The sequence below is a fragment of the Amblyomma maculatum genome, chromosome 1 (genome assembly GCF_055883805.1).
Source record: "Amblyomma maculatum isolate TAMU_Amacu chromosome 1, ASM5588380v1, whole genome shotgun sequence".
NCBI lineage: Eukaryota > Metazoa > Arthropoda > Arachnida > Ixodida > Ixodidae > Amblyomma > Amblyomma maculatum.
In genome coordinates this window covers 218,078,926-218,223,104 of record NC_139344.1, presented here as the reverse complement: position 1 = coordinate 218,223,104, position 144,179 = coordinate 218,078,926, and the positions used below count along the sequence as shown (strand labels likewise).

Here is a 144,179-nt window from a genome sequence, read left to right as displayed (position 1 = left end):
CACACACATTCTTTCGTTTTCCCGCCAAATTCCGTCCCACGGAGCTATTTCTTTCGTCTTTCGTACAGCACTTGTCATTACAAAAACAAGATAACAGCAAAAAAAAAAAAAAAAAAAAGCAGTAGCATAGTCGAACGATTGTGAAATGACCGGCGAACCCAGCCTATTGCTTGCCCGGAGAGCTGTCTCCGCCATTTGAAGGTCCCGAAAAAGCTAGGTTATTTATTGCTTCCGCAGTCCCAAGAATCGACGTAGGCATATTGTGCATGCTCACTGCTCAGTAATGCTCAAGCCACGGTGGCTCACGCCATGGACCCTTCCGCCTATCTCCCCCAACCCCAATCCGCCCTCGCTCCGTGGTGACGAGTGTAACCAAGCACCACTGTGCCCGACGCAACAGGGAGTGCCACTGCGCCGAGCTCCCAAGTGGTTTTCAACTACGGCCTTCGATCTTGCACCATCTGTCCCTTCGGCATTCTCTTGGCGCCTTGTATACTGCTGCTTGGAGAATGGTTGTCATGCCCTGCTACACACGAGGTCTTCAGACGCACTGTTCTGCTCAATTCTGTCTCCTTTTGCCGTTCCGTTACACAGGCTTAGGCTTGCCGGACGTCGTTCTTGTTTTCGCGGCACTCTACTTTGTTGTCTATTGAAGTAGTAGTGACGTACTTTAGTAAAAGTAATTTCAAAAAGAATTAATTACTTTTGCTGAAAATTACTACCAAAACGCAATTCATTACATTACTAAATTACCGAACTGAAAAAGTAATTCATTACATTACAAATTACCGAAAAAAGTAATTAAGTTAGAGTAATTTCATTACTGTAATTCAATTACTGCCATGTCTGCTGTGTTAGTGCGCTGGGCCTTGAAAAGCAAGATGTGGTTCAGCGCGATAGCCTTATAAAGGTCCCATTCAGAGGGGATCCCGGCATCGTTGTCGCGTCGAGAAAATCCAGGATTGGTCAAGAGGGTCGTGCCGCCACACGGATGGGAATGCGGTTAAACCATCAAGTAAATTATGATTATAAGGTAGCAATATAACACAGTTGTCGCTGTAACATTTAAGAACGTAAGTTAATTTCACTCAAAGGAAACGCGGCAATGAAATGGAAAAGTAAATTGTGATCCTTGGCCACTAGACATAAAAATAAAAAATCAGTCTGTGCCTGGCCAGCATACGAATTAGTACGCAAAGAGGACGCCGGGCCGCTGAAAGAACCCATTAACGCTTTTTCGTCATACTATAGAGGCGGAACTTATAAGTGGCCTTCAAATTTCCCCAGCCTTCTGGCTGCCGCTCGACCCTCATGCAGCCAATACCCATTTGGACAGCTCGGCAACCCTACTTTTCCTACGCTGTAGACGACCCTAGCTGTGGACGATCTTATGAAACGGATCGCGATCTTATCCGCTTGCGGTATCATCATAATTCGCTTGCGCCTTACTTAAAGCTTTCGTTCTCCAAAATGAAAGTTGACCAGTAATTCTGCGTGCCTTTCTGTACGTCAACGAGTTGGAAAAGCGGAGCGAGGAACCCTTTTATCGCTTTCCCACTGTCAGCAGCAGCCCAAGGTGAAGGCAGCTGAGGCGGGGGTGGGGGCAGAAACTGTGCACTAGCAAGCCAGTCACGGCGCCGGTGGATTTTCAGGAAGACGGCCTCTTTCCTCCAAGTAAGGGCTCTATGCCGTTACGGCATTGATTCCTTTCACCTGAGCGACTGGGGTGAAGATCATGGCTAATTGTTCTAATGGCGAGCGCGATTTTGCCTCTTCAATTATCCAAGCAGCTATAATAATGTCAGAATTTACTTTTTTGCTTGTTTCGATATATTTTGCACTGCCACTGGTTCATTCTAAACACTAGTACGCTCCACGTTCCGAAAAAGAAAACATCAAATCTGAAGAAACCGGAGCGGCAAGAAACGAGTGCGTTTGGGAAAACATGAGTCGGCGAGAAAGAAGAGAGTTAAGTGGCAAGGCAGGTATAGTTAACTCGCCGGCAAGGTGTGCATATACATTAACACGCTAGGCTAGATTGGTCAAGCTCGCTTAATCAGTTTCACGCTTAGGGATTGGAGATGACATCATGCCTCCATACGATACGCCTCAACTCGGTGTCGTGGAATGCAAGCCACAATGTGTGCACGTGAGGAGGCTTTTCACGAAGCGCTCAGGTGGTCCACTGAATTGTAAATAAATCAAAATTTTACAGCAGCTAGTTGGTTACATGGTCAGTGCTCGCGTTGAAGTGAGACAGCATACAAATGAAACTGAAATGATCACTGCACCCTTATCATAGTAGTTACGCGGTATGATTTTTTCAACAGCACATCGATTCAGCGACATATGTAAACAAGAGCGCTTAAGAACATGAGTACATACAAAGACGTTGCTTGCTAGACTAGCCACACGTAAATGATATGGGGTCCAGCTTGCTCAGTTTAAATCCAAGCAATCGATGGCCGAAATTGAAACCATATCGACAACCATTTTAACTTAAAAGCGTCATGCAGCGTCTTGCAACAATGCAGCATCAAGGCCTATCATGCTAGCTTTTTTTTATGAGTTTCGCTACGCGCAGGAACACTCAGAGCTGCTAGGGTGAACTAGATTACTTGCAGACATTTGGGCTAGAACGGGGACAGTACGGGCTAGCGCTCCGCTAACCTCAAAACTTCGTCTCTTTCTGCCCTATTATCGCAGCGCTGACAGAAACCTGCAGATTGCAAAGGCGCTTCAGCTGTCGGATTTGTGCTCACAAAACACATGCGCTCGGAATATTGGCTGCGCAACCAAAACGAAATATTTTGTTGTTTCATGTACGAGGCACGCGGTGCAATGCAAGTTACAATTCTCATCGCAGGTGAACATAGAAACGCACACAGCAAAGCGTTCAAGAATGGGCGACAGCAGTGCCACCGTTTCGGTCATTATTCGGTGGGACAGATGCATCAGGGGAAGTCACTCCTGCCTGCTACACTGTCTCTTCTAGTTCACTGTATCAGGCGATATTCACATCGCTAAAATACCTGGCAGGCGGTGATGATGTGCTTGCACGGCGGACGTACGTTTGCAGACACATGTCGACAGTGGCCATTATATGGCCTTGGCTATTTGGTCTAACACCGACTGACACAGAGAGTTTAGCTACACCAGGCGCACACCTTCAGTCAAATAGAGCAAATCGATTGGGCAATCATGTAAACTTGTTGTTTCACCAATGCTGATCACAGGAGGAGTCCTTTCTGTGGTCTCCATGTTGCCTCGATTGTGGTACCGACTATAGTTCATGAAAATGGCCAATACGGCTTTGAACTTGCCTTGCTTAGGTGCCCCATCACAGAATATTCCCTTATTTATGAAGTTAATTACCTGTATAAGGTACCGATCTGCTTTATAGGCCGTTGAAATAAATAAAGGTGCTTCAGAAAGTTCAAAAACGTAACTTTCCTTGAGTCCGTTGTCCCTTTTTGAAATTGAGCGAGTAAAGTTTCTGAAAAAAAAAAAAAAAAACAGAAAAGGAAGACTATAAGCCCCACTTACTGTTTCGTACGTGTTACCAACACTCACAAACACCGCATGAGGTTTTGTAATTTTATTCGCAATTTTCCCCCCAGTCCAAGGTATACCTCGGCAATTGCAGCCAAACGACTAAATGAAGTTGAGCAGGCGAACTAAAAGGCCACTTTGAATAACAATAAAAAAATAACGTGCATAAGTCGAAGCAATACAGAGCGCACTGAAAACTTGCTCCCTAATTGTCTACGCTTAAGATTTTCACGGTTCGACGGGCTCCTGTCCTGTGCAGTGAAATTTTCTGCTCTCCAATCAACTACTAGTCTTCATACACAAAGGCTTTTTAATGATGATGGTTCTTTTTGGTCAGAATTCGGCTCTAATATGCCTCATTTCGCAGCCTCTTGAGTGTTTTTCCCTTTGTATACCCATATAATTGATTTTTGTAGTCGCAGCCGTATTGTGACTAGTTGGCTTCTTTTTAGCACTGTAGTTACTTTATTAGGTACCGTGAAATTCGAGGCTGCTATTCATTTGCAGTACTTATTCTGTTTTTACGTATCGTTGTAATAATGCTGTGTAGTAAAATGTGGTTATGCTTGTCTTTTCAACTTTATTGCTGTTAATATGTCTAAACTGACAAGCAGTCGCTTATATATATATATATATATATATATATATATATATATATATATATATATATATATAGAGAGAGAGAGAGAGAGAGAGAGAGAGAGAGACGTAGAGCAGTAACACGTTCCTTTTTTTTTAGCGCAACGAGTAACGTATTGGTTTTATTTATTTTTTTTTTGTAACGCCTACATCACTATAAACATAGGCCAGTGACCGTAGGAGCAAAAGGCTCTGAAAAAAAAAAAAAAATGCGCCAGGGATGAAACTGCCGAGCGTAACGAGCGCAGGGTCAGCCGGGAAGAAGACAAGAACGATTAGGTCTGTGGCCAGTTTTCACTCTCGCGCTTCACGCGATGCGCGTGCTTTGGAATACGTTCGGCGCTAGCCTCTAAGCGAACCCTACCATCCGTTCCAACTACAAGGCTAACCCCACCGATCGCCGACAACGATGGAACTCATGCTATTCTGTCCTCCGGCCCGGGGCATTGCGATGACATCTCATCCGGCTCCTAACTTATGCAACTCTGTGCTCGCCCGTGGACGCCTACCAGCACAGTTGCTGAGCCTTTCTGAGACGAGCCTAGAAGAGGAGTCGGGATCGTCTTTTCGCTGCAGCATTCCTAGCCAACCGAAACCGGCTGTTTCCTTTCCTGTGGCGACGACGCAGTCCCAAACTACCGGGTTGCAGTTTAATCATCAGTGGTCGCCCTGGAGTGCCTGGCTCCCCTCCTGCAGTGCGCCGCTACAAGCCGGTAAGTGACCAGTGCGTGCGCTATCCAATCCACTACAGAAAGAATTTCTTTTCTTGCAGGAGGCCTAGCAACCTTACTCAAGCTCAAGAAGCCCCAGCAGTACCGCCGGCATTTGCTGCTGAGCGGACGCTGCCTGGTCATTCTCAATTCGCGCACAGTACCCATCACCGCTGGTAGCAAGCGTGGTCATCGGCATGGACACCTCTTTGGGGTGGGAACCTGCGCTGCCAAAAATATCGTCCTGCGTGTGCTACTCCTACGCCACCCACACTGCCAAGACGGCGGGTGTGCTGTGATCCTGGCTACTAAGTACCCGGCCGCTCCCATCTCTGATATCCATGAATCTTCAGGGCTTGCACCTCCTGCCTTCTTCAGGGGGAAAAAAGCTCGAAACCTCGTCATCCTGGAACAATTTCTCCAGAATGCATCGGTTTCCCTACTTTTGGCATACCCTCGTGCGAAGGTACCTGGTAAGCGGTTGACACTTGTCCCCCTCGTAGTCCACGACGAATTAGCGGCCCGATCCTCCAAGACGCCCTCCATGCTGCTGCTAGGTATCTTCCGCTTTCGACAGACCGCCCTGATTGTAGGTCAAAAGCGCCTGCACCAACTTACCTCCCTGGCGTCAGAGAAGAGCGGGAAATATTTGCGCACCGTCTTCAGTTTGCCGGACAGGCCGTTGGTCCAGTGCAGCGCTCTGTAGCCGACCCTACTGGTGGCTCGCCTTCTGGGCTTGGTGGATAAGTCTCAGGGTGACCAGAGAAGCAGAAAATTTGCGTACCTTGGAGAAAGATGAGCCTACCATGATCGCGCATTTGGCAGCCACCGGAACAACCGGTGAAGTGCCTGCAGGATGAATCCGCCCCCCCCCCCCCCCCCCAGCGACTGGACTACGAACGCAGGCGCTCGCCTCATCTTCGTTTATGTTACGACTGTCAACAATTGACTGGAATATGAACGTGTGGAGAGGCCGAAAGTACACCACCCACATCGAGGTGTCACCGCTATCCACGATGAAACTGATTTTAGCTAGTGGTATCGCTGGCCAGCAGCTCTGGTAGAGATCAAACCATTTGTTCGGATATCCTGGTAGAGGAGCGACCAGGAGTTGACATCATTCCGAGGCTGTGAAACGTGGGAAATATGTCGTTTAATATAATAGTTGTAGGACAGACATTCGGCTCATGTGTCCCTCCGTCGTCGTTGCTGGACGGTTCCAGGAGAGAGCTGGGAGGGGCCCCCGCCGAAGAGGGCTTGAAATGGTAGAAGTGACTGCATGGGTTCACTGCTGGCTGTTTCGACATGGACCGAGGTCGTGGAGTGAAGGCGACAGTTGCACCGGTATCTGCCAGGCAACCTGGTGTAGAAGCCAGCGATGGATGGAAGAGTGCTGCACCCGCAGAGTCTTCTGCTTGGCCGCAGGCACAGATTGTGCGCCTACAGAATCGGGCTGGGGCACCAGAAACGGGAGTGCCACATATTCTGGCTGGAACAAACATGGTTCGCGCGCCAACAATGGAGCAAGCGCTGCCGCAGCACCCGCTACTTCGGACGGGTGGCAGGAAACTCTGGCTGGAACGAGGAACCCTCCACTCCCAGCTACGATGCAGGCACCTCCAGCTGTGGCGGAGGGGGCTCTAGCTATTGGGGTGGTGGTGGAGGCAGCTCTGGTGGAAGTGGAGGCAGTCGTGCCTGCTTTAAGTGCAACCAGCATGGACACAGGAGGCGAACGCTTGTGCTAAATAGTTGATATTTATTTCAAGCACTTTCTCGTCGACAAAGCGTATGCAAATAAAACTATAATCATCCCGTTCGTTTTAATGACAGTCAGACTTTGCCTTCTGCGCCACGCAACAGGGCTAGTACGATTGTTATAGTACGAGTCTGGAGCTCTGAGCGAGGATAGCGTTTTTTTTTTTTTTTTTGGCACTCCCAGGGCTTCACGCGTACCTGGACCAATCCGCATGCCCTCTCTTACTGCAGGATTCCCTGGATGCCGAAGAGGTGGTTCAGTTAAACATATCTGAGTCACTGACATTGCCTCGGTATGGCTTGCTGCCCCAAAATGTACCGTTTGCTACGGGCAGAGTAATTAAATATCAATTATAGGCATATAATCTTTTTTTTATTCAGTGACATTAGCCATGTCTATTCCACTTGCAATAACACAAAACATCAATATCGCCCTCAGGGTTGATCACTACTGGGACGCATCTTTAATGTGACAAAGCTACTTAAAAGAGCCCAGAAATGCTTTTTAAGCAGATTGTTTTGCCTTTTGATTGCGTAGATTAAGTTACACTGACGGTACTGGCGGTTAAGACAACTCTACAAGGTGATTCACTTTCCTCTCGCGTAGCATTTCAAAGAAGAAAAAAAGAAAGCATTTTGAGTGACTCTACTCATTTAAACAAAATAACTCCCACAATATGCCAAGATTACGGTTTAGGGTGTCGTGTAAGCGTTTTGTCCAAGCATACTCCTTGGTAATATAAAGAAAGCCCCAAAAAACGTTAGCAGTGCCGGAGCCGACACACGAGCAGTGAAATTGCGGCCCTGACCAGCAATAACGAGAACCAGTGAGCATCCGCCTAGTCTGCAAGTCACTGCCACCTGCGGCGCTCTGGACTATGGGAGCGAGCACCCGGCACCCACAAGTTTTTATTTTGGCTGAATAAAAGGCTCTGTCTCCCGAGGTGCTCCCGAGGAGAAAAGAAAATGCATATCTACCAGTGTTGGCGGTAAGGCGCGTTACTTTATTCGGTAAATGAGTAACGTACGCGTTACCATTTTGAAACGGTAACCGATAACGTACTTATGTTAACATTTTTTGATAACGTGAAGTTTCATGTTACCAGTTACTTTTTATTTATATTGTCTCCCCCCTCCTCTTTTTTTTATAAAAAAAAAGAAGAGCACCTAAGTGTTGTTGCAAATAAACAAAATGTACAAGTGCTCTCGACGACCCTGTTGCGGCTCCCATGCATGCCAGAAAACACCTGCCCTTGACGACGTACCAAAAAAAAAAAGAAAAAAGAAAAAAAGAATAACCATAAAGCACTTCATAATACACCTGCACAAACACACATTCACAACCCTGCCAATCGCCTAAATTCAGAGCAAGTGGTAGTTATTGGTCGCTGCATATCAACTTTGTTTACAAAATAAATTTTGTTTCTATAGGCCGCCGCGGCTACCCTGATTAATGAATTGCTGAAAGAGAGGGTGACCATGAACACCTTCACATATACACTCGTACTTTTGGGGTAATTATACAGGTCAAGTAAGAAAGAAATGTTTATGACCACAAATATATTTCTCCGGTATGTCTTTTAAGCATTTCTTTATTGCCGCAAATTCGCGCATCTATTCTGTTAGTAGAACCACGCCGAGCATTTTGGGACATCGAATTTTTATAACTACTGTAGATGTGTTGAGAATTCAGCAATGTTTTTCTTTTTGAAGTTAGATTTGATGAAGAAAAGTCATTTTATGTCTAATTTCACATTCAGAAAATGGCTTCAATATGTGCTGCAGAGTTAGCCAGAAGCCGACACATGTACAGCCGTGAGCAAAAGTGGTATACTCCACGCGAACCGCAACGATTGCATTTTTTTCTGTATGAAAAGATGTGCCAGACCAAATTGCTTGGACAAGATGGCAAGTATATCAAGTAGGGTACCTTATGCATATCTCTGAAATAACTGCTTCGCTGTCGGAGAATTCTGGCGGGCAGGTTTCCTGGCAGCGCGTGGAGTACACTTTTGCTCCCGACTGTACGTGATAACGCTAAATAAAACAAGAGGGCCTCACTTTCTCCTGCCTTGAAAATTCCAGCAACATTTTGTGCCCCCACACCCCCTCCCCCGTCTTATGAGCGTAATGTTGTCAGTCATAATGTCACGAAGCCCAGCTCTTGTTACAGTCTAGAAGGGTCATCCTTAATAAAGGCCTGAAAGTAAAGAGTCAGCCTCCTCGCGTAGTTTTCAAGTATATACCATAGCGAAATAAAAGCTAGAAAATAAAAATACGCAGGCTATGTAAAGCCTATGCAACCATGACTGCAATGCTAATTGAAGAGCGCGGTTAGGGCAAGCTCCAAATTACTGATTTCGTTTCAGAGTTCGTGCCCTTATTACTAGTTAAATTAGGGATTATAAAAAGTGTCAGTCGTTTCTTTTACAGTTCAGGTTTGTGAAACACTATGTCTAGGGATCGCAAAATGTTAGGTTAACGGCTACTTTCCCGCTTTGATTTGCAGCTTGAGGCACTTGTTTCCTAGCGAGCAATTAGTGTCCCTTTTATTACGTTTTTTTGCGAGTGCCCGCTTCTTGCGTGTCAGCGCTACCGCAGTCTGTAACGTGTCTCTTTGAAAGGTTGGAATTACAGGCGCCATTCCGCTGCCGGGCCCTCTCCGGGCGGTGGTCAATCACGCTTTAGCCAAGTGGAACACAACCCTTGCGAGCTCGAAATGCAATTACGGCCTGCGGCGCGCGGTCTTTCTCTTTGGGCGTTAATTAGCGCCCGGCAAATGGCCTTTAGCAATTCGATTTCCTTTCCCCCCCTTTTTTTTTTCTCTCTTTTCTCCTCTTCGGCAAGACCGAGTGCCGAGTGCTCCGGGGCTGGTGTCACCTGCACTTGAGAAGTAGGGGGGAAGAGAAGGAAGAAAGTCGGTTGCCGCGACGCGTGTGCACAGCGTTATCCCAGTCGCGGTGCTTGCTACGCGCGTGCGAAGAGTAACCGCTATTTGTCGCAATTTGGAGTCCAGCGAACAAACAAAACAAAAAGAAGTCGCTCGTGCTCCGACCGTTTCTCACCGCGCTCCGAGGATCTGCGGAGTGTCCGAGCTTTTATTCGTCGTACGCGGCTGTTCCCACGGGCAATGCTGCGGTTCTCGCTTCCCGTTAAGGAGTCAACCAAGGGGCCGCCGCACGATTATTACGGCATGCTGCGGACCTTCGGCGGTGGCGGCGTTCCGGAGTGTCCGGCTGGGCCCGGTGCGCTCCCCGGGACCCGAGACAATTATCATATTTCTCGGCGAAAGGCTGGGGAAGAAGAAACGTGGCCGCGACGGCGCCGCGGCGGCAGACCCGCATGGCGCTCTCCCTTTGAAGTGCTGCATCCCGGCGGCGGCCGGCGAATCGGCGAACGCTGACAGGCGCACGTCAACGGGGCAACATCCATAATTGCGCCCCTGGCGCCACGGCGCGCCGGCTGCGCGCGCACTCTGGGCTGCGGAGCGCACCGCGCGACGACGATCCAAGGCTGCCACGCGGTGCGGGCCGAGTGGCTCCTCGCAAGAGGACCTCCGCTGTCTTGCGGACGCCGCAGGTCGTTTGTGGTGTCCCGGAGCCACGGCGGCCTGCTTGTTCGTGTAATCGGCGATCGCGTTTTGAGGGGCGGCGCCGCTGCCACGTTTCGCATTGAGTGTAGCTGGCTTCTTCCCTGCTTGAAAAACAATGCGCGAGGCGGATGTGTCGCTGCGCGCTCTTCCGGGCCTTCGATGGCATTGTTGGACCAGCGAATGACGTTGGAAGTGGGGGAGGGAACGGGGACTGAGTGCGAAGGCAATGGGTCGTAGCCGGAGGAAACGCACGAGGTGGGAAATAGGCAAAACGCGCAGCTTAATCACGGTCACAGTTCAGCTGAGAAAAATGTGCTACACTTTGCCAGTGATGACCTTCGTATTTGGCCTGTTGGCGGGCCTTTCTGCATTAACAGCGCATTGCGAGCTTTTGCTTAGTCGACACCGAGTATTGATCATTTATTCATCATTGCGTAATATTTAGTCCGCTGAGCTGGATTCGAATTTGAGTCCTGTAATCACTTATCGGCTAAACAACGCTGACGATGAAAAAAATCTAGACGCAGCATTTTCATTTGCTTGTTTTCACTCAGTAGGAGATGCTTCAAGGCAATAATGTCGACTGCGTTAACAACGACGCTGCAAAGATGATTAAAGTTCTACCTTTTGATAAGAAATCTGAAAGCTTGGCCGGGATTTCAAGTAGATACGTCCCTTTCCCTTCGATCAGGGATCGGTTTCTGCATGCCTCGTAGTCACACATTTTTTTAATGATTTCTTGAAGGTTCCTTAAGAACATTATCCAAAAATGTTACTGTATATAGTCTTCCAAAAAACTGGCGAATAAATGCTCTCTCAGCGCGCCTATCGCCTCTGTTCATCATTCGGAAAATCTGAGCCGGAGCCTCCCACCTCTAGGGCTGGGAAAGCGGTGACCATGGTATCCATGGAGAATAGCTTACACGCGAATCACGCGAAACGCCGTCGGCCGACAAAGATCCATGCTAATCAAGCCGATGGGCTTCGGTTCTAAAAGGGCTACAGCATGTGCCTGTACTAGAGTGACGTTATACATGCTCCCTCGGCCAGTGGAAGTGGTCAGTCGCCCATGTGTTTCCAGCAATCCTCCGTGCCTCTTTAGGCGAAATTCAATAACCAGGCCCCAAAGCACTGACGCGCTATTCAGCGCTCCTCTATCCGAAAAGAAGCTCGTTGAATCAGCAACTGTTCTCGCCTTTTACAGGCTTTTTTCTTGTCTAAACACGCATTTGAGTCAAAAGTTCGTTTTATCTTGGATGCGCAGTTTTGAAGGTTTTGAGGAAATGAATTCACTAACCGAAATTCGGTAGTTTTAATCGGCAAGCACTCAAACCGCGCAGCGCCCTGCATGGCTCTTGAATGAATGAGTAGCGTCTTCCTCTCTTAACTGGGATGCTTCGGAGAGCAAGATGACGGGCTGCGGGCAAAACTGCTGTGGCGTAGAGGTGGGCGTTTAAACTCAAATACCTGGACCTCACCTCAACCTTAAATAAAAATTTGGTAACCTCACTCAACCTCAACAGCAGGTCCCCTCATCCATCCTCACTTCACTTTTTAAGGACGACTAGTGAGCTGACTCAACCTGATATCAACTTTATATTGTAAGGTAGAGGTCGAGTGCTAGAACATAAAAATAATAATAAAAAAAAAATTGGTGTCGGTGGTTATAACCATCCGCCGAGGATCCTGTGAGCGAAACAAGCCAAAATGAGGACGGTACCATTACAAAGATTTTTCATGGATTTAATGAGCATAATTAGTATATACGATTATATACGGCTATATATGATCTTATAATGAGTATATACGTAGTATGCATATGCTATTTAATATGAATGAAATAAATAAAAACTCTCATTGTCTCATAAAAGCTCGGAGGGTATATTATAATTCATGTATATACTTCACGAAAAGGCACTACAGCATAAATAAAAGAAAAAAAAAACTAACCCTGACGGATGGAAAGAGACCATCAAGCATACGTGGCAAAATTACTTTTGAAATGGAGTTAAATTGCAGTACTAATTAATTTGATAAACATTGCGAAAATGTAATTAAATTACTTTACTAATTACTGTTCTTAAAACGCAATGACATTATAACACAATTCCTTCTGCAGAGTAATGCAAGTGCTTTCAAATTACTTTCTAGTGTTCATTTATACAATGTCTAAGTAAACCTATAGTAAACAAAACAACCCATCTCCAGACGCAGCGCAAACATTCTTTCGTCTTCCCACCAAATTCTCTCTCGGGCAACTATTCCTGCCTTCGTCTAACATACAACACTTGCCACTACAAATATAAGACAATGGTAACTAAGTAGTAGTAATACTAAACCACTTTATTTCAGAGCAGAAATCAAACTGCTCGAAATAAGATTTGCCTGCCACACCAGGACGAGCTGATCCTTTTCGCGAGAAAAAGCCAGCCAGGTATGTCAGGAAAGGAATAGGGATGAGGGAGGGGTGATTGGATGGCGAGAGGGCGCTAGAAGTGGCAGTGTGCAAGATTCGCATAAATCTGAGGGCAGTTGGGGCACGAAGGACCAGAGCGGAAACAATGCAACTACAGTCGTCTTGTTTGTTGGATTTTGTTAAGTGCGAGGGCTTGAACAAGACGACAGGCCTGAGCGTTGTGGAGGCCGCCATGCCATGACTACACGGTGGACATGATGGGTGACATTGTGACAGCTAGAAAGAGCTTGGTTGAGAGCCTGCACGTTTTAAGGCGAAAGCCTTCATAGACTCATGAGTGTCCGTCCTTCCGTGAGTGCGTGCATCCGCGAGAAGTATGACATTTCTTCGCGAGATTCTGCAGGGTTCTCTTTGCCTTTAAAGCCGTCAGTGAAGAACTTTAGTCAGTGGTAGATAGTGACCGGTAATGATAGGGGTAGTTAGTGATAATGACAGTTAATGATGATTACAGTGAAAGTTGATGATGCTGACAGTGGCGCCAGTATTCATGACCGACTTTGGCGTAATCTGATGGCGACGGCATTGGCCATGACCCGACGTGACGTCATGATCGGATGTGACATCTAATAACCGGAACTGAAGTCATCATGACGTTCGTCCGGTCGTGACCGGTGACTTCACTAGGCGATTCACGCATATATGAAGCTGACCCCACCGGGCGTCCGATCCAGAAGACAGTGCTACGCCTTTCGTTTGGTGTTTCCAAACCACATAGAATACAGAAGCAGACGCAGTAAAGAGGGAATCATTGGCGTTTCAAATTGGTTTACAGAAAAGGAAAGGCGCAGTGTCTGTCCCACTTCGCGGACGCTCAACCCGCGCCATCCTCTTCCCTGGATATTCAGAAATGAGTACACATGAACAGACGTTATAAACCTGTAACGCCAGACTTTGTCAAATTATTCAACAAATCAGTGAGCAGTCAGCCACATTTCAGCAAATATCGCGCTAAAGACTTCGCAACCCCCTTCAGTAAACATCGCGCCTAAGACCCAACAACCATGCTTTCGCCTTATCGCACTTGAGCGGTCACAGCCTTGTTTCTCTTTCTCTGAACTTACAACCCATCCCCGAAGTCTACAGTTGTCGCATTTTAGGTATGTCACTCCATTCGCACAAAATATTCTAGGGGGTGCACTTTGAACCACTAAAGTGCCCCATAGAATGGAGCACTTTAGTGGAATGGGGATGCGTTCTGAGTTCAGAGAAAGAGAAAGGCTGTTGTGTGTGCGCTGATATTTAGAGTGGGCGAGGAGGAGTAGTTCAGGCTTCACTGGTGGGGAATTCAAGTCGACCTTGGAAAGAAAGGTGGAAATAAAGCCGAGAAACTTTTAAAGTGGTTTTGATAACTCCAGGCGAGCCTTGGTGCACCATGGCGTGATGTCGTATGCATAGAATATATAGAGCAGGTTGGGTACACTTGCGGGTTACTATGCGAGGGCGCACATGCCAAGATTTATGAATAGGGTCAGAGAGAGGACAGCTCCTTGGAGTGCGACGTGTCAGATCGAAAGGTGTGGAAGGGATGGCAGTAGAGCTATAGACGAAATGAGCCTTTGCGTTGGTGGAAGAAGTTACGCAGATACGGGTAGAGATTGGAGCTGCAGCCAGTGTGGACCACGGCCTCGAGAATATGGTCATGAGAGATGCAATCAAAGACCTTGCGGACGTATACACGGTGACCAAAGCATGTATACGGGAGGAACATCCTCGTCTTTTTCGCGCTGTTAAAAAAAAATCAAATTAGGTGTGTTGCAATATGAAGGCAAGGTCCTGAGCAGTGATAAGGGAGCGGAAACCAATTAGAAAAGGACGGGAAAATGTGTGATCAAGAAAATCTAGGAACCGTGTGAGAGCCATATGTTCGAAAGTTTCGCTCACAAATGAGATGAGCGACATGGTGCGTATAGGTTAGAAAGAGAAGGTGTTAGTCTGGTTTTGGTATGAGAGTGATCAAAGATTTCCACTCCGAAGGAAGGGTTTCTTCGGTCCAGTGTTTGTTCCATGTATCAAGTAAGAATTATTAGCAGAGTCAGGAAGGTTTCTGAGAAATCTTTATGTTATTGTGTCCTCTGATGTGTATATTTTGCTCTGGTCAAGAGCGGCGTCTAGTTCTGGAAGGGTGAAATGGGCGTCTATTTCGGAGTTCGAAGTTCCATAGTACGTAGGGTATGCACCGTGTAGGGGTATGAACGGCAAGTGAACCACGAAAACAGAAGCATGGTCGAACGCTCGTCACTTTCATTGCGTTGAGGACACAATGAGCGACGAACCCAGCGCCTTGTGAACCCAACGCCTCATTTGAAGCCCCCCGAAAGAGGATATTTATTGCTTCCGTAGTTCCAGAAATCGACCTCGGCACCTTTCGCTCAGTAAAGTTCATGCTATGGACATTTCTACCTATCTCCTTCTTCTCTCAACCTCCTTCGCCACGGGACAACGAGTGTAACCAGGCAACGCTGTGCTCTATAGCCGACGCAACGAGGAGCGTCACTGCGCGCTCCCAAAGTACCCAAAGTTTGAACTCCAGCCGTCTTGCGCCATCTGTCATTTCGGTGGCCCCTTGGCCTTGCATTTTGTTGCTTGGGGAATTGTTGCGACAACCCATAGGATAGCCGCGCTAAGTAGGTCTCACGAACACAGTTCTACTCAATTCATGTCTTCTTGCTGATCTGCATGTTGCGATTGCCGCGCGTCGTTGTTGCTTTCGTGGTACTCTACCCTGTTGTCTATCCAAAGAACAGGGAATGCACTTTAATAAAAGTAATTTTGAAAAGCATTGATGCTTTTGGTGCTGAAGTACTGCCCAAAATTAATTATATTACCTGACAAGAAAAGTAATTAATTACATCAAAAATTGCAAAAAAAGTGACTAAATTGCAGCAATTTGATTACTATAACTCAATCCCTGCCATGTCTGCCACCAAGTGCTGATATCAACTATTTTATTGCCACGTATCGCACCTATAAATATACAAATCAGCGCAGTGTAAGCGGATGTAGGAAAAAACCAGTAAGGTCGAAATAATATGCCGTCTACTTCCCTGTCACGTGTGTACTGCGGCCAGTCGTGCAGCTGTGCCCACTCACCTAACGGCTTGCGAACCAGGGTTTGGTGTGCCACGGCCTCTACCAGTACGTCTCCACTTAGTTTTGTAATTACGTTTTTCTCCATGCAAGTTTCTATAAGTACACTATAGTTTCAGTATATTCGACGACCTACTTCGCATAAATCCTGCTTATTTTGGACCCCGATCTCGTACACATGCATGCGAACCAACATTAGACTCATTCTGGCGTTCTTTCACATTGCCTATAAATTGAAAATCAAGGGGGGGGGGGGGGGGAAATAGGACTTTGACTATTGGGATGGTGAGGACTGTGACTTGGCTGCCTCCGTTCGGCACAGTTGGAAAAGGCAGCGTAGATGAAATTTTTGCCTTCAGCCATGCTTTTCAACCAATCCGATTGGTTGAAAAGCATGGCTGAAGGCAAAAATTTCATCTACGCTGCCTTTTCACAGTTAGCATTCTGAGCGCTACTTAAAAAATTAGAATGCTAACTGTGGGATGTCCTCGGTTAGGGCTCTTTTCGGGGTGGAGAGCAGGAGTCACACACAAAATAGGGTTAGCAATAAATTTGATCAGAACTGGATGTCCCCGCTCACCCGACGGTCTTGAGGCGGTGTGTGGAAGCCACTGTGGTGATCCGGTACTTGAGGTGGGAGATGATGACAATAGCTGCAGGCAGCGCAGACTATGCCGTTTTACATGACCAGCTGGATATACGGCGACGGCCTGACAAGCGAGCTATCTTCATGTTCGCGGGCAGTCGTCCCGCTGGAGTTGAGGCTGGGTCGATCTCCTTAGATATCCTCGAGGCGTCTATACTTATTAAAAACAAACCTTATAGACTTGCGCTGCACTCATTTCAATTCAGATATCAAATATTTTGTGCGAAGAAATCAGCATAATAAGTTGTATTCAAGGACTGATCGTGCATGGGAGGTGTGTGCGCAAGTAATTTGGTTTCAGGTGAGGCTAATCCAAACTAAAGACGTTTAACACTGACCTGGAATCGCGCCAACAGTATACTGGCTATAGCCAGACGTCGAAAAAGAACGCACGCTATCGCCCGATTTAGATAGTGCCTAAGCGCCTACCAAGGTTTTTATCCTATTTCGGTAACCGTGAGAGCGCTGTAACGCGGTGCATTTGGCCGCATTAAAAAAAAAATGGTAGGGCTCCAACGCACTTAAATCGAGTAGGACGTGCGAAATCTTTTGCGCACAGATGGAAGAGTTTGCGAGAGTGGTTTGCAGTTTAAAAGCGAGGTGGCCGACTGTGGCGACAGCTACGAAATTCCGCATTCGCTTCCCGCTGAGTTCTAATTCGCTTCACTCCAAGCGGAGAGCGGAAGCTCTATTATTCGCACTGCAATTCCCAAGGTCAATCTTGGAGCGTGTTTGACCTTGAGTCGACGGAGCGCAAGTGCAGCAGGTGTGACGTTACGCAACGTGATCCGCTGCGGAGAGGTTTCGCGGCTGCGCTCGCTCGTAGCCTGGCCGTAGTGGTGCCACTTGACTAGATGAGGGTTTAACATCTGCTTCGCCGGCGCTTGGTCTCCCAGACTAACGCCCTCTGGACAGGTTTACAAGCCTTCGAGTGACGTGACGTGACGTCGGCAACGTCCCAGCGCGACGGCCGGCCGTGTTTAGCGATACACTCGCAGGCGCTGCGGTCCCTTCAGCATCGAACGGGAAGCCTCGGCACTATACTAACATGTGTTCTGCTTTCTACGCAGAAAAAAATAGGAAATTTGCTACTGATGCGTTGGCATGACATCCAGTCGGTGTTTATTTATTGAGTGGTCGATGCCCCTCGAGAAACAGAATGCTATAACAGAAAAGCCTTAGCCTCGAGATATCTATGCGTTCTTAAATAACAAGTAGAATTCACCAAGCAGGAGTATCCTTGCTTATTTTGAGCGTCAGTCACGTGTGACGCAGTACTAGTCAGCAAACTAGTTTTGATGCCAATATGAGCAATGCAAATATAAGCATTGGCAAAGTCTGCATGACAATAAACATTTAGAATATTTGAGAATATAAAGGACGAGCATGCACAAATTCTCCTCAGTGAGCCAAAACCATATGCAAATAAACACACCAAGTATTTACACATATGATTTGGCGCACAAGTAAACAAGAGTGAGACAGGTAAAAATCTATTTGTCAACAAACATGCATTCCCTTCTTTTCTCCAACTTATCCCCTCGGGAAACACGCTCAAGATCCTTTTTCTAATTACACAAATCATTGAGTAAAATATTTTTTGCAGTTTGTTACTAAAGTTACCAGCAAACCTGGTGTGCGATCTTTTTCAGATGTAGACACTTCTTCAAAGCTTGGGAAAGTGCGCGGAAGTAATTTATGCTACAAGCTTCCTGACAACGGCTTATGCATGCACCATGGTGACCACAAATGCTGATGAGAATTTCAAGCTACCGCGATATAATTGGGCTATTAATGAATGGGTATCATCATCTGGTGAACTTTCAACTCTACCAAAAGCTAGGCTGTCTCGGCAGCTTTCACATTTCACGACATTTAATGCAGCATGTGCACAATAGATGCCAACATAAGCAATGACTGGTATATGCGACTTCAGAGCATCAATGTCAGAGTCATTAACTGTTATGTGGAAACGGTTATCCCTCTTGTTGCTGGAGTCATCAATGTCTTTCAGGTCCTCGGTGCGCATTGCGGGAAGGGAATTTTGGAGACGGATCCTTCTTTCAGTTTCGTACAGCTAACGAACCGAAATGTGATAGTGAACCTGTGGTATCTGCCTGTATTGCCCAAAGCGGCTTTCTAGAGGTCAAGTTTGAACTTTTCCTAGAATTAAATACTTGTGCCCAAGTTCACTAATACAATACTTCTAAAACTCCACCAGAGAATATGAGGGAAGCCTTAATTGAAGCGCTTAATGCTTCCTTCGGCAGCACGCCTGTGTCATGAGTCCTGACAGTAAAATTACCAGGCATGAAGCCATGTGACCAAAAAAGACAAGAATTACGGGTATCTTTGGGTCACCTTCAGTAGACGAAATGGGTTCCTCGAACACGTTTCAAGGATGGAACTATTTGTTAGTTTTTTTTTTTTTTTTTTTTTACATTTAGCGTTAACAATGTTCCACCAGCGATTGATTACACTGATAAAGTTCGAAGTCGCTTCCGCATAGTATAATAGAACCAAAAGGCTGACATCTGGGATTTGAATGGTTCCGCTACCTGTAGTAAATAGATTAAATACTTAAAGTGCCAGTTTTATGTCTTGTCTTTCTAAATTGGTCGGGTTCAGAGCCTTTGATGTTAGCCCGTAATCGGTCTTTAAAAGTTCTAAAGCTTCCTGCTTGGGCAGCTCTCGCAAGTCATTAAAACGAAGCTGTTTTAATACTCTCGGGATGGACACTTGCCCGAGAGGTCGGAGTTCTGGTAGACAAACATGTGCCATCTTTTTTTTATTTAGCCAGTTGTTGCGAATGAATTTTAGGAAATGGACAGCATCTACAACGTAAAAGTGATCGCGGGGAATCTACTGAATGCTGATAAACTATGCTCAGCTTGTGTGGTGCTGAAAACCTCATTATATCGGCTTCCTTTTGAGTTTTTGTAACACATGACGGCTGCCACCCTGTACCCGATTTTTTTTCAAGCCCAAAATATCTGCTTTCAGAACATTACGAAGCTCCTCACCATTTATTGTCTTAACGGGCAGAATGTGGGCTACTTCTCCAAAAAACTTAGCTAGCTTTGGATCATGAATGCATGCGTTGCTGTTTCACTGGAATATGGAATATAGATAGCGGCGCCGCATAGATTGCCAACTTTATAAACAATCTAAGCAACCCTTTATATATTTCATCGAACATCAGAATAACTTTTTGATCCTGAGGCCTAGAATCCTAGCCAAAAATAACCTGCCAGATTCTATTGCCAGAATAACCTGGCACATAGCACTCATGGGCATCACGCTTTCAACTTCATAGGAAGTGAACTCAAGCAGCAAGCGTTGAAACGCTGACCACATGCAGTAGCACAGAGAAAACCCCACGGTCAAGACAAGGTCGTCGACGCTCACTATGACCGCTGTCGCGGCTTCCGTGACGGCTCAATTTTAACTACGTTCCTGGCAGGAAGAAGGGAGGCCGGGAACGAAGACTTCCGTGACGTGACGTAAAACTATAGGCGCAGGACTGAAAAACCTGTACAGGCGGTTTTGCCTAGATTCGTCGTGGATGAAGCACGCGCCAGTCAGATCGCATCAACCCTTCTGCTCGTATCGCTTGGCTTAATCATGATAAGCCTCCGAAGTTCTTCCCCTGGCCTCAACAGAGGCTTCACACAGGATTTTTGGCTGGGTTTTACCATGTTCATAGTGCTGCCGCATTAAAACGTTAAGTTACGTTAAGATCACTCCATCCTGGGCCAGACCTTTTTTTTGTGGCGCTTGACAACTTTCATATTATCACCTGCGCACTCAAACCAATATTTAAAAATATAATTGTTTTTTTTTACTAATTGTTCAAGTGCGGAGAACGAAAAAATGCCAGTGAGTAAATTACATGACTCCTGACAGCATTCACTTGTTTCAATTGGGAAGAACGCTTAGGTTTTTAAAACCTTGGTTCACGTTATAACTCAGAAACCCTGTATATGTGCAGAAAAAGCATAATTTTATTTTTTTTTTCACACATCACCATCTTTCAAATGGCAATCCTATTATAGTTCTTGATGGTTGTAACGGATGCGTCGCCAGTTTTCCTTGTCGACCCCTCTTCCTAACCGCTACGTCGGCGACATGCGCGGGTTTCTCTTGTGTGCGATTATATTTGACCATGTCATGCTACGTATGAGCTTGCGCAAACTGTGCAGGCAAATGGAGGGAGTAACAATTCTTACCCTCTAGTTTAGTAGGGAAACCCAAAGCAATTTTCCTCTTCCCCTATCGCCCTCCTCTCTCTAAAGCACAATCCCCACTCCTGCGCCTTCCATACTTGCCCTCCTGATGTGCATTACTCTTGTCTCCCCATAACCTTCTGCTCTCCTTATATTCACCCTTTGGCATCTTGTAGCACCACCACAAGGATGGCTATCGTCATAGCTTTCTCCTTTTTGTCGTCACCGTTCGCGTTCTTTCCATGGCAGCCTTCTTACGGTCGCGCATTCCTACGCTGTTGCTATACCTTCCGAGCCAGTGCGCCTACCTTTCCTCTCTCTCTCTCTTCCTTCTTCTTTAAGTATGGATAGTGAATATCCACCTCTGCCACCTGGTGGCGCTGCCTAAAGCCCCTTACTTTCATCATCATCATCAGCCTGACTATACCCACTGCAGGGCGAAGGCCTCTCTCATATTCCTCCACTGAGGTGCTAGCTGCATCCACTTGATCCCTGCAAAACTTGTAAACCTCATCCGCCTACCTAACTTTCTGCCGCCCCCTGCTATGCTTTCCTTCCCTTGGAATCCAGTTTGTTACCCTGAGCTTTATATCTACCTTGCTTTACATCTACCTAAAGTTCCCTGCTTTACACCTACTTGCCACGGCTAGCAGCAGCCGGCTGATTTCGTCTACTACGCCGACACTCCCACAATCGAAGACGGTGCCAATGACACAGAATCGAGGAATAGTCATACAAGAGCTGCTCTCTAATACGAAAAATGACGGAGTTTCATCCCGCAGCTCATAATTGCCCTTTAAGCAGTCCAATACTCTTAAAAATGCGCACTGGTACATGCACCCACAGAATATATTCTTGAAAATGATTTGATGTTGGTAATAATTAAGAACTGGCTGGTAATGAACGCAGTGGAAAGCGCCCATTGAGGGGCAAACATGAAAAACGGAAATGAGCCAATTAGTCTCAAGTCAGTCGCGGCAGGGAAAACGGGCATTACTTCGCCGAAATATACTCAGGAATATCAAATTCTAGGTTTTATTTTAGAAAACCTTGATTTTTTATTATTTATTTATTGGAACCAGAAATACAGCCAAGAGGTGCACTACATGAGGGAAGATTTGAAAACGTTATACATTTTTGTTCAATGCTCTACGTTTTTCAAGAGCAGAATTTGCCAACGCGAAACCTCTCCGATTATCACGCTTCTGTCGTTGAGAATGAAAGAAACTGTGATGTGTGAGTATATGAAACCACAGCAAATGATGGAGCTGTTTTTCGGGAGCACTGTGTATTTCAAAAAAAGATTCAGCAAATTTCGCTGCTCAAACGATGTTTAAAGGAGCGGTCCGTGCACAATACTGAGCAGGGAGTCGGAACGGCCATTAGAGGTGATTGTAAAGCAACGATGAGAATCAAAAAAAAAAAAAAAAAAAGGTTTGATGTTTGAAATGGAACCAATAGATCTAAGACACAGCTCAATATATGTTCAACTCAGGGCTAGCCTGCGCTTGTTTAACGTAATTCCAGGCTAGTACATTTATACGCAAGGGAACATCTTTTGTGTAGTTGTCACATCTCAGAAGTAATCAGGAGAAGCGATAAATATGTGAAAACATGCAGCCGCGAAATTTGGCCACCCTCGCTGCGACTGGTCAACACTGACTGAGCTTCAGTTCCGCGTGTACTTTCAAAAATGGCCGCCAGGTGGGATGCACGGGATGTGCGTAGAAATTTCACGCCACGTATTCTTTTCAGCTTCTTTTATTTCAGCTTTTTTTATATGCTGTGACGGTATGAAAAGAACTGTTCGTAACTTTCGGACCCACTCAAAATTACGAAAAATATTCAAAATTTCTTTTATTTAGAAGGTTTCAGCATTCGCTCGACGCCCAGCTTCTTTTTTCTTTCGTTATTAGCAGAAATCTTTTTAACAAAGAATGCAAGACTGTCTGAAATTTACCTGGTTGCCAAATGATGTCGGAACACTTTACCATGCACGTCACCAATATGTGCTGTCGCATTATAGCAACTGCTACGCGCACTCAGTTTCCCGAGGCAGTCAAGTCCAACCAGCTGTGCAATGCGCCGGCTTTGGTGCAGATTCTTTGAACAGTGGCAAGAACGTGCCAGACCCAAAAGGAAAATGTTTTCTCATTTCTAGCAATTTTGAGCACCCACTGTCTGCTGCCATGTGGTGTTCTTTAGTGGTCGTCCCGACGTGTAGCGATTGATTAAGTGCAGTGATTCTACGGCTTTCTTTGTGTTCCCAGTCGGCTTGATGCAAACGTCTGGAACGCATTTTGAAGCCGTAGTGAGTTTCAGAATCAGTTTTATATGGCTGCATTAATGAGCAGCGTGCTTCAGTTATACCACCGTAAGCGTTTTACTCGACTGGATTAAAAGCTTCATGCGTAAGTTTGCAATTAACTCTCTTTTGTGGGTAAGAAATTTGAACCTTATGGTAACGTGCGATGACGTATTGGGCATAAAACTTTGAAGATTTTCAGGGGCAGTAAAGGCCATAGGGGAAGGCTTCGTATTCAGATCAGCTATGGCATCGCAGAGTATGCACCGTCTTTGCCAAAAGTAACCAGGCTGCATGTTTTGCTTCTCGCTTGTATTCTGAAGTCGACATTGCATTCCAGAAGATCACAACTGATAAATAAGTAAGAACAGGAGCTCGCCTTTACTTTGCACATATTTACAGCTTCAGAAATGGTACGAATTCTCTACTACTCGACTTAGAAGCGGAACCCGCAGCGTGGTTACTTTTGCCAAAGACGGTACATCCACTGAACCCTCATGCCGGTATATTTAGTAAAACGCTAAGAGGACAATGCGGGATGGAAAAAGCCGGCGAGCGGTTGTCGTGTCTATATTTCTGGCCGATGCGCTCGGCGCTTTTCTCACAGTCTTCACGCAAGGCACTGGAGGTGTCAGTTGGCAGTGGCCCCACGTGAATGTTCTCAGGTGCCGCCATGTATGCTTGACGTCGTTTGGAGGGAAACAGAGAAACGACACCTTGAGGGGCGTGTTCAGAAGGAGGCGGGGGTAGGGCTAAAGTGGCAAAAGTCACAGCAGCGGTTAGAGCTGATCCCTGCTTTAGGAAATTTGGTCTAGAATGGGTAAATTTTTACTAAACATGCCTTTACTATTGCTTGCAAAAAATAACCCAGTACGTCTCAGATTTGCCTGAAAAGGGGTGACCAGGGAACGTCGATTTCTGGGGAAGCTTCAGCTATAGATGCATCCAAGCCGTTAATATGGCACACATTGGTCAAAAGGGGAGGGAATTGCAATCGCGAAGTTCATCGCAAGTGCGATTCCTTCAACGCGCGCTTCCATGCAAGTGAGGACGTATTGCTTGCATCCATGGTTTGCTGTGACTATACTTCTTGTAGTGTACTATGGTTCATTCAAAGGCAAAGCAAACATCGTCGGCAACGCGGGGCCGATGATGTAGGCACAGGATACCATTTCTGTGATAGTACGGCCATGTAAACAAGAAAACCTAACAGTTAAAATAAGCAGATGTGACGATGAAAAGGAAGTTATTTGTCCCTATGCTTTAGTAACTATATTAGAAACATTAGGTTATCTTTGCCTCATCGGTAAAGCTAGAAGCAGCGGCAAGCAGCTCGAGAATTCGCTAAACAAAGCTCTACATTTTCTTTCACAGATAATGCACTCGCCATTATCCAGAGACAGGAAACTTCATGGCGCGGAAGAAGATCATGGTCTCAGCGTATATCGCCGCTGTGCTATACCGAAGACCTGGCAGTAGCCGATGTTTCTAGGGAGACACTGATTTAATTTAGACACGTGACCAATTAAAACCTCGATTGATAGGCTTCCACGTCAGAGTGAAATATGGCTCAACAAATTCATGACCGTGTACAAGTTCGTGTATACTCCCTTCACCCAAAATAATTACAGCCATTTGAATCCAAATGGACAGGAACGCAGGTTACTCGAGAAGGCTACATGGTTCTAAGTCATGGTGAGAAAACAACGCCCCAGTTTCAGGCGACCAAGCTTTTTCGCCGTGCGTAAAGTCGTCGGAAGAAGTCACTCTTGATTGTCAGAAGCGATAAACGATCATGCAAAATGAGAAGTTCGTGAGCTACATATGCTGATTCCGTGTGGTGTGACAAATATTTCAACTTTTTGATCGGGCGGCTTGGAGCAATAAAAAGCATTTTCATACATAAATTCTAGAAAAAAATATATACATTTTCTCATTTATTTTAGGCGCCTGATGAAACAATGATTGCTTAATGACTCGTTCAGATTGGCCCAAGATTTCTTTCAATTCCAGGTATACTTGTGTCCTCCCATTGTGCCAAAGAAAACGATTAAATAAATACTTTCGTCTGCGCGAGTTGGTTCAATTAGCAAAAAAAAAAAAAAAGCAATACACCTGAGCAAAAATGCAGAGAAACAAAGAGACGTGACGAGGGGACAGAGCGCAAACTTCCAACTGGTTTTATTTTTGAGACAGCAGATGCATATATATCGATGTGAAATCACTTATCCGAGATGACCACGTGCACACCCAACCAGCAAACACCCATACCAAGCAGAACTAATAAGCGCCCCATGCCACAGCTTATCAAAAAATATAAAAACAAAACTTTCATTACGCCATTAGAATGGCCGAAGGTGAAAATAATACAGGGCTAAACCCGGAAGCGTACACACACATACACATGCAAAGCTGCGCGCGCGCAGACAATAAATCACAAAACCCTCACCCACTCACATGTAGATACTATACATGTAACTGCATGGCAAGACCAAGTCATATCTAAAGCCGCTACCAAAAAAAAAAAAACAAAAAAAAAACACAAAACTATGAATCCCAATTAAAGCCGAAAAAACAACCAAAAGGCTAAAAAGGATCTCAGTGAAAGAAATGGTTTTCCTAGCAAAAGCCGCGTCAGTCTTTAAAACAACAACATCTACATCTAAGTGATAAAAACAGGTAATGCGGCAGGTTACACATGTGCTTCTAAAGAGGCTAGTATCTAGATACGCTGCTACGTGCACTGTCTAGATGTGAGTGGGTGTGTGTTTTGTGATTGGTTTTCTGCTCGCGCGCAGTCTTGCATGAATGTGTTTGCGTTCGCGCTTGGGGGTTTATATTGCGTTATCTTCCTCTTCAGCCATCCTAGGGCCGCAGATAGCCTTTGGTTTGGTTTTTTCAATGAGCCGTGGCATGGGCGGTTATTTTTCCTGCTTAAAAGCGGTTTTCGCTGGTTGAGTGCGCGCGTACATGCTTATCGCAGACAACTGATTTCATATCGCTATATATGCTGCTGCTGTCTCAAAAATAAAACGAATTGAATATTTGCGCTCTCTCCAGTCGTCATGTCTCTTTCTCCAATATTTTCGCGCTAGCTAATTCCATTTTTGTTAAAGAAAACATGCACGCCCATGCACATGTCACACCCATCCACGCGTTGCCGTACTCCAGTTTCGAGAAAAATGTACCAGAAAATACGCGCGCGATTTCGCACCAAAACTGATGCAGCTATTCCTTGTGAAGAGTTCAGGGCGGTGTCATACCACTTTGCTTCCTGTTTAGCGTACGCGTCTGCTAGTCAAGTTCGAAGCTAACTTGAGATAGGGAATCGAACCGATAAAATATGTATCTGCAACTGTATACCGTGAATTCTAAGTACAGGTGTCCATCGAGAAAGTGGGGCGGATACTGCGTTTTCCTTTCACCAAAAACCAATCTAACTAAAAACGCTTAACACTTTGCGAAACTCTGTGCTCAGTGCCAAAAATCGCGGAGTGAAAAGGTCTTGATAAAGGGCATCTACTCTTAAAGCGAAGCTTAAGAGTCCTCCAAATTTTTTCCTGAAGTACACACACACACTACTTTTCAGTGATTATTACGCAATAGCGTATACAACTCGTTCGGTCGTAATTATGTCGTCATAACGCAGAATTAGGAAATAATTATCGGGAAAAATTGGCGCCGGCATGCGGCGGCCACCTGAACAAATCGAGACCTGATACGTCGTTGCCAAGACAGGTGGCGCCCCAGCGTTCTAAGTTTGAAAGCGGAGTTTTGAGTGTATACTGCGTGCCTATGTTCATTTATCAATGTGGAAGTATCCCAGAGGGCCACAAGCCGCTATCGTGTCCTGCGTATATCCTGAAGGCGGAGGGTAATTGCCCAATCAATATTTTAGGATGCGCGTTGTTTGAGTTTATTTTTTTTTTGTTTTATATTTTACTAACATCTTTCCTATTAAAGCAGCTTCCGGTAAATGATGTTTCTGTGCATGTGTATATAGATCAGCTGCATCATATGCTCTCGTTTGTGCACGTTCAGAGGCAGTGCTTTACATGTTTTTTAAAAAGGCTTCTATGATCTCTTTCTGCGTATTTTATCCACTTTTAACTCACGTTACAAAGACTGTTTAACGATGTCCACAGTACGCCATCTTTTTCAAGGATGCTGAATAGTTTAAGATTTGTCAGGCTTTATCAAAGGGCCTATCTGTTGCCTAGACGTATAGTATGTTTCTCATTGTAAAATTTTAAAATAATTCAGCGCATCACTATTCTCGCAGCGCTAATTTCTGTACCCTAATGTAACATACTGCGCCTATGTTGAACGTAACGCTAACGGTACATCACGATATTTCTGGTTTGCAAAACATCTTCAAGGTAATTGCTATTCTCTTGAAGTTAGGATATATCATATAGAATGTTGAAGGACAACGCTTTCCTACTTAACGCTGCCATCTGAATAGTCCAAGATTTACTCAACCGTACGTGCCGAAACCTGTGCTGTACAGCTTATGTACACGCAGGAGCGACGGCAAATACTCGAAACGCCATTCCAACTAACACAGGGAATTCCAAAGCAATGAGATGGTTTTATAACCCGCATATAATTTGCTTGAGCAGTGCTTCTACGAAACACAAACCGTATCACGTTTGAAACAAGCAGGGCTTCTACGAAACACAAACCCTGCCGCGTTTGAAATTGCCGCATAAAATCTAGTTCATAACAGCGCGAATAGATGGCGGCACAAATCTTAGCGCGTGACATTGCCACCGCGTATGTCATCCAGTCATCCTTTTAAATTTCTCTTCGTTTTTCCGCGAAGTTTCAACTGACGTCGCTTTAAATTTGCCACTAAATTATTAGGGACTCTGGTACAGAGCCCATAAAGGGCAGGTAAATGTCAAATAAGTTAAGGGTGATTAATTACACTGATGTTCAAACGAATGATAAGCGCTGCTGCCTACGTTTTGTGCCTTTGCACATGCTTTCACTTTCCTCTATGGCTTGTTTAGCGAATGCGTAATGTGCTGTGCCCATCATCCTTGGACCCTCAACTTGACATTTCTTCCGCGTCCTTACATCGACGCGTGTCACAAGCGCAAGCTCTCACATGCTGTTCCGCCTTATCCTTCTGCAACTCCTGTTAACGCGAATCCCTTATAACGACGACACTTCAGAATTTTTCCCCGTAGGCGCGTAGGCTTTTTGCAGCGGATCCCAGACACATCGAACCCGGATATTAGTAATTATTCACATAAACATGCACACAGTGTTCCCTTGAGGATCACGTGTAAAGTCACGCAGTATGACGAGCTCCAATTTCGCCGACCGTTTGGAATATCGAATGGCTCGCTGCGTCCCTGCAAGCAGCGCTTCTCCGAACGCCCAGTGCGGCCACTTCGCAGGTCGATCACGGATACGGGGCAGCTGCGCTGCCTTGGGCACCTGCTGGCGGCGCAACCACTCGGGAAACGAGTGTGCTTGAGGGCAGCCTTCAGTACGTCTGCTGTTGTCATATTTGCGCCACTCCGCTGTCATGCGGTGAAGCCAACGTAACCTATAAACGCCTATATATATATATATATATATATATATATATATATATATATATATATATATATATATATATATGTATGTATGTATATGGTCAAGGTGTATTTACAGAGTGCGATTTCACCTTAGCTTGGGGCGCTCACGGAAAGATGGCCAGCTTCTTCCTCTCTACTCTTCACCGCTTTCTTACATTTCCCACTACAGTTCACGCAAAACGGTGTCCATAAATATTTCAAATGTAGCCGGAGCATTGCATAGGCCGAAAGGCATCATATTAAATTGATATAACCCATCTAGAGTGATGAAGGCAGTCTTATTTGTCTTTTGGATGCATCGGGATCTGCCAGTATCCGGACCGTAAATCAGCAGAGGAAACGTAGGAAGCTGAATAGAGGCAGTCAATGACATCATCAACGCGCGGGTGCAGGCAAACATCCTTCTTTGTGACAGTGTTGAGGACAAAATCGCTATGTGCCATCTTTCTTCTCTACGAGAATCACAGGGCCAGCCCAAGGGCACGATGATTCCTGAATAATTCCTTGTTGCAGCATATCGCAGACCTGTTCGTCAATTATCTTACGTTATCAAGGTGAGACACGGTATGGCGTATGTCTAATCGGATGTGCAGACCCGGTGTCGATCATGTAATGGGGGCGAGAAGATGGCATCGGTGGTGGCTGATCTCGAGCGAAGTCGAACACGTCCACATCTTTCATAGGAACTTCCATTGATATCCGGCGGTCGTTGGTGGGTAGCGATTTGTTTATCATGGACAGGAATTGGGAATCGGTCAGATCGGAACGTCAGTAACACGAGCAACGCCGTCAGTGAACGCGGCAATTGGCACAGAAAGGCGTTCTTCAAAGTCGGCGAGTTTCAAACCACGCGGCAATATGGCAGGTTTGTTAGAATGATTGACAGTTCAAAGCGTGGCGTGGATATCTTCGCTCCACGACGTCCTCACCGCATCATCTACGTCCTCGTTCCCGCGAGCCCTTCGTCACCAAGCTTCCAATCTTACGATCTGGGGCTGCCTGCTGCATCGAAAACGTTATCGCCCGGATGGTCGCAAATGGCTCTTGGTCATTCCTCACCATCTTCGCTCAGATATTTGTGCCATCACCATGCCGACCCGCAAAGCGCACATGCTGGCTTGCTGAAGACATACGAGCGTCTCCGCCGGCGGTACTACTGGCGGGGGCTGCACAATTTTGTCCGCCGCTTATTCGCTCCCGGACTGCTTGTCAGCAGCGGAAGTCGTCTCCGCGCCGCTACCCCGGCCCATTACAGCTATTGCCTTTTCGAGCTCGAACCTTCGATCGTGTCGGTATCGACCTGTATGGCCCCCTTCTATCTTCGACATCAGGCAACCGCTGGATAATAGTCGCCGTGGACCACCTCACTCGCTACGCGAAGACTGCAGCCATACCTACGGCTAGTGCTCGTGGCGTCATCTCCTTCATCCTACATCACTTCGTTGTGCGTCACGGGTTCCTCGTGAACTTCTCAGTGACCGTGGCCGCGTCTTCTTATCACAAGTGGTCTACAAGCTGTTGAATGTTGTCACACAATAAATCGAACCACCACAGTTTACGACCCTCAAACCAACAGCCTCAGAGAAAGGTTTAACTGGACTCCTGGTGACATGCTCGCCATGTACGTTTCTTCTGATGCCTCTAATTGGGATCAGGTGCTTCCGTATACACGTCACCTATGCCTACAACACTGCGTATAAGGCAAGGACTGGATTTTCCCCATTCTTTCTGCTATATGGTCGCGAGCCTTCCTGTCTGCTAGACACCATACTTCCCTACCACCCAGACTGGTTATACGCAGGGCGAAGGCCTCTCCATACTCCTCCAATTAACCCAGTCTTGTGCTAGCTACATCCACTTGACCCCTGCGAACTTCTTAACCTCAACCGCCCACCTACGTTTTGTCGCCCCCTGATATGCTTTCCTTCCCTTGGAATCCAATTTGTTACCCTAAGCGATCATCGGATGTCCTGTCTACGCACTACGTGCCCTTCCCATGCCCATTTCTTGATTTCCACTAGAATGTCATTAACTGTATAGTTATATCTCTCACCCATTCTTCGCGCTTCCTATCTCTTAACGTTACACCTACCATTTTTTCCTTCCATAGCCTTCTGCGTTGTCCCCAACTTAAGCAGAACTTTTTTCGTTAGCCTCCAAGTTTCAACCCCATAGGTGAGTACAGGTAAAATACAACTGTTGTATACTTACCTCTTGAGCGATACCGGTAAGCTACTAGTCATAACCTGCGAGGGCTTTCCAAATGAGCTCCATTCCAACCTTATTCTCCTTGTTATCTCCCTTTCATGGTCCGGATCTGCGGTTACTACCTATCCTAAGTAGACGTATTCGCCTACTACTTTCAGTGTTTCGCTACTTAACGTAAACTGCGGTTCCTTCCCGAGGCTGTTGAATATTACCTTAGTCTTCTGCATACTGATTATCAAGCCTGCCTTTCCACTTTTTCTGTTTATATCATCACTCGTTCTTTGCAGTTCATCCCCAGAGTTACTTAGCAAGGCAATGTCAGCAAATCGCAGATTACTGAGGTATTCTCCATCTACCCTTATCCCCATCTGCTACCATTCAAAGTCTCTGAATACTTCCTCTAAGCAAGCTGTGAATAGTAATGGGCAGATCGTGTCTCCTTGACTAACACCTTTCTTTATGGGAATTTTGTTACGTCCTTTATGCAGAACTGTGGTTGCTGTGCAGCCTGATATCTTCCAGTACTTTCACGTACGGCTTGTCTAGACCCTGATTTCGCAATGCCTGTATGACTGCCGAGGTTTCTACTGAGTCAAACGCTTTTGCATAATCAATGAGTGCTATGTATAAGGGCTGGTTATATTTCGTGCATTTCTTGGCGAAAACCTTTAATGGCTTATACTGTCTCCGACAAAAGCTGGCCGCGCGAGTGGCGCACCTGATTGGTCGACAGAGAAGGGACGCCATCAGCCGCGAAATTGAAAGCGACCAACCAGAAGTCTCATCTTGTCTAGCGTTCCTGCCATGTGCAATCCCACACTTGAACGCGCGCCAAGCAATACCACTCGACAGGAGCGATGGTGTACCGTCCAAACGCACACTTGTCGGAGAAGGTTTGACAGATACTGCGCCTTTCCTTTCCTGTAAACCAATTATAATTATATGTAGCACTGTAACGAACGTCGATAAAAGGCAAACAGTGAGAGGCAAATGATAGGAGAGAAAGCGTAGGCTTTCTTCATTCTCCTCTTAAGACATCTAAGAGACCCTCTAATTTCTTGTTTCTATTGCCTGGTCGATGGTATGGATATGCGTACCCTTTCCGAAAACCAGTTTGATCTCATGCTTGATTGAAGCTAAGATTGTCCTGAATCTGTTAGAGATTACGTTATAGTAATTACCTTGTATGTACCTGATAGTAAGGTGATTTGTCTGTAATTTTGCAAGTCCTTAGTGTCCCCTTTCTTATGAATTAAGATAATGTTAGAGTTCTTTCATGATCCCGGTGCCGTCGATGACGCCAAACATTCCGTATACAGGGTAGTCAGTTTTCTAGCACCTCTAACTATCCTACCGGCTAGTTCTACCGCTCACTCAGTAATGATATCTCTGCTTCTACGCTAAGGTTATCATCCTCGGTTAAAGCTGAATATCTATTCGGTAGCGAGATCCTGAACACTTCTGCCCTCCCCCTCACTGCTAATTCGTTGATGGACTTCTTTCTTACTAATCTCTTCCGTTCCCTCTTCAGATCTAGACTAATTCGAGACCTCACCATCCTGTGGTGACTGCATCGCATATTGCCGATTACCTCTACATCCTGCATAATGCTGAGGATAGAACACAGTATGAAGTCAATTTTATTTTAGTCTCCTCGTTAGGGCTTTTCCATGTCCACTTCCGGTTCTTCCGTTTGCTGAAGAGGGTATTCATGTTCGTAAGTTACTGCGCTCTGCAAACTCAACTGGTAACTCCCCCCTGCTATAGAACCAATGCCATAGTCACCCACTAGCTGGTGTCCAGCCTGCTTTTTCCCTACCTTGGCATTGAAGTCACCCATTAGTAAAGAATACGGCTCCTTTGCTTTTCCCTGTTGCCAATTCTACATCTTCGTAGAAGCTTTCGACTGCCGGATCATCATGACTACATGTAGGCGCGTAGGCCTGTACAACCTTCAGTTTATACCGCTTATTAAGCTTAATTACGATCCCTGCCACCCTGTCATCAATGCTATAGAGTTCTGCTATATTACCATGTATATCCTTATTGACAAGGAACACCCCTAGGTCTCGTCTCTCTGGTAAACCTCGATGACACAGTATATGTCCGCCCTTCTGTATGATATATGGCTCATTTCGCCTCCTAACCTCGCTAGGCCCTATCACGTCCCATTTCATACCCTCTAATTCCTCTACATGCTCTGCTAAACTACCCTCACTAGCTAAGGTTCCAGTGTTGAACAATTGCCAGGGTCAGTTTCCAATGAAGGCCTGTCCGGAGCAAGATTTTCTTAGCACCCTTTCCTGCGTTGCAGGTCTGACCGCCGCCGTGGTCAGTTGCCTCTCAGCCGCTGGGGACTGAGGGCCGGGGTTTGTTAGTGTATTCATAGGAGGTTGTGGCCAATTACTATACTAGGGTGGCCAAATCCTGTTCTGGTGAGGGAGTGCGCTTCCGGAGGTGTTCGCCGAATAGGTCGCACCCCAAACCTGTTCATGGGTATTCCACCGCCACGTGGATATTTTTTTTTTATTATCCGGTAGGGAATTGCGCGGCACCGGGATTCGAACCACGGTCCTCTTGCTCGGGAGGCGGATACGCACCGCGTGATCCTCAAAGTTTCTTTCTATTGTAGAATCACGATAAGTAAAAATGTTTTTCATAGGGGCCTGTTACGTTTGGGGTCGCGAGTGCCTGAGTAGCGTACCGCTGCCAGCAGTTATTACGTGCGGAGCGCGGCCCCTCGGTAGCGTTGGCCTGGCGGCTCCGTGGACGGCGGACGCCATCAAAAGTGCCAGCAAAGACGAGGCGTCTTCTAACGAAACAACCTTTACTGCAACATCATGAAGAAACGGGCAGTGAAGCTATGACCCGGAGAGATTACAGACACTCTCACACAGCTGGTGTCTAGCGTCGTGCCAACGGCGCGTCAAAGTAGTCTCTGTCTCAGCGGAGCCGGCCGCTGCTTTTTATAGGTTTTCCAGTTCACAGGGAAAGGGAGAAAGCCCTGCACGATCAGACACGGCGATGACTCAATCGCAGGTGGTCCGGACGCATCTCCTCCACCTCCTGCAGACGGGCGAGGGCGGCGCACTCTCTCACGAGCTCCAGGCTTGGCCGGCGTTTGCACACACACGCACGCACACACATTTGGCGCGTGGCAGGATCATGTTGAGACTTGTCCGCGGGAGGAAGCGTTGCGCGGCCGATGAACGGCGCCGAAATGGCCGATCCGCTCGCGGTTCTGCCTGTTGCTATGCGGTGGCCGCGTCAGCTGTCACACTTGTCGGTGGAGAAACGTAACAGACTGCCCCGCCGGGGAAGGGAGATCCCGAAGGGCAGGAGACTGTATCCGCTGTCCGGAGGGATCGGGATGTTGCTGCTAGCCGGGGTCGTCCGACTCTGTTTCTCTTGAGCCGGTCAGCCTGAAGAATTCCTTGGCAAGTCCGGGTTTCCAAGGCACTCTGCAACTTGTCTTCAGGAGAGATTTCTGACAACCCACAACGTCACAACCACGCTAAAAACTCAACCGGTCAGCCAGAAAGCACGGCACAAACTTCACTAAGTTTTGCCAGACTATTTCCCTTTTATGCCCCCATCTATATTAAAGGGCAGCTCAGCAGCACTTGGAACGCGTCCACAAATTTGAAAATTGCTCTTTCAAAAACATCACTTCAAACAAAGGTAATCAATACAAATGTTCAAAATCCTATGCCAGGAAGAAAAACACCAACTAGTGAATGAAGGCTTCTTCTCACGTTATGGGCTTCGACTTTAAGCCATCGGCGTTACCTTTGAGATCACCCTTTTCACTGAAGGTTCGGCTGTCCGATTCACGAAACAACCGTACCTTCCTGTTTCTGTGCAAAGAACCACATGAGGATGAATCACTCACTTTCCTGAACAACCTATCCCTCTCCTTACGGGTTGCGCACCAGTCACGCATTTTCTCGGCACGGGCGCATTTGTGCCGTTGGGATAGTCGCTTTCTTTTTCGCGATAGCTTCCACTTGCTCCATTCTTTCTCGCGCCTACCTTTCCGTTTTTTTCTACCGCAGCACTGAAACACAGGCTTTCTGCTTTCTTTTTGCAACCGTTTGAGCTTGCTCTCCTTACGACGGCAGCAATCTTTCTCGTGCCTGCCCTTCCGCGTTTTTTGGTGGCAGCACTTGAATACTCTAGTCCTACTTTCTTTCGGCGCGAGTTCTAGCAAGCTAGCGGTAACCGGAGCTAGTAGGACATGGTTGTCGTCGAAGTGGTCAAAGTGCGGCGCCGCGTCTGATTCGCGGCCAGCAGCGCATGACTCACTTTCAGTCAAGTCCGAACAGCAACGGCTGACGTCAGTCGCATCAGTCCCCCTTCGAGGCATTTGCTCTGGCGGCTCGCCACTCAGTGCGTCGCCTCGCTCAGAGCTAACCAGAGCAGGATCAAGCTCCGGCGACAGCTGGGGCGCTTCGGATTGTGTGAGGGCCATAGGTGCTACGTCCGTGTTCGCACTGGGGTTGCTTTCTTGAACACAACCTAGCGTGGTATCGGGGCACGAACGATTCTGGCTTTGCTCTGGTCGCTCGCTGTCGCCTTCGCAAGTCTCGCTCTCTACAGCGTACGCGCACTCCTCGTCGGTCTGCCCTGGCTGATCACAACTCGCGGGTTGCGCAGTTTCTCTGATCGGCACTTCGTTTTTCTGCGTGCCCTGCTCTACGACACAGCTGATTTCGGAAACTGAAAGTTTCTCCTCTCATAGCTCGTTTCCAGCTCCGTCACGCTCTACACAAGCTTCTGCTTTCGTCTCGAGAGGCGGTTCAGTTATTGCCAGTTCCCCACTCTCATTTGATGGAACTGTATCTCCTACAGCTACTTGGGTCGGCATGCAGTTCACCTCGCTTAACAGCGTCACTTCGTACTTCTCGCCGATTAAGCCTGTGCTAACCGTCTCAGCTAGTGGCTCGATCAAGGTAACACAATACTCCCCTGTTCGAGGCTCGGTCGGCTCGCTACTGCGGTCCCGTTGCTCTGCAGCTTCCCCAAGCTGTTTCTCACACTCCGGTGCAAGTTCGATTTGCTCCGAAACTTTCGCCCTGTCTAGCCATTCGCTTACAGCGGCTTTCAACTGATACGCCAAATCAAAGTACGTCGTGTTACAATGTTTCTCGCTCTCATATCTTTTCCGAAGATCCTGAAGCGTTATCCGATATCGTATCAGCAATGACTCTTTTAGTGCATCGTAATTTTTCAAGCGGTCGCCAAACAATCGCTTGATTTCTTCTGACGCTTCAGCGGAGAGAAGAGCTACCAACATCGGCGCCCAACTATCTCGCTCGAAACGTTTACTTTTGCAGACATTCTCGAAGTCTGCCAAATACTCGGCCACATCCTCGGCAATGAGGAACGGTGGCGGACCATCTCGCGGTATTGAACCGTTACACTTAATGGCATTGCAAGCTTTAATCCTTTCCACGCTCATTCTATGAGCTGAAATCTCCAGCTGTATCAGTTTCCTTACGCGGGCGTCCTCTTTCTCGTAACGTTCCCTACGTTCACGTTCACGCTCCTCTTTCTCTAGCCTTTCCTTACGTTCTTCAATGATCTCAAGGCATTCCGAAAGCTCGTCATCTTCAGCTTCCAACGCAAGAATAGCCTTCAACACTTCTGGTTTTCTGAGTTATTCTGACAAATCCAGACCCAACTCCTCCGCAAGCTCCAGCAATTTCGGTTTGCGCAACGACTTCAAATCCAAACCCATGGCTGTTCCGAGTGCTGCCTTCTCTACTGCCCACTATTGCCTTGCTGCAATTAACCCAGCAACAACGACAGCACAATTACCAGCTCTGTTCTCTACTTAACAAAAGCCTGGCAAAACTCAGTAGAAGAAAGTCCCGCACTCACCAAACCTCGCAGCCAAGAATCCAATGCAGTCGTTCCGCTGCAGGCAACCAGTCATCACACAGGGCTCGTTGCACTGCTCCCGACTTTCCACTGAGCTGCTTTGATTCACGGGTCACGCCTGGGACATCTCCGCTCTTCCCACCAGATGTTGCACCTCGGTCAGGCCCGGCTCGTTTCACCGACCACGGTCACTGCTTGGTCGTCCTCGTCCCTCCGCTGTTCACCGGTTGTTGGACGACGGTATCGCCTGGCTCGTCCCTCCGACCACGGTTACGGCTTGGTCGTCCCACCGCTGCCTACCAGTTGTTGGACGACGGTATCGCCTACCTCGTCTGACTCGTTCCTCCGCCCACGGTTACGGCTTGGTCGTCGTCATCCCACCGATGTTCACCAATTGTTAGGTTCGGGGTCGCGAGTGCCTGAGTAGCGTACCGCTGCCAGCAGTTATTACGTGCGGCGCGCGGCCCCTCGGTAGCGTTGGCCTGGCGGCTCCGTGGACGGCGGACGGCATCAAAGGTGCCAGCAAAGACGAGGCGTCTTCTAACGAAACAACCTTTACTGCAACATCATGAAGAAACGGGCAGTGAAGCTGACCCGGAGAGATTACAGACACTCTCACACAGCTGGTGTCTAGCGTCGTGCCAACGGCGCGTCAAAGTAGTCTCTGTCTCAGCGGAGTCGGCCGCTGCTTTTTATAGGTTTTCCAGTTCACAGGGAAAGGGAGAAAGCCCTGCACGATCAGACACGGCGATGACTCAATCGCAGGTGGTCCGAACGCATCTCCTCCACCTCCTGCAGACGGGCGAGGGCGGCGCACTCTCTCACGAGCTCCAGGCTTGGCCGGCGTTTGCACACACACGCACGCACACACATTTGGCGCGTGGCAGGATCACGTTGAGACTTGTCCGCGGGAGGAAGCGTTGCGCGGCCGATGATCGGCGCCGAAATGGCCGATCCGCTCGCGGTTCTGCCTGTTGCTATGCGGCGGCCGCGCCAGCTGTCCCACTTGTCGGTGGAGAAACGTAACAGGCCTCGGTACGCCTCGGAGTTTGCAAACAAAACAGCGCTTTATGGTTAGGACAACGCTCTTAAGACAGTTCTTTGTTCAAGGGCAGTGGCACAGTTGTGTGCTTGCTTAAGCACACCCCGTTGAATGGCATCATGAAATTTGGGTCCTTTAATACAGACTACTGAGCTCAATATGCACGCATAATCATAACAAAACGTAGCACGTTTAAATTCCAGTACTGAGCAAAAGCCCGATGCACAGCGGAGGAAAACGAAACGGTTTTACTCTTTCACACAAATGATGCCTTTTAACCGCTTGCTGAGCACGGCGTAAGCGTCAGCAGCAGTTTTAGATGCACTTGTAGCTTAGAGGCTAAAACTTCGATCATGCCAGATGCCCGCTTGCTAAGAGAAGCATGAATATGTTTAGGATCTGAGCACTATTCGGACTTGTTCAGAAGTCTACGTTTCATTATACAGTGCCGCTAGTAAACTGCGCCAGATACCTGCTCCGCTGCCTCTCTGCTCCGGCGTTGGACCCCGGCAGGTTGAGTTCAGTTGAGAGAATGTTTATTTGCAACAAAATAAAAAGAAAAGGGTGCAAAAGAAAGAAAAGAAAAGAAATAAAAGAAAAAAAAAGGGGGGGGGGGGAGGGGTGCATGGCTGGCTTCTGGCTTTTCTGCTTCATACAGCCGCGGCCTTAGGGCCATCAAGAGCACGCTGTCTCCTTGAGACCAGCCGTGCATGGCCTAATCTCCTAACCTCCTCCTATGCCCTCCTAACTTTTTTCCTAACCTTTCATTTTTTTTTCACTCCCTGCCACCTGAACGAAAATAAATTGCTTCCTATTGTGGCGCACGCACTCTGCTTCAACACTCGGGCCGCTACAAGACGTACGCGGTCGACTGAGTGGGATTCAGTTTGTTTCTCGATCCAAATGTGATAAAACTTGTGAAATGTGATATGTGATATTGCAAATGAACTGCCAGTAGTCGTGACGTCAGCAAGTATACTACGAGGTATTTCTGGAGTGTATTATCTCCAGTCATACCTCGCACTAAACATAGCCAGGAATCTCAAAAGCTTTGCTTTATTCGGGAAGAGGATGTCGATGAGTGGTTAGGAGCGCTAGCCTCGGTACGGCGTTCCTGGGCCACGTCTTTGGTGCGATACAGTTGGTGCGATATATCTTCCTTGTCCTGCTAACAGGGCGTCCTCACTGCTACGTTGCGAAGAGCCGGAGCTTTAAGACCTAAGACACGCCCTTCTTCTGAACTGGGGCTTTACTGATGTTCTTTGTGGTGTTGCAAAAGCCCTGCGGCGTTGCTGCTTTTCTATTTCTCTGAAGTTTAAGAAGTCCAGCTGGCAGACGCGTCTGCATGCGATGGGTATACGGTGATATATGCTCCCGGCGGGGATTCGATCCTGTACATTGTGGCTCGCAGATTGACCTTGTTATATGGGGACTGAGGGCAAGGGGCAGGGATGTCAGACGTGATGAAACTAAGTCTGCAGCTATATGGTCAATTAACAAGCTTGCGTAATTACGTCATTACTAAAACAACTTTTTTTTTAACATACCTTTTGTGTATATAGGACCTTCTGAGGGGCGAAAAATTGGAAGAACATGAGCAGAGACTGCCGTCTCATTTTTACCCCGCTTTTCTTTCATCATCATCATCATCATCATCATCATCATCATCATCATCATCATCATCATCATCATCATCATCATCATCATCATCATCATCATCATCATCAGCCTGATTATACCCACTGCAGGGCGAAGGCCTCTCCCATATTTCTCCACCTAACCCGGTTCTGTGCTAGCTGCATCCACTTGACCCCTGCGAACTTCTTAATCTCATCCGCCCACCTAACTTTCTGCCGCCCTCTGCTACGCTTTCCTTCCCTTGGAATCCAGTTTGTTACCCTCAGCGACCATCGGTTATCCTCTCTTCGCACTACATGTCCTGCCCATGCCCATTTCTTCTTCTTAATTTTTACTAGAATGTCGGTAACTTGAGTTATTTCTCTGACCCACTCTGCACGCTTTCTATCTCTTAATGTTACCCCTACCATTTTTCGTTCCATAGCCCTCTGGGTTGTCCTCAACTTAAGTAGAACTCTCTTGGTTAGCCTCCACGTTTCAGCCCCATAGGTGAGTACAGGCAAGATGCAACTGTTGTATACTTTCCTCTTGAGCGATACCGGTAAGCTGCTAGTCATAATCTGCGAGTGCTTGCCAAATGCGCTCCATCCCAATCGTATTCTTCTTGCTATTTCCTTTTCGTGGTCCGGGTCTGCGGTTACTACCTGTCCTAAGTAGACATATTCGCCTACTACTTCCAGTATTTCGCTACCTAATGTAAACTGCTGTTCCTTCCCGAGGCTGTTGAACATTACCTTAGTCTTCTGCATATTGATTTTCAAGCCTACCTTTCTACTTTTCCTGTCTAGGTCATCAATCATTGCTTGCAGTTCATCCCCCGAGTTGCTTAGCAAGGCAATGTCATCAGCAAATCGCAGATTACTGAGGTATTCTCCATCTACCCTTATCCCTAACTGCTCCCATTCCAAGTCTCTGAATACTTCCTCTAAACAAGCTGTGAATAGTAGTGGGGAGATTGTGTCTCCTTGCCTAACACCTCTCTTTATGGGAATTTTGTTACTTTCTTTATGCAGAACTATGGTTGCTGTGCAGCCGCTATATATATCTTCCAGCACTTTCACGTATGGCTCGTCTACCCCCTGATTTCGCAATGTCTGCATCACCGCCGAGGTTTCAACTGAGTCAAATGCTTTTTCGTAATCAATGAATGCTATGTATAAGGGCTGGTTATATTCCGAGCATTTTTCTATCACCTGATTGATGGTATGGATATGATCGCTTTTCTTTACCTTCCTTTGAAAAGACAAATGAGTTTGCATAATGCGGATTACGAAAAAACATTTGACTCAGTAGAAACCTCAGCAGTCTACAGGCATTGCGAAATCAGGGTGTAGTATACGTGAAATCAGTATACGTGAAAGTATACTGGCAGATATCTATAGTGGCTGTACAGCAACCACACTTCTGCATAAAGAAAATAGTAAAATGCCCATAAAGAAAGAGGCAACGAGACACGATCTCCACAATACTATAAACAGCTTGCTTAGAGGAAGTATGCAGAGACTTGGAATGGTAACATGTTGGGGATAAGATCCAAAGGAGAATTACTCAGTAATCTGTGATTGGCTGATGACATTGCCTTGCTAAGTAACTTAGCAGGTCAACTGCAAAGAATTATTAATAACCTAGACTGGAATAACAGAAAGGTAGGCTTGAAAATTAATATGCAGAAGACTAAGGTAATGTTCAGCAGCATTGGGAAGGAACAGCAGTTCACAATCGGTAGCGAAGCACTGCAAATGGTAGCCGAATATGTCTACTTAGGAAGGTACTAACCGCAGGTACAGACCATGAAAAGGAAATAAGTGATAGAATAAGATTGGAATCAAGCGCATTTGTCAAATACTCGCAGAATATGACTAGCACCTTACCGGTATTTGTCAAGAGGCAAGTATATAACAGGTACATACCTGTACTCACCTATGGGGCTGAAACGTGGAGGCTAACGAAAAGAGTTTTACTTAAGTTGAGGACAACACAGAGGGCTATGGAACGCAAAATGGCAGGTGTAACGTTAAGAGATAGGAAATAACTCTTCAGTTAATGACATTCTAGTGGAAATTAAGAAGAAATGGGCATGGTCAGGGCATATAGGGCGTAGAGAGGATAACCGATGGTTGCTTAGGGTAACAAATTGGATTCCAAGGGAAGGAAATCGTAGCAGGAGGCAACAGAATGTTAGGTTGGTGGATGAGGTTAAGAAGTTCGCAGGGGTGAAATGGATGCAGCTAGCACAGGACCGGGTAAATTGGAGGAGTATGGGAGAGGATGATGATGATGAAAACACAATTGAAGGTTTGGTTTGGTTTGGTTTGTGGCGTTTAACGTCCCAAAGCGACTTAGGCTATGAGAGACACCGTAGTGAAGGACTCCGGAAATTTCGACTGCCTGGAGTTCTTTAACGTGCGTTGACGGGCGCCTTGCTTTTGGCCACCATCGAAAAGCGGCCGCCGAGGCCGGGATTCAATCCCCCATCTTTGGGAACAGTACGGTCGAGCCTTAAAGCAGCTGTCCAATATGACCTACGCACCTTCTCCTTATTCCCTTTTTCCTTAACCACCAGGCTCGGTATATTTATCTATCTGCTATTAGAAATCATGAAAACGTAACATGCGCTGACTTGAAATGAACGCTTTTTAAACAAGTTACACAGATGGTTACACTGTACCCGCTTCTAAACTTGAACTTACTATCTCTTACTGATGCTGGCCTCGAATGCATTCGCGCACCTTTGTTATATATCTGAGTGCTCGGTTTAAGGGACATTGTGCCAGCCTCGAAATCTCGTGGACAGTGACACATTTTAGCTGAGTATGCTCAATTGTTCCTGCGGATCAACAGCAGCGTATGCATAAGTCATCATTTCGTGCACGTTTATGTTTACAGCTGCGCCTTGTTAGACACCCCAATTTCGCTCTTAATAACAGCGCGCTGAATTAATTTAAACAAATTATTTTGCTGTCCATTTTCTCATTTCCATATAGTGCACAGTCTGTTCTCCTTTTCTATTGAAAGGATCCAGTATACACGGTCTGCCTTAGTGATCCTTCGTTTATTACGCCCTGGTAATAATAATTGGTTCACAGGAACAGAAAGGCGCAGTATCTGTCACACTTGTTCTGTGGACACCTGTACCGCTCCGTAAGAGAAGGGAGGAAGGTGGGAGTGAAAGTGGAAAGAGAGAAATGGGTGCCGTAGTGAAGGGCACCGCAGTAATTTCGACAACCTGGGGATCTTTAACCTGCACTGACATCGCACAGCACACGGACGCCTCTTTGTTTCGCCCATATTGGTTGTCTACATCTGTTACTCTGCGCTTCCCGCGCTTCAGATAATTTATAGCACAAGTCTTGCTTTCTTAAATTCGGTCACCCTGTAATCACGCGTCTCTTGTTTTCTCTGAACGAATATATATGCTTTTATATTTATTTTTGTTGATATGTTTATTTTTGTTTGCCTCTTTCAGGTTGAGAAAGGTGCCTCTTCTTGGACCGCGTTTCCGCTTCGTAAGCGTTACGTCGTTGTTTGATGCCCCAAGTAATTTCCTTATTCCTTCAGTTACATGCCTTCCTTTTTCTTTTTCAGTCCCTTGTCTCTTCTTTTTCTCGTTTTTGTGGTCAAATGTCTAGAAATTCACCGAAAGTAGACTATAAAATCTTTCAGCCTTGGTGCTAATCTCCCAAGGTGGAGTAGAATCTACACTACCTTGGTGGATTACTCTAAACGCTCGACTAATGCCGCTCCCTCTTTAAGTTGCTGCATGAATTGGCTCTTGTCCAACCAACTGCAAGCAGGCTCGGTTGGCTCAGTTTTTACAGTGACTGTCATGGTTAGGCGGAATTTTCCGACTGAAACCCGCACCCCAGCTAATGTTTAGAGCGATAGCTCAATTTAAACCAAAGCTGAGCTTCGTGTCGCTGCGGCACGTTTACCTTCAGCCAAACTCAAATTCAGGCCTTCAAAGTTAGACAGCAGTAACACCGATGTTGACCTTATGACCTTGGTCTTTGACCTTGACTTGTCCACTAAATTGTGACTTCATTTAGCGTAAAACAATCGTGTGGTTCATGACGTCATGAGATCGCATGATTCCGTTACATACAGAGGCTGCCGAGCCTCTAATACTAGTCATGGATCAGGAGCCGAGCACGTCGGACTGCAATGCTAATAAACGTCAGTGTCGCAAACGAAGGACAAATCTGATAATCCAAGCTGATATAGCTCTTCGCGCAGACGAATTGGTGAAGAAGCGGCGGTGAATGCAGCCCAAAAGGGGCGGGGAAACTCCAGAACAAGCACGAGCCACAGCTAACCGTGAACGAATGCGCTCTAAGCGCGCTGCAGAAGCTGGCGCTCAAGTCAGCACCCAAGCATCTGACGAACGGCTTACGTATACGGACAACACCATTCGCCCAGCGGAATCAGCATCGGACACCGCACGGTTCAAACATGACTTTATGGGCAACCTGTTAGGCATAACCACGAAGAGCTATCGCTCGAATTTTGGTTAAACCAGGTTAAACCACTGCTAATTATTTCAACTGCGAGTTTTCTTTAACAGCTGTATAACTTTCGTTTATAGCCATTTAGCTGCACTTTGATGCAAGCTTACAAGCCGCATACTTAATTTAAAGGAAAGCTTTACTGCCTCGTGAGTGGCGTGAGCAGGAGGAATTGTTGACAGAAAATTTGCACAGGAAGTGGCAACAAAATTGCAAAGTGATGTATCAAAATTAGACTCAACCATTCTTTATGCAGCGCTCATGATGATGTAATACAATTTAGCTTCTCATTTAGCATCTATCTGCTAAACAAGCTGGAGGATAGCTTACGATAGGGATTCGAATTGACGGCATATGCACCTCCAATTCTATGCCGTTAATTTTCATTGTAGATGTTCATCGAGAAGTAAGACAGATACTGTGCCTTTCGTTTGCCTAAAAGCCAAACCAGCTAAAGGCGTTTAATACTTCGCCAACTCTGTGGCAGTCTCCCAGTGCAAAACCGCCAAAAAAAGTCAAGCCAAAAAAAAAAAAAAAAAGGCTTTCGCACATCTTAATCGGTTTAACCGGAGTTAAACACCATCATTTGTTTAGCACAATCGCAATCGCATTCCTTGGGAGCGCTTCTGTATACCTTCGTCAATGCTTTCGCGCGTGCTAATTCTTCGCAGTTTAAGTTTTACTTTTCATTTTATGCATTGCAAAGTGCCGCATCTAATGCCCACCAGTAAGTTTATGATGACTTCCTAATGAGTGTCTTCCTTCATCGTCTATTTCCATGCTTGCAAGCTTAGTTCTAATTCCTCCAGCCACTAAACAGTGGCGAATGGTCAATTGCCTGTTTCGGTATTCCCACGTGATTTAGCCCTCCATTTTGTTCACTTACTTCCAACAACCAGGTTCTGCTGCTTGCAGATGTAAGTCACTTAAGCTCTCTGCGTAGTCATTGCAGTGCCCCAATCATATTGCCAATAAAATCACTTCGACACACATCCAACTGTCTATATCAGCATTAAGGCATTTTCTAGATCTCCGTTTCCTCCCTGTGGCTGTTGCTCGTCCATAATCACCTACTATTGAACATCTCAAACGCGTTCTTTACCTATTGAGTTTATTCTTTAAGAAATAGTACGTGATGAGCAAGCATACCCACCTTATATGGCGATAAGTCCCCACAGATACTTAAGGCACATATTTCTTCTTCGGGTAGTTAATCTATTTCTACCAATCTGGGCTTTCTTTTTTGCAACCTTAGGTGTTTATGCAAAAGAACAATTTGTCCTTTTTGTCCTTTCATACTGACTTCTCATTGACTATTTAATTGGTCTTGACAATCCTAATTACACATATCCTCTCCTGCCGCCTAATACATATGCGCGGAAATCCCGCTGGTCTCCCACTTAAAGCCCCTTGATAATTTGAAAGTAGCGACACTCTCCTCCACTCCGGCACTTTCCTCCTCGAATATCCTCGCCCGCCGCCTGCGCGCGCTGCACACGGCACGCTTTTTTGGGCAGCGCTCCTTCGCCGTCCGGGAAATTGGCTGGCACGCGCGCGCGCCCTTAAGTTTGCGCTTTTCCACGCTCTGTTATCGAATAAAGACACGAGTAAGACATGCGACTCGCTTAAGTGTACCGCGAGCCACATAAATTAGCGTCTCGTACGCGCAATGAAAGTGCAAATTACGAGCGCTTGCCGCATGAACAAAAACCTCTTGCTGCATACACCTCACATTCCTTTTGACTTTTCATTACCGTGTGTCTCAACACGGCCTAATATATTAAGCATAATATTTACTATATATTTTAACATTCCTGAATATTCTCAGCATACCGATGCTGAGTTAAATGTAGATTCACCTCAAACTAATTTTAGCGGAAGTAAAGTTTATGCAGCTGTTAACGAGCGGAGTTTCATTAATGCGATGGTTGCTAGCAAGAGGCTGGAACAAATGCTTTGATGGTCATCCTAAAATTTTTCAATAAGGTTTAGACTGAGTTTGGTACCGCGCAGTGCATATACAGCTGCTTAGTTGTTTTCGTAGTTAAAAATTTTCGCGGATGCTTGAAAACGATCGAATATCAACTTATTTCTTTTAAGCATGAAACGGATCTAGCTCCTGCTGTCGGCAGCCTTGAAGTGACGTCGAGCCGAAACCGAGAGCCAAGATCAGAGCACCGATTTCCCGTCGTCCGTACCCCAAAATTCGGCCCTGTCGACCACCAATACTTCACCTTGTCGGAAGTTCATCCACATTGGTGTCAACTCTAATTTTAGTATGACCAATATTTTTTTTTATTTGACTAGACTAAAGAAACGTGACCCAAAACGCTTTCAACTCTTTTAGCGGCAAAATGTGGAAGAAGTACAGGCCTTATGTCGATAACTGCGACAGGGTGCGCACGTACAAAATACTCCTATGTCAACTCAAGACCAAACAGCATTGTTTTCTTTGTACACACTAGACCTCTCGGGTCCAAGGCCGACGGCTACTCTAAGCTATGAAAATGGACATGACGCCCGTTAACTAGGCAAATAATTAAGGAGGTCCACCTAAATTTGGAAGTCAAGACTGAGTTGGCCATACGCAAATTAGGTTATAGACACCAATTTCCAATCAGACTCGAACCAGGTCAAATTTTGGGGATTCAGAAGTTCACATTTTGGGGGTGCCCCTCCTAAATTTGTAGATTACCACTGAATTTCCCATACTCAAATAGGTCGGACACCAATTTTGGTCAAATCCGGACGAGGACAAATTTCGGGGGTCCAGAGAGCTAAATTTGGGGAATAGGCCACCTAGGTTTGGAGGCCACCACTGAATTCGCCATACACAAATTAGGTTGGACACCAATTTTGGTCAAATTCGGACGAGGTCAAACTTCGGGGGTCCAGAGAGCTAAATTTTGGCAATGGCCCATCTAGGTTTGAAGGTAACCCCTGAATTCGCACTACGCAAATGAGGTTGGTCATTAATTTTGCCATCTTTGGAAGTGGTCAAATTTAAGGGGTTTCTGGGGCTACATTCTGAGGGACTCCCACCGAAATTTGGACGTAACCAGTAAATTCGCCATATTCAGATTAGGTTGGACATCAATTTTCGCCAGATTAGGACGAGGTCTAATTTCGAGGGTCTAAAGAGACAAAATTTTGATGTGCGGATATATATACACTCTGTGGACAAGTTCTGCGAAAGAGTCCTCTATACGCTCCTGCGACATAAGCCTATTAATGAATTAACAATCTCCCTCATCGCACGCGTTAGCGCTGAAAGGCGAGACCTTTAGTTCAGAAATTAAAGCGGCTATTGTATGCGCATTGTATGCATCAGCAGTCGCTATTATATAGCACATTGAGCGGAACTATGAAGTCAAAACTATAACGCGCATAACGGCGCAAAATGATGAGTGACTTAAATGAGATTATCAGCTTCCTGATGCGCTTGCAACCAGTTTCATGTCGCTTGGAACAAATGCACAGTATGTCGCAGAGGTGACTAGTCTTCGTTGGGGTGAAGTTCTTGCGGCCGGTGTTGTTGAACCACTTTTTTATTCGAATGGTGGCCTTCTTCCCGCTCGGAATTGCGAAAAGAATGAAGTCTTTTTCACGACAGCTTGTGCAAATAAATATGCAGCAGCTCGGCATAGCGCTGCATTAAAACAGCGCGAATAGCGCGAAGTGCAAGCGCGGAATGCTAGGGAGCTCGCTCCTACAAACAGCGGCTGCCTAAAAAATGGCGCCGGCTCAAAATGAAAACACAAAAAGAGCGAACTTTTCGCGCGCTTTTCCCGGCGACGGCCCGCGGAGCCAATCGCCGTTGAGAAGAGCGATGATGGGAGAGTTGAGAGAGGAGGAACTGTGAGGAGGCGCGGAGCGGCGGCAAAGTTCACAGAAAGTCGCTACTTTCGTATTATCAAGGGACTTTACTCCCACTGGCTGTCTGGCGCCGCCTATTGGTGTTGCGCGAAAGCTTGCACCAAAGGCGCGCATTACAACTGTGCGTTAAGGCACCTCAATGCCCTCGCGGGGCGCTACCCCTACGCTCACATTAATGATTACAGCCCAAAGATATGCTATACGCTATACGCTTTCGTAAAACCATGAAAATTTGTTCAGAAAAATGTATCATTTGTACTGAAATAAACTACTCACGGCAATATATTCACGACCTGAGCACTTGTCGCAACATTTTTAGCTCCTCTGAGCTCACAGTCTCTAAAGGCGGACTGTGGATACTCCATCCAACGTTTATTCTTACTAAAAATTAATTACGCTGCTACTTCTGGTTTTGCTTGCCCGCAAGCAATGAGCAGTATTATTGTCGAAAAAAATTGTGTTTAACATTTTCTGCCCTTCGATTCATACTCGACAGGCCGAGACCAAAAATAAAAAAAAAAAAAAGAAGAAAGGCGATGCTATGAAAGGGGAAATAAACAGCACTGCAGCAAGGATCCACGCGTCAAAGCAACTCTCTTGACTTGCCGCTACAGTTTTTTAGCGAAAAAGACATGGCGACCCCCACCCTTCATTTTATTACCCTGTCTACTTAATGAAATCTATTTTTATTTTTTCAAGGAACCTATGCTCGTGACTTCGTTAGTGATATGGACGAGTTGCCATCCTTTTGAAGGAAATGGCATTGTGGCATAGCCTTTGGTATCCACGCCCAGAGGATTGCTGTAGATGCAAGTACTTCACGCGCGGATTGGTCGCCGATGGCGGCGGATTTATGCCGTTTTCTTCTTGTTTGTTTTCTTTTCATACCTTATAAAAACTTTGCTTTTGTATGAGACTTGTCTCTATGTGATAAGAACACTGTCTTGTATTTATGCAGGCCAGCTTCTATTTGTCCCCTCAGTGTCTCTTAAATAAGCGGTCGCCAAACCGGGATTGCCACGACGGCAAAAAGAGAAGCGGTAGGAGACGTGATGGTAAAGCGCGATCAATACGTAGTCAGTGTATTGTTTCCGTGTGTGTATGTGTATGTGTAGTCGGTGTGTTGTGTGTATGTAGTATGTGTAGAAAGGAAGAAGTGGAGGTTTCCGAATGTTTCTTGCTAGCGTTCTTCTACTTTCCTGTTGTTGTTGTCTTTTTTTGTATCTCTGTAATCTCATTTTGAGCTCGTCATCCTTCGGGATGGCAGGAGCATGACCCCTGCGCCCCTCCGCCGACGTCGAGCAGGCTGCGGCATACGCAGCTGGTTACCTCAACTCCGCGGACGCGGAGCTTCGAGACACGGCGGATTACTCCACAGTTACTGAGATGGCCTCCAACAGGGGCTACACGTAAGTTCAGTCGCGCCGCCTGAAAATGAATCTGCGCAGAACATCAACAACGAATGAGTAATCAAAAATGAATGCTGACAAGCAAGGGATGATATTTTCCGTGGCCTTCGTACCAACAACGGCGACGGCTAATCTGAATGCCATAAATAAACAGACGCCTGACCCAGTTTTTCAATCAGCTGGTTCTCAGCCAAGTCGGGGAGGTCAGTGTTAATCCCTGGAAGAACGCCCTCTATACTGATCGCTACACTAGCCAAAGTAGTCAGGACAATAATGAGATCGGCGGTAGGGAAAAACAGTAAGACGTTCCGCCAAGCATGAAGCATGACGTTAAGAAAGCATTAGAAACTATGAAAAGGGGGAAAGCAGCAGGACAGGATCAGGTAAATATAGATTTGTTGAAGGAGGGGGGGGGGGGGGATATCGTGCTAGAAAAACTGGCCACCCTGTATACGCAGTGCCTGGTGTCATCGACGGCACCGGAACCATGAAAAAACGTGAACATTACCCTAATTCATAAGAAAGGAGATGCTAAATACTTTAAAATTGCCACCCAATCAGCTTACAGTACTCAGGTAATCGCTAATAGAATCAGGACAACCTTAGACTGCAACCAGTCAAAAGATCAAGCATGTTTTCGGAAAGGGTACTATAATATTGATCATCATCATCATCATCATCATCATCATCATCATCATCATCATCATCAGCAGCAGCAGCAGCAGCAGCAGCAGCAGCAGCAGCAGCAGCAGCAGCAGCAGCAGCAGCAGCAGCAGCAGCAGCAGCAGCAGCAGCCTGACTATACCCACTGCAGGGCGAAGGCCTCTCCCATATTTCTACACTTAACCCGGTTCTGTGCTAGCTGCATCCACTTGACCCCTGCGAACTTCTTAACCTTATCCGCCCACCTAACTTTCTGCCGCCCCCTGCTACGCTTTCCTTCCCTTGGAATCCAGTTTGTTACCCTAAGCGACCATCGGTTATCGTCTCTTCGCACTACATGTCCTGCCCATGCCATTTCTTCTTCTTAATTTCCACTAGAATGCCAGTCACTTGAGTTATTTCTCCGACCCATTCTGCACGCTTCCTATCTCATAATGTTACCCCTACCATTTTTCGTTCCATAGGCCTCTGGGTTGTCCTCAACTTAAGTAGAACTCTCTTGGTTAGCCTCCAGGTTTCAGCCCCATAGCTGAGTACAGGTAAGATGCAACTGTTGTATACTTTCCTCTTGAGCGATACCGGTAAGCTGCTAGTCATAATCTGTGAGTGCTTGACAAATGCGCTCCATTCCAATCTTATTCTTCTTGTTATTTCCTTTTCATGGTCCGGATCTGCGGTTACTACCTGTCCTAAGTAGACATATTCTCCTGCTACTTCCAGTACTTCGCTACCTAATGTAAACTGCTGTTCCTTCCCAGGACTGTTGAACATTACCTTAGTCTTCTGCATATTTTCAAGCCTACCTTTCTACTTTTCCTGTCTAGGTTATTATAGGTTGTCATAGATTATAGGTTATCATTATTTGCAGTTCATCCCCCGAGTTGCTTAGCAAGACAATGTCATCAGCAAATCGTAAATTACTGAGGTATTCTCCATATACCCTTATCCCTAACTGCTCCCATTCCAAGTCTCTGAATACTTCCTCTAAGCAAGCTGTGAATACTACTGGGGAGATTGTGTCTCCTTGCCTGAAACTTTTCTTTATGAGAATTTTGTTACTTTCTTTATGCTTTCCGACTGCAAGGCCCCAGGATAATGTTTCAATGGATCCCTGCGCCTGCGGACTCGATGAAAATGAACAGGCCGATGCTGAAGCAAAGAGTACCCTCTTCAGTGGACTCTAAACAGCTGTGCCTTTTTCATGAGCGAATACGACATGCCTTCTTACGAACTTTGAAGATTGCTACGGTGGCTCACTGGGCCCAGCCAGACGCCCGAAACATCCATCTACGAAGACTCGATCGAACACTATCATTTTACGCCGCACGTGAAATTCAGCGCCATCATGCATGCTTGCTACACAAACTTCGTTTAAACGTGGATTTCAAGCGCAACTACTTTCATTTAATTCGGCAGGTGGACTCTCCCGGAATGTTCAACTTATGGCATCACAGATACTGTGGACCATATATTATTGGCGTGCCCAGTGTATGCACGTGAACGAAAAGTGCTAGCCACTTCTTTGAAGCGTTTGGAGAAGAGACATCTGTCGGAGGAGTTGCTGCTGGGCGCTTGGCAGGAGAAGGGGAAGGGTGTACAGACATTGCGGGCTCTTTGCCGTTTTTTGTGCGACACCGGACTTGACTCACGCTGTAACGCAAGTTGCCGTGCCTGTATATATTGATGCGTGGCAAGATTAGACCGAGAAGTACAGCAGCTGATGACACAACACACAAAATATAGGAACACAGCAGCGCCAACCTTCTCCTAGCATCAACCGTTGCTGTCACTTCGTCTTCTATCTCTGTTGGTGATCTTACGCTTTTTCCTTCTGCGACGGCATATATGCAACACTACCCCCGCCGCGAAAAGCACAGTCCCGGTGCACAATATGTCGGAGAACTGCAGGTGGAGTAGTAAGACTTCATGCGGGCGACATGAACGATATCGGTACGTGGCAAAGCGGACTGTTGTGACGGATGCACAGGGACGATCTCGTATGTCACGGAAGTGACTGGCCGTAAAACACGGTAGGGGCCTGTGTAGCGCGGCAATTGAGCTTCTCACACAGCCCAACGCGATGAGCGGGAGTCCAGAGCAAGACGAGAGAGCCCGGGGAGTAGTGGACATCCCGATGACGGTATCATGCCGTCGTTTTTGTGCGTTGTGGGAGCAAGCCAGTCGGCGGCGAGCAATAACACGGGCGGCGTCATCTCGGGAGATGGCGTCACGAACGTAGGAACTGGCCATGGCGGCCGAAGGCAGTACGCTGTCAAACGGAAGTGAAGGGCCGCGGCCGAATAGAAGATGGAAGGGTGAGTAGGCCATTGTATCGTGGCAGGACGAATTATACGCGAACGTTACAAATGGCAAAGTAATATCCCAATCACGGTGGTCGTCCGATACATACATTGACAGCATGTCCGTGAGCGTGCGATTGAGGCGTTGGCTGAGGCCGTTCGTTTGTGGATGGTAAGCAGTGGTGAAATAGTGCTTAATAGAGCAGTGCCGGAGGACTTCATCGACTACTCGAGCAAGAAAGCAACGGCCACGGTCAGTGAGCAGCTGGCGTGGAGCACCATGGAGCAGGATGACGTCATGGAGAAGAAACCCAGCCACGTCAGTTGCACAGCTGGTGCGTATTGCTCGTGTGACAGCGCAGCGCGTAGTATAGTCTGTGGCCACTGCAATCCATCTATTCCCTGAACCAGACATAGGGAAGGGCCCGAGGAGATCAAGGCCAACTCGAGAAAACTGGTCTATTGGGATGTCGATCGGCTGCATGGATCCAGCAGGCACAACCGAGGGCTTTTTCCTTCACTGACACCGGTCACAAGAAGCCACGTAACGACGAACAGAGCGGTACAGCCCTGGCCAAAAAAAGAGCCGGCGGACGCTGTCGTACGTACGAGGTAAACCAAGATGGCTCTCAGCGGGCGCGTCGTACAGCTGCTGAAGAACGGTGGCATGCAAGTGTTCGGGGACTACGAGCAGAAGCTCAGCGCCATCTGGTCGCATATTCTGCCGATATAAGGTGACGTTGTGGAGCACAAACAAAGCAGAGGAAGCTTCAGGGTGATCAGTGCTAAGGCGGTTGATAATGGTGCAAAGCTTGGGATCCAAGTGCTGCTCATGGCGAATGTTTAAAGGGCCGGAGATGGACAACACACAGGTGTCCTCGTCACAATCGCTTTCAGGCGGCGGATCTACTGGGTTGCCAGACGGGCAGTCGGCATCAGCGTACAACCGGCCGGACTTGTGGGCGACAGAAAAAGTGTGTTCCTGAAGACGCAAGGCCCAACGCCCCAGGCGACCAGTAGGGTCATTCAGCGTAGAAAGCCAACATAAGGCGTGGTGGTCGGTGATGACAGAGAACGGGCAGCAAAACAAACAAGGGCGAAACTTGGTAATGGCCCACATGATGGATAAACACTCACGCTCTGTGATCGAATAATTCCGCTCAGCCGTAGAAAGGAGGCGACAGGCATAAGCAATGACGCGAGTGCGACCCGTATGCTGTTGAGCGAGAATGGCACCAATACCGTGACCACTGGCGTCAGTGCGTACCTCCATTGGGGCTGAGGGGTTGAAGTGTGCTAGGACGGGTGGGTTGGTGAGGGCTGCAATGAGCGCAGAAAAGGCTTGAGCTTGGTCTTGGCCCCAGCAAAATGGAACGCAGTTCTTCAGAAGAATAGTAAGTCTCTGAAAAGTTGGAGACAAACCGCCGAAAATAGGAACAGAGGCCAAGAAAACTACGTACGTCCTTGGTACAGCGGGGTGTAGGAAACGCACTCACAGCACGAATTTTGTCGGGATCGGGTTGAATGCCACGGGCATCGACCAAGTGTCCGAGCACCTTGCGTTGACATCGGCCGAAGCTACACCTCTTCGAGTTCAGCTGAAGGCCAGCTTTTAGGAAGGCTCCAAGAATGGCATCAAGGCGATGAGGATGGCTCTCAAAGGCGGAAGAAAATACAATGACGTCATCGAGGTAATATAAGCATGTCGTCCATTTGAAGCCACGTAAAAGAGAGTCCATCATGCGCTCAAATGTCGCGGGCGCATTACACAGGCCAAAAGACATAACCTTGAATTGGTAGAGGTCATCAAGAGTTACGAAGGCGGTCTTCTCTCGGTCCCCTTCGTCGACTGCGATCTGCCAATAACCGGAACGAAGATCAATCGAAGAGAAATAGCTGGCACCGTGCAAGCAGTCGAGGGTATCATCTATCCTCGGCAGTGGGTAAACGTCTTTCTTTGTAACCTCATTAAGGTGACGGCAATCAGCGCAGAACCTCCAGGTATTGTCCTTCTTTTTAACAAGCACGCCAGGTGAAGCTCAGGGGCTGCTCGAAGGCTCCATAATGTCTCTTGCCAACATCCTGTCTACTTCATTTTGTATGACGCGGCGTTCAGAAATGGCGACTCGGTAAGGTTTCTTGTGAATTGGGCTGGCATCTCCAGTATCAATGCAATGAGTAACTAGGGATGTTTGACCCAAGGGGCGGTCACCAAAATAAAAAATATCACTGTACGAAGTAAGAAGGCTAGTAAGTCCTTTAGCACGATCATGACGCAAGTCAGGAGCAACCATTCCTGATATGCAGGCCTCTTGAGTTGAGGACGGTGCAGGTGATGGCGGTTCTTCAGCATTGGGGTCAAGTAAAAGAGCAGATACATTAAAGTGAGACAAGGGGGTAAAATTAGCGAGAGAAATGCCCTCAGGAAGCACTTGCACAAAAAAGCTAAAGTTCGAGACCGGAATATAAGTGTGGTTGTTCGCTACGTGGACGATTTTGTAAGGGAGAGCGAGTTTACGCTGCAGAGTCCCGTCGGTGATGGGGCAAACAACGTAGTCGCCATCAGGAACGGAGGGAAAAGACGACATGGCTACGTACACAGCGGCGTCTGGCGGCAGGCGAGTAAATGTAGCGGGGCGGAGACGGAGCATTGAAGTTTTGTTTTTTCGAAAAGTTTGCCACAAGGCATAAGTTGAGAAAGGGGGAATGGGATGCAGGAGATAGAAAGTTAAAAGAAGGAGTGAAGTCCTGTTGCACTTAGGTATTCGCAGAGGTTGGCGGTGAAGTGATTGTGCATTGTACACTTCTCGTAATCACAATCGCGGTTCCACCGTAGGCCCACCTTCATGAGTAGTCGTTGTCTAACTGGAGCCGTTGCTGAACACGTCCACAAATGACGCACATCACAGATCTCAGGTGCAGTGTCACAGTGAGGGCACCTGTCAGTCACTGGAAAATCTTTTTTTCACGCCAACGATGTCGTACAGATGGGGTCAGAGCCGCCCCTGCCAGAATCTGGCGTACTGATACCTCCTCCTGTCGAGTAAGATTACGGAGGAGAGGGTGCGAACACGGAGGAGTGAGAGCGTTGAAGTTGAAGGAGCTTGTTCGTCAGGACAAAGCGGCAGGTCTAGATGAAGCAGTCCAGAAGAACAGTCAATTAGAGCAGAGTGGGCAGTTAAAAAGTCGAGGCCTAATATAACGTCGTGAGAGCAAATGGTGAGGACTGTAAATAATACAGGGATGTGGGGGTTGGCATTGCTGATTCTCGCAGTACACATACATACAGAGTTGTGGCATGGAGTCGACAGTAGAGCAATTCATGCAGAAGAGGATGTTGAACGACGATGCCCTTGAGGATGTGCCCTACCTTTTCACTTTCCAGCATGGAGCTGTTCGCCTTGCGACACAGTGCGAGCATGTCTTGAATGTAGGATAGGTATGACTCCGTGGGGTATTGTGCGCGAGACGAAAGTTCGTTTTTTTTTTTTTTTTTTGCAAATTTCCCAGGTGACAAGCTCTTGTTCGTGGTTTTGGAACCACGTGCGAGCGGCTCCCGCCAAATAGAAAATGAGATTAGCCAGCATGATGGTCGCATCCCAGGGATCGTTCCTGCTGCAGCGCTCGTATTCATCCAACCAATCGTCAACATCTGTCTTGCCTTCGCCATTAAAGATGGGAGGGTGGCTGGTTTGCGTGAGGACGAGTGGCTGCGCCGATGTTGCTGCGGAGGTAGGGGCTGCCTCAGAGGTCATTGTGGCCGTTGTTGACGTTGTGATCCCAGGTGTAGGTGGCGGCCACTGCGCAAATCCAGCTTTTGGCTGCTTAAATGGACTTGCCTGCGCACACGGGGATCTTTAGTCACCTCCACCAAGGTGATACGTGACAAGGTTAGTCCGAGAAGTACAGCAGCTGATGACACAACACACAACACACAGAAAGACAGCAGCGTCAACCTTCTCCTCTCTTCTGTCTCTGTGGGTGATCTTCCTCTTCTTCCTTCTGCGATGGCATATAGATATCTTCTCCCACATCGTCACCCATCATGATCCTCTTTCTTCTCTTCCCTTCCCCAATGCAGAGTAGCAGGCCAGACTTTAATCATTCTGGCTAACCTCTCTGCCTTTCGTATAAATAAACACGTCTATCTACACGTATGTATAGAGTGAAGACACTCTTCGGGAGCTTTCGGTGGACATAGCTCAAAAACAAACTTAAGTAGTCGGCAAGATATTAATTATGAAACAAATACATTTGTTTCATCGCCTTTTTATCAACCCCGCTGCTGTGTCTCAGGATAAGCGCGCTAGAATTCTGAGCCGGGGTACCCGGGTTCGATATCTGTCGCTGTGACAGCGTTTCGATGAAGACGAAACACATGGCATCTGTGTACTCTGCAATGTTAGTGCACTTAAAGAACCCCACGGTGGTCAAAATGATCCCGAATCCTCCATTGCAGCGTCCCCCACAGTCTTAGTCGCTTTGAGACGTTTCCTCATGAACTAGCCGTCTTTTCGTTATTACCAAAGATTTTCGATGCCCTAAATGGGCCACTTTGTTTTTGGAAGCGTCTTGGAACTAAGAACATTGCTTATGTTGTTTGTTGAATATTTCGCGATCCACAATATATTAACCCAGGACGGATATTTTACAGTATCCTTCAGTTCAGTTCAGGCGTTCAGTCGTGTCCGGCTCTTCGTGACCCTATGGACCATGTCACGCCACGCTTTCCGGTCTCTCACTATCTTCTTAACATCACATAGCTTCATCTGCAATGCCTCGAGAATGCCATCTAACCATCGCGTTCGCTGCCTACCCCTTCTCCGGCGACCCTCAACCTTTCCCAACATCAAATCTTTCTCCAGCGACTCCTCTCTTCTCATCAGATGACCAAAGTAGCTGAGCTTTACCTTAGAATTTGACCCTCCAATGAGCAGTCAGGGTTTATGGTTGGCAATATCGACTGATTTGATCTTCTGGCAGTCCAAGGAACTCTTAAAAGTCTTCGCCAGCCCCACGGATCTTGGTTGGCAGACTAATGTCTCTGCTCTTTACTAGGCGGTCAAGGCTAACCATTGCTCTCTTTCCCAGAAGCAGGCGTCTCCTAATTCCATGGCTGCAGTCTCCTTCCGAGGTAATCTTGGCGCCCAAGAACAGAAAATCTGTCACAGCTTCCACTTCTTGTCCATTGATGCTCCAGGACTTGATAGGGCAAGACGCCATGATCTTCGTCTTTTTAATGTTCAGTTTAAGCCCAAACTTCTCACTCTCTTCTTGTACGCGCATCAGAAGTCTCTTGAGTTCCACTTCACTTTCTGCCATTAAAGTGGTATCATCCGCATATCTAAGGTTGTTGATACGTTTTCCAGCAATCTTCACTCCAGCTGAAGACTCGTCCAGACCGGCCTTCCTCATGATGCACTCTGCATATAGGTTAAATAGGCAGGGCGACAGTATGCAGCCTTGCCTCACCCCTTTCTCAATCGGAAACCAATCAGTAAGACCATGCCCAGTTCTGACTGTGGCCTCTTGCCCTTCATAAAGGTTCCTGAGGAGACAGATGAGGTGAATTGGAACTCCCATCTCTTGGAGAGCTTGCCACAATCTGCTGTGATCTACGCAGTCAAACGCTTTCGCATAATCAATAAAGCAGAAGTAAATGGGTTTCTGGAACTCTCTTGCTTTTTCCATGATCCAGCGAAGGTTGGCAATTTGGTCTCTAGTTCCTCTGCCCTTGCGAAACCCAGCTTGCACGTCCGGAAGCTCCCGATCCACATACTGCTGCAGCCTATCTTGCAGGATTTTTAACATCACCTTGCTAGCATGCGAAATAAGCGCGATCGTGCGGTAGTTGGAACAATCTTTGGCACTGCCTTTCTTTGGAATGGGGATGTAGAGTGGCCTCCTCCAATCCTGTGGCCACTGCAGGGTTGTCCAAATCTTTTGACATAATGTATGCAGTGTGTTAACAGCGTCGTGGTTGAGGTTTTGAAGCAACTCAGCTGGAATACCATCAATTCCGCTAGCTTTGTTCTTAGCAAGGCTGGCTAAGGCCCATTCAACTTCACTCTTCAGGACGCCCGGCTCGAGATCAGTAATCACAACCGTCCTATGTTGGGTTTGCACATCCGGGTCCTTCTTGTACAGTTCTTCTGTGTATTCCTGCCACCTCTTCTTTATCTCTGAGGCTTCAGTGAGGTCCTTGCCTCGTTTGTCCTTTATCACGCCCAGCTTAGCACAGAAGCTTCATTTGATATATTTGATTGTCTTATACAGAGCTCTTGTGTTCCTTAATTGGCTGTTGTCCTCAACTGCTTGACACTGTATGTTCAAGAAGGCATTCTTATCTCTCCTTGCTATTTTCTGAAAATCCGCATTGAGAACCTTGTATCTTTCTCTTTCCCCCATACCTTTTGCCATCCTCCTTTCCTCAGCTATTTGCAAAGCCTCTTCAGATAACCAGTTTGCTTTTTTGCATTTCTTTTGCTTTGGAACTACCTTAGTAGCAACTTCTTGTATTATATCACGAACATCAGTCCACATCTCTTCGGGCTCTTTGTCTTCTAGATCTAATTCTTGAAATCGATTCCTCACTTCCACAGCATATTCTAATGGAATCTGATCCAGATCATACTTAAAGGCCTTCTAGTTTTCTGCGTTTTCCTCAATAGAAGCTTAATTTTGGCAACAAGAAGCTGATGATCGGTGCCACAATCGGCCCCAGGCCTTGTTTTTACTGCTTGTATAGCGCTTCTCCATCTCTGCCGGCAAATAATATAATCGATCTGATTCCTGTACAGACCGTCCGGTGAAATCCATGTGTACAGGAGCCTCTTGTGCTGTTGAAAATGAGTATTCGCTATGGTCAGGTTGTTTTCTTGACAAAACTCTACTAGCCTCTGCCCAGCTTCATTTGGCTCACCAAGACCGAACTTGCCTGTAATTCCGGATATTTCTTCACTCCCGACCTTAGCATTCCAGTCTCCTATGAGAAAAACGACGTCTGAAGATGGGGTGCGGTCTAAAAGGCATTGTAGGTCCGCATAAAATCTCTCAACGTCAGCTTCTTCAGCAGCAGTGGTCGGTGCATAGACTTGGATAACTGTTATGTTGAAAGGGTGACCTTGGATCCGAAGTGAAATCATTCGGTCGTTTTTGGGGTTGTACCCTAGCACTGCTTTGCCCATTCTTCTGTTTACTATGAGAGCGACCCCATTCCTTCTCGTGGATTCGTGCCCACAATAAAAGACATAATGGTCGCCGGAGTTAAATTCTCCCATTCCGGTCCACTTGAGCTCGCTGATACCCAAGATATCAATGTTCAATCTGTCCATTTCTCGCTTGACGATATCCAGTTTACCTTGCGTCATAGATCTTACATTCCATGTTGCTATGTGATATATCTCCTTGTAACATCGGACTTTCCGGTCGCTTCCCGACACATCCACAACTGAGCGTCCTTTTGGCTTTAGCCCAGCCGCTTCATTCGTCCTGGAGCTACTAGTAATCGCCCTTTGTTCATCCCCAGTAACATGTGGGACGCCTTCCAACCTGGGGGGCTCATCTTCTGGCGCCATATCGATAATGGTATTGTGACTGGCCATAGGGTTTTCTTGGCAGGAAATACTGGAGTGGGTTGCCATTACCTTCTCCAGTGAATCACATTTTGTCAGAACTCTCTGCCGTGACCTGTCTATCTTGGGTGGCCCTACACAGCAGAACTCACGACTTCATCGAGTTTCGCAAGCCCCTCCGCCACGACAAGGCAGTCCTTTATATTTACTGAGTCTCCGGATTGTCAGCGCCTATGGCAGCACATGGAATTGACATTTCAAATCTTTAATAGAGCGGTTGGCAGCCATTTACTAGCGAGTGGTGTGAGCCATTTATTAGGAATTGGAGAAACAAGCGCACCAGCTTTGTTGGAACTTAGCAAGCAACTGAAGGAACAGACATGGTGAAAGAACGTTGCAGCACTTCCCTGCCTCTTGCCATGTATGGTAGGAATATCACAGTATCTGCACTAGCTATGTAAACAATTAAAATGGTGTATTATCAGTGAATCGCTGGACAGGAAAGCCGCATTCTGTATGGGTACTTTTTAGGACACCGTAATTACTTCAAAAACAAATTCGCCCTTCACTCCACTTTGCATTCATTTGGATTCACCTGTAACACATGCTGAATATCATAATAATACAATACCTACCTGGTAAAGTATATGTCTCAATCATCCGCCGCTTACATATTCGTGCAGTTCTAACAATTACATTTTCCCCATTCGCAGCATCCAACGCGCCTTATATCAAATTTTAATATTCTTCCTCCACTGTGTACACTTCAGATAAAGCTATCTTCGGTGCTTGTAACGAAGACATTGCAGAAGTATAGTAATGAGGAATAGATTTTCTGAGAAGGATAAATTGACGTTGCCTATGTTAAGCCCCTATTTACAGTAACAAACAGTTATTTTGTCGGAAATATTATTATGAAATTAACTGCCGTCATATGGCCCCGCTCTGGGTATCAGTAGTTAGGGCACTCGACTACTAAACCGGGAGACCCGGCTACGTAAAGGCCACGGCAGCTGCGTTTCAATCAAGGCGAAACACGTAGTGCCTGTGTACTGTGCGATGTCAGTCCACTTTAAAGAAATTTATAGGGTCGAAATTTTCAGAGTTCTCTACTACTTCGTTTCGCGCAACCTGAGCCTCTTACAGGATGTTAAACACCATAAATAACCAAGCTACCACCATGGTGCAGCTTGGTAGCTCAGTGATCTGGATTTTTCAACGAAAACATCAAAGTATTTTGTCGGGTCCGAGTGACACCACAAACAAAATTCTTCGTAACCTGGACGAGGATACGCTAACAGCGCTAACCAATTACATACAAAAGTGCTGGGACCTTAGCGTAATTTCCTCAAAAATGGAAGACGGCCGACATAGTAATGATCCCTAACCGGGTAACGAGAATCTCCGCCCTATCTCCTTGACCGCTCGCGTATATAGGTAAGATGATGGAACATGTAATCCAAATGCGCCTGAATAATTTTATCGAGGAGAATGAGCTATTCCGCAGGAAATGCTATAGGCTTCTGGCCCAAGTTTTACACGCAGGACGTCATGCTACAGATTAAACACCAATTACTTGATACGATCACACAGGGCACGCGAGTGTTCGTATATAATCGGACTTGGAGAAGACGTTCGACAACGTCCATCACAAGGCTATTTTAGCGAATCTTCAGCATATTGTGGTCGGTATACAAACATACAACTACATTGGGGACTTTCTTACTAGTAGGATAGCTAAGCTTTGCATTGGAGAGCACGAATCCGGAGAAATCCTACTGGGAAGGAGAGGCACGCCGCAAGGCTCCGGTTCTCTCTCCATTTCGCTTTAACGTGGCCTTGTTTCAGCTACCCCGGTACCTTAAGTGCATTCGAAGCGTAAAATTTAGTTATTGTGTAGACGGCATCACTCTGGAACAACAGCAGGAAGTAATGCGCAGATAGAGGAGATACAGCAAGAAGCCATAGACGTGGTCGAAGCATATGTCGCCCCTCAAGTACTAAGATGCTCACGAAAAAGTCAGAATTTCTTATCCAGCAAACGCGGTCAAGCAAGCAGGCTGTGCACAACATAACGCTGCCTTTTGGATTAGTGCCCGCATCTCAGGTCCCCAAAATCTGTAGTTTAGGTCTTATACTCCAAGAAAATGGTTTTAATGAAGACACAGATAACGCCCTTCAAGGTACTGCACAGCACCGTTATGCGACTCATTCGAAGAATTATAGTAACATACAGTCCGGCATGAAGTAAGCAAATGTCCTCACATTAGTACCGGCCTTAGCGATAAGCCGCATAGCCTACATTTGTCCATATCTCCGACTCTACCGAGCGGCTGAGAAGGACAAGGTCGACATGATCATCAAAAAGTGCATTAAGCAATAGTGCTCCCAATCCGAGCATCACGAGCGACTTCTAGGTCTAGGCGTATCCAACACGTTAGGAGAGATCATAGAGGCAGTTACGACCTCGCATTATGAACGCCTCTCTGTCACACCAACAGGCCGATTCGTCTTTGCCAAGCTGAACATCAACTATGAGGGACGAGGTGGAACCACAGTGGATCTGCCAAATGAGATCCACAGCCAGCTAAAATTCCACCCATCCTGAAGAACATGCATGCCGAACACCATACGGAGCGTAGGGCAGATAGAGCCAGAACTCTCGAAACTCTTTCGTAATGAAGAATCGGTGATGTAAGTTGACGTTGGCGCGGCAGACTGAGACGAAGACAGAATTGGTAGCGGCCGTTACTGACACCTACTGGTTAGTGGGGCGGTTTCTAGAATTCGCCCACTATCGCCCTCGCCATAGAAGAATCCTCGGCAAAAAACACTGTCAGCGATTCCTAAACAGCAATCAACAATTACATCGCGGGGCGAATTTCCGCACAACTAGAGCGAATTCTTCGTAACGTCCAAATTGGTAGGAAAATTCGCATGGTATGGACTCACTCACGCTTCTCTTTCTCCATGGGAACGAGGCAGCTTATGAACTAACTCCAGGTCTTGCTTTCTGAGCTGGTCACTCCGGGCCAGCCGAGCGTTTCACGAACAAAGATAGGCTACTCAAGTATAGAGGAATTTCACTGAAATTAAGATTTTAGGTTCCTGGGCACGGTGATCTGCGGTGAAGGCCTCCCAGGCACTGCTCCGCTTTATGAAAAACACCGGCCTAATCGAAAGACTGAGTTTTCTGTTATGTTCCGTGATATGACTGTAACGTGATGTGATGTGACATGTCTGTGATGTGACTGTACTGACTTCACCCATCCGTCTCTTACCCACAACTTTTATATCCATTCACCGCTTTCCCCGAGTGCAGGGTAGAGAACCGGTTTCTCTTATGGTTTAATCTCCCTGCCTTTCCTCCTCCTCCTCATCCTCCTCCTCCTCCTCCTTGCAGAACTACAAGCTTCACACAAATCGCTTACTAAAAACAGGCATAGGTTTGGATACGACTCCAAACCAAGTCATTTCCAAACCCCAATTATGTAGGTTCTGTCATGAAGGACAATGCTCTGACAAAAGCAAATATATGTAATCATAGGGCCGATCTAAATAATATCATCTGGAACTGCGCTCAGACCGCACAAGCGAGTCAGTGCATTGAAGACTCTGAACACTGGGAGACACTAATGCTCAGCTCCGACCCACAGACTCAATTTCAACTGATTCGACTGGCCGACGACGCCACCGAAGCTGAAGGGCTAACGGCTGTTCTCTAGGCGGGGGGATGGGAGAGGGGGGGGGGGGGGGGTGACCTGTAGGTGACTTTTCTTTATCTTTCGGATAATAATGTTTTCCCGTTCCTCCATTTGTAAATTTGTAACTTTCTTTAATCGATATTTGTTGGTTGGTTGGTTTGCGGGGTTTAACGTCCCAAAGCAACTCAGGCTACGACAGACGCTGTTGTGGAGGACTCCGGAAATTTGGACCTCCTGGGGTTCTTTAACGTGCACTGACATCGCACAGTACACGGGCGCCTTGCTTTTCGCCTCCATCGAAAAGCGGCCGCCGAGGCCGAGATTCGATCCCGCACCCTTGGGAACAGTAGTCGAGCGCCATAACCACTGCGCCACCCCGGTGGGGATAATCGATATTTATTGTCTGAGGGCATCAGTAGGCCATGAGATGAAGGATGAATAAATGAATAAATGAATAGAAAAAGGTTGGCTGATATTATGAAGTCGAAGAGTGAGCGAATTGCATTATGTACAGCCTTTATCAAAAGTTTACATCCCAGTGCGTTTGCTTTTCAGCCGTACAATATGACTTCTGTAATAATCGTGGAAGTCCTATAGCCTTCGAAGAGGGTAGGACGAAAAATCTTCTTGCCTTCAGCAAGTATGGAAACCTAAGAATGCATTACGAGCCACATAGTATCGCTCAGAAGTAGACCCCCTGGGCTGTAAACTTTTGACAAAGGCTGTACTAGTGCGCTATTCTCTTAATTTGAAAAAAAAAAAAAAAAAAAAACATTTTATAATCGTTATTGTTATGTCTGTCGTCATTACTTGTTGTTTATGGATTGAAACATAATTTTTGCGTAGTTCACCTGAGGTTTGTTTTTATACTTTCTTCGTGTATTTTGTAAGTCGAGGCAGCATCCGTTGATCGCGCGGTATATTAAACTCCAATTACCGGACAATTGTTTTCTTTAAGACATTCCTTTCTGAGCAAAACCCTGGAATGGGGTAGCGACTGAAGTGGGACCAAATATCGGCTTAATTTTGTCCGTAGGATTTCAGGCGGCGAGATGTGATGGCCCGGAAAAAGGTTTGGAAATGCTTTATATTGTACGTATATTTGCACAGAGGCAATACGAAAAATGCACAGGCACGGCTATCATAACTTTCGTTTAGGCCACAGGATGAAGAGTGTGCATTCCAATATGACACGCATTTCGGGTAACAACATTTATTAGGCATCAGACGCGCATCTATGAAAAATTACGCCTATGCTTTTTTTTTTTTTTTTTAATTCGATGCCAGTGCTTTTTATCGCCTCAGAGGACGGCACTTTCAGTGAACTGCCAGGGCCCGGGGCAGTGCAACACGGCAAGCGCACAGTGAGACCGATGAACCGGTCGTGACATGGGCTAGCCTCTTCTGGGCGCCTCGCCGCACAGCTCTCGGCCGCCTTGGCATTGGTCTGCCGTCAGACGACTGGCTTCGCGAAGCTCTTTCAACTCTTGCTGTGCGAAGGCCTGGGGGCAGTCCGAGTACTGAGAGGCCTTCTTGAGACACTCCGAGAGGACGTAGAAAGCGCTGAAATATAGGAAGGGAAATACAAAGGTGTCAGGAACCTCTTTTTCTTTAATTAACTTGCAACTGGCCCTGCTTGTATACAATGGCTAGCTTTACTTACAATAACGCACATTCAACATATCACAATGCTGTATAGTAGCGTGGTGAATTTTAACCGACTATGTCAATGCCATCTTCACTGACTTAAGTACGCTTTTCTGCGCATAACCTGTCACACGCAGGCATCGCTAAAGTTCGTTGGTGTTTCAGCAAACTTGAATGCACCGAATGTGACGTATTGTTATACGTCATATTCGGAACAAAGTCGTGATTACAAAAATAATATTACGGCAACGCAGTGAACCAGAAAGGAATTAAAGAGCTAAGACGCCCTGCTATTTACGGTGGCACGTGCACTCCGTTGATATCGTGGAGAAAAAAGAAAAATCAAACTGCGGAGATAAAATATTTCCGCAGACAACGCAACAGGCTCTTCTCCGTTCGCTTAATGATCTCTGTTCTCGCGATGCCCATAGCATTTTTTTTTTTTCACTTGAACCGCACCTTTTTTTTTCCTGGCAATAGTCACGACGTGGAAAATTCGCGAGAGCCGTTATCGAGACACTGGGCTATGGCTCATTGCTAATATGTTGTGAAACTTTACCTTCAGAACATAAAAGAAACTGCATAGCCCACCACACAACTACAACGCAATAACTGTCCCTACATAATAGCCGTACGCGTTCGAAGATCTCCTTTGTCTCCAGTGGGCACTAAATGGCCCGTTTATGAATCCGGAGAAAAGACACGGCGTTTGCATCCGGCATGCATGCACGCTCGGCGAACGATGCAGCCTAGGAAGAAAGGGCGCTCCCCCACCAGCATGTATCAGAAGAGCCCGCCTGTTGCAAATTGCTGGTGTGCTTGGTCTTGCAGCGGCCCGCATCCCGGTGGTAGCCCATGTGGTCGCAGCAGTCGACGGTCGTGCATACTGCGGAGCAGGAATAGCCGCTATAGTGTTCAGTAATATGGGCGTTAATCACTCGGAATGGCCAAATCGTGATCGTTATATGAAATGCAGACGCAAGGAAGCCTAAAACAGAAATGCCAGAAGAAAAGTGCACCTAATGCTCGAGACCCGCAGGCTTAAATGAAATGATAGCCACTGAAATATCCGTGTGTGATGCTGCGAAGCGCATCATTTTCGCTTTACCGATTGAACCGAGCAGAAGTATTGCATTGAGCCGTACTTGCACTTGTAGGGCAGCGAGGTACTATACTAGTTTGTTTTTCGAAAGATTGCACACTTGAGGAAGATAAAATGAGTGTAAACAATGTCATCTATAGACAAGCACACATGCTCGAACGCGCGCACCCACAGTTAGCACACGAAAGAACAAGCTAGAGCGCACAAGCACAATAACTGCACCTTCCTGAAACTGCAATTACTGAGAAAAGGAGGTCTCTGGTCAGAAGTTCGGACCCAATAAAACATCATAGTAAACAGCAGTCGTTGTATCGGCAGGGTTAATTGCGCAATGCAAGAATGACTAATGACTACTACTTATGACCATTGCTGGCTAATGAGGGGGTTGAAGATATATTCCTAAATGTCGCGCTGACGATTTCCAACATTACTCTTACAATTTTATTTTCGAACACTGTACGATACTTCATAAACGCTTGGTTCAAGTTCCGTTCCTTCTTCTTCTTCTTCTTTTTTTTTTTTTTTGACAGTTACATTCTGCATACTGTCTATAATCATGTAATGTAACGGTGTGCTTATAGAAGCGCGAGAAGTAGCTGTATGCATGCTGGGCAGAGATCAGTTTAATGAGGACAAATGCGAACAAGCAATTTGGATTCTAATAGGCTGTTACAAATAGTATCTACATATGACTGCAAATATGAAAAACGAAATAATTCTACCAAAGAGCCCTTTTATGAGGTATATCGAAAATGAAGCAGGAGACGTATGGCAGGAGCAAATAAATAAGTATTTTCGCAATAAAAAGCGCCCAGTCAAGAAAACCGCATCAAACTCAGCGGTATTGTGTGTGGAATTCAACGCTCCAAGTTTCGTGTGGGCTAATAGGCGCCGTAGATTCAGGCTCCACGTTAATTTCGTCGAGCTGAGGTTCGTCAACGTGTGCTGGAGTCACATCACTCAGTACTCGGCTGTATTGTTTTCTTTATTGAATTTTGAAATACTGACGCCGCACCCGGAATTAGGGCGCATGACGTCAGCAGACCGAATGCAATAGCCATTAGCTTTGGCACCGCGTCAGCCGAAACGAAGATGTATATGTATTCTGCGATCCTAGTAAGAGCGTAATGCTGGGCGCTCCGAAGTACTATGGGTGTGATCGGCATATTGGTTTACGATGCATACTTATGCCGAATAAATGTCCTTGTGCATTTGTTTACGCACAAATAAAGCTTCCTCATTAAAGTTTCCAGCGAAGACAGTTTAGCAAAGTGGCTAAGGTTCATAATAGCGCAGGAGATGAACTTAAAAGAAAGTAAAGGCTTGCCTCATTCCGCTCCCTTTGAATTTGATGTTCGTCCATTGCTATATTATGCGTCATGATTGTAATTTCTACACGCGCCGCGCGCATATCGTACACTGAAATGTCGCGCGTCTTAGCAATATTCCTGAAAGAAAAACTAGCCTCGAAATAACGAGGCAGTGTGCATAAGAAACGTCGATGAGAAACGTCAATGGCTTTCTCCATCGATGACAGTGATGAAAGTATCATGAACATGACGTTCCTCATAACTGTACTTCTTTGGACAGTAAAAGTCGCTGCCCGCTGTGTGGCGATGGATTAGCCGTAAGTAACGTCATTACCAAACAGTTGCGACAAATTAGTGCACTGCCTAAAAGAAACCTTAGATCCGAGAGGAATGCGTTTAAACTTGCGAAACGCTTTACTTACGGAAAACTATGATGACAGTTCCGAGGAAAAATCTTGCTTGCATGGTGCTTCTCTTTATGTACGTTTTGATGGTTCAGACTGCTCTGAAATAGGAAGAAAGGTTAGTGCGACTTTTGACCTTTATATATAATACCTCGGTGCTCAAACAGTAAGACCCAACCATCATAGAACATCACAAAGCGTTTTAGACGTGGTAAACTATACGGAATTCGAGGTTTACCTATAATACAACGGTAAGAAGCAGTAAATTAAACCTCGAGGCGCAACATTGCCTCTTTAGACAAGAGGTTCTTATATTCAACCCACTCTACAAGGTGTACACAAGGAAGCCTGGATACTTTCTACTGTTTTGTTTAGAGCAAAAGTGGGATTTTTAGGCATCAAAACTAGGTGATTGGCGTTATGCATTCAAGGAATGTTCAACAACTGAACATTCTCAACTAAGCAGGCAGATAAACACATGAATGGGACATTTAAGCGCGGAGGCAAAATAATGAAGGTGCCTTGCATATACGATATTCTTGTTTATTTTCTCCGCGATAACATAAGTGCAAAATGTTCGCAGTTAAATAAACACATAACAGATGAAGCACAGCATGGAGTCAGCTAAAAGGACTCCAAGAAACACAGAACGTCTTTACACTATACGTAGAGCAATATGGAAACACAGCAACATGCTTGGCACTGAATCGTACGGCACTGCAAATTCTCCTTGCTCGCTTTTGCTTGCACGTGAGCTTACGAAAACCAGCATGGCTATTCCAACAAGAGGCTCAGAAACCTGGTGCAGCATTCGAAAAAAAAAAAAAAAATGCCTCATAATGGGGAAGCAAAAAACTGCACGGCGTTGATAAATAGGAAATATTGTAGTTTGCAACACGAAAGGGCAAGGCTGCAAGCAAAAACAGGTCATTTTTCACTCTTATTGGAAACAAAAAAATTCGTTCTGAGTTTTGGCACCACTCTTCTGGGGCCGAATAAACACCTGCTTATGGCGCGCGTAATATATTCAAAGCAAAATAGATGCACTCTAGACGATCAATAAAAACTAAGGGCAGCATCTTCCATCTTTCAAAGCTACCGAGTCGCGCAAGCGTTTGGCGGCACATGACACCTATGCGTGCTCTGTTGCGCCAAGGTCTCTACAACGCGCACGGCGCACGAGCACCTCACCTTTCGAGCTGCGGAGAAACACTGACTGCCGGAGAAGCACGTTGGCCCGTGCTTATGGACCTGAGAGCGGTTATCCTTGGCAAAGAATGACACAGAAATCAGGAAGTCGGTTCGTGACCGTTTACTGTCCCTCTTTCCGAAGAACCTGTTCGAAGGAAGACGCGCTCCAACCGTTGGAGGAAGCGCCCACGCGGGTTAAACAAATGAACGTGCGCTCGGCGGTGCCTTGCGTAAGTGTGTTATCGATGCGACTTCAACCACCTTTGCCTGGGACGTGGCTGGCGTACGTCCGTGCTTGAGCAGGATGTGGCACTCTAGTCGGGGGTGGACATTAGAGAACACTGTTTCTTCGCGATTTCTCTTTTCCTGCTTTTCACGGGCCTGTAATTCTTTCATTCTTTCTCTCTTTCTTTTATCTTGCTTCATGAAGAAATGACTGCCTGTGTACTAACAGCAGATTTTTCCAGTTGTACGGGCGGCATCAGACTTTCTTTTCTATTTCGGTCTTCATTTTCAGATTTCATGAAAACTATGCTACATGTATTATAATGGCGTATGTTGGAAAGGGTTGGCGAAAGTACAGCCGCAGTCTCGAGAAGAGGCTAAGAAACGTTACCAACAGGCTCTCAATCCAACTGGGGCCCAGCTGGATTCATTTAATGGCATATGATTTAATTTAGAAATTTAGGGTCATCATTGGTACACTGAGCCAGACAACCCATAGCCGCCGCATTCACACTTGTTAGCAAGAGCTCCTTGATTGTACGCTGAACGAGACGGGAAAGACATATTTATTTACTCATTTCGTTATCTTTCGTGTCTTAAGGCTTTGGTTGGTTCCTTTCGCACTTCAAGTTCCGCGGCAAATACTGCTGGATTAAATGAAATACACGGACCTTGACAAGATATCTCTATAGGCACAAACACTTCTCACTAACGCAAGCCCTACATGGCTGGAGCTATGCGCGTGTACCATACAAGTCGCCGACATTCACGAAAATGCTCTAATTAGTTAGGAGTAGAGCTAAAAGAGCAGGCGTATAATAATAAAAATCTTTATGCGGTAAATAACAATCGGCCTTGCTAAATGAACTGTTGATACCTCAAAACATTTACCTAATATCTGCCTGACGCCAGACATGCGGACAGCCAAGCCGTCTGATCTAACGGCAAATTTTGCTTGTAAGATGGGTCTAAAATAAAATAAGATAATTGTATTATGCCGAGCAACCTACTGCAGCTAAAGCAGCACGTATGTGTAGAAATGAAGTGAAACATTATGGTCAGTGTTCCAATGAGAAGAGGCACTATTCAGCAGCGTTCAATTTTACCTTGTATTGTTACGCGACCGTTACCTCGTTAGATGGAATTGCGTATTTGGGTTTCACAGTTTTAAAATCATTCCGATGAGTATAGGGGTAGGGGCTCAAGTTGGTTCGTGTAAACGCTTTCCCCTAAACGAACAAACATACAGAAGAGGCTTCTTCATAAGGGTTTTAAATTCAGCCATCGCAAGAAAAAAAAAAAATTGCCGCTGTCCTCGAGGCCATTCCTCCCTCTGCATGCCGCACGCTGCGAACGTACATATTACCTACGGCCGAAAGTTGCGTTCGCTGCTAGGGCACTTTCAGCAGGCATACCGTCAATACTGACACATTTTGAAGACACGGCGCGAAAAAAACGGCAGAGAGCACATTCCAAAGAAGCCGTGTTGGCTTGTTTCACTTTCAAACTCTATATATTCACGCCACCAAAACGCCTCGGTGCGAAAGCAAAGTTTGTCCCAAGGGCAGGTGGCCCGGATCTAATAGATCACGGCCGCGTGCCAAGCGCGAGCCCTGCCTTCACATCCGTTCGCCGTGCCGTTTCGAAAGGCTCCAAAAGCAGCGCACTGTCCGTGGCACGGTGCCCGCTCAGGAGCGTCGCCGACGGCTTGACGCGCGCCACCGACACAGCCATGAGCGCCGTCGCGGCCGCCGCTACTCGAAGCCCCGGGCACCTTCGCGTCGACGGGGATGCCTCCCAGGTTAGTCACTGGTGCTTCGCCTACCTGTGCGTCGATTCTCTGGCAAAGATAGTTCCCGTAAAGGGTGCATCGATAACCGTGTACAAGAGAAATGAGCTGTCACTACCACGCTCCGTGCTCATACAGCCACTACCGAAACCTCGAATCAAGGAAGGGGCTGTATGGCGCCGGGAGCGTTGGTTCAAGAGGCAGCGGCGTCACACTTGGCAACACTTTGCATGGCGCTTTCGGCTTTCCGCAATTGTGAGCAGAAACTGGGTGCAGCTAGTAAAGCTGGACTCTACGAGATTTATCAGTATACACTCCCAAGAAAAAAGAAAAAGGAAAAGAAAACAGCGGCGAAGGGTTTACGGAACCGAAAAATTAAGTTTCGGGGTGAATATGACAAAATTATATTCAGACTGCGCCTGTGTTATTCCCCAGCATCCCTGAAATCAGCTTTCACAAGGAACTTTCACCTCTAATGGAGTGCAGTACGTGCAGATCTTTGACTTGAAGGTAAAGCCAGCTGTTCACGGACTCCTTGGTTATCACAATATCATGCCTCTGATGAATAATTTCCTACCTCGCGGAATATTAGATTATACTACAATAAAAAAAATGTTATTGCTAGATTAGGCAAGAAGGCGAGGCATTCCCCCGAACGATAACGAAACATACACAAATAAACGTGTGCGCGGCTTTTGAGCGGCCACGGCTTAAGAGACTTACGCTCTCAAATGTTCGCTGGTTTGCAAGAAGCCAACACAGGATGCCACATTTTCTCCTTCGCGTGTCCCTCGTTTCTCCTCAAAATAACCGCGCTCTTAGTGTGCCTAACGACTTGATGTGAACGTGAAAGGAGACGCAGAAAGGAGGACATTACGCAGTTCTCGTTGGCGTATGTTGTTTCGTGCATGGAGTACGGCCGGGTGCGAATCAAATGCAAACATGCTTATACCATTATTCCCCGAATATGCAGTGGGATACACGTTCAAACTGTTGATAAATACGAACTTCGCAACATCATTTTCATAGAAGCATGAATTGAGCTAGCTGCTTTCTCTGAAGAAATGTATTTTCGTTTGTTCTTAGGCGGTGTTCATGTTACCTTCTAACGTAGGGTTCATTTTAATAATAAACGTTCAATAATTTCCGCCAAAAAAAAAAAAAATCAGAACTGAATTTGAAACAGCTTCTTGTTTCACCACTACGCAAATAAGGCAAATGCTTTCTTTTCATTGCATGGCATGGACCATAAAATGCCCGTGCCTTTTACACTATATACAGCAGTACTTCAGAAAAGCTACATAAAATATCCGCTAACACCAATATTTTTTTGTTTTTTTTTAGTGTCCATGCATTTCATTGATGAGCCTGGTTCTCCCCAAACTAAGGCTTGTATTGCGATGATCCTCAGCGAGCACGAGCAAGTAAACCCCCTCTCATTTTCCTCATTAGAACCAAATTGTTCATTCATTTATAACACCGCTAAAGCCGATCGCGAGGGACTGTTACTTGGGGAAGGGGAGAGGAGAGGATGCTACACAGATATACTGATAGATGCTTGACATATAGATTATGGTCGAAGGTTGCTTTCTTTTTCTGTTCCATTTTTATTAATCAGATTATTGATTAGGGTATATCACACATACCAAATAGGGACAAACTTTTTTGGCTGAAAAATTAGCCGCCAAGTAGGTCGGTCGCCTGTCGAACCGAGGCCAGTTGATGCTCTGGTAAAGAGCACTCCAGCTAGGCACCCCAAGAGATAGGGGGGACTGAATAGCGACGGAGTGGTGTCCTAGTTTAGCACAAATGAAGGGAAGCTGGAACAAGACGGATCTAGAAGAAAATGGGAAGAGACGCGCCAGGGAGGCGATGACATTATAGTTTGCACAGTTTACGGAGGATGTGAGGTTCAGTGAGAGAGAAGGAAGGATGCAGTGCCGGAAGACGTACGTGTGAGATCGTCTCGAAGCTGCAGGCTGTGGCACTTCAAGCCTAGCTTATCTCGCACCTTCAAGAAAGCCAGGCATAGAATTTAATAAATAGCCTTTTTGAGATATGAAGACGGCTTCTCCAGCACAATTGTACCAGTGTTGGTGGACATCCAGGAAACAGTGAAATGATGTTAACTATAGTAAGCTGTGTAACTTATTTCTGACAGTTGACTATTAATTCAGGTAGAACGAAAGGAAGAAGATGGTTTGCACGGTATAAAAAGAACTGAACAAGGGTAAATAGGGTACGCCTCAGGTCGCAGATGAGCCAACGTTTCGACAAGTGGGCTTGTCTTCGTCTGGACGAAGACGAAGACAAGTCCACTTGTCGAAACGTTGGCTCATCTGCGACCTGAGGCGTACCCTATTTACCCTTGTTCAGTTCTTTTGACTGTTAATTGTTACAATTAGGTGTCTAGTTGCAATTAGGGATCGTATGAACACTGTTTTGGTAAAGTAATTGGGCGAAGAAAAAGATTTTTTTTTCTTCACTTAAGCGACTTTCGAAGTTTTCGCGAATACGCAGAACTACTTGCAATGAAATATTTTTAGATCAAGTGCGAAGGCAGATAAAATACCAGATTCTATTTTATATTATCGCAGATGGTTTGTTATTTCATTTAACTTAATTGGTGCCCTCATATAAGCATATTCTAGGTTTTCTTGGTTCAATAAAGAAGGAAAAAATTGTGCGTTTTCAGCATTATTTATTATGAACTTGGTTCAAATTTCAATCACAAAAACTTTTTCCTCGTTAACCTGTTGGTGTATTGATGCCAAAAATAATTTGAACTTTCCTTAAGAAGTACTTTTTACGAAAGTCAGCCCCAAAGTTGGCAAAAAAAAAACGATATTGTTTTTTATATTGAGAGCTTATTAAATTAAACATAAAGGCCCTCGAGATTGAAAAAAAAAAAAAAAACGTGACATAAGTCATTAAATGCACGAACTATACTTAGCTTACAATCCAGAATACTTAAACGAGTAAATATTGTGCGACGCGAGAAAAAATTGTTGAATTTCACAATCAGTTAAACTACTCGGCACTGCCGAACTGTGCTTTCACTGTATAAGTCCAAGCGCCACAGCTCTATTTCGAAGGGCCTGTAAAGCTTTTGATCCAATATATGTGTGGGTGATTAATATTTTCTGAGCGAAAATGGCAGTGAAATCACTATCTACGCTATTACCATGTTTTGTTTTATACTGTAATAACATTTTAATAATACACATTTTGTGTGAAGAAAGCAAACCGTCTAGACGGGAGAATTATCAGACGCGAGAGACATTCTGCATGGCGCTGATTCATTGTTTCGGGAATATGCCAGCTGAGCTTGTTATGGGTGATGCAAGGGCCTGATTCTCGCCATTAAGCGCCAAGCGTAGCACATCCTTTTCGAAGCGAATAATGCTCACGTCATGCTCCATCAATACGCAGCGTGAGAATTGCTCTGTCACGCACATCTACAGTCTAACCACGCTTGCCAGCTTGAAGCAGTTTTCCAAGTCATCACTCGTTAGACAGAAAGGGCGTCATTGACAGCCCTTTAAATCATTTTCAACGTGAGCAGTAAAGCCGCAGAAGACGGAACGGGTCTCGGTAGTCTGAAAATGGATAGTGAGAGGCAAGTTGCTGTACCAAGTCCTCCCGCATCGCATACTTCTCAGTATGAAGGTAAGAGAAAAGTGGAGAGCGATAAATTAAGAGTTGAAAGCACTGTACAGTTCAACTTAAACGCCAGAAAAGATTTCCTTCCTCTAGATTGAAATTTGACCTCGTGGTCTGAAAACTACAGCTGAATTAAAAGGGTTAAAGTATTCGCGTACAGATGGAGGTAATCAGGTCATCTGTTTGTCCGGGAAAAAAATAATGTTAAGGGAATTACAGTAATCTGAATGTCCAAAGTGTAAATGCAAGAAAAAAAAAATAGAACTGGCTTCCAGATTCGCCATGTCAATCGCAGTGAAACAAAGCGACAGATCCACTACTCCAGGCCAATGACTTTTTCAACATTTCTTGCTGCCGTCACATCAAGCTCAAGCGTTCAAGAAATTCGAGTAAAGAAACAGACGTGAACATACATGTTGCCTTAATCTGAAACGAAAAATTCAAACGTTGAACAGATACGGGGATCAGAAAACAAAAGGCAGAGAAGAAGAATGAAGAGAAATTTCTTGTTTGCAGGTTTACCATCGTTCTATTCGTGTCCGTGGGCCCGTTCAAGCCATCATTTCTCTCTACTTTGAGACAGGAGAAAAGTAATGACCACGTGATTTTTCTGCCTTTGCAAAGTTGACTAATTGTCACACAACAGACGTCACATCCATGCTTCCTTCCTATTTCTGAACACGCGAGGCCTAAAATGAGTGTCAAACTCTGGAAAGTATCGTTCAGCAAGGTGAACTTTTGTTGGCATTAATTGATTGAGAAAGTTTTCGCTTGGGAAAGAGCTAAAGTAAGCATGCGTCCCAACAAAAGGTAGGCGCCGCCCAACTGTTATGCAGTGAAAGCTGAGTTCGGAAGTGCCGACCAGTCACACTGGTTGTGAACTTCAATAATATATATTTCTCGCGTAAGACAAAATTTACTCTAGCAAAAAACTGTGGATTGCAGGCTAAGAAGTGTATACGTGTTTAATAAGCTATCTCACGTATTTTTATCTCTAGGGCCTTTGTGTTTAATTTAGGTCTCAATCTAAGAAAAGCACCACTATTTGCAAACTTTGGGGCTATTTTCTTAAAAAAGTAATATTTAAAGGAAGCTTAAATTATTTTTGGCATACACTCTATTGACCGATGAACGGTGAAAAATTTATTTTGATTAAACCATGAACGACCTTTATGATAAAAAATACTGAACAGGCACAATTATTAGCTTCTGTATGGAACTAAGAAAACGCATAAAACGGTTATATGGGAGCACTAATGAAGTTAAATGTAAGAACAACCCATCTGCGATAATATAAAATAGAATATAATATTTTATCTGCTTTCGCACTTGATTCAAATATATTTTAACGTAATCCTTTGCGTCTTCTCGATAACTTCGAAAGGCGCATACGTGAGAACAGATTTTTTTTTTTTTTTGTGAAATTATTTGACAAAACATTATTCACACAATCGATAAATACCCTATTTTTTTTCGAGAGAATCAATGATGGCCGCTTATGGGGGATGGAACGTCTCGCGCGGAATGACCCCACTTTTACCTCATTGAAATTAATACGTCACTATAGAACAAAACAGATGCAGCGTACTGATTCCGTGTAATCAGTGTGCCCGTCTAGGTGACCAGAACACTTATATGACTTCCGTGTGACTGGGCGTACCGCCATGTTTTGTTTGGCTGTCAAGCAGAACACATTCCCCTCCGAAAAGACGCCAAGGAATGAGCGGCTGTCGCCTCTGTACCGCTGCGCCAAGTCTGGCTGCTCGGGGAGCTGGCACTGGGACGGGCCTGCCACCGAGCCCGTGCGATGCCCGCAGTGCTCCGCGCTCAACTGCCTCGCCTGCCGCGCCATCCACGTCGGCCTGTCGTGCGAGCAGCACATCGCAAGCCTCGTCAGGGCCATGGACAGCGGCGCCTTGGAGGTGAGGGGCACGAATGCCAGTCTGCAGTTGTGTGCAGCGCGGCATGCGCAGGCTGCTGCCCGTCGCACCCTTGATACCGCTGCCATTGCTTACCGCCTTTTTTTTTTTTTCATTCATTCCTACATCTTTTCTTTGTCAATCCTCGTTCGTAATTGCAGTTCCTTTATCTTCTCTGTTCTTACTTCACCCCTATTCCTTCTCTTCTCTCTTTCTTTGTTTCCCCGCTTCCTTCCTTCCATGCTCGGGCTGTTCCTGTTATTTAGTTGTTCATTCTGGCCTAGTTGCTCCCTTCGTTTCTACCTTTTTTTTTTTTTGTGATGATAATTCTTTTTTCCACCGTGCTTGCCTCATCCAATGTTTGTTTTCTCCCTCGCTTTCTCACCTCAGAGTCCTCGGCGCCTGCCGAAGGTGCTTAGCTTGGCACGCTTTCATATTTCGACTGCCTGAACAATAGCACAGGCCGAACAAGTCGTAATCGTTAGGACCTCTTAATAGGGAGCTACTTCGCTGCACGCAGCAGTGGGCGGGTTTGGTCTGACACTCAGCATCCGCCGGATGTACACATTTTTTATTTTTTTTTTGCAAAAGCTTTTACCTCAAGGGCTTGCATCTGAGTCACACCGTATGGTTCGTAAGGCATTTTCAGTGTCCTAAATCCTTAGGGCAACCCTGAATGCTAAGGGGCCCCACTAACAAGCTTAGACGAAAACCTGGCTCTGAATCTTTGACAATGTTGCACGTACTTAAGTACTTAACCTGCAGGTGGACACCCCGCAGCTTACAGTGGTCCACCTTGGTCTTCTCACTTGCCGGAAGGAGAACGATGTGCAGTTTGTAGTTTGTTATGATCCTTCGGCAGTTCATTCTTCTTCCTCTGAAGACATGAAGACGAAGAGCAGATCTGGACTTTTATATGTGACCCGAAGGCAGGGAGAGGTAAAGCCTCATCCAAGCTTTTATGTGCAAGAATATCTAGCTCTGTGTTCAGCCAAAACACATTAATGGGCTCGACCGATTTGTTTGAATTTATCTGTACAGCTACCAGGAGCGAAAAAAAAAAAAATGGATGTATTTATCCGTCGTTTCAAGGAAAAAAAAAAAAAAGGAAATATTTGTGTTTTATGGGCTACTCTGATCCTTCTGGTATTTTTTTTTTTTTTTGCAGAAAACCAGATTGTAATTAATCATAATCCGATTTATGGCTTACCAAGTGTTTGTTACTTAAGCTTATAATACAACCTTTAGTGTATACACGAATAACAGCGAGACTTTAAAAGCGAGCAGCGGTTTGTTCAAACCGATCATGACGATATCGAGTTATTTTTTCCCCCCTTTCGTTCCCTGCTCAACCACTTCGATGCTGTCAGCCTAATTTCGTGCGTAACCAGCAGTTCTAGACATTTTCCATTTACCTTCCTAATGTGCATGCTGCCTCGTCACTGCTCGCTCTACGTGAGTTATAAAGGCAGGCTGCATGGAATTATGCGCACAGGAACCCTCCTACTTCGTTCGAAGCTGCACGGTTCATTGTGGTGGTTTTAGGTCGCGCTTTCCAATATAGAGCGAGTAATCTTTGACTAATACTTATGCGGGAGCAATTTTATTATTATTACTATAGTATATGTGAAGTTCCAGCTCGCTCAGTCTTGCTATCCCTGCTGTCTAGGATAAATATGCTGCTTTTACAGCGGAACTTTCGCAAAACAGTTCAGTCCTGAAAAGCCCCTTAGGTCTGTTGTGAAAGAGAAATGCAAAATACTGGCCTATGCATAATTGCTGCTTGTAGTTATTTTCTTGATGGTTTGGTGATAAACCTCACGTTTTCTGCAATTCCTGTAACTGAGGAGTATGTGTGATGCTATCAATGGATAATAGTGATAATAACCGCTCGCATATGACACCAGCTATGTGTTCGAAAGACAATGAGGAATTCGAAACAATCGTATACTATCAGCCTCTAAAGCTCCGGGCCATATATTCGTTTCTTTTTACTACATTTTTATTTGAGCATTAACTTGGTATAACATTGAGGCAAAAGTGAGGTACTCTTTAGAGCTGGTATTCATTTCTTTCTCTTTATTCGGCAGTTGCAAGAGAAAGGCATTTTCAAGCTGTTTTTTTTTTGTTAGCTTTTAGCTTTCACCCTATTCTAAACATGTATGTATGCATCAGAATAAAGCTGCATTACGTTACAAGTTAGGCGATCAGACAAAAGACTCGTGTCGCTCTACTCGTGGCGACAGAGGACAATGCCGGAAGCGTTCGGGCACGTGTTTAGTTTGCCAAAAACTCTTCGCGTGTACTATTATTCATTTTTAAACCATAGTAATTCCTTCTTCCTCAATATGGAAAGCTGCAAATCCTTACCCTTGCGTTGTAGAGGGTCGCAATAGCCTAGACAATTCACGACATGGCCGGGAACCATCCATGAAATTTTACCTTTTATCACGCAAGATACACGAAGAGCAGACTCTCAAAGCGTAATTCCCAGCATTCCTCAGAGTGAAGTATTTACTTAGCGCTAATATTGGCTTATTTCTCATCGCATGGGATATAAATCGTATGCATACCTCTGAGGCTAAGACTAATACTGAAGTAGCCCATGAACGACTCGCTCACTAAAGGAATCGATGGAAGACCTCTAAATTTTTTTCGCGTGCGAACCTTTAGTAGGTGTAGATTTAAACGAATATGCCAGCATCGCAAAGATTAAGTGGATGAAGAGCAGTATGTTTTCATCCGTTCCAAATGCCAGCAGCTACGCTGTTGGAAGAATGTTACTTGTCGTGGAAGCGGCCCTCCACTGAAGGCTACAAAAGAATCGTGGCTCTATAGCTCTGGGACTCCTAAAGCCCCACGCGAACATGCACAGGCACGCTCAGAAAGTGCACGACTTCGAGCGCAAGACGGAGAAATCAATCGTGGGCCTTGTGCGGGCTCACAAACAGCAGACAGAGACTATACCTCTTCTGAATACCAGGGAAAAATACCGCTTTTTCTGGAAGCGGGACCAGTACTTTGCCGCTCGTCAGGCCCTCCGAGATGCTTCAGCGGCTTTCCACAGGGGGGAACGACGCACGCATTATCTTAGGCTACCTCCGCTACCGCTTCTAGACTTTCTTGGCGGCATTCCTCTCCGAGAAGGTTCAGTTCCTGTTTCCCTTGGGCCACACCCACCACCAAGATAATATTCCGACCAGGTCACCTGCCTGCCTATACACTCGATTGAGAACATCTACCCTTACGCCATGTGTTTCTTTGCTTCTGTGGCCAACCAGGAGAGCGTTGGAACCAAAGTCTGGAACGAACTACAAAAGACAGTACGTGTCTTGGCTTTATCTAGCAAAAAAGTCATAAAAAAATCACATGATAACAGAAGGTTGGACGTTACCCAGGAACTTGTCCACATCACCGCGAAGCTTCACAACGCCGGCGTCCGCACTGAGTACTAGCTGGAAGCTGAAATGATAGGACTCGCTCGCTACTGCACGCGGATGGCCACTGACGAGTCAGTCGCCGTTTCAAGCACTTCTCACGATGCAGCAATCTAGCAGTGAGCTGTATTGGATGTCCAGCGAAGGGCGGCCGGATCTGGACACGACAGTGAGTGTGAGCAGCCTGGCGCCTTAATACGTGTACCAGGAGTACAACGAAAGCGTATGAATTACTCCTACTACCTTAGGAGTCAGGACTACTCAGTGCCATAAACATGGCACCAATATTGTTGATGTTATACGTGCTTCCTTACGTCATTTTGGGCTTTATAACTCCCATCTACTCGCCTTCGACAACTCAAGGGTACATGAGGCACTATGAAACAAGTACAAAGTTTACCAAAACAAGGCTGCTCCAAGGTGAAGTTCGGCAATGGATTTGTACGGGAGCAATACAGAACCTTGTACCCTTGGAGATCAACACCTGACATCTCGCGGCCGGGAGTGTGTTAAATCTTTAGCGCCGCTCTTCTTACCGAGCCAGCGAGGAGGAAGAACATACTGAGTTAGCGGGAGGAAGAAGACGAAAAGGAAGCGTAAGCTCATGAGCGAAGATGTGGTAAGGTCGCCACTGAGCTAGAGAGAACGCATTAAAGGCACTCTTTCTGGACACCGTCCCAGACCTCAGTCTTTGGGTGCGTTCTCGCGTGGCCCATCTTTAAACAGCACAGTCTAGCAACAAAACACGAAAAGCACGAAGAAGAAAATGTATCACATGTCAGCATACGTTCCTTACTTATAATGGAGGATAAGTGATAAAAGAGTGCTAATACGAGTCACAGATGATTACAGATGGCGCAAGAGTTATACTTGAATTTCGCTAAGCATTTACCATGCGGGTGGTTGGACGTGCAATGCGAACAAAAAACCCAAAAATGCTGCACGACGCCAGCGTGAAACATGGACTAATTCCCATATGTTTTTATATAGGCACCATCGTAGATGTATTGCCTAATTTACGAAATTGCCGCAGTCCCAGCAAACGCTAGCGGCTCAGTGCAAAATAAAAAAGCAAGCTGGATTCGACAGCAGCAGCTGAATGTGAGTTACAAAGTTGATGTGTGTAAATGGGGTCATCATTACCACCACCACCATCATAATCATCATCATCAAATCTCGCGTGCGCACAGTGAGCACTCGTCGCACTCGCACGCCGCTCCATTTGCGCAGAAGCTTTGTCCTACAGAATACGGGTGCTGCGGTCAGATGCCCTCTCTCCGTCAGCGGCCCGCTCGCAGGCTTTGCATGTCGTGTTCGTCTGGCGCTTCAAATGTCCTAGTTAGTCCGTAGTAAGGGCTGATGGTCGCGACGTAGTAGCGGAACCCAGTTTCCGACTCAATCCCAGCAGAATGCTCGTTTCCTTTGACGAGAGAAAGGACGGTTTAGATGCCTATATCAGGCGATCTGAGGAGACGCGCAGAAAGAAAAAAAAAAACACGTGTGGTTTACATGTCGGTATCAGTTTTTCTCGACTCGATTGGCGTAGGAAAGGCCATTTCTGGAAAGGCTCTCCTGCGTGCAGCCTTTTCTTTGTAGCTTCATTTCTTACACGTCCTGCTCACATTCCTTTCTTTTCTGTACTGAACAGGACTCCAAGGAAAAGAAGAAGCGGCTTCAAGAGCAGTTGGAGCTGTACACCAAAGACATCGTCGCAAATTCAGCGCCGTTTACGTGCCCTGTCTGCAAGTCTGACGTCGCAAAAGGAGATGGCGTTTGCCTAAAGAGTTGCCATCATACGTTGTGCAGGTCAGTGTGCTCTACCTCCCTGCTCTTTCCTGAGGAACCAAAGCAGCAAGGAGCGAAAATAGGGACGGCCGAGTGGAATCCGTCTTGCAAGGCACCAGTGGCTTGCGAGCTATCCAAAGCTCAGCATTGAAAATAGAGAAGCGTGGGAGCTTGGCACGTGCATTGTAATACGCATCGCATATGGGAGTGACTGAGCAAATAAATTCTCCTTGTTTCTTTCCCGTAATTGTTACAAGGCACTCCCAGGCAGAGTTTGTCCACCGTGACTCAATATTGTGTACCGTGCGGCGGCTTCATTCTTTCAGTCGCCCTCCTGTCTCCGAACCGCTCTCCGCAACGTGTTTAGAGGGGTTTCCCGATGCGTCCATTAATTGCTGATCTTGTTTGGGCTAATCGGCATAGATTAATCGGTTATGCTCGGAGGGACAAGCGGCCAGTTGAAACGAGTTCAATTGCCGGCTGAATAATTTCAACACCACAGTCGAGATATGTCGGTTTAACTAGCGTAGTAGCTGTTATCAAAACTAATCCTGGCTTTTGAACAGCGTCCACCAATGGTCCGACTCCTTAATAAACAAGTATACTATAGCGGCGCCCTCACTGGACGAGAAGAGCGGAGGAGAAAGAAGGGAAGGGAACAGCCTGCCGTGAACACACAGAATCCGAATTGGCTCGAAGGTTGATAAATGAAACCTTTGGTTTGGGTTCTGTATCCCAACAGCGCTCTACAGCTGCTAGAATACAAAGCAATTGGACTTCATATTAAATGCTTTCAACAGTGTCAGGCTTGTCAAGGTGACGTGCAATGTTCATACTGAAATTGACATTTTGTATCGAATTCTCATTTGTAACTCTAGACTCAAAACTCACGAATCACGTTCGCTTCTCTCGGCATTTAGTTTCATTACTATGCTTAATGAATGAACGGGAAAGTAGCATTTATCGCGTCGTTTAAATCCGCCGTCTCGTTTTTATCTTATTTCTTTAAACGCCTTTTCTGATACTGTCTTTGTTAGAGCGATAGCTCCACTAGATGCAAAAATCAATCTCCGTGTCGGTGCGATCCTTGACGTCGGGTAATCTTGATAAGCGAACATAGTGCCGCAAACCATTCAAATCTGTATGTGTTCTTTTTTGGACAGCTGCCAGCATGCGGCCTTATCACTCTGATTCTGGCACGTGGGTCAATTCTGTATTATTTGTTTGTTCATGCTGGTTGTGGCGAGACGCAGATTTATTAGTATCTTTGTCGCGCAAGATGCACCGAATTGTGTCTCGAAGATTCCGACCACTCGCGTATGTTTCCGCAATGTTCTAGGTTGTGCTAGTCACCATTTGCGGCGTTATCTAGATGTTTCTTCATTCTCTTTAAATTGAGCGTTGAAGGGTTCGACGGACGTTCTTTGTTCGACGACCGCCGAGCCCGATTGTTGCTATCGCAGCCGCCGATTACTCAGTTCTTTTGGGGGCGCAAGGCAGCCCTATAAAGAGTTTATTTCAGCGCGATTTCGCTGTCTTCTCCTTTGCTACCTACGGCCTTATCACCACCACGTGACAACAGCAACAGGATCAGTTTCTATCGCTTAACCTTTTGGTGTGACCTTGGTCAAACTGCTAGCATTTTTTTTTCTTAAGCGAACACACAGGGTTGCCAATCACTTGCTATAGTATATAGCATTATTGTAGTATAGCATCCCTGTGATATAGCATTACTATTCTCTAGTGTTACTAGTATATCACTAGCACAACACTGCAGATATTTCAGCTACTTCTACATCAGCTGTTATCAATGCGACCCATGCCACTGTATGCTACCACCTCTATTACAACTACGTAGAGAGATGATAAATAGAACACTTACATAAACGACGCACCTATAGATTTCTAAACTATTCTAGAACCATTCGTTCACTTACATTGGCAGTACCATTGCTCTGACCTAAACGAAGAAGGGAGTGTCGCTATTCTAATGGTTTAACGAGCCTAGACAGCGTTCGCTACAAGGTCCCACATTGAGAAGATCGCCATAGCACACATCCCAGTTCCATGCGAAATACCCTCAGTTACTCTTGGGCGCAGTCCAGACGGCACTGTGTCCGGCTTGTGACGAAGCCAAAACAGCATGCGTACTCCAGGACTGTGCGACAATAGAGGCACATTAAGTTATGCGACGCCCAAAGAGGTGGGGCCTTTAACTTTCGTACTTTGGAGATGATGAAGGAATCTATGCTAACGCTGACAAAGGCGCGGTTCTCAATTTTTGAAGCGTTCCTGCCCAAAGGAGCTTTGATTTGATCGCCGTTAGGGCATGCACCAAGCGACCGCAAGCGTAAGTCTCCTTTATAAGTTGCTGCGACAAATTGCCGATCGAATATATAGTTGCGTGAACGGTAGAGACACCCCATGCTAAACGAGACGTGCGCTAGTCTGCGTTCCTCATTACGTTCTTCGTCTCAGTGGGAACTCAACATTGTCCATCCAGCCTGAACGTACCGCGTTTGATTACTACAGCGCGCGGACACTCGTATCTATACATATTAGGCTCATGGGTGGGCGCAGAAAATGTCCATCCGCAGATGGTGTCGCACCGTTCATGTCGACGAATGACGTTTTTTATGAGTAAAGGAATGGTTATATGAGGTAGACAGTGAAAAACATGACTCTATATGCAAAATTTTGTCGCTCGAGCTCATAAATTTGACTGAGTACATTGTAATTTAATTGTCAAGATAGAATTTTATTTCTGTGAGTTTCTATAATTTATAGAGGAGAATCGCCCGATCATAGGGCGTGTCGAGAAAGCACTATGAGTGCTGAAAGCTATTTCCTCCTTTCCACAGACTCGTTTTCACGGAGTGAGATCAGAGTGCAGCTTTCCTTGGAGTCACACACGCTACCTCTAGCACTGGCACTTTCGTAGCGCTTGGTTAAGCGGGGCTTTCTATGTCGGGTGCCATTTCATGCATACAAGGTGGTTCGGCAAACGGGAGGCTGTCACGTCCAGTGATCTTGTGTCATTTCAGATTTAGTGTTGGAGAAATCAGCTTACGATCGGCAGAACATATTTGTTTATTTTTTTTTTTTGTTTCTTTGTATACCGATATTCCCCCGCAGGCGCACTACAGTATAGGGGCTTAACAGAATATATTTCATGGTGTGTACACTGCGAGAAAATGAAGCAAGAAAGTAAAATAATTACGAGAACGCTGAAGGTCCGAGGTCCACCCGCAAAGTATATGCTATAGCTCTTTTAACACCGCATTTCCATTCTGCGAACAATTTTGCACTTATTGTTTTAACTGCTTTTTTGGGGAAAGAAGGCGCAATATTTATTTCAGCCCCTTGAACAGTGCCTTTATTATTCCGCGAATGCTTGTATATTTTTTGTTTCATTTGTTTTGGGGGAACGGAAGGCGCAGTTTTTCACTTCTCTGTGGACACCTACACTTGCCAGAGGTATATATGTCATCATTCCTGTCGCAAAGTAGCCTCCAACTTGGCATCATATGGATGTTAAATGGGAAGCGAAATAGTATGACACCAACCTTAACGGTGGACAAAATATGGTTGCTTTACAGTCTGATACGAAACTACGCGCGTTTATTTTCTCCGGCACCCTTTTTGTCAATCTATTTTACTAAAAATTCTAAGGGGCACTTTGGACCACTAAAGTGCGATGAGGCGGAAGCCATTATAGCGCGGTGGATCGTAGCCCTCCACTACGGCACCCTATCTCCCTCTCTTCTTTAACTTCCACCTTCCTCCCTTCCTTTACGGCGTGGTACATGTGTCCGCGGAGTATTGTGACAGATACTGCGCCTTTTCTATCCTGCAAGTTAATTTCAAACGCCGCTGATGCCTACTTTACTACGCCTCCTAAACATCTGGGTCTGCTTCTGTTTGCTGTGTGGTGCGATATTCGAGGAAACGGCTAATGAAAGGCGCCGCACGGACGCCTGGATCAGATGCCCGGTGGGGTCTGCTTCGTACATGCATGAATTGCCTGGTTACGTCATGACCTGTGACGGTACATCGCGTGCCCCTTGTTGAACACGACCAGCATTTCATTGAACGCATCAAAGTTCACCGGCATTCTATAATTCGTTTACAGGAAATGAAAGGCGCAGTATCTGCCACCCGCGGAATCCCATTATCACCATCACGGTAGACAAGGGGAATTATGAAGAGCATTTCACGATCCGGGGCCTGGTGCAGTTGGTAAAGCACTGGGCTGGAGATCCAAGGGATGGAGGTTTGATTCTCGGTGGAGGCAAGGTTTATTAATGTATTTTTAACTCTCGCTCTCGAAAGCGTGACACCTCTGCTGACAATCTTCCGTCAACAACGATGAGGCATTAAAGGTTTTCGCCTTAATATTGAAGGACCACAGGTGGACGAAATTTCTAGTGCCTTCAACTACGGTGTCTCTCATAGCCTGAGTCGGTTTTGGGACGTTAAACCCCATAAAGCAAATCAAACCAATTTTGATCAGGATGAAGGCTTTTCGACTCAACGAAATTCTTCTCTTCAGACGGAGTGCAAGCAGCACCGGAGGGCGCGCGCATGGAATGGGGGACAGTGCCGCCGGAGGGCATGCAGTGGGAAATAGAAACAGCCATATGAGGACTCTTCTGAAAAAATTTTGGGGCTTCAACCTACTGATAGAGGAAAGTTGTGAGGGTTGCAGCGACAGCCCCCGTAACACCGTATTTTCAATCCGCATTTTTTAAAATAATTTATTAGTATAAGTAATTTGTTTGCAGGAAAGGAAAGACGCAGTTTAATGTCAGATTTTCTGTGGACACTTAACCCGCACTATAAGAGAAGGGAGGAAAGTGGGAGTCAAGGTTTAAAAAGAGAAGAAGGGGTGCCGTAGTGGAAAATCCGGAGTAATTTCGACCACCTGAGGATCCTTAACGCGCACTGATATTGCACAGCACACGGAAACCTCTTAGTTCCGCCTCCATCGAAACGCAGCCGCTGGCAGTCAGGTTCAAACCCAGGTACTTCAGAACATTAGTCGGGCATCTTAACCACTGCACTATTGCAGCGGGGCGACAATTTTCTTTGAGTTAAGATTTGGGGAAAGGAAGGCGCCTAATATTTTTGGATGGACATGGAATGGTAGACATCTACACTTACTCTGGTCAAGGTCACATTTTTTATACTTTTTTATAAACTGTTTATAAGAAAGGAAAAGCGCACTATCTGAGCTAGGTCCCGTAATGGAAGGCTACGAAATAATTTTGGCCACTTGGGAACCTTTAACGTGCGCTGACGTCGCTCAACGCAGGGCAGCCTCTCCCTCTTAAGTTAGGCTTTGGGGAAAGGAAGGCGTAGTATACTTTTGGATGCACACCACGGAGTAGTGGATATCTGCAATAAATAAGGTCAAGGTCATTTTTTCTTTCTTTCTTTGCAGTTTCGGAGAAATGAAGGCTGAGTTAAGTTTCGGGTGGAGACCACGGAATTGTGGACACCCATACATAACTAGGTCAACGTCATACTTGAGGTCATTTGAAGGTCAAACTCGCGGCCACGGCTACCATGGCTCTACGTAGTGTATGTATAGTCAAGCTGTCGCTTCAAAAGAACAATGGAGCGCGCAAAAAGCTCTCACTGGCAGAGCTGTGCAGAAGGCTGCTGTGAGGTCATGCAGAAATTCTACGGTAGTAAAGCGCCGCCATTCAACAACACGACTTCGGTCAAGCCGGCTATGCCACCTGTTGGCCGTCCGTACCACGGCCGGTCTCGAGGGAGAGAGCGCTTCTCTTCTCTTACGGCCTCTCCAATGGGGTCTGTTTCCACCGCCCGCCGCGCCGGTGGGGTCGCCACCGCCCCACTGCTGCTCCTCCGCTACAGCAGTTCACGCGCAAGGGAAACGCGCGCTCGCTTTTAGCTTCGCCCGCGTCAGTTGCAACCGGCAGGTCCTGACATTTCGACCCTTATGGTTTATACAAAGTCCGTAATCAACATCGAACATTTATCGTGTACGAGGAATAAAATACAGTCAACAATCCGGTCACGCGCGCGCTCCTTCGTCAGTGCGGCCGTGCACGGTTGAATGAAGCTTCGGGTACACTTCAACATTTTTTACCTTTAAGTTTTGTACAAAAATAAACTCACCAGGCTATGCAATCTGCCTTCGAATGTTTTAAGCAGGTGTAGCGCAATCTGACGTGAGTGCATGGTGAACTGTTGGGTGGAGATTCTGTCAACCGTTACCGTTTTCGTTTAGATCAGAAGAGGCACCGGCAAAAATTCATGGCGCGTCTCAGATTCAGAGTAAATAACAAAAATTTACTCATATAGTAAAAATTTCACTTGTCTAGTGGACTAGGCTGTTCTCAGTTCAGTTCAGGCGTTCAGTCGTGTCCGACTCTTCGTGACCCTATGGACCATGTCACGCCACGCTTTCCGGTCTAGGCTGTTCTAGCTTCGTTCAAAACATATCAGTCGGTTGAAAGACCGAAGATGTATATGTAGTCTCGCGACTATTTTTAATCAAGGAAATGGGCGTAAACAGTTAAGCAGAATCGAAAAGAGCAGCAAACAATAAAAACATTTTCCTTTAAAGTTACACATTGCACTATATATTCATCAATTCATCAAAATGCGACCTGCGTCTAGAAAATACAGGCTCAAAATCTTCCTGCACAGCTTGTGCACATAAGGAGTTGGCCTTTCGGTCTTCTCTGTCACTTTCCTGGTATAATTATTTGAGAAGAAGAATTCTGAGAAATTTTTCAAATATCAAAGAAACGGGCCTAATAACATACTGTTGTCAATTCCTTTCTGGCAACTCAGTGTTGAGTTCTGAAATGCTTACTGAATCAGGATCTTAAGTACTTCGAGAACATTTTGTGTGTAGTAGGTGCACGGCAGCTTTTTTTTTAAAAAAAAAGAAGAAAGCTTGTCCAATAGGGCAACAAGCTCTGGTTTCGGATAATGCAGTCCACTAGAATATTGTCCTCGTAGAAGAGCGTACTACATGGGGCTGCTTCTTTCGCTAGTTTTAAGAAGAATAGAGCAAGCGTCACATCCGAAGTTGATTAACTAAAAGATGTATCCAGCGACGTAAGGCGAACTGGAATATGTGACAGTGGGAAATGGGATGGTAGGAGATGCCATCAATTCATTCAGTGCCTTGATTTTGCTCTAAGATGAAACGTCCGTCTTGACAATGTACGTAGTCATGTAGTCATGTGCCGCTAGCTGTTACGGCCCTCGCATCTGGCATATGTCATTCCCTTCAGCACATTAACTTTGCTTTCCCGAAGAGAGCCTCAATGGGTCGCTATATAAGGCTTGAAATGAGCCTTTAGTGAGAGTGTCCTTCTTTAACGCTCTAGAAGTTTGTTGCATGCTTTCGATATAGCAGGTGAATTCATTTGTAAGTCACTGCATAATCACCTTCATCATTTATTGGATTTTTTTTACCACTTCGAGCACAAGTGGTGTCCTGAATATCAACCATTTTTTTGTTTTCATAATAAGCATAATATCATGTAAAAACTTCATTAAAACAATGTTTATTTGCAAAATTAAAATAATGTTTATAATACCACCCATTGCCAAGTATATGAATTGTAATAACACTTAAACCTCAACCCTACAACGTTTACTTTGACTGTTATACTAATACTTTATATTATGCAAGCATTTTGCAATTTACATTACATTTTTATGAAATTATTTTCAACTTCGGTGCTACATGAATGGTTTCGCATCTAGCGCTGAAAGACGGTTTTGCTGTTTCAGACGAGTTGCTGTCATGTTAGCCTTGAAGAAGCTTCGATGTGATCACTGCTCATTCAGTTTTCTTTTTGTTCCCATTCGTGTACAGGCTTGGGAAAAATTCGGATTAAAAGGAACAAAAGTATCTACCGTGCCGCAATGTATGCCATGCTTGTCGAACTTTTGCTGAACGACAGTGTTTTTTATATCAGTTCACGTGTGGTACGTTGACGACATGCCGCTGCAGCATCTACCTTCTGTGATCTTTAATTTCGGGGCTGCACTCACCACGAAACTCGCGAGCGACAACGCGAAACCAGGCAAAAACCAACCGCCGCCGCTGAAGCAGACGCGGAGCGAACAGTGAGCAGGTCGCGCCCCTTGCGGTGGCGGAGAGCGTAACTCAAGGAGAAAAGTTCCCATTGTTCGCGCGGCGATTGAGAAGGCCGTAAGAAAGAGTGCGCGCCCTCTCCCTCGAGACCGGCCATTCATTCATAAACCTTTATTCATGAGGATGACCTGAGGCCGTGTCCGTACATTACTAGTACACGTTTTATGGCATAGGTGGAGCCACCGGTCAGATTGACGGGGGCTCAAAATGGATTTCAAAGCATATTTGTGTGCATGCCATCCTAACTGGCCCAGGCCACCCGTAGGTTCCAGAGTGCTACAAACAGCTTATGAGACGGCGTTAGGCCTACATTCGACCCTCTAGGCGATACGTTCAACGATGCCCCCTCCCCCCCCCCCCCTCCTCTACGCCAAGAGTGATGCCGCAAGCCGGCCTACGTAACCCGCCCCCAGTATATCACCGCATGAGTACCCCATAATCGCAAGCAGAAAGATTCTCAAGCCAGCACCTTTATCGGCAACTCTGATCCTGCCGCCCGTAAAGAACTTCCCCATGCATGCATTTAGCAGCTTTTGTGAATTTGTCCAACTTTACACCGGTGTATAAGGAATACCTGGAGTGTGAACAGCAAAAATAGCACCGAAGCATAAGCGATAAGAACCACCTGCCCCACCAAATGCCTATGTCTCTACCAGAAGTTAAGGACACATTCCTAAAACCGTTCTACTGGCAGCGTAAACGTGGCATTTGTTATTACGTCTGCTGTACAAAATTATCAAAGGGAAATGGGTGGGCCACATCCACCTTCCTGGTTTCCGCCCCAAAACTTTCTCCAGTCATATCACACTTCTCTGTCAGTGCCATAATTCCCATCCCCGCGACTATAAGAGCGAAACTTTCTATTTATTGTATCTTGCTGTTCGACTGAAGCAGACAGTAATGGGGGAAGAAATTACTGTCGGTTGTTGAATGAGTCGAGCCGCGCTCCGAATCACTAACGTTGCCCAAGGAACTAAGGAAATTCCGTCAGGGTACAGACATATAAGGCAGATTGCACCATCAGGAAATAAATTTATATATGAAGATACGTACTACATTCTATATATGCGTGTAAAAAGAATGCAATCTAAGTTTATTGTTCTTTCATTTGTAATTAACACAAGGCCACAAATATGAGACCAATTATGCCTCTTGAATGTAAAGCATCATCCGTGGGCGCCAGTGCCTCTTTTGCTCTAAACGAAAACGGCAGCGGCAGACAGAATCTCCACCAAACAGTTTGTCATGCACTCGCGTCAGGTCGCGATGCACCTGTTTACAGCTTTCAAAGGCACACTGCATAGCCTGCTACATTTATTTTTGTACAAAATTTAGGGGCAAAAAATTGTTGAGGTAAGTGTACCCGAAGCTTCATTCCACCGGGCTCGACCACACTGACGAGGCGCACACGCGCGTGCGCGTATATTATTGACTGTACTTTATTCCTCGTACACGATAAATCTTTGACACTGATTACGGCATGGTTGTGTAAACCATAAGGGGTGAAATGTCAGGACTTGCCAGTTATTTAGACTGATCCCACCGGCCAGTTTCACGATACCACCGTGGCACCGCTGTCGCGGTGCATGCTGGTACATGTAGTCAACCGGCCGCTCCAGCCGCCCGGAGAGCCTGCGAGCCGTGTTTCCGAACGATTTTTAGCTCGTATGCCGGAGTGCATTGGAAAAATTCTCCTGTCTCACTCCTGGGCGCTATAACAGCATATGGCATATATATTATTCCATTTTTTTTTGTATTTCAGAATTAGCTTATAGAGCTTGTTTGGCTGAAAAGCCGTCGGCGTTGAAGCAGTAGAAGTAATAGTTGTCGGCACCGCATGTCGAAAATAAGGAGGGCTGCGAAAAAAAAAACTATATCATGGTAATTTGTCCTTATACTGACTGATAACTGATTGGTATTTGATAGGCGACGACGAGCTGATGAATAAATGTGATTCACCGATTAAAAAGGAAATTTAAAAAAATTGGAAAATGGGTGGTTCAATTGTCTCAAAGCGCTCAGAATGAAATGCCAATGCTAACTTAGAAAATTTAGTGTTTTTGCCACTTAATTAGTTGAAATAATTGAAAAGTGAAAACTGTCCTGAAAAGTGTCCTATTATCTTAATGAAAAGCCAGTGCTAGGTGTTGCTGTTTATGAAAATTTAGAATGTGTATATAAATTGAAAATTAAATCAAAAATTAGAAAAACGGGACCTCAAGGGTGTCAAAATTATCACAATGAAAAGCCAGCGCTTGATCATGCGAATTAAGAAAATTCAGTGTGTAAGTGATCAAATAATTTTTGAAGAATTGAAAAAGTGAAAAACTGGATAAACCAGGGCTCTAAGGTACTAAAATTCTGACATCAAAAAGCCAATGCTTGATGATTGTAAGGGAGAAAATTTAGAATGTGTAATTGATCAATTAGGTATTTGAAATATTTCAAAATGGAGAATTATAAAAAGGGGGTTAAGGGTGTCAAAATACTCGAAGTGAAAATCCAGCGCGGATGATATTAATTAAGAAAATATGATGTGTATAATTGGTTAACTAATTGAATAATTGAAAAAAGCACAAATCTGAAAAGGGGGTTCAAAAGTGTCAAAATGCCAGGGATGAAAAGCCAATTCTAGACGGTGCCAACTAAGAAAATTTATAGTATGCAATTGATCCAATAATTATTGAAATAATTGAAAATCTCGTGTTATTAGAAAAATGCGGTTCAAAGGTGTCAAAACCCGTTTGATATCGTTAAATGCACCTTTTCATTTCGTACAGTGATTGAAATATTTAGTTGGCCATTTATACACTAATTTTTTCATTATCATCATCAAGCATTTACCTTCCATTGTGTGTATGCGACCCCATTCATTTATTTCGAATAAATAATTGGTTAGTTTCACCATCTAAATTTTCTTAATTAGTATATCAAGCATTGACATTTCGTAGCATGCAATTTAGCACCTTTGAACAGACATGACAGTAATTGAATTACAGTAATGAAATTACTGTAATTTAATTACATTTTGCGGTAATTTGTAATGTAATGAATTACTTTTTCGGTTCGGTAATGTAGTAATGTATTGAATTACTTTTTGGTAGTAATTTCGCAGCAAAAGTAATTAATTCCTTTCGAAATTACTTTTACTAAAGTGCGCCACTACTCCTTCAATAGACAACAATAGACACGGCGTAAGCCGCCGTGGCTTGAGCATTACTGAGCAGTGAGTGCAAGGTGTCGACGTCGATTCTTGGGACTGCGGAAGCAATAAATAAGCTAGCTTCTTCGGGCCCTCGAAATGGCGGAGACAGGCCAGCAAGACGCTGCGTTTGCCGGTCATATAGACCGTTCGACCCTGCTTCTGCTTTTTTTTTTTTTTTTTTTTTTTTTACAGTTGTCTTGTTCTGGTAATGGCAAGTGCTGTAGGAAAGAGGGAAGGAATAGGTCTCTGGCACGGAATTTGGCGGGAAGACGAAAGAATGTGTGTGCTTCGCGTCTGGAGAACAAGTTGTTTTGTCTACTTGCTTTACTCAGTTTTTGCATGGATGGAAACTAGAAAGTAATTTAAAAGTAATTGAATTACTCAGTATAAGTAATTGTAATGTAATTTCATTACTTTTTGGGAGCAGTAATGAGTAATTTAATTTAATTACTTCTCTGCAATTTTCAGTAAAGTAATTAGTAATGTAATTTAATTCCTTTTGAAAAGTAATTTTGCCATGTATGGACCCTATTTTCCTTTCTTTTCTTTTTTGTTATTTCAAATATTTGATTAATCACACACTTTAAATTTTCTTTATTAGATCATCAAGCATTGGTTTTTCATTGTGAGCATTTTTGACACCTTTGTAACCCCTTTTCCAATTTCTCATTTTTTCAATTAGTACAATTATTTAATTGATAAATTACATAATCTAAATTTTCTATTAGCATCATCATGCATCGGCTTTTCATTCTGAACATTTTGACACCATTTAACTCCCTTAATCCAATTCATTAATTTTTCTTCTTTATTTCGTCAAATAATTACAATGATTTCTTTACCTCGCAATCGCTTATCACACACGAATCAACCATCAATCACCAGAACCACAAATTACCATGATACTATTTTTTGTACGCAGCAATCGATTATTTCCGACAAGCTCTTCACAACTGAACGAGGCTACTGGTTAAAAAAAAAAGAAATTTAAGGCCCTTGGAACGCTTGCTTTGCATGAAACAGTCACTGTAAATTTGTGAAATAATGACAAAGAATTTTTCTCGGCAGGTAGGTATGGGAAATGTGCGTTGGGTTCCTGTGTAGCGTAGATTGCAATAGTTCAGACACATGGAGCGAAGAGCGACAGCGCGTTTCCTTTGCGCGTGAACGCCAGTAGCAGAGACGCAGCAGTGGGACGGTGGCGACCCCACCGAGGCGCGGTGGGAGGTTGAAACCGACCCCATTGGTGAGGCAGTGGGAGAAAAGAAGCGCGCTCCACCTCGAGACCCTAGCAGACGACACGCGCGATGCCATATCGGCAGTTCTTTGGGCCCACTCCTTACCGCGCTGTTTTCAAGAACGTTGAGAGCTTTAGTATAGCGTACACAGACACACACAGAGGAATAGCGCACGCCAAAAATATCGTGACGCGCACTGCGCATGCGCTATACGATACCCGGGACCGAGCTCTTTCGTATGATCGGCCAGCGTACGCCGAAACTTGAGTTTATCGCGCCCAGCACTCACGTACGATGGGAGATCAGCGTTGACAAGATGGCGGCGTCCAGGCCGGCCGCTTCAGAGTGAATTTGTCATCGTTACCGCGTTTTAGGGCGCGCTGCCGCCTACAAATGGCACACGGGGTCTTCTCTTTGCCTCGTGTAGCATTCAGCTCAAATATTTAGTGAATAATTTGCTTTGTGTTTTATTTTGAACGGCGACAGCGCAGTCCCTAAGCCTGACAAGTAGCGTTGCTTTGTCGGCATGGCAACGCCATGAAGCGGATCGCCTTGGCTTGACTGCTTACACGTGTGTATCTGTAAAAATGTGCTTGGCAGTGCGGGCAAGGTCAATGTACAACTGGTCGCGCAACTTGGAAGAAAACGCGTGCAGCTGCCTACTGCCAGCGGCATCAACTCGATGATGAGGGCTCCTGCGAACTGTGAGGCAAATTACTAGCGCACAGAAAATAAGATCTGCCAGAACTCCAAAGAACTAGAAAGTAAACATAATATTCGCGCTCAGGAATGAATGCAGCTTTTGTTTCTTGCGTAAGAAAAAACGTATCACATTTTTGATAATATTTTAACTTGTTTCTAACGGCCTCTCTCGGCCACTTATTATCCGCTGCGTAGTTGCCCAAAGCTCAGGTAGTTGCCCAAAGCCCAAAGAGTTTTTCATCCGCGGAATGGGTGCGTCGTCGGCCCCGGTTCAACGTTCATCGTTGCGTGCTGCGTACAGAGTGGGTTATCTGTAACGAACAGTCAGTATTTCATTCTGCTGGTTGTGGTAGAGCTTTACAGCAAGGCGAAGACTGTCTGTGCTCGATGAGAAACTGATTGCCGCTGCATGTGCACATTTCCGGACGATGGGACAATGCTGCGTCACAGCTCGGCGGCTCGGCTCGGCCTCCCAGGCACGTCGCAAAAGTGGTGGCTTGTTTTACGGATACACGTCTGCATGAGCGGCGTATCGCTGCATGTTTTAATTGAGCGGTGAAGGTGAGATTTTATTGCCCCCAAGACGCGTGTCGCATTGCTCAGAGCCTTCCGTTCCGCTCCCTTTGCTGCGTGTTTTGCTTACTGCGTCGTATTACCGCACCAACGTTCGCTGAACGTGCTTTAGCTGTTATTACAGGGATGTTCCTATTGTCAATGGGATGCTTAGCATGTTAAATGCTTAAGTTGTAAATTTGTAACCTCACATTGACTCCTTTTAGTGGCAAATGAAGCGCGAGTAAAATATGGGAATCATGAACAGGGCGAGATTTATTGGAGCGAAGCTATATCTAGATATTTTCACTTCTCAGACGCATTAACTTCTAAACACTAGCAATCCCAAATTGAATTGCTTACCTAAGCTCTTACATGTTGGCGTTCTAGTGCTAGCGTTAGTTATTCCGTTCGTTTGTTTTTGTTGTTCTTTGACGCTGATATGTACTTTGTTTGTTAGCAAGATCTTTCACCCTTTTATAATCTCACCGCGTCTCGTTTGGAGACCTACGCTCAGGAAATTTTGTTATCACGAGGATTTCATGAAGACTGTGACGAATGAGCGGTGGTCGCTCTCCTACACAACGATTTCATTGTCGTGAAGCGTCTATGTAAGTAATCGTGAATTAATAAAGCCTGGCTTTCTATGCAGCACAGCTTCACTCATTTATGCCCTTAGTGAAATGCCTCAAGCCATGTGGTTCTATCCATGTGCTTGCCGAATTCACTTGAAGGCCCTTGTTCACAAACGTGCCCGAAGAAATAAGCCCCAGAATGCGTTTACATGACGCGCGACGAAAGACTAGGCTAACGACGACGGAGACAGAACGATGCTATGATAAGGTGGTTAAAGATGCCGTAACATTTCAGTTAACGTAAAACTTGACAGTAGAAATCCATGTCAAGTAAAGTTGGCTGAACAGTTACGGTGTCCATTTTTCTGCCTTATCCGAGCATCGTTCTGCCTCCGTCGTTGTTGGCCTTGTTTTTCGTTCATAAGTGAAAAGACAATCAAATTCCCCGCCAAAAGTACGTTACTGTGACGTCACAAGCAACGTCACGTGTTTGTTGTGCTTCACAGTTCGCAGGGGGCACTGGGAAACTAAAGCCTCGCTCAGAGTCGACACGCAGGCTTCTATGGGAGTTACGGTACCATTTGTTCTTCTACCATGGTGCGGGGCTGAAAGTAGACCGGTACTCACCATGACGGCAACGCAAGGTAAAAGGTAAAAGTATTCAACATGGGAATACCAACGTTGGGGAGTACAAAAAAGCTGCCGCAACACAGAAACTAGCTAAAATCCCGATGCGACTCGGCTAGTTTTGGGTTGGGAGTAAAAAAAAAGCCTGAATGTGTTTTTTAATTTTAAATCTAGATATCGCCACCGTAGTTTGCGTTCGCGCTTTCGTACGGCTAATTAAAAGCGCCGATGCAACACACGGAGTAGCGTCTCATAATTTGCTGGCGGTTATCGTACGAAAGCGTCCATACGCTATACTAAATGTCTCTAATTTCACGCGCTGTTCGAAAGCGTGCGCATTGTCTCGAGAAAAAAGGTGGTGCACGCCTGAGCAGCTTCTTTAACTTTCTTAAACAAGGGGCCGCTGGAAACTGCGCGTGCGAAGCGGGCCCAACGAATCGCCCGCGGATTCCGAAACGACCGCAGCGCCCCCACCTCCTGCTGCGGTGGATGGATAAGGCGGTAATTTCAAATTGTACTAAACTTCTTTTTTTCAGCAACGCAAAGGAAATTAAAACCGTGTTTGCGTTTTTAAGTGCACATTGTATGCATGAAAAGCCATCGCGCTTGCAAACGTACCTCAAGCAGGTAGCCAGCAGACGACACGCTTGAGCCGCGTCTGAAACCCCCTTGAGTGTCAGTAGAAGCGGTGGCTTTGAAAGAAGGAATTACCATGGCAAGCAGCGAGGGCCATGACAAGGCTGATAGTGATGGCGTGCAAGAAGAAAGAGAGCATCCATCGATGTTGCTTCCGACAGCCCTTCGCTCTCACCTTCAAGGCCGGGAGGACATCATGTTCCATCAGATAGAAGGTCATATTGTACTTGAAAGCTCCGAGCCGTTCTCGGTCATAAAACGCGATCCGGATGAAGAAACGTCTTTGACGGTTATTGACGTATCCCCTCAATTGGAAGAAAGTGGCTCAAGTGCAACATCGATGGTGGTTTCTTCGGAGGACACTCCTACGGAGCCAACTGTGAAACAGGAGATAAAACAAGAGGCAAGCCCGATTACCATGGCAAGCAGCGAGGGCCGTGACAAGGCTGATAGTGATGACGTGCAAGAAGAAAGAAAACGTCCATCGATGTTGCTTCCGACAGCCCTTCGCTGTCATCTTCAAGGGCGGGAAGACATCACGTTCCATCAGATAGAAGATCATATTGTGCTTGAGAGCTCCGAGCCGTTCCCGGTCATAAAACGCGATCCGGATGAAGAAACGTCTTTGACGGTTATTGACGTATCCCCTCAATTGGAAGAAAGTGGCTCAAGTGCAACATCGATGGTGGTTTCTTCGGAGGACACTCCTACGGAGCCAACTGTGAAACAGGAGATAAAACAAGAGGCAAGCCCGATTACCATGGCAAGCAGCGAGGGCCGTGACAAGGCTGATAGTGATGACGTGCAAGAAGAAAGAAAACGTCCATCGATGTTGCTTCCGACAGCCCTTCGCTGTCATCTTCAAGGGCGGGAAGACATCACGTTCCATCAGATAGAAGATCATATTGTGCTTGAGAGCTCCGAGCCGTTCCCGGTCATAAAACGCGATCCGGATGAAGAAACAACTTTGACGGTTATTGGCGTATCCCCTAAATTGGAAGAAAGTTGCTCAAGTGCAGCATCGATGGTGGTTTCTTTGGAGGACTCTCCTGCGAAGCCAATCGTGAAACAGGAGATAAACGAAGAGGCAAGCCCGATCAAAAAACCCATGAAAAGGGGTCTCGACAGCTTGGAGGCTTAGAGTGGTGTGCCGAATACTTGCTAAGCTGTAAAATCAGCAATGCTTTTTGTGTAGCAAGTAGGCATCAAGTTCATGGACAAAATACTGCACAGTTCTTAAAGCATGTTGCATAGCTAGCTATGTACAAAAAACAAACAAACAAAACAATAAAGCTTTCGCGTTGCACTTCATGGTCTTCGTTATGGATCACTCGTTTCTTTCGTTTTAGAGCGTTAGCTTTGTGAGTATCACTCGGGGAAAACGTGCGGCAGTTGTTTAGAAGCTTGCGCTCGACACTTCTACTGCTGGGCCACCGAGTTGTTCCAGAGTAGTTGCCACGTTTGGCGAGTGGCGTCGGTGTCAGCAGCCTCACGAGCACAGGTTCGGAGCAAGCCACGCCCCTCTGTCAAGCGACTAACCCGCGCAGGCCGTTTGCTTGGGATCATACCTTGTGCCCAATGCTAGCTAGTTTTCATCGGTTGGAGCGCGCGGTCGCCACGCGATGCAACCAAAGGGAATCTGAGGATAACATTCTTAGCTTCATCTTTCCTACGTCGCCGGTTTCAATCGCACTTCGCCAGTCGTTCTTCCTGGCGACTTGAACGTCGAAGTCAAGAATCAATACCATTCTCCACACAGCATCAAGGTATTGCAGATAATTTAAGTTGGGTTTTTTTTTCTTTCCTTTCTAACTATTTCACTGCGAAGTTAACAAAGCAGGCATCACAGATACGTGCGCATCGAAAATAACCAGACTTTGTGGACTGTGTCATTTCTTTATAATATTGCGGACTAGCTAGCGTTCATCGTTTGCCATTTCGCTTCGACGGATAAGAGCTCATAATTGTTTTTTCTGGCTACCTCCATTAGCACCCATCGCCTGACGCACATTCAGCGTCGTCTGCTTTCGTTCCCCTGTCGCCCAATTCGTTTAGCCACATTGCTATTCAAAGCAAAAGGGCTCACACTGCAGATGGGTCTTGTGCAAAAGCAGATATGAAAGACACCGGATCGAGGGAAGAGAATCAAGGACGGCCGAGGAATTGGGGAAACGACATAAATCTAGCTAAGTGCAAGAACCCAATGCCTGGTTCTTCAGGGTTCAAATGAACCGGGCCGTAAGGCTTCAAACTTCCCGAGGGCTTCAACAAATGGCGTTTTTGGATATCATTCACAATAGCATTGTGAATGATACAGATGCACAACAGAACTTAACATCAGCGCTATAGCGACCAGCACTTCTAGTGTTCAGTTAACTCCTGGAAATGAAATTAATGGAACAGCAGGATAATACAGCCATCAACCCACAATTATGCAATTTACCTATATCAAGATTTGTCATTTAAATACAGGCAGTGTCAAAAGCACAGCTTGATGACAAGCTTCCTGAACAGTAAAAATCTATCAAATGTACATTGGGAGCTGTCTGCCACCTTGTATGACCAGGCCAGCTGACTGATTAGCATATTCGTGTTCTATCGTACCCCATTTCGGCTGAGCACAAAAATTTGTCCTGAAGGCTGTATAGAGGTACATAAGGTCTATACACAAGCTATTTCCTTGCAAATAGTCAACCACTTGCACAAGGAACAAGTAATGAAAAAGTTTAGGGAGGTGCTGGTCATCCAAAGAAAGCATTTAGGACTTACGACAACTGGTACTACCTTGAAAGCTATATGTAGTTACCGACGTGACTGCCAAGTGCTCATGTAAGGCCCTCAGAATGTGTATGCAATGACCTAACCATGTCTTTTTGCTGCTGCATGAAAGCTGAATTTCTGCTAAAAGGTTAGTAGGTTCTCGAACTTGATATTCACTGCCAAGCATTCCTAGTGGTGCATTATATTCTCCAGGTCACAACTAGAGGCATGGGTTATAATCCTAACAGCAATTATTTTTATTCGATTGAAGCGCCCAAGGAGAGTTCGAACGGCCACCAGGAATTCATTTTCAGTTTAGTCTGGCAGCAGTGAAGGCTACCATGCACAAGTCAGCATTTCACATGATACTACCAGGCTTTTCACTTTCCCATACATATTTCCAGGCTTTTCACTTTTCCATACATATTTCTTGGCTCAGTTTATTTCTGGAGAGGCCAGATAAGCTCCTTTTGCAAGGCAAACTTTACCCAATAGTGCACATGTCCTCATCACAGTGAAGCTGTAGAAAAACTGATAACGACACTGCTTTAAATAACAATAAAATCAATTTCTTTTTTTTTTGTATTCACAGTTAGGGTAGACACACAGTTCCAAATGAACAACATGAAACGTCTTTATAACTGGTGGCACAAGAATATTCCCATCATGAACTATCATTTCTGATGGCTGAACTTTATGCAGAATCATTTCTATAGGCTTATTTTATAAAAATTCACCTTCAGTGCTGTGTCTTCAACTTGCACACTTCTAGATGTGGATCTTCCAAGAAAAAATATGCTATAGAAGTAAAGTACGGATGTGTAGAGTTATTAACCCACACATGTTAGCCTTAACTAGTGTATAACAAAGCAGGGAAGAAATTCCTAAAATTTAATTTTCAACTGTAAATAAATATAAACAAAAAAGTGACAAATACACTTGACTGGGACCTTTACTCTCCACAATGGCTGAATTTAGAGACAGTGCCTGAAGTGTAACAAGTTTTGCATAATATAAACCCCAAACAACCAGGCCTTGCCTGCTCTAAGGTAATTTACAATCTTGAATTTCTGGTGTGATTATTGTAATTCTTGGAGCAATACTCAATCTCTTGCATTCTGGCTACACTTTCTCTGATTTACTCACTTGCTGTGTAAGTTAAAGTTGAGTTCTTTTTGAAGAGTGGGAGTACTTAGTGTTTAACAGTAGAAATTAAGACACAATTACACACAGCATTCACATAGAAATGGCCTAGAGTAGGTAACTTGAAGTCATTTTTGCAGCAGTATTTTGCCTTGGAATCATATCCATCCTCAAGATGATAAATTCCACAACGGGCATCCAAAGCAATGAGAATTTGCAGTACCAGAGAATGCATACTAGACATACAAAGGTTAATACAAAGAGATTAAATGCAAGATGTGTCCTTGTGCAACTGAAAATGGATATGATATTGGCTCATCTCATATGATTATGGAAGCAACAGACAGACCGCAGCTTATAAAGGATGGGCAAAACTAGAAAGTGAGCTTGGTAAACTCTTTGAAGGTGTTTTGCTGTTATGCGGAAGTGCTATCAAACAATGTTCTAGAGATTGCTTTAACATAAGCTCTTCAACAGTGTATTTGCAATACAAGTGCTAGCTAAGAAACTGGGTCAAATACTCATGAGTCCATCAGAAACTCAAAAAGCAAATGCAAAAACAGAATGGACTGTTCAGTGCCTTATCAAAAAGTACAGTACAAAATCCTGCTGTCTTGAACTGTATGTCAACTGCAGTGACCACTCTTTTGAACCATTTAATTCTCCTTTTAATGCAATAAAACAGCTTTTTCTCATGTAATGGGACAGCAACGTTCAGGAGAAGTCTTTTTGGTGAAGTCTTTTCATAACAAAAGAGGTTAAAATTTTTTAACAGTTGCGTTGGGCTCCAAAGATCATTGAAGTGTGCATGTGCCAGTGTTTTTAAATAAATAAATGGCCTAATTGAGTCATCCACCTCGAAAAATGTTAAAAATTAACTGTACGTAAAGAACTAATGAAAGCCTACTTAAGAATTATAGGGTTGTGGCTTCCTTCATTTGAATTGCTGCAAGAGAAAAATCAGTCTATAATACTTCTTTCACTTGCAATTCCATCCTAAAATCCCTGTGGCATGTTCACACCTCTGATATGTATAGAGCATAAGTGTTTAAGGTTTCACTCAAGCTCATCAACTTTCTTTGTTATCCAGGATTACAGTTTATCAGCACAGCACTACAAAAGCTTAAGGCATCAGAAACGGTTGGAAACAGTCCATGATAGCTAGATTCGCAACTGAAATTATGCTGCACCAAAGAGCTATATATACAGCTTCCATGTTTAAGCGTGTGACCATATTAATCTCAACACCTCTTCCAATAATAAGAGGTATTTGGCATACATAACTGTAAGGTGAGCACTTTCAAAGCAAGAAAATGTACACAAGTGCACTATAAAAACATAGCTGTGACAATAACATCAAGTTTCAAAGCTGCCAACCTTAAGGGGGTTCGGGGCTTGAAAATTCATTTTATTAGTGAAGTCCCAATTATGAAATTTCCATGAAACATACATGTTTTGTGCTGATTTTAAATGTTCAATTGCATTTGATGTAAAATAATTTCTTCAGCACATATCCAAAATTTTGATGCAAGAAGCTTGAAGTAATACATGTTATTTGCTGCTCTTGATGCCAAGCAATGTAATAAGGTTAAATTTATACCCTGCCTGCCATAGAATTTGAATTATCCAATAGTGAGTTCGCCACTTCAGATAGAGGAATACTTTCCTCTGCATTTCTGGAGTGGGCTCTTCGATGCCCTAACTCAAGTTTGATTACAGGCAGACTGAAAATTTTACTTTTGTTGCATTCACTGATATGTGAAAAAATAAATATGGATTTCAGCCCGTTGTCTAGAGCTAAATTTCTTAAAAGCTCTTCACAACAAAAGCTTACATAGCATATTGCAATATTGGTTTACATAAAATTAGATTGTCCATTTAAATTGGCATGCAAATATATTGTTCAATGAAGATTTTACAGTTGAAAAACTTAACTCCCTCTTACCAATAGGAACAGCAAACACTAACAAAACCACAGAGTCCACCTAGCTGGCATTGCACCATGATGCATAAAGAAGTGCACCGATATACCAGGTAATGTTGGAATATGATCCATGTAGTATGCAGATAAGACACAGTTCATGGGTGGTCTGCAAGTGCAGCTGCCCATGTGAACCAATCCTGCAGTCTCTTGTTAGACAAGGAGCTCACCAGGGAGGCTGAGCAGCGAATGTCATTAGAGTGAAGGTGTGGCACCGCTGTGGACTGAAATCCTAGAATATATGAATTTTGTGTCCCTTCGGCAAACATAAACCTAGCATTTTTCGTAAGTAAATAGTCCAGGCGAAACTATTACTGAAACATTTTTATATGCTGACAAATCTGTGCCAACCATGTGGCAGTGGCTGAACAAAAGAAATTGTATGCAAGCTTAATCAAGAAAATCTGTATCGCTTCTGTCAGTCTGGCATTAAAACTCTGCATATATTTATTTATTGATTCAACATACCCCTAAAGGCCCTCGTTCGAGGGTATTACATGGGGGGGGGGGAGGTCCGTGTAAAAAAACATGTAACAGGAACATTATTAAAAAGCAAATGAACAATAAACAGGCTAAATATAACATGGGAAAGTAATTAAGCGCCACAGGATATGTGCAGAAAACTCAAAAGTACATTAGAGATGTGGGTCTACAGCTTTTTCAAGCTGCTATGTGGCTTGCTACCTGTACTAAACCCAGATGCCCTGTCTATTCTTCAGCATGTATCTCTTTTTTTTTTTTTGAAGCCGTCTATTAATCAAGTTGCTGACCACCTTTTAATCCATTTTGTAACAATGTAAGTCTGGTCACAGTGCTGATTAGTAAGCACGCATAATAGAGTTAAGAAGCAGTTGACAATAAGACCGCACATTGTTCGAAAACGGGCTGACACTAATGTTTTCTTGTTTCCTGGACATTGTGAGGGGTCGGCGTTCTCGAAGCAGCGAACCATTTCCCCGTACCGAAAACAGGCTGATACATTCAGTTTCAATTTTTAGCCTTTATGAACTGGCTTCGTACTCAGAACGGGAGCAACCTCTGCACAGAAAGAAAATGCTCTAGCCTGTCGCAACATAGAACATGTCATTTATCCGTTTTGAATCAGCCTTTTTCACAAAATGTGGCGCCCTCTGGGAGTGGTTATGAAGTTCGTGTGCTACTGGTTGAAAACGTCCTTGGGAGATGCAGCCGTCAGCGAAATCACGGTGTGTTCTTGACAGCTACCGCCATCTATCGTATTCGCCGCGAGATCGACCTAGAGGTGGCGCCACCGTCACTCCGGTAGTGTGGATCGGCAGCCGGCGGCGTTCGCAGAAACGCACGCTGCGTAGGTCTGCTTCCGAGTTTACGGCGGGTTTGTTGGCGATGAAAACGTGTCTTCTGCAGTATTTCTGCAATATTGCAGAAAAAAAATTCAAGGATTTCGCCAATGCAGCAGAAGAAGAGCGGATTTCAGGAAAACAAAGTACGCAACCACTAGTCTTCCAGATTTACTTTGCACGTTTCTTGCGCTGCACCGCGCTCACGCGCCTAATGCTTGGGCCTGCCTAATGACAGCTTTGTTTTTCTTATCGACTTTTAAACAGTTTGCGCGTGTCTCATGCGAGTGAGACCGGCGAATCTAGTGTCAAGCCCACGCAGATACAAGGTTCGTGCTCTGACCTGCAGTAATTTAGATTGAATCGAGAAAGCCTGGTTCATTATATCGTACTTGACTCGAGGATTAAGCAGGTTAAATGTAGCACTGGCAGCGCACTGCAAGGCGAGTTGCTTTAGACTGAGTGCCCATCAACTCTGGCCCAGACAACCACGCACAAGTATTCCCCAAAAATGAGATCACGCCGACACTATACAGGAAACCTCGCCGCACAGGAAAGCTGATTGCTCACGTGTACAGCGCTGAGTGGATTGAATTTGCCGAGATGCTTTTTGCGGCCACTGTCATAGAATGTGATAGTGTATTACTGCATGCGCCACTAACTGTAAATGATTTCCTGAAACCGAGGAAAGTATAAGGGATTTCTGATGTGTGTGATGTTAATATATAACGGTAAATTAGTAGTGTAAATATTCTGGTTTGCAATGCCAATAAATTTCACCGTGTGAGAGAACTTTTACACACTTGACAGAATTTACAATAATCAGCAATTAATTTTCAGTAACGTTAAAGTGCAAGCTATGAATTACTCGCTGCGAAGACATCGTTATAAACTGCGCATGAGCACTGTCATGTTCTGGGAAGCAACTTTACAGGCTGAAAATTTCTTTATCACTAATTATTTAGCAGTGACTAAATTTTATGCGAAGTAAAATATTAGGGTTGCTTCCAAAACAGATGCCGGATATAAAACTATTCCGAAAGAAATGGAGATAATCTTATCATGCGACTATAAAAATGTATTTATTCCCGAACTAAACACTGATATTTAAGCCCGCATGCAGCTGTTTTACTCTCCTTGTCAGAAACGACGAGTTTGCTCGGAATACAGCACTTGGACGAAAAGGGATTATAATGATTATAATAGGCTACCATTAAAGTACATTATACTAGGTGTATTATGTAATATTTAGGGTAACAATTAGGTGCAGGGAATATGTTTCCCAAACATTCGAGCATTTCTCTAAAGCAAAATGTGCTCATTGAAACTTTTACGGATGCACAGAAGCCTTCAACAACAAAACAAACAAAAAAAAAGAAAAGAAATGCATATTGGACCGGGTTTAACGCATGAAAGAGGCATCGGCTATGACGGATGATTGCAGAGGCTGGTTTTGGTGTCGTATTTGTTTCATTATTAACACCACATTTACTACGTGGGATTGTTTATTGCGCAGTTAAATCCCACAGCAGGGGAGCGCCTTTCGAAACGATTGTGATTGAATTCCCCGTTCTCGAAATCAGCAGTCTAGCGCCCTTACCATTGAGACACCGCGACAGAGGTTTAAACGCACACACACAAAAAAAGTACTCACACAACTCTATCGTGCATACAGAAGGCATAGTAGGCAAAGAGTGGTCTGTTCAAACTGCATTCTGCTATATGAAGCAGTTTGCGGTGGCATATGTTTTAGTAGCTGCGGTATTCCAAACAGAAACTGGAATATGCGATTTTTGAGCGTTTGCATTAACTTTTATTGACGGCGGCGACCTGATTTGCTTTAACACGGCGGTAACGACAGTACCACTTCGTTTGAGACATTGCATGTCAAAGGATCTCAAGCGCCGAAGACCGCGATGGCTGGTGTCCTTATCCAAGCATGACATGCTCGATACGGACAAGTATATTTTTTAAATGAAACGTGGGGTTATAGACTGTTCATATTTATTTCGCAAGAGGCATATAGGTAAGCAAAAGCTCACAGGAACCGCGAAACAAACAAAAACACTCCTGTACACGCCGCACGCGCGCGTAAATCACTGCGGGCTGGCACGCGACGCGAAAACGCATCCACACTGAGTAGGTTTCGCCGCTGAGCCGCAAGGCGGCGACTCTGCTCGATCTCGAGGCCAATACGCCTGCCACGAATATTAACTACACATGGCCTCAGAGATAAGCTACGGCTGCACCGATCGCGGAGGCCAAGAACACATGCGCAGGGGAGGGTATTTTGCAGATAGTGAACACGCAATCACGTGACACAAAAGTGACGTGGATTACGTCACTTTTGCGTGTCTTGTCAACGCTTTGTTTTTTTTTTCTAATTTTATTTTACTGGGGTAGTGAGAAAAGCGCTTGGCCGTGAGCGCGGCTTCGAGCTGGCGGAGGGAAAGCATCTAGCCGTCCGCACTTGACAGCACGCACGCTTTCTTCTGTATTTTTTTTTCCTATTAGTGGGGAGAGGTTGAAAGGAGGGGCGGGTAAAGCCCCTCTATGAGTGCGTTCCAATACCCCCTAGTAGACGTCTACTTAAAAGGCTACGCGGGCAGCCGCCATCTTGGGACGCGTTCCAATTCTCGCGAAGCAGTCTCGTGCAGACGGCTTCGCCGAAGTCAACATCGATGCAGACTACTTTGCTGTCTAAACATGGCGGACAGTGCGCGGTTCGCGCTGAGCGAATCGTGCGTGCGGTGGTTGCAGTAGCTGTACGCTGGTCGTGCTCTTTGCGAACGCCGGAGTATGCATATGAACGATCTTTCAAACGTGAGTTGTTACGTCGATGTGTGCGCTAGCTAGAGGCTAATTTAGCTGTCTTTATCGCCGTGAGTTTCATAGCACTGTCGCGCTCTAAGAGGAAAGCGTGCGTTGGATGCTGTTGGTCTTCTTTTTTAACTTGAGGGCGAGTTTCTTCAGTCTTGATGTTATCGATGTACTAGTCGCTATCTGGGCACCTCGCCGGGAGTCAGGACGGCTGCTGTACGGCGCACGTATGTGTTTCTATCTTGCTGTAGTAGCCGTGGCAAACTCTTCCGCGGATTTTCAGTTAATCTCGGAAGAACGAACTCGCCTGACGATGCTGGCTTGTTGCGCATTGATTTTTTGTGCCTGTATAATGTTAAAACGAGTTGCTGCCTTTGGTTTCCCCGTCTAGTGACTACAGACGACAGATGTAACGGTACAACGGTTTTCGTTTGCAGTAGCCAGTTATCACCTTTCGTCCGTAATCCTCTCAAGTTTACAGTATTTTGCATGTTTTCATTCTTGCTGCAGTGTGAATGAGACATCTGAGAAGCATGTAAAAAGAAAAAAACGGACTGCTTTCTCTTCCGTCAATTCGTGAGCGGGCCCATTGCGTGAGAAGTCGGTCTGCTACAAGTTAACCTATTAATAGTCTATCTACGTAATGGCGATTACACATGCAATATTGTTGAAGCAAAAAATCAGCGAACCGTTAAAAACGTGATTTTCACTTGTATTCTCGTAAAGCTTTAAAGAAAACAGCGTTATAATAATTATTCAAACAATTTAGTTCAACCTTTATGCCGCGAGATGACGCCAGGCGTAGACAGGCAGACGCATTCCAATACGCGAACCTGTAGACGTCTACGTAGACGTCTACGAAGCAGTCTTGCTAGACGTCTTGGAACGCACCCTATAAAGGGGCTTTAGGGGCGGGCAGGCTAACCAACGTAGACAGTGTGGTTTCAAATGAGTGACGGCTTAGAGCTGTCCTCGGTAAAGCAGTATGCACGCTTGCTTCCTTTCTTCTTTTTCTGTAGCTGTGAGGTATGGGCTGGTTTGGCTTGAGAGTGCTGAAGATTTGCTGTTTTGTTTACTTTGCTCAATCAGCCGCTTTTGCACCTTAAAAGTTACGCCTCAATTATGTACATACAACAACTATATATATATATATATATATATATATATATATATATATATATATATATATATATATATATATATATGTAAGCTAAGTAACATCTTGTATAATTTCACAGCTTAATTACAAGCATCAACGTTTACGCGCAAGATGCTGTCATGCAGTTAAAGTTATTTGCTTTTTGCCACTAAAAAAACTGCATGTGTGTGGGCGCACGTGTGTGTAAATAACTCATGCGCAGCATGTACTCAATATATTTGAGGCCCCGCATAAGTTCAGTACTCTTACATGTTTTCATTGTAGTGAGGAAGCAAACTCACAATCCCTGCAGCGCGCTGCGAAGAAGCAGACTCGCGACTCGAAGTCCCTGCGTCGCTTCGAATACCAGCTCTAACCCCGCCAGACCCCCGGAAGAGAACGAAAAAAGACTGCGGGGGAGGAAAATTCTGTTTTTCTGCTGCCCATAGTCATGTCAGCACTGCCTAGAGCCATGGGGGAGGTTAGAAGACTGTGTTGGAGGAGGAGCCATGGCGTGGACAAAACTGCCGCGAGCGCTTCCTCTTTTACAAGGAAGAAGAAAAGACTCCGCGAGTCACGCGTACGTGACGTGTAGGCTACGTCACCTATGTGTCACGGGATTGCGCATCGACGATCTGCAAAAAATTCTCCCCATGCGCAGAAGGAGAATATTTTTGCAGGTCCTGAGTGCACAATCACGTCACGCAAAACTGACGTAGGCTCTACGTCACTCCTGCGCGCCTTATGGGTGTTCATTATGCTCTTTTTTTTTTTTTTCGTTTTACTGGAGGGAGTGAGAAGGTAGCTGCAAGCTGTTCAAGTCCCATGCGCGGGAAGGATAAAAGGAGGCGCTTGGTCGTCGGAGCGGGGCTTCGAGCTGGAGGATGAGGAGCGCCTAGCCGTCAAGTGACACTTCTTTTTCAAGTCACTCCAGTACGATGGCATGACTTTTTGGAAGTCATCCTGAATCACGAGACTTCTTGTCACATGACTCCTATGCGGTGGCATCAGCTTTTGCAAGTCATCCTGAATCCCGTAGCACTTGTCATCACGACTTATTAATGTTGTCACACGATTAGTATAAAGTCACATAAACTCACATGACGCTAAGCTATTTGCCACCTTTATTTTTGTGGCTCATGATGACTGGTCATGATTACGCGACTTATGTCACATGACAGCATTAGACTATATGATTTAGCATTATGCTACTGACGATGACATATATGACTGATGAGACGACATACACCTTCGTATGACGTCACGTGAGGTTTTGGGACAATTATTGATTTGGTTTATGGGGTTTAACCACGGGGCGGAATCTTCCTACCAACGGCCACGAATTACAGCGCTAGCGCCGATTCCTCCTTCAATTGAGCCCTACAGTTTGGAGTCTCAGCTATGGACCGAACCATTTTTGGCGCGGAGGGAGGGGTCGTTAGCACAGCCGAGACCCGGGAATCTCCAAATGCGCTCTGGAAGGGGGCGGGGTGGGGGAGGGGGGGTAGGTATGAGGTTGATGTGCGCCCTCCGGAGAATGCACGCCGTACGCACGTATGCATCCGAGCCAGCTGTATTTAATGCACGTCTTCGCCTAATTTGTCATTGCTGCTGGAAGCTGGTCACAGTGTCACGTCGCGACCAGCTCGCACCAGCGATGACAAAGTAGGCGAAGTGCGCGCATACGTGCCCACAGAATGCGATCTCCGGAGAGCACACACCAACTAAACACCACGTCCAGCCCGATCTGCTCGCAGCAGCAATGGTAAATTAGGGAAAAAGAGTGCATTAAAAGGAGCAGAGCTGTCGCTCATACGCGTGCAATACAAGAGACCTCGCTTGTGAGCAGCTAGTCTTCACCGAAGCGATAAGAAGTGCGCATATACACGACTGAACATTTGCTCGTCTTTTATCCAAAATTTGCACGTGAACTAAATTTATTCTAAGAACGGCACGGCATTCGTAAAAACGCAACATTCATAAAATAAATACATACATAAACACATACAAGCATGCATACATACATATATACATATAATAATAATAATCATAATTGGTTCACAGGAAGAGAAAGGCGCAGTATCTGTCACACTTGCTCGGTGGACACCTGCACCGCGCAGTAAGGAAAGGGATGAAGGTGGGAGTGAAAGTGGAAAGAGAGAAAGGGGAGCCACGGAGGACTACGGAGTAATTTCGACCTCCTGGGGATCATTAACGCGCGCTGACATTAAGACGCCTCTTCGTTTCGCCTCCATCGAACCGCAGCCGCCGTGGTCGGGTTCGAACCCGGGAACTCCGGACAGTAGTCGGGCGTCTTACCACTGCACCACCCCGGCGGGGCACATACATACATACATACATACATACATACATACATACATACATACATACATACATACATACATACATACATACATACATACATACATACATACATACATACATACATACATACATACATACATACATACATACATACATACATACATACATACATACATACGTACGTACGTACGTACGTACGTACGTACGTACGTACATACATACATACATACATACATACATACATACATACATACATACATACATACATACATACATACATACATACATACATACATACATACATACATACATACATACATACATACATACATACATACATACATACATACATACATACATACATACATACATACATCACGTACGGGCGAAAGGTGTACAGTTGCCTTGCTGTGCTCGTCCAGTGTTTCCCAAAACGTACCGGCTCTTTTGCGTGTCGATCCGAGTTGTATCCGAACTATTTTCAGATGAGAACGCATAAGCGGTGCTGTCCAAATTCGCTCTGCTGTTCAGTGGTTCCCAGGAATCTTAAAAGGCGCAGGCCGGCGCTCACTTTCGTTGTCAAACGTAGCGGTGGCGAGCGAGCCCCACCGCACTCGAAGGTAGCGAACAAAAATGGCAATCACCATGGTGAATGCAATGAGTTGGCACACAAAGGATTCATGGTGTTAGACGGTCGGTGCAAGTCGCACAAGCGAAACCGAACTGGAGTGGCCGTGTCACGAGATAGGGAGAGGTTTCAGACGTCACGGGCAAAAACCCAAACACTGCCTTAGCTGTCGTTTTCCTGACATGATGAAATTACGAGCACGTGAAGGAACAACGCGACAAAGCGACCGAAGACGCAAAGTCTGCGCACCCAAGACAACACCGCCAAAGCGGCTGGCGGAGCTCCCAAAACACACAGAGACACGTGCACATACACGCCATTCAAATGACGCCGGCGACGCACGGTGCAATCACTGGGCGGCGCGCCAGTCGAAAATTCAAAAAGGGACAGATAGAATAAACGGAAAAGAGATAGATATGATCAAGAAAAAAGAAGCGCAGGCTTTCCTTCTTGCGCCTACACCTCGGCCTTTAAGGCTGAGGAGGTTGACAGCTGATAGTTTCTTTGTTTTCTTTCCCATACACAAAAAAAGCGAAGGGATGGCTAAAGGCTGCTAGCCTGACGAGGCCTTCCTTCCGCATACAGTTTCGGCAGCATTACAGTGAAACACTTTTAGAATTCAATCAAAAACACCTCTCTGTCATGCAGACTTCAGTAATAAGTATATATACAAATAGATTCAAGACTTATTGCCATACAGGTGTAAACAAAAAATGAAGAACACAGACGCAAAACTCAGATTGGCCGTCGCATTAGGCGGGATGGGAGTGGCCGCGCTTTCCTCCCCCCGGTTTAATGCCGCAAATTTCGACCCCGTGGGTTTCTACGTGCGCTGACATTCGTCTTCTCACTTTCCCATAAACTTCGTGACCATCCTTCCCGTCATGATGAACAGTTTGAGTCAGAGCCATTCATCTTTCCACGTCGTAACCACCCAAAGAAAGCCAAACATATTAACTGCCCGTCATCCTATTACACGTATTCCTTTTCACCGCCCGAAATAACTGAATGGGACGAATTATAATCAGGTGTTGCCACTGTGTGGGACCCAAACAAGTTTTATGAACTTTTTCGCGCACGTGTCACCACCCTCGCTACCTAATGTTTTTTTTTTTTTTTTTTTCAATTGTACTTAGAGGGCTTTTTCCAATGTTGCCTTTTGCTCTCTCCTTGTTTATTGATGAATGATATGAGCTGGTGTTTTCTGTACAAAGCTTATGGTTTCGGACTTATTAATCTGTACATCAATACTTGATATTCGGGTTCTGTGAATTTCCTTCATTTTAATGTGACATAATCTGTAACAAATAAATATGCACCCCTCTCCTTCGGTTACTGTTCAGCCCACTTATAGAAGCTTAGTTGGATTTTCTGGATGATGTGTGCGGGGATCGTTATGGTGCATCCGACGATGTGCTCAGGCATCATACTGTGTAGTCCTTAGCTTTCCAAGAAAATTTCAAAGAAATATATTCGAGTACTTCATCTGCTCTAAAGAACGGGGCAAGCCTTAAAGCGATGATGAAGAAATTGAGCATAGGCAAAAATCAGATGTATGCGCTAAGGGACAAGGCGGGCAACGTCATCACGAATATGAACAAGATAGTCAAAGTAGCAGTAGCCAAAGTAGTCAGGACAATAATGAGATTGGCAGTAGGGAAAGGCAGTCAAATGTTCCGCCATTGAAGAAGGACAAGGTAAAAAATCATTAAAACTATGAAAAGAGGGAAAGCAGCTGGAGAGGATCAGACAACTATGGATTTGTTACGGCTAAGGGGGGGGGGGGGGGATATCGCACTAGAACAACTGTCCACCCCTTATACGCAGTGCCTGGTGTCATCGACGGTACCGGAACCATGGAAGAACGCAAACATTATTTTGATTCAGAAGAAAGGGTGCGCCAAGGACCTGAAAAATCACAGACAGAAAGTATTTACTAACGTAATCGCTAATAGAATCAGGACAACCTTAGACTGCAATCAAGCAAAAGATCAAGCAGGTTTTCGGAAAGAGTTCTCTACTATCGATCATATCCATACCATCAACCGGCTGATAGAAAAATCTCGGAATATAACCAGCCCTAATACATAGTATTCATTGATTACGAAAAAGCATTTGACTCGGCAGAAAATTCGGCGGTCATGCAGGCATTGCGAAATCAGAGTGTAATCGAGCCTTACGTGAAAGTACTGGAAGATATATATAGTGGCTGCACAGCAACCATAGTTCGGCATAAAGAAAGTAACAAAATTCCTATAAAGAAAGGTATGAAGAAGAACTGAACAAGGGTAAATGGGGTACGCCATTTACCCTTGTTCAGTTCTTCTTCATACCGTGCAAACCATCTTCTTCCTTTCGTTCTATAAAGAAAGGTGTTAGACAAGGAGACATGATCTCCCCGGTACTATTCAAAGCTTGCTTAGAAAAAGTATTCAGAGACTTGGAATGGGAGCAGTTAGGGATAAGGGTAGATGGAAAATACCTCAGTAATCTGCGATTAGCTGATGACATTGCCTTGCTAAGTAACTCAGGGGATGAACTGCAAAGAATGATTGATGACCTAGACAGGAAAGGTAGTAAGTCAATATTCAGAAGACTAAGGTAATGTTCAACAGCCTCGGGAAGGAACAGTAGTTTACGTTAGGTATAGCGAAGCACTGGATCTAGTAGGCGAATATGTCTACTTAGGACAGGTAGCAACCTCAGATCCGGACCATGAAAGGGAAATAACAAGGAGAATAAGATTGGGATGGAGCACATTTGGAAATAACTTGCAGGTTATGACTAGCAGCTTACCGGTATCTCTCAAGAGGAAAGTATACAACAGTTGAATCTTACCTGTACTCACCTATGGGGCTGAAACATGGAGGCTAACGAAGAGGGTCCTACAAGGAAAACGCAGAGGGTCCTACAAGGACAACGCAGAGGGCTATGGAACGAAGAATGGTAGGGGTAACATTATGAGATAGGAAGCATGCAGGGTGGGTCAGAGAAATAACTCAAGTGACTGATATTCTAGTGGAAATCAAGAAGAAGAAATGGGCATGAGCAGGACATGTAGTGCGAAGAGAGGACAAACGATGGTCGCTGAGGGTAACGAACTGGATTCCAAAGGGAAGGAAAGCGTAGCACGGATCGGCAGAAATTTAGGTCGGCGGATGAGGTTAGGAAGTTCGCATGGATCAAGTGGACGCAGCTAGCACAGGACCAGGTTATTTGGAGGAATATGGGAGAGGCCTTGGCCCTGCAGTGGGTATAATCAGGTTGATGGTAATGATGATGATGATGGTGATGATGATGACTTCAGAAATAAACAAGTGCCAAAAGCCCCGTATGCCACGGATTGGATAACGTGGTTCACCTTCGACTTATTTGCGGGGAGTGATTGGCGTGCTAGAGGAGCTTCTAAAATTCACAAAAACGCTAGCGTACTCGTGTTTGTGGTCATTCGAGAACACATGTTCGGGGTACATTTAGAATCATCCTGAACTTAATTTGAACCCAAGTCGATACTGAAGTACCCTATTGAAGTTTAATTTTCCGAGAAGACTGACCCGAAGATATTAACATTGCTTGCCCTTGCGTTCCTCTATCTTCCACTTTAATCTCTTTAGTGAGGAGAAAGTGACCGTCACAGGAGAGTAGTTTATTAGCCTTGTAATCCAGCTTACTCTAGATCGACATTCTTCACATTTTTTTTTTTTTTTTTTTTTGTTGTTGTTTAACGTACCGTCTTTGTCAAATGGTTGAAGCCTCAGGGGTTTGCTTCTGAGCCACACGTGGTAATGCATTACCCAGTGTTCCATATTTCCTGAAGGTAAAAAGACTTTTATCCCACCCTCTCCAATGGGAAGGCCTTTCCTGAACGCTAAAGAGGTCCACTGCAGGACCTAGAAGCAGGCCCCCTCTGAACGTTTGACAAATGCTGTACATTTTTTGAAATTGGGCATCAGAGCAAAGAACGGCGAGTGCAGAAGCAGAAGCACATGCGACAGCCGATGACAACCGTCCCTCATGCTGATGCAGTTTCAAAGAAGCATGATCGAATCACCGACTCTCCCAACTTTTCCTACCATCTGAAGGAGGCCTACACCATTGTCCTCGGCGTCTGTCTATTGCCTGTTCACATAAGAATGGGGTACACAACAGTCGCCTAACGATGTGGGAGTAATTCAATAAAAAAAAATAATCCGCGTTTTATATTAGCTAATCTGACCCCTTTGAGGTTGCAGACCACGGGAACGGGAGAAAATAGCTGATCTTTTCGCCACACCTGAGTATAGGGAGCATTGAAGGGGTACGTCCGTCCAATTTTCGTTCGTGGCAAAATAGTTCGTGTCCCTTTCTGGGTATGCTGTTGTCTGTTCAGAAGTAAAAGACGCGTTACATCTGCGTAGCAAAGAAGTTTATGGTGAACATGTTGAATGAAATGAATGATGATGCCGTCTACATGGCCTCTTGGATCCGCGCTGAAAAGTACAGTGCTGGCGCATCACCGCTTACCTGCGAAATCGTACCGGTGAATGGTGTCGCTGATGGGAACGACACCTATATCTTATTTTTCGGCTTTTATTTTTCTTCTTATGAATGCAGTTAATGTATGTTGCATCTGCCGTTAAAGTGCGATAATAACATATATGAATGCAGGCCGATTTCAATTTGCCTGTAGCTTCCCATTGAGGAACAGGAAATACAATTTACTTTGGTGCATATTTTTTACTCTGTACATGCATGAAGGGCATGTTTTTGCTTTTGATAGCAGTTATGTGCTTCTGTTGGTGACGTTTGAAGTACTTTCACATTCGGCAAGACATGTTCAAAGGCAAAGCTCTAAAGAGCGTGATATGGAGCAAAACATAACGCGGTATTTGTGCAATGTTGCGCCCTAAGGATTTATTAAATGTGTAGGATACTATTGGAAGAGCAATAAAGAACATGTCGCAAAGAATATTTGGCAGGGCAGGAAATGGAATATTTTTCGCTAATATAGGATATTTCTTATTTTTCTCCTTGCAGAGGTTGCGTTCTTGGAGCAATAGACCGGTCTGGAACTGTTGCAGTGAAGTGCCCGTACTCTGAAAACAGCATTACCTGTGACATCGATATTCAAGACACGGAAGTCAGAGCGGTACGTCACTTTTGAATAGACTTTGCTTCAGCAGGATGGCATGTCTCCGGGCTACTTGGCAAGATTAATTCCGGGTATAGGTCACTTTGAACGCTAGGACACACACCTCGAGAGACAAAAAGGACGCACCGCTGTCTGCGGATCCTTGTGGATTCATGGGATAGCTTTAACACTAGCACACGTATGTCGGGACAAACGGGACGCATCGTTGGAGATTACAGTGGTGTGTCTTGTTTGTTTTTCGACGTTCGGGTTCCAATACTCAGACTGCACCTATGTAAACGAGATCATTTCACCAGTGGCGGGCATAAAGAAACTAAATAAATGCTAGTTCCGTCATAAAATTACTTCATGCCTCCGAAACCTCTGACTCAGCGCGCCATTTAGACATCTGCTGGAGGATTGAAGCTTTACGCCGCACGTGTAAGTCAGCATTCCTACCCTTGGTTGTCAGGAAATCATTACTAAATAATGTGGCTCGCATAGACCGCGCCCTATTCACAGCACGGAAGCGAGGAGACCAGCTTACTGGCATAAAGCTAGGTTTCCAGCTTAAAAATTATTTTCCGCGTATTATTCAAACTACATTAACAAAACAAGGGATGTAACTGATGTAACTGCTGTAACTGGAAAGCTATAAACAAACTACTCGGACGGTAAGAATTTTTTCTCATAAAATATTGTCTTCCAACGTTTGTTGCAGGGCTAGTCAGTTATTTTCTGTGTACAAGGAACAGCAGAAAAAGAGAGGGAGCAGAAAAACACGGGGGACGACAGGACGGAGCGCTGATTAATGAAGATGAGAGAAAGAGCCCGTTGCACTAGGATATATTTAAACAACACTCGCTATTACAGAATAGTTAGTTATCTTCTCAACCCACAGGATATGTTAATGCCTCCTTGCCGTCGTGCTCTGTCCCTCTGCGTAATGCTTCCAGTAGGAATATTGTTACCATGTAATGCTTTTAATGACCTTTCATTTATACTGTAAGAATCTTCTCGTTTGCTTCTAGTTTTACATCTTTATGCGCAGCTCATGCTGGAAAATGCGTGTGTTCTTATTTTTTCTCTTGTCTTGTGTTCGTTGATGTTTGTCATCAACATTTTATCATGCGAAAAAAAAACCCCTCCCCGCCGCTCTTTATGATGCCTTGGGACGCTAAAGTTTAATGAAAGAATAAAATCTGTCAAAAATAATTTTAAAGCCTTTCGGGATGATTTTATGATTAAAAGCCAGAAAACTTTCTCGCGCCATCGATTCAGGGACGAGAAAGTTAAGCACGCTGTCCGAGCTGGACGTCCCTCGAAGAACGTCCTAGATTGTGGTGGGGGTGAGGACCCCAATCGGAGAAAATTGCTGACTGATAGTAACGCAACCAGAAGGCGGCCTTGGCACTGTGACTGCCCCCCTTTCATCCCAGAGGTTGCCGTAAGATCAAAACGGCCACAGTTGCGCAAATGCGGTAGCTGTCGGCCTCCCCACGACAGTTCATGCGCTCGCGGGGAAGCATCACAACGTCCAAGCAAGCTTTACCCCTGGCAGCTCGCTTATGTAGGGCGCCTGTCCAGTCCTTAATCTGAAGTCTTCGGAAGACAACCTATTTCAGACGATTCGAGAGATTAGTCGAGGTGAACTGGAAGTTCCGCATTTCCAATAGCCGAACTTTCAAAATTTTAATTTTGTACAATATTATAGCCGCACAAAACACAGGTATGTTTAAAAGAAAAATATGCGCGAAACGGGCATAACAGGCAGGAGAACACGGGAAAGTCCTCTCTGTTTTGAACATATTTTTGTCTTCAAAAAGTATGTTCATCAACTGGCTTCACGATCTGCATATACTCAACAAGCATACCGTGGCGCCCATATAGCAGGGTAAATTAAGCGCGAACACGAGAAGGAAAAAAAATTAAGCGGAGAGGAAATATAGGCAGTTCAATAAAACGTGTGCTCAACTATCTTATCGCCATTGATATGAAGGTCCCTATCATGCATCCGTGTGCTAATTATCTACTTGTTTTGCTGTTCCCGTTTCGTTTGCCTTCTTGAAGTATCATTTGATGCTGGCAGTAAATTTTCCATAGCCCTTCATGAAGGTGAGGGACAGCGTAAGGTGCCGCTTGACGACAAGCTCGAGATATGAATTTTTGGAACGCTTAAGAAGGAAGAGCGCTCGGTGCAACCATGAGTTCTTAATCGAAAAACTCATTTGATGATTATTGAGCTCGCTTCTGCCCGAGTTTAGCAAAATTTAATACGTTTATTTAATAACGAGCTTTATTCTGTGAACAGGCCTTTCAAACACGTCTAAAAGCGCCACTTTAGCAATACTCAGCAGCAGCATCAAAATCACTTGAACGATACCTAGGGTCTACTGACTTTTCAGTCATCATTTTTTGGGTTATTTTTCAGCTTATTTTGACACTTGAGCGTAAATACCACTCATATAGTAATATGGCTGCACCTGGGTCAAAGTACGTATGGCATCGTGCTGCAACCTCCTCGGCGTTTCATCAAGGCTTCCTTGTACAGCTGCTATATACTTACTCAGACAACGTTTCTGACCGCCACCGAGAATAAGACATTGTACCATTTTCATTGACGGCAAACCCGAAAAGGAAGCACGGGACGTATGACTCCGCAGCAATCGACCTGAAAGCAGAAGTCATCAAAGTCTTATTAGGCGGAGTACTCATAGGGAGGATTGGCGCAGCACGTTCCTTTCTTGACGCCTATTTCCTCCCACGCTTCCTGACATTACAAGCGGTCGCGGTCTCTTCTCTGGACAGGACGCTGACTGCTGTCGATAATCAGGCTCCAACGCCGTCCTTCGCGCCAGGCAAATCTCGGCAATGTATTGAATATAATAACACGGCCGACGGTTCGCGCAATCATATACCTTGCGAACGGCATGCCGTTTGCAGCAGTTAGTGGCTGGATCTTCTCCTTTCTTATTTTCCTCGCTCTGTGGCATCCTTGACCGCGTGACAGTCTTCCGAAGGAACGGCCAGGCCGTGAAGCGGCCGCTAGAGAAACTTTCCCCGGCGAACAGCGCCGGTCGTCTGCAAGCTGTAGGGTAGTATAGCTATACAAGAGGTCAACAAGAATCATTGAAGAGGGGATGAAAGAAATCACGCGGTACTGGTGACACACTTACCACTGGTTTGCAGTTTCATAATCTGCGCTTACACTGGCGTGCCCTGAAGGTAATGAGCGCCAATTCACTGTATTCCGCACAAGTTCATCTACCTCATTTATATAGTAGTGAACAAAGTTTCTGCATGAGCGTATACGGATGATAAATATCTGACCGGAGGCTTAATATTTTACCGCGGGATAGTAGACAACACACAAGAGGGGTGACGTATATCACAATCGTCGCTTAATTTTTGTGAAGTTTGTTCGTTTCTGAAATCTATCTACTAGCAAATTTAATGTATACAACAGGCCTTAACAGGAATAATGTAAAAACACGTCCTCGAGAAGCATAAAAAGGCGAGAACAGTATAATGCAGAAGCTAGTCGAAATACAATATACAATTACAAACAGCAAACATACAAAACATATTTCTTACAATACAAGCAGTCGGTATTCAATTGTTTTTAGACACTCAGCACTGTTATACACTAGGATGGGTGACAATTTGCTCAATTTTCACGCTGAATAGAAAAAATGTCTATTATAAATGCGTTAATTATAGGTATGTAAGCTGTTAGAGAATGCATATGATAAGTTCTTGTTAAGATTATTGCAAAGGGTTTAAATTTCAGTTCAGTTGAGTTGGAAACTCGGTAAACTTTCCTCAACGGTATCCATTTCAGCTGTAAAAGCACTTTCCTATTTGAATTTCCAGCTGGATTGCCGTCTTCCAGCTGGAGCTTGACTGGAGGTTTTTCAGCTGGAAACTGGAGAAGTCCAGCTGGACATGATTTGATTTCCGGTTCAATAATAACCTGGACATGTCATTTTAGCTGGAATGACCCTTTTCTAGTTGGAAAAGCATAGTTTACAGCTGGAAAGATTGGGTGTACGGGTTCAATAATTTAGCTGGAAATGGGTCATTTTCCCGCCTGGAGCGGCATCACATAAAAGGTGGGTTTTAACAAAATTGCCCTTAATATAACAAATGCGAACGATTTGGATGTTTCTAGTGCCTACCTTTTATAATCTACATTCAGCCAGATATGTATTAAGGCTGGTCCAATGTTTACGAGACACTCCCAAGGTGGGATATTTTGTGCTATTCGAATAATTATTACCATCCACCCAAGCGCAACCATAGGGCTAAGAAGGAGAGCTGTATAGCTCTCTCAGAAACTTCGTAGTTGAAGAAACGTGCTGATGAGTAATTATTCCCTTATTACAAATCTACATTATCTTTAGGGCTCCCCTAAACGTTGAGACAGAGCGCATCCCACTTCCAGTTGTTGCTCAACTCGCTCTCACCCTATCTGATCTGCTGGCCGTTATGGTTAGCTAAGTTCGTCGAGCGACTGGCGTGGATAGGCTGTGGTCTGGAGTTCGTGCCTCGGTCCAGGACGAGTTTTTCTTTAACTAGGAAGTTTCGGAGAAAATTGTACGTCTTTTCAATAAAGCCGTACGGCTGCATTTGTGTGAATGACAAGATCCTTTATTGTATGCATTAGGGCGGTGCTCATATTTTGATCCTCGTGCAGTAGGGCAGCTATTGACGTTATCACAAGCAGAGTAATAATGTGTTTTGTTTCTATCTATATAATTACTGTATTCAAGCAATACCGTGTAAAGATGTTAATATTCAGCCTTACATTTCTTTGTATTTCCCTGTGTGCCGAAAGCAACCTCATCCCTTTCGAGTGCAATATGTCCGATTCCGAAAACTCCTGCCGCTTCATTTAGACCGCGCATACAAATCACAAGTAGTAAGAAGCCTTATGGCTTCTTGACGCAGATTTTTAGAGTGATAATTAAAAATTACGATACACATTGGCGACTAAAGTGGTGAAAGGCGAAAGCCTAAGTGCTGCATTCTGCTACGCATTTGTTGCGAATGTGGCGGTGAATGATGCTTCGAGTAAAGAGGGTGACTACTGTTTAACATTCCTCCGTTCCTTTATGGCAGAGTACATGTGTGCGCGGAAATCGGGGCAGATACAGATCGTAGCCCTCCACTACGGCCCCTCTATCTCCCTCTCTTCTTTAACTTTCACCTTCCTCCCTTCCTTTACGGCGTGGTACATATGTCCGCGGAGAATCGTGACAGATACTGCGCCTTTTCTATCCTGTAAATCTATTTCAAACGCCATTGATGCCTGCTGTACTAACGCCTCCTAGACATCTGGGTCTGCTTCTGTTTGCTGTGTGGTGCGGCGTTCGAGGAAGCGGCAAATGAAAGGGCGCACGGACGCCTGGATCGGATGCCCGGTGGGGTCAGCTTCGTATATGCATTAATCGCCTTTTGACGTCATCACCTGTCGTGACGGTACATCGCGCGCCCCTTGTCGAACACAATCAGCATTTCATCGAACGCATTGAAGTTCACCGGCGTTCTATAATTCGTTTACAGGAAAGGAAAGGCGCAGTATCTGTCACTCACGGAATATCGCTATCATTCTCACTGTAGACAAGGGGAATTATGAAGAGCGTTTCACGATCCGGGGCGTGGCGCAGTGGTACGTGAAGCGCTGGGCTGGGGATCGAAGGGATGGAGGTTCGATTTCCCGGTGGAAGACAAGGTTTAGTAAGTTATTTTTTTAAGTATCAGAGCCGCCGCAAAAGCGTGACACTGTTGCTGACGACAACCATGAGCCATTACTATATAAAGGCTTTCGCCTTAGTACCAGTACACGTAGTTCACGATGGGTTCCAGCCAGGCGTGCACAGGGTTCTGCAATAGGGGGAGGCAAGTTCTACCCCCCCCCCCCCCCCCCCCCATTCTTACTCTCACCAAGATCCCTGGCCAAAGCGCAGCACATTGGCGAGGAATGGCTACAAGACCGTTATTGATGCGATTGAATTTCAACATCTACAAAAACAAGCGCACTGATAAACCTTGTGCGTTTATCAAAGTGCGCTTGTTTAATTCCCCTTCCAATATAGAATAGTGTGCGCTTAAAAACAAGACAAGCCTCGCCATGGAGACAAAATTGAAAATGACGCGACGACGCGTTTCTCACAGTTTCTCACAAAGCCCCCGGCTTTCGGGGGTTAAAGATGGCAAGTAAATTTCAGCTCGTGCGATGAAACATCACGATCGAGTCCTCGGCCGTCAGTACCTTCAAAAAACCTGCATGGTCATAACATTGCACTTCGAAAAATAACGGCACAGATGCGACATAATAAAGGTATGGGACCGCTTGGTGCCCCCCTGAGACGATTTTAGGGGTCTCCCCCCCCCCCCCCCCCCCCTTTCCTTTCCCCGTGCGCACGCCTATGGAACTTCCAGTGGAAGAAAAGTAGCAACTCAGAAACGAGAGCTGAATTGAAGACTGGAAGTTTAGCTAGCAGCCACCAGATGGCGGCATATGCCCGCCGCGCTTATAAAGGGGGCGTTTGAAAGGTTCCCGCTTCCTAGCGTAGGGCATCCAATCTACCTGAACTTCTAAAGCCTGCCTCGTTGTACAAGCAGATTTCTCGGTGTGATAATGGAATGCAGGTTGTAAACCGCTCGTTTTAATCGCCAGTATTACAATCATCTCAACGCGTATGAGCAAACTTCTGCTTCCACGTGTTTGAGTTGCCCGTCCTTATTTGTCAGTTCTCTCTTGTCAAATTCGGGACATTATTACGTAGAATTAGAACAAAGCAAAATGTCTCAACGCTTTCCTACATTCTACAAAAAGGGGGCATGTTATCGTGGAAGTAAGAGGGCTAGCAATGAACGTTCCCAAAATGAACTGTTGTGTGGTTCAAAATGGAAACACGGATATTGAAGTCGGAGATTGATTATCACTGTCACATGCATAGTTTAAGAATTCTTTGTCGCCGTCAAGAGACGACTGGCGTGTCAGTGTAGCAACGCAATTTCTTCTCCTTTCGTTTTCACAACATGAAAAGGTTTAAATCTTAACATGCTTGTCAACGCTGCAAGAAAAGAATCTATATGTTGCACGAAAAGGCAAGGACACATCGGAAACTTCAAAACTCTTGCTAGAGCGCTTATCTTTGCGTAATCTGTTTTACGAAACGCATGCACCTCTTAAGAGCAACACTTGATATAACTTTCTACCTATGGCACAACCTCAGTAGTATTTATGCCTTGTTTTTCAGCTGTTGACCAAAGAAGAATACGAAGAGTACCTGCTGAAAGGTCTCCTGGAAGTGAAAGTCTCCGCGAAGAACTTCTTTCACTGCAAGACTGCTGACTGCCCGTGGTGGTGTTTTATTGAAGCGAGCGTACCGGAGGTTGAGTGTAAAGTATGCGGTACCAAAAACTGCGTCAATTGTGATGCCATTCACCTGGGAATGACGTGTGCAGAGTACCAGGCGTGGCAGGCCAGCATGAAGCAATTGGTTCCTATACGATGTGCTAACGACATGGACAACCTCCTCGCCTTTATGCTTCACGTGGCCTACATGGCGTGTATTGTCTATCTGCTAGTAAAATGCATCTTCCCTTAGCTTTTGCCACTCACCGATTTCAAAAAACAAAAAAAAAAAAAAAAACGAGTTAAATGCCCGCTTCCTATATCAGAAATCTGAGAGCCACGAGGAAAATAGCGCACTTGTCGAACACCCGGAGACCTGCAGTCGGAGAAACATCAGATATGTCAGCGCTAATCTACATTAATTTAATGCACGTCGTACCTGCTTGCAAGCGGTAGTGCTTTGAGAATTTCGACATTACCCCTTATAGCTCGTTCCATATAGGCACAGTGAGGAAACGAGCAACGTGGGCCACGACTGGCACAGAATGATAAATTCTTACCAACCACATCTGTAATATTACTGCAAACTAAGCAAGAATTTTCTTTTTTACCAATTCGTATAATATCTGCTTAAAATACTAGCGGACGATGCTTGCAACCGCCATCTTATTTCTGGAAGACGAATTTCCTCGCGAATTCCTGTCACAGCCACTAACCGAAGTCCCCCTCAGGCCGCAAAAATAGAGATCATCTAAGAGCGAGCGGCTCATCAGCTAAGGGGATGTGCCAATAGCGGAAGAATAAGAGTGCATGCTTTGTTTTTTTTTTTTTTTAATCCGATATGTGAGATTAAAAACGCAGCAGTTTTCAGCTGATTTCTTGTTATGTATGAAAGGAGCTGTTGGCGCGCGCAGAAAGCTCAGGTTTTTTTGCCTTCCTCGTGCTCAATGGATCGAAAATTGCGCCATTCAGGACAGACAACGATGGGACGACCAACTTCGGACACAAAATACGCAGCAAAAGACATAAAGAAGACATCAAAAAAAAAAAAAAAAGAAAACGACCCCCCCTGGTGCGCAGGTTTGTCATACTGAAGCAGACACACCAAGTCTCAGCACAATTCTCCGACCAAGGAACCGGTTCCAAATAACGGCGCCTCATCTCACATAGCCCCTATTACACTCAACGTTTCTCTTGTCTCACAGGGGCATCGTGTGGCATATAATAAAAAGTTGAGAGAACAACATGAAGGAAACACTACGCTGTGTATTTCAGCATTGGGTTCCTATTGCAAGTAACAATTATGTCCAAGGGCTAGCTACATCAATGCAAAAACATAATAAAAATACATTTCTACAAACAGTTTTGTGAAAAATGGAGAAAAATTTGTGATGCAATGAAGAATAGGAGGTATAGAATCAAGCGAGCAAGCCAAAATAGTACAGGTGTGTTCAGATTCCGCTAAGGCAAACACTCAGAAGCATCATTATTATCACGTATGCTTCTCTGTATAAAACAAAAAAAAAAATAGCAGCGCTCCCTTTTAGCTTCATGCCAGAGTTACGGGTTACAGAGTGGCACCGTCAACCACAGCGCTTGAATTCTAACCCTTGTATACGCATGCTACAGGCACCCTGTTTTCAGGTGAATTTAAATTTTTGTAATGGTTTGTCTAGTAATATCTCAACAGTAGGTCAGGGTCCACTCTTCACATTTTATGTGTTAAGCACCGCATAAAACGTTTTTGTGGAAGAGCGGGCGGTCTTATACGTGCACTAGCAAGTGGCATTTGGGTTTCGAAACCTCTCTTCTAGTGGCTCATAAATTGAATTCAAGCTTTCCCTTTATGACTTTCCGTACCATTGTTTTTCAATCCTTTGGTGCGTTATGATGACGCTTTGTCTCCTCTTTGTGGCTTCATGGTGCCTTTTCTTATTATTTCCTCTCAGACTGTTTTGCTCATCTTCTTCCCATCACTCGGCCTTGTCACCCCTTCGTTTTCATTCCCGTCCTGACCTGTCGTTGCCTTTTTGGTTTGTTTTAAGTAAGTGAAGCACTTCTTTTTAAGAGGCAGCACTCAACCTCACTCATGGCCGAGGAGTATCTTAGAGAAGCTAGCATGTACAGTCTTGATCTCTGGGAATATTTGATTTGGTCAATGCCGTTTGTGCGCAGACATCGCTTTCATGTGCAGGCCCAGTTTGCTCGAGTAACAAGATAGACGTCAGTTCGGGCAATTTAATGTAGGCTCTTCAAAAAGGAGAGTGATCCTCATTTCCTAACTTCACTCAATACATCGCGACTCTGACTCTTCTTATGTTTTTGGTGCTGTGTGATTGAATCGTGGTGCGATTTTCGATTGCGCTTCTTCGCTGGGAGACTCTATTGACGTACTCTTTGGTTCTTTACTGCTTCCAAAGCATGCGCTGTGGAAGGTCACCGCTCTGCTCGACAGACGCTGCGCAGCGCAGCCTTCAACCGTTCGATTGCTGATTCCCGATTTCTGCCGTTCGCACACCACAGGAGTGGTTTCTCTCGTCGCCGAGCCCCGAGGAATTTTAGCGTTATTGGCGCTCCTCGCCGGCGCAACCAATGCCGAGAAGACAGCGAGAATAACGAAAGAGAGACGCCGAGTGAACAGGCAGCAAGCGACTCAATTACGTTATGAAACATAATCGAATTACTGTTAGGCCTTTAGCACAACAAGCTCAGGATCCGGTGCGCCCTGTTTGCTTAATGTCGACGGCGCTTGTCAGGCGTTCTGCGGCGGCGCCCGCTGCCAATTGCTCCTCTGGCGTGGCAGGCGGGGTAAATAATTCCCGCCAAAGGGGTTTATTAATTACTTAACCCTATTGTCTGCATTCGCCGTCTCTGGTGCCGATGTTCACTTTCCGAGCTCCAGTCTCGTTCCATCTCCCTGTGTTCCGCCGAGTGCGTCTGCCTACGTGTTTACGACTGTGGAAAGGTCGACTTGCCGCCGCCGCCTTCTTTTCCTTGTCTGTGCGTGGCCTGCCTCCTGGCGCGGTTCGCCGTCGCTTCCGGCAGCTCACTATTTTGACAACCACAGCGCCGCGCAGCGGCAGGCTTTGAGGCTGCGATGGGTGTAGCCTGCGCGACATTCACGGGCTCGAGGACACCTAGTCGCAGAGATGCCGCGTCCGCACTATTCATATGAGCTCACGAGCTGGCTATGATCAAGTCGGACATTCGTGGACGCTTTTAAGATGTTATATAGCTTTACAATGATGTGTCCTTCCGCATTATATCTTGTCGCCACCGAGGGTGGGCCTGCCATGTGAAGAAGTGCGATAGAGAAACTGTGTTAGCTATTTTATGGCTGAAGGGGATTCGAAGCGAATAGGGATAGGAGGCGAACATATATTGAATCACGTCATTCTAATAGTTCCTATTCATTCATTCATTCATTCATTCATTCATTCATTCATTCATTCATTCATTCATTCATTCATTCATTCATTCATTCATTCATTCATTCATTCATTCAGTTGGCAAGGATACGAAGGAGAAACGAATGGCCCCAGTCGGAGATATTAAAAATGTTCTACTGCAAAAATATTTACAAAAATTACAACAATGATCTTATAAGCTATAACAATACTCCATAAATATTGCGCAGTTATTTTTCGCATCTGTGATGAAAGTCACTCTCCAAAATACATGATATATGCATGGCGAGTGTCTGAGTTCTACGGGCGCAGCAGGTGTTTTTCTTGGAGACTTCGAGCCACGTACTGTCAGGATCTGAATAAGAACCATATATCTATTAATGTGTAAAAATAATACAACACATTCATATACAGCATGATGCCCCGAAGTGTTAGAATCTGTAATGGGACCCCTTTTAGTAACAAATACACTAGATATGCAACAACTGCATGAACAGAAATAATTAGACGAAACTTAAGTAATACTACATTATAATAGCAGCAGTTTGCATACAACACGTAGAAAACAACAAAAAAATGACGAAGACAACCATGCAGGCTACATCATCCACGGACAGAATGAAATCGCGGCTTATAAGAGCAGAGAGACTAAGAGAATCTTTTGAGACACAGCCAGGCTGACGCCTGCGAAACACGAGTACACCTTTCGGCCGATATTGCCAGTCACTTTCACAGAATTATACAATAATCCTCTAAGCGTAGCTTTACTAATATTTAACCTCTTTACCACGTGTAATATTGAGAGTACAGTTTTAGTTAGTGAAGAAAATGATCTTAAAAAGCAAATTAGAACTCAGAAGCTTAGAATAATAAGTTAACACGCATGTATATGTAATGCGTCACCTATGCCGTATATATTATTATGCCTTCCACTAGCATCTTGAGTTTTTGATGCCGAGGACTCTAGTGGAAGGCTATATGGACGTGTTCAACAGCTATTCTATAAAACAGCATCAGTGCGGCCGAGCATTGCACAACAGGGCCCACAAAACAAAGCCAAAGATCTTACAAAAAAAAAAAAAAGACAGGTGTTAAATGCCCACTCCTGGTAGCAGTACTTTGGCGGAGTGTGGTAACCGAAGGTAAGGAGGCGGACTATCGATGGAAGAGAAGGGTATGGTTGCAGAAGAAATCGTAGCAGGAGGCTACAATGGAAGTACCGGCAATGCGGTTGCCGCTATGACAAAAAGAGGAGGGGACGGGCGACTGTATAAGGAGGAGATATGGGGAAAGCGGAGTTATGGGTAACCGGAAGATAGCGGCGCCAACTGCTCGTCAGCCTCGGCTGAAGAGGCGAAGAAAAAGATCCCCGAGAAGTTAATAAAGTTCACTTACTCACTCACATTCTTGAGACAAATTTCAAGGCGGGTTATTTTAAAGGCAAGAATATGTATACAGAGAAGGCGGAGCAATTCGTAACCTTTGCTTGTTACCGCGGAAAAAGTACGAATGGGGTTACAGGGAAGGAGAAGCGTATGGTAAGATGTTAACAATATAGAAAGTGGTTAACGTGAAATGAGGAAGAAGCTCAGCGGCGCTGGCGCCACGCACTTGGAGCGGCGGATATAACAGCATAGCAGCACTATTGTTTGCGGGGGGGGGGGGGGGGGGGGGATAAAAAGAAGAGAGCTCTGTAACAATCCATATATGCATGTCGCTCTGAAAATTGTTAAATTTATATATGGTGCAATGAAAGCACATTAGCAGCTGTAGACTGTCGCGTTAAACAGTGGAAACCGACATGGGCCAGGCTCTTTTTCTTTTAAACTAATCCACAAGTAACCTGAGATACTAACCTTCTAAACTATAAATGGAGAGGCCGCTGTCGCCGGTCACCTGCGAACCACGGCATGGGGTGTGTATTTATATCATTTCAGTTCCGCTTTATTTCTACTGGATTTGTTTAGTTCCTTCAAACTAAAGAAATAAATTCGCTGTGTAATTAGGTTGTTACGAGTGACACTTTAGATTGCAGGGTAGAATATAGGCCTGTATGGCTACACCAGTCCGACATTCGTTTTCGCTTTTAAACTAAAGAAGGGAGGGAACAAGAGGACATATATGAAACAGAGGATGGAAGGGAAAAACTGAGAGATGAACGAGGAAAGCAGGAAAGAGAGAGATAAACATTTATGAAGTGATATTCTCGCCAGGTGGGCAGCCTCCCAGTCCAGGGAGCCTTGGACTCATGCTATATCCCTAGTCCGGTTGACGAGACTACGCTGGTCATCCAGGCTGGGGCATGAGAGGTGGGTCTCCCGCTGCTCTTCCGTGAGGTCCCATAGTTACCTCGGGATCAACGAAACGAGGAGAAATCGACAGTCGCCTTTTTTTACTCTCCTGTGGTTCATTGCATTTCCACACCATATGCTGCAAGGAACCACATGAGAGTAGGAAAAGGCGACTGTAGATACCTCCCCGTTCAGTTGATCCCGAGGTGCCGTCGAGGAAAAGCGAGGGCCAAAGTAGTATATGCGGCCTCCAACGAGGGACAGTAAGCGTCCAAACACTCGGCGTTGGTTCAACCAACAGGATCCCCTTTTTTCGAAGACACAACTGTGCATGTACGGCTGCACGTGGGTGGGCCACTGGTGCTGAGGAAAATGCGGTGTCGCAAATCATCGATATGTTAAAAATGTCCTTACAGAGTCAATTTGTTTCCGCCCACTCAAGCCACAATTATTTTCTCAGTATTTTATTTGAAATCTTCCAAAAACTTCAGTGCCAAATGCTGCCGTTCACAAGCAATTTTAGCCGAGATTTTTTATTATTATAAATGAGTCCTCAAACTTTGATATTTGATGTCAGAGTTTCGATATAAATTGTATTTCGGCAGCCGTTTCAGCTACACGTAAGAAAAAAAAATCAGGTAGAAGACAAGCAGTTTTATTTCAAAGTGACATTTCTGGAGATACTTGGAAATTGAGCCTTCAAACTGTTTTCCAGGCAAGTCTCTTGAGGAACTTCACTGGAAAAGCTTTCATCGGGTCATCAGTGCTTTTGGCATATATACTGAACTTGATATGTAATGTTCGTTGGCACGAATTTTTTAACTTTGGAGATTTGAGGTTTCATGCAGTCGTGGATGACTTCTTTTAAGTTGTTGATGCCGAATCAACCTTCACCGACGTCGTGCGGTGGTTGCCTTAACGTGGAGCCCACAACCACGGGCATCTTCTTGGGAAGCCGCGTGGTGCCTCACAGGAAGAGCGTGCAGTAGTTGAGTGTCCACGGGGTAGGCGTGCTGACCACGACAGCTGTCAATTCCTCGGGTGTAAGCATGGAGAACTGCGGCCTCTCCGTCCGCTTCTTCCAAGATCAAGCCGATGGTGCCTTCCTCCGGGGATGATGGCGTCACGAATGTAGGTGTAGTTGTAGTCGCCGAGGTACTGGGCTTCACTATGAGGGCAGCGACCACGGCACTACCGCGCCCTCAGTCTATGAGCATACCAATAGCTTCCTCGTCCAAGGAAGCCGGTGTCACTAGTGTAGGCTACGCGGTACTCGTAGAGATAGTCAGCGTCAGCATGACGGTGTAGCTGTCGACCATTACGCACACTACGTTCAGGATCAGGCCACCAGTGGCCTCACCCAGGGACGACTGCGTCCCGACTGTCGGCGGCCCCGAGGTCGTGGTAGTCACCATGTTGATAGCAGCTATGACACATCCACGTCCTTCGTCCAGGGATCGCCGAGCGACGTCCTCAGGCGATGCTGACAGCGTCACTGGAGTCTGCATGATGGTCATCATCATCATCATCATCAGCCTGATTATACCCACTGCAGGGCGAAGGCCTCTCCCATATTTCTCCACTTAACCCGGTTCTGTGCTAGCTGCATCCACTGCATGATGGTAGTCGCAGACAAATTGAGTGCAAGCGTAACTGAAGCGGCCATCTCATTCCCGCTCCCTTCGTCCGAGACTAAGAAACTGGAGTCTTCAGCCGGGGTCCTCCCAGGAGTCGACACAGATCCGCCGTAGGTGAGCCTGTGGGCCGTATAAGAGAAGCCGGAAGCAGGGGTCTTGGTTTCTTTGCTTCCGCACGAAGGCTTTCACTAGATCACCTCGTTGTGCTTTGTATAGGTATACATACATATACGAAGACCCTGCTGGAGCAGGTGGAAGGTACGCGTCAAGATGGCGATCGGAGCTTATAGCGCCGCCAGCGCAGCGGTGGTCGTGCTATGGAATGGTCGGCTGTATGCGCTGCGCTCGCGTGCTCATGCATGCTTCTTTGCCTTTTCTCGTTGAATGCTGACAGTGGCTGTAGAGCCCGTCTTGTATGGTGGAGGTGCAGGGCGCAATCTTCATGCCCGCCGGTTTTTACTGGGCATAAGTTTTCCTTGGCCTGATGTTCGGGTTTCCTGCTGAAAACTAAAACGGATAAGTAATTTAATTCGGTTCAATCTTAGTTTAGCACTTTTACAGAGAAAATGCAGCAAGTGAAGGAGAAAAGTCTTCTCTGTGACAAGCTTGGCTGAGCAGCGACCCCTTTAGAAGGCAGTAGTCACAGGTTTTCAGCAACAGCGCAAAAATAAATGTGTGAATCATTTGGAGGTATAGTCATGCAGAAGGTAGATAAAGTTTCAAGTAAAGTAAGGAACTTGACACATACTTGCGTGAAAAGATTTCAGAGACTCAAGTGATAACAATGATGACACAAATGCACAAAGAAAAGGAGGAAAATAGCAAGGCATGCAAATGCAAAACGCAAATAAATTATCCTACTGCAGATGTCTGATTTTATCCATGAGGATGGCTGACAGAGCCCAGAGCTACGGCATTGGTTGATGACATAAATGTTTGTATTAGCTTTAGTTGCTGTTTGCGGATCAATTATCTCGTGTATTAATTCTCTTGATTATTGTTTAATAGTAATAACAATCTTTATAATAAAACTGATAATAACAATAGAATATTTCTTGCATATGTTTTGACCAAGCATGCCTTGCATATGTTTTGACCAGGAAAAGCCGAAGAAAGAAAGACGAACGAGACACCAACACAACAAAAGCGTTTATTCCCTAGCCCTATGTCTCCTTCTTGGATATGTGCTGGGTCTCCAAAATGCTACCTAGAACCAGAACGTTCGCTTCAGATGAAGATTCAGTAAGAGGTCCTGCAAATATCCAACACAGAAGGCAATGCAAACACCCACGTCATCTATCATCGATGAATTCTTCCTTTTACAGCGTAACACGATAATAGTCCCTCTTTCTGCCTTACCGCTTGGAGTTACACAGGCAGCAAAGTAGCGCCCGTCATCATCTTAACTCGGCAGTGAGCAGCTGCCATAGAGATTGTCGCAAGAAGCAAAGTTTCCTCGGTATCAGGGACGCAGGGCAGAGGGAGACGCCACAGCGGTGGCTGAAAGAGAAGGAGAGGAAGATTGAAACGGCGGGGGAAGCATCACTGAAACGCTGCGCATTTACGTGTTTGAAATGATGTGACACGACGGCAGAAACATTTGTTTCCGATGCGATAGAGCATCCGAGGTTGTTCCGTCCGCCAGTGTTTAGCTACCGGTTTGCCAAGGATTCCGTCGCGGATAATGAAAGGACGGGGTTGCAGTGACGACGGTGTTTAAGTGTGAAGCCTGTGAAGTGTGCCGGCAAGGCGATTGAACCAAAGACCGCAAAAGAAGGTTGTATACAGGCATGAACTCAGAGGGACTAAAACAGGTCTGTGAGCAGCCCAACCAATCACACGCCTGTCAAACACCCGCACAGGGCTGCCACTTCAGGCCTGTTGGACGCTAATGCCAACTAGGTTTAGCTGAATAATACACAAGCCAGTAAGCATAGCTTCAAAACACGCGTTTTGCCTTTGTTTTATTTCGTGAATGAAATTATCTTAATGGTCGCAAAAGGCTCCGCTTGCGAAATGCGCAGAGGTTACAATTAGCAGAGAATAATGAGCGAACACACATGTGACGTCTAATGCTTCTCCTTTTCTCTGGATATTATTAACGCTAAATTGGATTGCAAACGTTTATTTCGCCAGAGAAGGCAAAATGTAGGTAATTCGTGCTAGGTGGCTATCAGTCTACAGCTGACAGCGACCTGAGTAGGCCGTTCAATGACCAGGTTAGAACCCCCAGGTCTGGGGTGACCAACACGGCCTCCCATTGTAGAGCATGTATTAGAGATTAATGCGAAAGCATTAGGTGGCTATGCTCGCGATTGCGCGAACGCAAAACTTGTCGACAGGTTTGCGTCATTCAGAGAAGAGTAAGGGGGGAAAAGATAGCTGTATGAGGTAGGGGGTGAAAAAGATTTGCTAAGTACCAAATTTGGTTGACGTGATTAGTTAATTATTTAGAAGCAGAAACGTCAATTGAACGTCGAAATAACGTGTCCGTCGATATAGTGCAGAGATGTGCACAACCGGTAGTGGCGTCATATTAGAGCTGAAATCGTCAAAATTGTGGCAAAAGAAGCACTAACAAAAAATACCAAGAGTTGGAACAGATTAAAAGTGATTAATTAACATGAAATAATGAAAACGATGATTAAGAGATCATTTGCCAAAAAAAAAAAAAAACGTCAAAAAAGGAATGCGCTCGTGGTGACGTCACGCCGATGCAGTTGCCATGGGGATGCCGCCGGTTACGTCATGGCGTATCCTAGCACAACCTGATGTCATGAAGAGGTGGCGGCTTGCGGGTCGCATAAAGCCGTGCGATAGGAGCGAAGCGATACCGCCAATGCCACACTTGAATGAGCACTGCAACGAACGCGCTCCAAGAAACTCCACGCGGCAGGATTGACGGTGTGCCGTCGAGTCTGACACTTGCAGGAGAAAATGTGAAAGATATTGCGCCTTTCCTTTCCTGTAAACCAATTATAATTATATATAGCACTGCAACAAATGCGCGCAATGCAAAGCAAATTTCCACTGTGTGACACGAGCCCGGACCTTGAAAGCAAAAGCAAAAGGGGCACGCGATATACTGTGTGCAGCAACAACGCGCCGGCTTTCGCATTTCTCCACTACAGATTCTGCAATTAGAATTACACAATTCTGCCGTAAAGAATAATTGATATAAATATTCTTTTCTCCCAGTACCACAACTGACTGGAATAGCTTAACAAACATAACAGTGTGGCTAAATTTTTCTGTTTACCGCCCATCTCTGCATATGACAAAAAAGCTCAAATATATGCCTATTTTGCTTTTTTTTTTTTTTTGCCTTCTTCTTTTTTTCGCAGTGCATTGCGCGGAAAATTACACTTTTTGTATTGATCTGGCAGTGTATTTTTTTTTCTTCGTTTTCTTCTGTGGCTGGAGAGCGTTTTTTTTTTTTTTAATCTGTTCTATACTGCCTCCTGACTTAAATCCCGCTCGGATCGCAGTATCCGTAAGTAAATAAATTATAAGTAGCATCCTGGGCTTCCAAAGGAAGGCTGTCCACGTACTCAGCGGACGCTCTATAAACTGAGGTAGCGAAAGACACAGCAGACCACACAAAACGAAGCCAAAGCTCTTTTTACACCCACATATGTAAAGGCCCGCCGCCGGGGTTTAGCCTTGGAGCAGCAGTATAGTGGAGTGGCAGTATAGTTAGCTTGAGCGGAATGTGGTCACCGTGGGTAATGAGGCCGGGTAGCACTGGAATATAAGGTTGCAGTGCGAGTGGAGAAGAGTGCAGTAGAAGGGTGGCTCCCATCGGGATCGCCCAGAGTGTGATTACTACGGAATGGAAAGGATGAGGCGCGAGGCTTTCGAAGGAGAAGGAGGGCGAATGCGGTCGTGTGCGTATCCGGAGGACAGCTTCCTCGGGAACCACCAAAAGGGTAGTTACTTTGGGTGCAGGAGGGTGTAGCGAAAGCGGAAGAATGCACAACCTTTGCTTCTTACCCTGGAAAGAGGCGAACGAGGGTTACCGTCGAAACAAGAGTGAGGGAAGCTGAACAGCGCTCTCGCCGTGCGTTGGGAGCGGCTGACATAGAGCAGTGCTGTTCGAAATATTAGTGTGTGGGGAAAACTGGCGTGAGCGCTCTGTAACAATTGTCATATATACATGTCGCTCTAAAATTCTTTGCCTCAAATATTCCGCAATTAAAACACGTATATATATATATATATATATATATATATATATATATATATATATATATATATATATATATATATATATATATATATATATATATATATATATATATACAGTTAATGCCCATGTAGTCTAAAATACAACTATAGTAATCTGCAATAAGCAGTATTCAGTCAGTCTGAAAAAAGCGAGCCGTTGCCGCCTGCCACCTGAAAAGCATAGCAGGGGTTTATATTTAATTAAATTCCACTTTGAATTCCTTTCTACTAAATTGATTTAGTAATTGTCTCAAATTAGGCTAATCATGTGGTGTAACGTATGATGTAGATATATGCAGGGCTACGTGGCTACAGAAGTCCTATAACTGTTTTCGCGGTTAAGCCAAGAAGGGGAGAAAATGACAGGAAAGAGAAGCGCAAGGGGATGGAATGTAAAAGCGGAAATAAGGACTGGAAAAGATTAATGCCGATCTCTGGCGGTCGAGGTTTTCTGGAGATGTCACCAAGGGGGGCGGGAGCCAAGGGTGTTGCCTCCGAGCAGTATTCGTCTAAACACTAGACGTCTATCCAACAACTAGGATCCCCCTTCTCACAGATCACAACTGCGCACATATGGCTAGACGTAGATGAACCGAGTCCGTAGATGAACCGAGCCCATAGGTCTCGGAAGCACGTGTTGTCGCAACTTACTAATTTTGCATGTTAGATTCTCATTTCAGGGCTAGTTCTTTCGTACACTCCCACCACAATTACTTACTGTACACGTATATTTTAAAAATTTCAAAAAAGTTCAGCGGTGAACGTTGTTGTCCATCAGCTACTTTCACAGAGATTTTGTTAGCAAACAGTCGTTAAACATTGATTTTTTTTATCACAGAGCTTCAGCACCAATTACATTGCTATTGTCTTTTCAGCTGCAAATAATAACTGAGGTAGAGCAAATGCAGTTTTATTTCACAGTGAGCATTTCTGAAGACGTCATAAAATTGGAGCCTTCTAGCTGTTTTTCAGACAAGTCTTTCGCAGTACTTCGCTTACAGAACTTTCAGCAGATCGCCAGTACTCTTCCAGCATATTCGATAGATGGTACCCATTATATAGCATCCTTTTTTTCAACTATGTCTGTGTGAGCTTCCATGCAGCCGTATATGATTTCTTATATGTTATTGTTCTCACCGGCTTCACTTTCACTGACGTATTGGAGGCGGTTGTCTTTAAAAACTGGACGCTCACAGCCAGTGCGAAGGTGGGCACTGCATTATCAGTAACTGTGACGATGGTCTGCCGCCGCAGTGTCAGCCATCACAGGGGATAGGGCCAGCACGCAGTATGACAGGGCATTGATGGTTGCTTGCGTCGAGGCCGATGTCGACAGGTAGGCGGTAACCAAGGGCAACTTCTTGGGCAACTGCATGGCTTTCCGAAGGAAGCACGCGGAGTAGTTTAGCGTCACCAGGATCAGCATGCCGGCCACAATAGCCGTCGAGGTCGCGGGTGTCAGCATGGCAGTCGTAACACCGGTCTCTCCTCCCCCTTCGTCCAAGAACAGGTTGCTAGTGTTTGTCTCCGGGAATGATGACGTCAGGGGAGGCGGTGGGGCGGTAGTCACTGGGATATTTGTCTTGAGCACCGCAGGAGTGACGACACCGCCGCATCCTCCGTCCAGTGTCATGTCACTGGCTTCCTCAGCCAAGGATGGGGTTGTCAAGAGAGTCGGCGGTGTGTTAGCGGTAGAGGTAGTGGGCCTCAACATGACGATGGCGTTATCGACCCTTCCGGATTTTCCGTTCAAGGTCAGGCCACCGGCGTCCTCGCCTATGGATGACGGCGGCGCGGGAGTTGACGGGGTGGCAGCCACCGAGGTCGAGAGGGTCAGCGTGTTAGTAGTAAGCATGACACATCCACATCCTTCGTCCAGGTCCAGCCCAGCGGCTTCCTCAGGCGTTGTTGACAGTGGCACTGGAGTTCGCATCAAGCCAGTCGCTGAGAAAATGGGAGCCATTGTACCTGAAGAAAACGTCTCACATTCGTTTCCTTCGTCCGGGAACAAGTAACCGTAATCTTCAGCAGGGCATATCCTAAGAGTCGACGCAGCTCCGTCGTAGGTAAGCGTGCGGGTCGTAGCAGAAGTGAGACTAGCAGCAGTGGTCATGGCTCCATCTCTGCCGTTCGAAGGTTTCCGCTCGGTCGGCTCGCTTTGCTGTACGACGAATCTGCTGAAGCAGGCGGAAGGTATGCTAAAAGATGGCGACTGGCGCTTCTGTACCTCCGCCACTGCAGGAATGGCCGTGCTGTTAATGGGTCGGCTGCGCGTGCTGCGCTAAGTGTCCACGCAGCCTTCTTTGTCGTTTCTTCTTGAATGCTGATAATGGTTGTAGAATCAGTCCTGTATGCAGGAGGTGCAGGGTTCAATACCGAGGTCAACCGGGTTCCATTGGGCAGAACCTTCTTCCCCGGGCTGATGTTGGTATTCGATGCGGTAAACAAAAATGGATAATAGGAATTGTTACGCATTTTTCCTCAAGCAGTCTCGAAAAACTAAGACGAAGGGGGTAGCAAAAGTACAAAATTGTTTGTCTTGCCAATCAGCTTCATGGGTATGTGCTAGATCTGAAGAGACCAAAAATAAACAGAAAAAGGCATACTTGCGACAGAAGATTCAATGAGATGCCACCATAAAAATATTCAACAGAGAGAAGACAATACAAATATTCATGTGACATATCATCAATGAAATCAGTCTTTTAAAACGAAAAGTTGTAATAGTCTCCTTTTTTGCTTTACCACTTGGCAGGTACACGGAAGCAAAGTAAAGGCCGTCATCTTGGCTCGGCTGGGAGAAGTTGCCACATTGATCGAGACGTACCCAGGACGTCACGGGGGCAGGATAGCGGAAGAAGTTTGCACGATGATTGAAAGAAGGGGAGAGGGAAATCACTGTAGACATTGACGTGTATTCATAAATGAAACCAGAATGGGATGCTGCATGGTGACGTGTTTTAAATGATATGGAACAACTGCAGAAGCATTTGCTGCCGATGCTATATAGAGTGTCCGTGGTCTATTTATTTAACGTATTGTAACGCTCCATCCACCAGTGCTTAGCAACCAGTTTGCCAGGGATTGCGAGTCGGATAATGAAAGGGTGGCGTTGCAGTGACGATGGCGTTTAAGTATCAAGTCCGTGAAGTGCCTCTGGGTTGCGATTGTGATCGAACCAAAGACGGCAAAAGAAGGCTGAATATACGCAGAGCAGAGAGAGAGCAGAGGGGCTATAACAAGTTTGCGTGCAGATCAACCAGGCAGACGCCTGTCAAACGCCAGAACAGAACTACCATTCCAGATCTATCAGGCGCTAATGCTTATAAACTTTCGTTAATTAAGTGTGCTAAATCATTAGCGCTGGCTTAAGTAATTTGTTTGCATGTGTGTTGAAAGATGCTGTCCAGAAGAACGCACGCCGCTATAGGCATAACAGTACTACACTATGGAGCTGTCGCTGCCGTCACTACGAGCCTCCGCCGACAAGCAAAAAATGCACGCACACACAGTACTTATAAGCTACTATAGCGGCTCCTGAAGGCGAGGATGCAGGTTCAATCCCGCGGCCATAGCAGCAATGTTGTACTGGAAGCAAAATATTAAGAAAAAGAAATATCCTGCGCCGAGATTTTGGTATATTTTAGTGAGACCTCAATGGTCGACAGTATTCAGGGACACAGCGCTATACGATGAGCCTCACAGTGTTCATGACAAGACTGATTTGAGCTGCTAAACGACAAAAAAAAAATACTTAACGTAAAACACCCCTGTTTGAAATACAAACAGCCCATCGCGTCCTTATGACCATCATCAGTTGATCTATGGACACTCCAGGGTAAATGCACGTCCCACTGACATCTATTAACCCTGCCCAAAGCCAAGCATGGCCACACTGTTGGTGTTATCGTCCTAATCTAATTTACGCACCAATTTACCCCACTCCGAGTAAAGGATATCCTGGCCAATGCTGAATAGTTGCTTTGCTTCTGCGATTCTAAAAAAACCCGTTTTCTATGACGCGAAAATTATTTCTAGTCTTCGGCGCGATCGAAGGTCACAAAATTTGACTGCGCACGCGTGCATGCGTGCGTGCATATGCAGCGCCAAAAATTGCATAGCTTTCCATTTCTCTTATACGGCGAATATGTGGCGGTCCAAACCGCGAACATTGCAATTCGTCCTCGTCTGCAGCTTCGCTAGATTGTTGTTCCGGGCTTTCTGCGCATCATCCCTGCTTTTGAGATGCCCCTTTTGGCAAACAAGACACCAAAGTTTTACTAACAGAAAGAACAGTATTATATTTTTATTATCAGAATGTTCAAAAGAAATACTGCATGTGCTCCAAAATTACTGCTGTATATATATATATATATATATATAAATATGCAGATCAATTAAGGGGAAATGAGGGTGCTCGTTATAATACATGAAGGAAAGAAGCAAACAGGTGGTTTGTGGGGTTTAACGTCCCAAAGCGACTCAGGCTATGAGAGACGCCGTAGTGGACGACTCCGGAAATTTCAACCACCTGGGGTTCTTTAACGTGCACTGACATCGCACAGCACACGGGCACCTTGCTTTTCGCCTCCATCGAAAAGCGGCCGCCGAGGCCGGGATTCGATCCCGCGTCCTTGGGAACAGTCGTCGAGCGCCGTAACCACTGCGCCACCCCGGCGGGGAAGAAGCAAACAGTCGGCGATGCCAAGGAAAGCGTTGGGGATGGTACTTTATGTCTTTTTTTAATGTTTACTTGAATAATCACAGAAATTAGTAATGTAATCCGTTTAGGGGAAAGATAACTAACACAAAGTAGAAGAAAAACAACGTGCCGATGGTGGGAACCGAACCCACGACCTCCGAATATCGCGTCTGGTGCTCTTCCAACTGAGCTACATCGGCCGCTGTCCCCCCTCCTACTTGCTTGGGTATTTATGTTGTCTGTATAGGAACCTTGAGAGTGTTCACCAGCGCCACCCTCACCCATAGCGGCGGACGTGGAACGTCCTTTGCTACCGCCAGCGTCACGTAGAACGTGATCAAGAGCGAGGGCGAAAGCTGTGCTAGAACCCTCTTACGCTACCTATGGCTTCAAGACTGCCAGAACCGAGACCCCCGTAAGCTACAAGCAGATCAATTAAGGGGAAATGAGGGTGCTGGTTATACATGAAGGAAAGAAGCCAACAGTCGGCGATGCCAAGGAAAGCGTTGGGGATGGTACTTTGTCTTTTTTTTAATGTTTACTTCAATAATCACAGAAATTAGTAATGTAATCTGTTTAGGGGAAAGATAATAACACAAAGTAGAAGAAAAAACTACGTGCCGATGGTGGGAACCGAACCCACGACCTCCGAATATCGCGTCCGGTGCTCTTCCAACTGAGCTACATCGGCCGCTGTCCCCCCTGCTACTTGCTTGGGTATTTATGTTGTCTGCATACGAACCTTGAGAGTGTTCACCAGCGCCACCCTCCGCCATAGCGGCGGCCGTGGAACGTCCTTTGTTACCGCCAGCGTCACGTAGGACGTGATCAAGAGCGAGGGCGAGAGCTGTGCTAGAACCCTCTTATGCTACCTATGGCTTCAAGACTGCCAGCACCGAGATCCCCGTAAGCTACAAGCAGATCAATTAAGGGGAAATGAGGGTGCTCGTTATAATACATGAAGGAAAGAAGCGAACAGTCGGCGATGTCAAGGAAAGCGTTGGGGATGGTACTTTGTCATTTTTTTAATGTTTACTTGGATAATCACAGAAATTAGTAATGTAATCTGTTTAGGGGAAAGATAATTAAACACAAAGTAGAAGAAAAAACAACGTGCCGATGGTGGGAACCGAATCCACGACCTCCGAATATCGCGTCCGGTGCTCTTCCAACTGAGCTACATCGGCTGCTGTCCCCCCTGCTACTTGCTTGGGTATTTATGTTGTCTGTATACGAACCTTGCGAGTGTTCACCAGTGCCACCCTCAGCCATAGCGGCGGACGTGGAACGTCCTTTGTTACCGCCAGCGTGACGTAGAACGTGATCAAGAGCGAGGGCGAAAGCTGTGCTAGAACCCTCTTGGCTTCAAGCCTGCCAGAACCGAGACCGCCGTAAGCTACAAGCAGATCGATTAAGTGGTAATGAGGATGCTCGTTATAATACATGAAGGAAAGAAGCCAACAGTCGGCGATGCCAAGGAAAGCGTTGGGGATGGTACTTTATGTCTTTTTTTTTAATGTTTACTTCAATAATCACAGAAATTAGTAATGTAATCTGTTTAGGGGAAAGATAACTAACACAAAGTAGAAGAAAAACAACGTGCCGATGGTGGGAACCGAACCCACGACCTCCGAATATCGCGTCCGGTGCTCTTTCAACTGAGCTACATCGGCCGCTGTTCCCCCTGCTACTTGCTTGGGTATTTATGTTGTCTGTATACGAACACGAGATTTTGATGGAATTTGCAAGTTCTGTCCGAAAAGAAACAGCTCAGGCCATCATTCAATCAAGACCAACTCCCAAACGAACCTGCCCTGGTATACGTAGAGGAAATGAAGCGCCTCTTTCGCCGCGCCGACGCTAACATGGCCGAAGGCGAGAAAGTGAAATTTTTAATGCGAGGCGTTAAAGAGTCTCTTTTTGCAGGGTTGGTCAGAAAACCGCCAAAAACCGTGGCAGTATTTGAAAGGGAAGCGTTCACCATCGAGAGGACGATGGACACCCGGATGCGCCACTACGAAAGACTACTCCAGCCGGTCTACGCAAGCCCCTACCGCAGCGTATCTGCAAGCGGTGAGAGCCTTCGCGACCTCATCCTGGAGATCGGGCGGGAAAAACTTAGTCGGTTGCTGCCGGCATCCCAACAACCCCAGGCGGCGACGCTCGAGGACGTCTTTCGTGAAAAAGTCAAGCAGGCACTGTTCCTGAAGTGACGGCTCCGACTGACTGCTCCAGTGCAAGCAGCAGCAGCCATGAACTATGCTGCTGCATTACGTCGTCCTGCACCCCGACGTGACCTTCCTGGCCCTCGTCGCTACCGTCCTGTTCCCGAAAGCCGCCCCCTGGTCCCCACGCGTCAAGCCTACCAACGACCCCCAAGCCCCAGGAAGTGCGACGCCTGGAGGACTGCGAACAACCGGCCATTATGCTTCCACTGCGGTGAGGCCGGCCACTTCCTACGCCACTGCCCTTACAGACGCATCGGCCTGCGCGGCTTCGCCACCGACGCCCCACGACCCTGTCCTGGCGAGCGACCACAAGAAATCGATGACTTCTTACGGAGAAGAGAGCACGCATCGCCAATTCGTGTCACGCTCACCCTCGCATACAGGGCTCGCTTTGCGTCGCCAGGCCGTACCTACGATGACAGTGAGCGCGGAAGTTCCCCAAGCCCGCGCAGGGGAAACTAAATAGAGCAACCTTTGGTGGTGAGGTTGCTTCACGGCGAAAACACGAAGATTCTCCATCGCCGACGACTAGTCACGACAACGCAGCCATTACATCGCCGATCCACAAGACGACAACGTCGACGAGATCACGACGAGACTTCAAGTTCACATCGCCACCCAGCGACCTGACGACGGTGTGCCCCGGCCGCGACCTCAGCACGAGACGGAGCAAAGATCGAACACCGAAGCCAACGTGCAATACCAGGACGCGAACAAGCGACTTTGAGGTTGCTGTCGATGGAGGCACGGTTACCGCCCTATTGGACACCGGAGCCGACTACTCTGTCATCAGTGGAGCTTTCGCCGCCAGCTCAAGAAAATGACGACCACTTGGGACGGCCCGCTAATCCGCACCGCTGGTGGTAACCTTATTACGCCGTCGGGGCGATGCATCGCAATGGTTACAATAAATGGACGTACCTACCCTACCAGCTTCGTCGTCTGTTTCCGTGACGTGATTCTGGGCATGGATCTTCTGAATGAACATCGAGCAATCATCGACCTCTGATCCAAATGTATCAAGCTCTCGACCGACAAAGTCATACCTGCTACGACAACTTCGACGCATCACGTCGCTCTCAACGTCCTCGACGGAAAATTGACCGTACCGCCCCGATCAAGCGTCATCGTCCCTGTGGTTACAAATGAAGTCGAAATCACGGAAGGGGTTGCGAAACACTCAGTTGTTACTGGATAGAGGACTTGGCATCGCAAGAGGCATCGTCCGTTTCCGTCATAGACAAGCTCAAGTGCTCGTCACGAACTTCACCGACGAATACCGGCACCTGAACAAGGGCATGACGATTGCTTTCCTTGACGAGCTAGCGGACACCCGAGAAGTATTCGCCCTCCCCAACCAACTTGAAGAAGGTGCACCCAACCGAGCCAAGCAGCCCAATTTCGACATTAACCCAGCGCTCTACGAGACAGACAAGCACGGATTCGCACCCTTCTTGAAAACTACACCGAGTGCTTTTCTTCGGTGTCGAAGGTGCGGCAAACTCCGTTGGCAAAGCATCGCATCATCACGGACGAAAATAATCGACCGCTACGTCAAAGCCC

General features: G+C 45.7%; 2 protein-coding genes across 3 annotated transcripts; one reads left to right on the top strand and one right to left on the bottom strand.

Moving 5' to 3' along the window:
• Nucleotides 1–64,575: 64,575 nt before the first annotated feature.
• LOC146205631 (uncharacterized) lies at nt 64,576–69,146 on the bottom strand. Of its 2 annotated transcripts, none has more exons than XM_084586936.1 (4): nt 69,033–69,146; nt 67,860–67,942; nt 65,800–65,911; nt 64,576–64,941 (listed from the first exon to the last, which is right to left on the bottom strand). In XM_084586936.1, exons 2-4 carry the CDS (start codon nt 67,900–67,902, stop codon nt 64,773–64,775), a joined length of 324 nt encoding a protein of 107 aa, XP_084443062.1. In that variant the 5' UTR covers nt 67,903–67,942; nt 69,033–69,146; the 3' UTR covers nt 64,576–64,772. The 2 variants fall into 2 exon arrangements, with proteins under 2 accessions (XP_084443062.1, XP_084443063.1); XM_084586937.1 differs by having other exon boundaries at nt 67,860–67,937; nt 69,033–69,083.
• A 1,843-nt stretch (nt 69,147–70,989) lies between these two features.
• On the top strand, nt 70,990–124,377 carry LOC146205630 (ranBP-type and C3HC4-type zinc finger-containing protein 1-like). The gene is made up of 6 exons (XM_084586935.1): nt 70,990–71,058; nt 75,470–75,472; nt 76,395–76,631; nt 81,714–81,871; nt 116,665–116,776; nt 124,027–124,377. Exons 1-6 carry the CDS (start codon nt 70,990–70,992, stop codon nt 124,375–124,377), a joined length of 930 nt encoding a protein of 309 aa, XP_084443061.1.
• The last annotated feature ends 19,802 nt before the right edge of the window (nt 124,378–144,179 follow it).

Excerpts from the sequence above, each read along its gene's own strand:
- LOC146205631 (XM_084586936.1), bottom strand. The coding sequence starts at position 67,902 with ATGCAAGCAAGATTTTTCCTCGGAACTGTCATCATAGTTTTCC. Across the intron at positions 65,912-67,859 it reads AACTGTCATCATAGTTTTCC|TATGCACGACCGTCGACTGC; the intron begins GTAAGTAAAGCG and ends CCTGCTCCGCAG. Across the intron at positions 64,942-65,799 it reads GGCTCTTCTGATACATGCTG|CGCTTTCTACGTCCTCTCGG; the intron begins GTGGGGGAGCGC and ends CCTATATTTCAG.
- LOC146205630 (XM_084586935.1), top strand. The coding sequence starts at position 70,990 with ATGAGCGCCGTCGCGGCCGCCGCTACTCGAAGCCCCGGGCACCTTCGC. Across the intron at positions 81,872-116,664 it reads TGCCATCATACGTTGTGCAG|AGGTTGCGTTCTTGGAGCAA; the intron begins GTCAGTGTGCTC and ends TTCTCCTTGCAG. Across the intron at positions 116,777-124,026 it reads AAGACACGGAAGTCAGAGCG|CTGTTGACCAAAGAAGAATA; the intron begins GTACGTCACTTT and ends CTTGTTTTTCAG.